General features: G+C 47.9%; 15 protein-coding genes and 1 long non-coding RNA gene across 24 annotated transcripts in view; 5 read left to right on the top strand and 11 right to left on the bottom strand.

Moving 5' to 3' along the window:
- The window catches only part of LOC112889110 (stromal processing peptidase, chloroplastic), an 11,510-nt gene extending 5,054 nt beyond the window's left edge, over window positions 1-6,456 (bottom strand). For both annotated transcript variants that reach the window (XM_025955601.1, XM_025955602.1), the window contains exons 1-15: window positions 6,230-6,456; window positions 5,916-6,114; window positions 4,973-5,202; window positions 4,285-4,483; window positions 3,966-4,013; window positions 3,648-3,755; window positions 3,296-3,484; window positions 2,909-3,205; window positions 2,523-2,624; window positions 2,289-2,423; window positions 1,272-1,496; window positions 975-1,178; window positions 627-797; window positions 339-488; window positions 1-133 (exon numbers count right to left, since the gene is read on the bottom strand). The exon at window positions 1-133 is cut by the window's left edge and continues 5 nt beyond it. In XM_025955601.1, coding sequence (XP_025811386.1) covers window positions 1-133; window positions 339-488; window positions 627-797; window positions 975-1,178; window positions 1,272-1,496; window positions 2,289-2,423; window positions 2,523-2,624; window positions 2,909-3,205; window positions 3,296-3,484; window positions 3,648-3,755; window positions 3,966-4,013; window positions 4,285-4,483; window positions 4,973-5,202; window positions 5,916-6,114; window positions 6,230-6,441 — 2,602 coding nt within the window. In that variant the 5' untranslated portion in view covers window positions 6,442-6,456. The remainder of the gene's footprint in view (window positions 134-338; window positions 489-626; window positions 798-974; window positions 1,179-1,271; window positions 1,497-2,288; window positions 2,424-2,522; window positions 2,625-2,908; window positions 3,206-3,295; window positions 3,485-3,647; window positions 3,756-3,965; window positions 4,014-4,284; window positions 4,484-4,972; window positions 5,203-5,915; window positions 6,115-6,229) is intronic.
- Window positions 6,457-14,169: 7,713 nt separating this feature from the next.
- LOC112888371 (peroxiredoxin-2E-1, chloroplastic-like) lies at window positions 14,170-15,245 on the top strand. The gene has a single exon (XM_025954575.1). The coding sequence runs from the start codon at window positions 14,242-14,244 to the stop codon at window positions 14,950-14,952; it is 711 nt and encodes a 236-aa protein (XP_025810360.1). The 5' UTR covers window positions 14,170-14,241; the 3' UTR covers window positions 14,953-15,245.
- Window positions 15,246-19,532: 4,287 nt separating this feature from the next.
- LOC112888825 (probable glucomannan 4-beta-mannosyltransferase 9) lies at window positions 19,533-23,237 on the top strand. 3 transcript variants are annotated; one of them, XM_025955166.1, is made up of 9 exons: window positions 19,533-19,754; window positions 19,927-20,025; window positions 20,233-20,488; window positions 20,968-21,078; window positions 21,647-21,783; window positions 21,922-22,035; window positions 22,126-22,325; window positions 22,456-22,654; window positions 22,738-23,237. In XM_025955166.1, the coding sequence occupies exons 1-9, from the start codon at window positions 19,566-19,568 to the stop codon at window positions 22,882-22,884; spliced, it is 1,452 nt and encodes a 483-aa protein (XP_025810951.1). In that variant the 5' UTR covers window positions 19,533-19,565; the 3' UTR covers window positions 22,885-23,237. The 3 variants fall into 3 exon arrangements, with proteins under 3 accessions (XP_025810951.1, XP_025810950.1, XP_025810949.1); XM_025955165.1 differs by having other exon boundaries at window positions 22,711-23,237; XM_025955164.1 differs by having other exon boundaries at window positions 19,551-19,754; window positions 22,456-22,650; window positions 22,722-23,237.
- A 632-nt stretch (window positions 23,238-23,869) lies between these two features.
- On the bottom strand, window positions 23,870-25,806 carry LOC112888824 (pentatricopeptide repeat-containing protein At4g16470). The gene is made up of 2 exons (XM_025955163.1): window positions 24,421-25,806; window positions 23,870-24,329 (listed from the first exon to the last, which is right to left on the bottom strand). The coding sequence occupies exon 1, from the start codon at window positions 25,778-25,780 to the stop codon at window positions 24,488-24,490; it is 1,293 nt and encodes a 430-aa protein (XP_025810948.1). The 5' UTR covers window positions 25,781-25,806; the 3' UTR covers window positions 23,870-24,329; window positions 24,421-24,487.
- Window positions 25,807-25,923: 117 nt separating this feature from the next.
- On the bottom strand, window positions 25,924-30,690 carry LOC112888823 (potassium transporter 10-like). Its single transcript, XM_025955162.1, has 9 exons — window positions 30,225-30,690; window positions 29,472-30,024; window positions 29,316-29,369; window positions 28,105-28,365; window positions 27,966-28,018; window positions 27,739-27,862; window positions 27,376-27,630; window positions 26,856-27,262; window positions 25,924-26,761 (listed from the first exon to the last, which is right to left on the bottom strand). The coding sequence occupies exons 1-9, from the start codon at window positions 30,273-30,275 to the stop codon at window positions 26,102-26,104; spliced, it is 2,418 nt and encodes an 805-aa protein (XP_025810947.1). The 5' UTR covers window positions 30,276-30,690; the 3' UTR covers window positions 25,924-26,101.
- A 6,494-nt stretch (window positions 30,691-37,184) lies between these two features.
- On the bottom strand, window positions 37,185-38,829 carry LOC112890223. Its single transcript, XR_003228291.1, has 2 exons — window positions 38,435-38,829; window positions 37,185-38,350 (listed from the first exon to the last, which is right to left on the bottom strand). It is a non-coding gene; the product is annotated as an uncharacterized LOC112890223 (long non-coding RNA).
- Window positions 38,830-55,890: 17,061 nt separating this feature from the next.
- On the bottom strand, window positions 55,891-59,165 carry LOC112890250 (protein RDM1). 4 transcript variants are annotated; one of them, XM_025957154.1, is made up of 4 exons: window positions 59,031-59,165; window positions 58,819-58,950; window positions 58,258-58,407; window positions 55,891-56,618 (listed from the first exon to the last, which is right to left on the bottom strand). In XM_025957154.1, exons 2-4 carry the CDS (start codon window positions 58,946-58,948, stop codon window positions 56,218-56,220), a joined length of 681 nt encoding a protein of 226 aa, XP_025812939.1. In that variant the 5' UTR covers window positions 58,949-58,950; window positions 59,031-59,165; the 3' UTR covers window positions 55,891-56,217. The 4 variants fall into 4 exon arrangements, with proteins under 4 accessions (XP_025812939.1, XP_025812941.1, XP_025812940.1 ...); XM_025957156.1 differs by having other exon boundaries at window positions 55,891-56,615; XM_025957155.1 differs by having other exon boundaries at window positions 59,056-59,151.
- Window positions 59,166-59,677: 512 nt separating this feature from the next.
- Window positions 59,678-62,929, bottom strand: LOC112891201 (tryptophan synthase beta chain 2). Of its 3 annotated transcripts, none has more exons than XM_025958137.1 (5): window positions 62,865-62,929; window positions 61,224-61,554; window positions 60,367-61,121; window positions 60,189-60,287; window positions 59,678-60,087 (listed from the first exon to the last, which is right to left on the bottom strand). In XM_025958137.1, the coding sequence occupies exons 1-5, from the start codon at window positions 62,917-62,919 to the stop codon at window positions 59,837-59,839; spliced, it is 1,491 nt and encodes a 496-aa protein (XP_025813922.1). In that variant the 5' UTR covers window positions 62,920-62,929; the 3' UTR covers window positions 59,678-59,836. The 3 variants fall into 3 exon arrangements, with proteins under 3 accessions (XP_025813922.1, XP_025813926.1, XP_025813925.1); XM_025958141.1 differs by lacking the exon at window positions 62,865-62,929 and adding an exon at window positions 62,186-62,633; XM_025958140.1 differs by lacking the exon at window positions 62,865-62,929 and adding an exon at window positions 62,186-62,632 and having other exon boundaries at window positions 61,224-61,557.
- An 8,329-nt stretch (window positions 62,930-71,258) lies between these two features.
- LOC112889943 (putative B3 domain-containing protein Os06g0632500) lies at window positions 71,259-72,842 on the bottom strand. Its single transcript, XM_025956748.1, has 3 exons — window positions 72,534-72,842; window positions 72,247-72,450; window positions 71,259-71,731 (listed from the first exon to the last, which is right to left on the bottom strand). The coding sequence occupies exons 1-3, from the start codon at window positions 72,564-72,566 to the stop codon at window positions 71,489-71,491; spliced, it is 480 nt and encodes a 159-aa protein (XP_025812533.1). The 5' UTR covers window positions 72,567-72,842; the 3' UTR covers window positions 71,259-71,488.
- Window positions 72,843-72,879: 37 nt separating this feature from the next.
- On the bottom strand, window positions 72,880-73,736 carry LOC112889945 (putative B3 domain-containing protein Os06g0632500). The gene is made up of 3 exons (XM_025956749.1): window positions 73,491-73,736; window positions 73,081-73,373; window positions 72,880-72,946 (listed from the first exon to the last, which is right to left on the bottom strand). Exons 1-3 carry the CDS (start codon window positions 73,563-73,565, stop codon window positions 72,895-72,897), a joined length of 420 nt encoding a protein of 139 aa, XP_025812534.1. The 5' UTR covers window positions 73,566-73,736; the 3' UTR covers window positions 72,880-72,894.
- Window positions 73,737-75,434: 1,698 nt separating this feature from the next.
- LOC112889238 lies at window positions 75,435-79,018 on the bottom strand. The gene is made up of 3 exons (XM_025955760.1): window positions 78,798-79,018; window positions 77,750-78,081; window positions 75,435-77,671 (listed from the first exon to the last, which is right to left on the bottom strand). Exons 2-3 carry the CDS (start codon window positions 78,067-78,069, stop codon window positions 75,826-75,828), a joined length of 2,166 nt encoding a protein of 721 aa, XP_025811545.1. The 5' UTR covers window positions 78,070-78,081; window positions 78,798-79,018; the 3' UTR covers window positions 75,435-75,825.
- Window positions 79,019-79,950: 932 nt separating this feature from the next.
- On the top strand, window positions 79,951-81,948 carry LOC112889162. The gene is made up of 2 exons (XM_025955653.1): window positions 79,951-80,027; window positions 81,121-81,948. The coding sequence occupies exons 1-2, from the start codon at window positions 79,951-79,953 to the stop codon at window positions 81,629-81,631; spliced, it is 588 nt and encodes a 195-aa protein (XP_025811438.1). The 3' UTR covers window positions 81,632-81,948.
- Window positions 81,949-87,399: 5,451 nt separating this feature from the next.
- Window positions 87,400-88,140, top strand: LOC112890694 (protein GLUTAMINE DUMPER 4-like). The gene has a single exon (XM_025957546.1). The coding sequence runs from the start codon at window positions 87,526-87,528 to the stop codon at window positions 87,874-87,876; it is 351 nt and encodes a 116-aa protein (XP_025813331.1). The 5' UTR covers window positions 87,400-87,525; the 3' UTR covers window positions 87,877-88,140.
- A 13,795-nt stretch (window positions 88,141-101,935) lies between these two features.
- On the bottom strand, window positions 101,936-104,413 carry LOC112888933. The gene is made up of 3 exons (XM_025955335.1): window positions 103,353-104,413; window positions 102,354-102,416; window positions 101,936-101,998 (listed from the first exon to the last, which is right to left on the bottom strand). The coding sequence occupies exon 1, from the start codon at window positions 104,285-104,287 to the stop codon at window positions 103,370-103,372; it is 918 nt and encodes a 305-aa protein (XP_025811120.1). The 5' UTR covers window positions 104,288-104,413; the 3' UTR covers window positions 101,936-101,998; window positions 102,354-102,416; window positions 103,353-103,369.
- Window positions 104,414-104,822: 409 nt separating this feature from the next.
- On the top strand, window positions 104,823-108,213 carry LOC112888932 (amino acid transporter AVT6A-like). Its single transcript, XM_025955334.1, has 6 exons — window positions 104,823-105,068; window positions 105,733-106,173; window positions 106,599-106,751; window positions 106,847-107,050; window positions 107,130-107,595; window positions 107,678-108,213. Exons 2-6 carry the CDS (start codon window positions 105,750-105,752, stop codon window positions 107,808-107,810), a joined length of 1,380 nt encoding a protein of 459 aa, XP_025811119.1. The 5' UTR covers window positions 104,823-105,068; window positions 105,733-105,749; the 3' UTR covers window positions 107,811-108,213.
- Window positions 108,214-128,369: 20,156 nt separating this feature from the next.
- LOC112889901 lies at window positions 128,370-131,919 on the bottom strand. The gene is made up of 8 exons (XM_025956692.1): window positions 131,701-131,919; window positions 131,445-131,492; window positions 131,232-131,335; window positions 130,991-131,065; window positions 130,537-130,624; window positions 128,911-129,081; window positions 128,699-128,799; window positions 128,370-128,570 (listed from the first exon to the last, which is right to left on the bottom strand). The coding sequence occupies exons 3-8, from the start codon at window positions 131,319-131,321 to the stop codon at window positions 128,565-128,567; spliced, it is 531 nt and encodes a 176-aa protein (XP_025812477.1). The 5' UTR covers window positions 131,322-131,335; window positions 131,445-131,492; window positions 131,701-131,919; the 3' UTR covers window positions 128,370-128,564.
- Between the last annotated feature and the right edge of the window lie 6,155 nt (window positions 131,920-138,074).

Below are 138,074 nucleotides of genomic sequence, written 5' to 3'. Positions count from 1 at the left end.
GGACCATATGGAGGAGTTGGAAAGCAGCACGCATGCCATTGTCTCTTAAAGCAAATCTAAATTCCATAAATATGAATTCCTCATTGGATTCCAGAGAGCAGTTGATAAGATTATTCACACAGAAAAGTTCAACCTGAAATCAATATCCATGAACTTTTTATGAATACAGCCAAAAAAGTACTATTTGAACAGATATTAGCATTCAAAAGATGAAAGGAAACCCAAAGCATCACTTTTTTTTGGGACTGGAGGGGGTGCTACTTGTTTTATGGAGATAATAAATAATAGGTTGAACTACAATATCATGATAGAAGTTGGACCCCATAAGCAGAATATACCTGTTCCCTTGAAAAGTTACCAACACAACCACCTTCACTCAGGGTACGAACACCAACAATGACAGATCCCTTTGATTCGGAATCTTCTGTTGCTCTCCCTCCGCCTACTATCAGCCGCATGACACCAACCCTCGCTTCATTTTGTGTGATCTGTGATATCATAAACCAACTTTTAGTAAGGCCGTAAGGGATATGGAACAAAAGCTGAGTTAATGAAAATAGGCATATAAATGTGAAGATTCTTCTATCCACTCAAGAATAGCAAGAGGCAAACAGTTGAGCAATTACCTTGTAGTTGATGGAAATTCCATTAGAAAGACGGCGTTGAGCTATACCAGTTTCAGTGTCAAACACTTTCACCACATTATCTTCTTCGGTTAAAGGAATAAATGACGGTTTGTGTTGCAATTTCAGTTTATTGAGCTCTGGTTGAGTAATCAATTCCTTAGGCACCTCAAGCTGCAACAGGAATAAAAGTAGTCAATTAACAGCCCAGGGTCCCAGAATGCCATGTCCTCCTTGGAAGTTTCCGGTTTTCACAGAGGTGCCAAAAGAAACTCCAGGCTATTTCAAACTGAGTTGACCCAATAAAATGATTCAACAAGAACCAAGAGAAATGGAAACAAACCAACATACCTCAGGCTCTGGGTAAATAGGTTCGTCAAGGCCTGACTTGATAGCCTCAGTGATTTCATCTGGATATATCTCAAAATCAGTTTCACCTACGCCGTCAACATGCACTTTTTTGGGGACACAGGCAACAATAGCAGCAGGAAGTGGAGCATTGGGTTTGCCAAAATCTGAAATGAACTCCAGTACTTCTGCACCAACAGTATTGACCTACATATGGTAACACATATTAACAAAAGAGGGGGGTGAAATGGAGTGAGGCCATCGATTCCTACTGCAGTTTGTATTAAGAAATGATAGTACCTCTTCAAGGGTGACAGTTTCAGCAACTGCAAGCAAACTTTCATGTCCCTGCAACTGATCCATAACAGTATGGCCAAGTGCATCACTCTCCATGATGAAGTCCAAGTTGTCAACTGAGGGCACACTGTCGATCATCATAGCCAGCTGCTCACTATCTTTTATTAGTGCATCCATATAACGGGTCATCTCTCCCATTGTAACGCCAAATTCTTTAAGCCTCCGCACCTGAAATAGCACAAAGAAATGTTGCTAAAAAGGACAAAGCATTGATGAAGCGGTAACTGGTGAAATATACACCAAGTCACTTATGCAGAACAAATCTATTTCTTTTGTGCAAAGCTGAATGTAAAATCAGCTCAAACAATTGCGCCACAATGACAACACTTGATGGCAGCCATTACCACATTTCCATACTCCAGTTTAATTCACTCTGGAATATTGAATATCACCTTGAGTAAAGTAGAGCTCTAAGACTGGAGCTGACCTGGTTCAAACATAGTTTTTAGCTGTTCTTGGGTCTAACTGGGATAGGTTCAGCACCAGCTGGGCCTGCGCCTTAATATGTTCTTAAGGAAAGTATATGTAGCATTAGGCTAATTCGCGACTAGGTTTGCATCATATCCAGCACTAGGCTGAATTACTAGGCTTCAAGCTGGACATAGGCCCATAAACTAGGACTGGATGAACTCAGACATGGTTCATGGAGGCATAGTCTTCGTTAATATCACTATCATACATTTACATTCCTTGTTTCTGTTCACATTCAAAAGTCGTAGTTCCTAATCGATTTACTTGTGCAGAAAAACACAGAAGGGACATTAATCCATACACTAAAGCAAACAAAACAGTAGAAGTTACCAAGACTTGCATCAAGTGATCTCAGAATAAATGGGTTTATTCTAATATTGAACTAGTTCAAAGCTTAAATCATTTAAGATTTTTTTTTTCATAGAAACTTTTTACATACGTTTCAAGACATACAATACAGTGAACTATAACAAGATTTGGAAAACAAACCTCATGAACAGCAACTTTGATTGCACTTCTCCAGTTCTGGGGTTCAGCAGTTACTGTAAGAGTAGTGACCGTACACCCTTCCCTTCCTGAGTCACTGTGATCCAGCTCAACAGATGTAAAAGGAGGGTTTGAACTCTGTATACAAAGTCCAAACAGGAAAGTATTCAGTCAATTGTACCCTAAAAAAACTCGGATCCATAAGGCAAATATCGAAATTTATGAATAATCATAAACCTTGTATCTCGTATTGATTCGAAAATGTAGGGCAGACAAGAATATCCTTTTCATGAGCACACTGCGCAGGTCCTTGTACGTCTGAACTTTGCTAACAGGTATCTGTCCAAATGCAAAACAACGTTAGGGATATACAATTATTGCATTATTAAGAAAGTATCATATTCTAATATCATAAAAATGATCATTTTCAGCAAGCACCATCGTTTACATGAAGGATGACACAAGGTGCAAAGGCCATCAAAGCTTGCAGGAATTATGGCAAATGCCAATCCGGTTTGCTAATAAAGAAAATATAATAACAGGAACTACTAACAAAACATTTGGTGTTACACTTAGCCACAAAAGTGTCACTTAAGACTGCCAGACATGAAACTTGAGCATACCTTACAGAACATATTGATAGAGAAACTCTGAATCAACTCATGCTGAAAAATTGCTGGGGGTTTGGCATCCTGAGCAACTCCAGGAAGGGACCACTTATGCTCTACAGGTGGTCTAACTGCTTGTCTTTCCCTCTTTACAGGCTTTATTTTATCAGTGACAGGTGATTTTTCGCCAGTTAGGTTTGCAGCAAAGCCACCTGGGAGCTTTGGTGCAAAAAGGCTTGCCATAGCGCCAAATGGACTACCGCCCGGTACAGGGTTTCCTTCATTTTCTGAAAGAGTATGTTCAAATACAGCCTGCATTGCAACAAGTCAACCCATCAATCTGCTATATGATCCTACAGCCGCCAACATTTTAAAAAACCCTAGGATGTAATTTCTGATTACCTCTATTTCCCGAACAGCTCTGGGAATATCATCTATTTCTCCCACCAGATACAAAGTGGCATTAGCAGGGTAGTACCAGCGCTCGTGAAATCTGCGGATCTTATCAGGATCCCATTTCTGTATTTGCTCTTCAAGTCCAATAGGAAATCTGTTGCTCAGTTTGTTTTCCGAGTGCAGATATTGCAACAACTGCAACATATGAATCATGATTAGCATACCAATTCTCAAAAAAAAGTCCCACATGTTAATTGATTTAGCATGAGTTTCCAGGAGTAATAAGGATATCCCTTCTCAAACAAAGTCCCATATTGGTAAAACAAAGGACACTAGACGGAGTAAAAAGTTCACTTGCCTGACAATCAACACGATACTCGATTGTGTTCATCATCTGGAGCTCAGAAAGAATTGCTCTTCTCTCCTTCTCAACACGAGATGAAGAAAACTTTGGATGAAAAGCTATCTGGAAAAATAAATTGGCATAATTGTTATATTCTGCATTGCAACAGAAAGAAGTCGTTATAGACTTTCCAAACACATTGGCAACATTGGCCTAAAATTTCAGGTACTGAATGGGCATGCTTCCAATTTCAAATATTGGTAAAAAAATGACTAAAGTTGATACTTGGCAGATGATCACTCCAAAAAGGAATGCCATTTAGTGACACATTACCTCATTCAATGCATCAAGCACAGAAGGGAGTAAGTCTTCACCATATTCCTGAGAATATAAGACAAAACTAATATGTAAACTTTATATACCACAAGCAAATACATATAGCTAGGATCATTAGTTCTAGAAAATTCGAACATCAAAGTCAACAAATATATTTTGCAGTCCATTTTCGTGTGATTTTTCGTGCTAGGACAACTAAACAAGAAAACAAAAACAAGCCTCAATAAATTGCCATAATTTATTTCCAATTGAAAAATGGACATTTAGAACTTTGACAAAGAAAACTGAAACTCGATAAAGAAAGATAAGTAAAGACCTTTGTTTTAGTTGGAGAGTGGATATGGAACACTGTATGGTGGAAGTCTGTATATGCATTAGACCTTGCACCGGTTCCCAATAGTTTTTCACGCTTTTTACTGCCAAGAAATGCAACATGTTCAATCATATGTGCAATTCCCTGCTCGTCCTCTTCCTCATCAATTGATCCAACATGAACTTCCATGTGAGCCTCAAACCTGCAAAATAAGTAGTTAAAAACCATAATATACATATCCTCCACATGTATCATAGTAATGTTAGGTTGCTTCACAGTTAGCACAAAATTTAGCATGAAAATTAGACATCAGGATAATATTTGTTGCTCGATTCATTTATTCATACATGGTTCCGATGTCAATGAGTTAAATAAACACTTCACACAATTACAGGTGTTCAATACTCCACCTATAATTGTCATCTTCCAAGTATATTCAAAATTCGAATTCAAAAATAAAGAAAACCATCAAATGTAATGTGGAAATAAGGAAATTATGGGTGACATCTTACAAAGGATCCTATAAAATTCCAGTTAAAAGGAAACCAACATTACTAATGATATCATGTTAGGGAATCAAATTATAGGGCAGCAAATCATGAAAATACTTTTTGTGCTTAACAACAGAATATTATGGAAGTACTTCGCCAAATATAATTAATAGATACAAGCAGGAAAAAGTTTTCCTAACCTGTTTGCAGGAACTTTGTTTGGTAAAATAAGATACCGAAGGCCATTCTTCAATTGGCCCCGAATTAGCTTTGGGTGTTCAGGAAGCGGAGTGTTGAGAACATCTTCAAGCTCCTCCTTACTTATAGTATGGTCCAGATCAGGTTTATCAAGGGAAGTTTCAGACCATGTTGGACTTGCAACATGTGGCTCATCAGGTCCAGCAGCACGTAGTATATGACTAGGCCTGACCTGAAAGTTGAAAATGAATTGATTAAGGATGTCACGTTCTACAGGACCACTGTTAAAAGGACACGAAGATGATGAGGATGTGAGTTCAGAATTCAGATTATACTACGTGAAGCAATGTAAACTTTTCCTTCCTTTTTATTAATAAATAATAAAAGCATTCATCCTTCTAACAAATATAAGAGAATAAGTGCATCAGAAAAACACATAGCAGTTCCCCATATGAAATAATGCTTCCAATACAGCACGATTGAGCTGCACTATCAAGATGTTAATGAGAGAAAACTATCATGGCGAAATGTCACCTTTTTACAATGATATCCAGAAGAGCTTTCACTAGGTTCAAAATTTGAAGTTAATTCAACAATTAGCATACCATATATTAGCAAAACAACTGTGATTGTTCCTTTGATAGATTCTGGAGTTGCGGAAATTAACTATTTTTTTTGCTTATAAAACATGGAGGTACTGTAGCACTTAATGTTGTACTGATGATGACAGAGAAGGATGAACTTCCAATCCATGCCTGATCATACACCCCTTGCATCCCCCACACAGCATTAAGCAAGCACGCTAACAAAAGCTAACGAGGGAAGTAAGGTACTAGAACTTGCTACGGCACACACATCTCACGCAATCCAAATTCCAAAAGTAACCAAAGCAATTCCTAGTCTGGTAATCCACTCGAGCCATAATTACAGTTGATGAGAACGAACCTTAGCGCCGCTCAACCGGCCGCGAAACGAGAGCCCCGACGCGTGCGGGAGCGCGCATGGAGCGAACCTCGCGAGCCCCGACCGGCCCCGCCTGCTCTTGGGGAAGCACGAGAGGCACCCGTCCCTCCCAGCAGCGCCGCCCCAAGTGGACGCCGCTGAATCCGACGCCGCGCCGAAGCCCTGCGCTCGTCTCCTCGACCTGCAGGGCACGCGATACACCGACGCCGCGAGTCAGCGGGGGAGGCGAGGCGAACCCGCCAACAGGGCGGATGAACCCAACAAAGCGGAACCGGCGCAAGGTCAGCGACACCCACCTGGGCGAGACGGCGCGGCGGTGCGCGCAGCGGAGCGGGTTAGCCGCGGCGGCGGAGGAGCGGAGCGGGAGGGCGAGCCGGCGCGCGGCGGGGCGGAAGGAGAGAGAAGAGCGGCGCGCGGCGGCGGCCGCGGCGAAGGGGTGGCGCGGGGCCAGGCGCGGCGGCGCGGAGGCCGCCGCCGCCGCGACGGGCGGGAAGGGGGCGGAGGCCATCGGGGGTGGGATGGCCGAGGGGGAAGGGGGGGGGAGGAGGATAGGAGGGCGCTCTCCTCTTTGTTTTTTTTTATTTTCTCTCTTTTCTTAATGGTTTTGTGAAAGGCATGGAGCCGCCGAGCCGGGGCAAGGCACGGGGTGCCCGGCGGCTGGCTGCGTTCCTTCGCGGAGACGAGACCAGGCGCGACGCAAATATCGTGGCTCGTTGGCGGTGGCGGTGCGGCCGTGCGGGACTGTGGCTTGGGTTTGGGCTTGGGGGTTTGTGCGTGTTTGGGCTTGACGACTGGATTCGGCCGGACCGCCGAGATATTTTCCGCCTCGGTGACCAACCATCACATGGTGGAGGGGCTGTTTCCTTTTGGATTTTTTTTATTTCATGAGTTGGAGATACAAGTTGAGGCTTACATTCGGGTAAGTTCTATTAAACTCAATTCAGACTTGAAGTTCCAGATGAATTAAAGAGTCCGCAACTATAAACACAAATGCAAAGTATCGTGGAATTACGATAAAGATATCTTTAAAATGTTGATATAAAATAAGAACCATAGTTTCACAAACTATAGTATTCTATATATACGAGCATTGAATGTTTACTATCTTACATGTACTCCTATAAACTTCTTAAGACTGATTCCATGTCAACCTATACTAGCATTGAAATTTGGAGTATTATTTAGATAGTTTCAAAATACTTGCTCTACCTTTTTTTAAGACTGATTCCACACCAACCTAGTTGTTCTAATTGGTAGATCCAATAAACTTTTATTATTGTGCTTTCATGTCCTGCATTAGTCATTTCTTTCCTCTCCTACCGTTAAAAATATTGTAAATTTCAAGTGCATATACTTTTCACGTATCGAACATAGCATACACTACCTTAGATAGCTAGTAGCTAGTTGTAGCCTCAAAAATTATTTGACAAATTTTATGCTTCCATAAATTAATTGATGTCGGAACGGGTGGAAATATCATGTTTACACTGATGGTATAAAAGTTGTCCGCAAGAAGTGTAATTAGGATATCACAAAAGACAACATCATGGCATTGAGCAACACATTTGACAAACACTACACTATTGTTAATGCAATGCTTAAGTCTACTGGATTTTGTTGGGATTGGAGCAAAACAAAATATATGTTGATAATAAAGCTATTTAGGAGGAATTTGTGGAAATAAACTACAATGTTGTCCTTATATTTGGTTGTAGCTAACAATTTCGTCATGTATATGTAAGTATAAATTTAGGTTTAGTTTGGTCGTTTTAAATTGTTAGTTAGGTCATGTGGGTCGTAAACGGTCCAAATCACCGTGAGCGACGAAAATAAACTAAGATGATTCCAGAAATAGGCTAATCTAGGTTTGAAAACTAGCTTGGCCATTCTGGAAATAGACTAAGCCGATTTTGTCGGGCTTCGCCACTATAAATCATTTAGAGGGGGGAACTATCACACTCACATGGTGAATGACGACAAGGTTCACGAGTAAACAATTAATTAGTGCACTTATATGGCAAAGAATGAACATTTTCAAATATATAGATGGGAGATCTTGCTTCAGTAGGAGTCCAAACTCTAATTAGTCTTGTGTCAAAACACAACTACTAACTCGGATTCGGCTACCAAAACTGGCCGACCTCTACCAAAACCGGCTGACCTTTTCATATTAAGAATTTTCCAGAACCATATCTCTCTCATCCAGATTCGAAATTGGATGTTCTCTATGCATTTTGATCTTTTACACGGGATCTATACAGTGATTATGTCCAATTTAGAATTTACAATGTTAAAAAGTCCACATTGGTCTTTAATCAATCATTTTCAAACCTAAATTGGATCATTTGTATCAGTTCACATAAATTTTAAAAAGTCTGCATTGGTCTTTAATCAATTATTTCTAGCCCAATTGAATCATTTGTAGATATGGTTGTCCGGCAAACATATGAAACAAGGTTGACTTAAACCACTATAGATAAAATTAAAATAGATTTTTATGAAAGAAACAAATAAGCTTCTCTAGGTCAGAACTTAGAAGCCACACCGTGAATGCAGATGGCAAGGAGGTAAATGTTTCGTATATATGTTAATTCCCCTATTGAATATTGGAATTACGCAATACGGATGAAACGAGAAAGAACCACATTACATTATGCTTCTCTCTTTCAACTAGTAAGTAAGAATTGATTAGAAAACTTTGTGCATGTTGACTCTACACTAGGATTAGATGATGATTTGGTGCTTACTTAGCATGGCACATGGCATCGCATGACAGCTTAGGTCCGTATTTGCCTTGAAGTTGAAACTTTAGGAACAAGATTAGCCCTTTTGAAATTTGGAAGACCCAACTGAGCAAATGAGGAAAGCTATAGACCAAACAGATCAATATCAATTACTCCCTCCACCTATGAAGAATGCAGTTCTAGTTTTTTAAAACAAATTAGTAGTTGCGTGAAAAAACTCTCATGCCCTCATTTGTTGACCACATGCAGTTAGTTTTAACATGCAAATCAAATCTGACCATTTAATTAAGCAGGTAGTTGACATTTAAATTCTAAAATTGCAATTTTTATCTGATTTTTTCAAACGTAGAATTGCACTTTTTATAGGATGAAGTACATGATAAAAAAAGATGGATTTAGTAGTGCTCCCCAATAACCCAATTCAAAGGCGTATTTCGGGCCCAACACCTCCCAGAATGCTGGGCTCGCTGTCGCGCCCAGCCCAACAACAAGCAGAGCCGTCGTCCTCACGCCGCCGTCGCATTCATGCACCACCTTAGAGTCTCAGACCTCACTAAGACTCACTCCAACCGGCGCGCCAACAGCCAAGGCAAATGTAAATTGGCTCCCGCAGCGGCACTGTAGCGCACGGCACCGCGTCCAACCCGGCATGCAAACGCGCGTTGCAAAATGGATTCTAGGAGAGAGAAGCGGCAAAATGCCGCCCGCTCGGCCCGGAGGCAAACGCGATTCGGCCGCCAGCCCGCCCGAAACAAACGACCAGCTCTCCCGCAGAGGACCAAGCGGACGACGAGCGACGCGGAAGAGGAGCAGGGAAGCGACGACCCAAGCGGCGCAGACACGCCGGCGAGCAAGGTGAGCTTCGCCTTGACCTTCCCCACCTCGATTCGTTGTTCTACCCTAGGGTTCTGGGTCAGATTTCGCATGCACGACGAGCTATCCATGGGATGGGGAACCGATGGGTACCCTAGGGTTCCCCAATCGATCTAGATTTGCTAGGTACGAGTGTATTTTGCGCGGTTTTGTTCGATTCCAATAGCATTTCTACTCTGCTGTGCCGCAGAGCCTCAAAATGTGGATGGGGAAGAAGGGGATCGGGTCTAACTTGTTTGCGTCCCCTTCCCATTCCAGATGACGTCCCCTGAGAAGACCCTTGATTTCGCCATTGACTCCATGGCCGATGCTACCACCCTTCCTCTGACAGTGATGCCTAGTTATTCCAGTGTTTTAGAGGAGGCTTTATGTATCTTGTTATGTGGAACTCTGAACTAAGTTTGTGTGTTTGTGAGACCTTTTGCAGTACACCCTGTTTATGTAATTTATATGTACTAGACTTTGTGTTTCTTGTGATCTGAACTTTGTGAGACCTGTTGCAATGCACCATATTTCTTGTAATATATATGTACTATATTCTGAACTTGCATGTGTGTTCTTTGTGATCTGAACTTGCAATTGATTGCATATGTTATTGCAGAATGGAGGGGCATTTGTCAGGATATGGTGGTAATACCAATGCATCCGAAGTGTTCATGGCAAATGACTTCGATTTGGAGTTGCAAACTACACACATGGTATATCTTTACTTTTCTTCATTGTTTGTAGAGAGTTACATGTTAAAAAATTGTGCCTAATTCCACTGCTTTTGGACTGAAGGAATTTAGTGAACCCAATGTGCCATCTCAAGTAAACACTGAAGAAATTGAGGAGATAGATGGGGAGCAATTTGCCACTGGTGCTACCAACAAGAAAGGGTTTTATCATCGTGGTAAAGCATTCCTCCCTCAAGAGGATAGGGTCATAGTGTCTGGATGGCTCAACATTTCCACAGATGCATGCACAGGTACCTTTTGCCACACAGGGTCATTGTAATCTTCATAGAATATTGATATAATGACCACACAAAATTACATAGTTCTTAAAATGATTGCAGGTGCATCCCAGACTAGCAATGCATTTTATGCTAGACTGCATAAGTATTTTCTTGAGAATTGGGACATAGGTAGCAATAGAACCCAAGTCTCTATTTAGAACCGATGGACTACGATACGAAAGGCAGTGAGCAAATTTACTGCAATTCATTCGGCTATTCAGAGAAGGAATGAAAGTGGCAAGAATGATTTGGATAAGGTATTGACTTATGTCTCATTGTACTGGTTGTCTGCTTCAAATTGTACTGGTTGTCTTACTTCACAATGTACTGGTTGTCTGCAGGTCAAAGATGCTATAAGAGTTTATGAGCAAACCAAACCATGGCAGTTTGCACATTGTTGGGAGATAATGCGTGAAGAACCAAAATGGAACAATTACCTGTTGGAGTGCAACAAGCCTAAACAGCCTGTGAACAAAAGATAATCAGCCAGCTCCTGCATTGGAGACCCCTGCTACTCGTGCACAGATTGAAAGACCGGAAGGCCGTGACAGCGTGAAGAAGCGGCGTGCAGCTGTAGAGGAGTCATCGTCAAGTGTTGCTGTCGAAATGTTGCAGAAAATACATAATAGAGGACAGCAGCTAGATGAACAAGAAGCAAAACAGAAGGAAGAGTTGATTGCTATTGAACGGGCGAAGTTTGACCTACAGCAAAAAGCATTGCTTGTTAAGATTGAACAAGGGGAGAAGAAAATTGAACTGCAGAGGGAGATCTCTCGTGACCAAAGGGAAGTTTCCCTTGAACAGATCAAGCTACAAAGAGATATAATGGAAACCAACAGGTTTCAGACTGAAGCCCAAATAATGTTCACTGATCTGAATTCTTTCTGTCCTTCTGTTCGGTTTTGGATTGCCAAGAAACAGAGAGACATACTGGAGAAGGAAGGAATAAACCCGGCTAAATCTACCTCTGGTGCTACAGATGACCATCACCCCTGATGTATTATGTTTGATTTCAGTGATTTCATGTGTTAAATTTCTTATTGTTGAACAAAACTGATGTGTAAGATTATGTGTGACCAATATGTGTGTGGACCTGATGTACTATGTTTGCCATTTCATTTGTAACATTGGAGCATGTGGACCTGATATACTATGTTTGCCATGTTGTCTGGTACTCGAGAGCTGTCTGGTACCCGAGAGCAACAACAATGTTCTGATTACAACAAGTTCTGGTACTCGACACCTACACATTGTTCTGGTACCTGATTACACAACACAAGACCTAGCAGGACCTGATTACAATGTTCTTGTAAATATTTACAACAACAATGTTCTGATTACACATTGTTCTGGTACTCGACACCTACACATTGTTCTGGTACCTGGTACCTGATTACACAACACAAGACCTAGCAGGACCTGATTACAATGTTCTTGTAAATATTTACAACAACAATGTTCTGGTACTCGAGAGCCAGAACACAGCAAAAGAATCTGACTACTACTACTAGAACCTGACTACTACTAGAAAGTCCAGAACCTGACTACTACTACTAGAACGTGACTACTACTACTACTACACCAAATAACCACTGCAATTCAAGACCACCAAAATGACCACTGAAATTCAACTACTGCCAATACCTCCGCGCATATGGCCCTATCTCGTTTCCTTTCAACATCCAATGGTGCTCGATGAGGTCTTGTTGCAGGCGCTTGGATGTCGGCCGGTCCTGGATTTTATGGTATGCAGCCATGTAGTCATTAAGCTCGGCTATAGTTCTGTCCCTAAGAATTGGTGGGTCATTGGCCTCACGAAACTCGTTCTCATCTCTCCATGTCCCGCTCCGACTCTATAATCATGTTGTGAAGAATGATACATGCACGCATTATGGTATTTATATCTTGAGGACTCCAGAGTCTCCCGGCTTGTTGAATTATCCGAAACTTCGACCGAAGGACACCAAAACAACGCTCCACATCCTTTCTTGCAGCTTCTTGAGCTTCGGCGAATGTCTTGTCCTTCGAATTTATAGGGTCACTTTTAGTTTTAACAAACGTCGTCCAATCAGGATATATCTTATCGGCAAGATAGTATGTCATATCATACTTGTTACCATTCACAAAGTATTCTACGGGGTGAGTTCTTCCATTGGCCAGATCATCAAACACATGTGAGCGATCCAACACATTCAAGTCATTGCTTGATCCTGGCATTCCAAAGAATGCATGCCAAACACGCAAGTCTTTTGTTGCAATAGCCTCAAGGACAACAGTCGGTCGCCCCTTTCGTCCAATATATTGCCCTTGCCAACTAACCGGACAAGAACCCCACTCCCAATGCATGCAATCGATACTTCCAATCATCCCGGGAAAGCCTCGAGCCTCATTCTCTGCAAGAATCCGATTCAACTCAGCCTGGTTAGGTGGTCTTAGGTAGTCTTCTTCAAACTCAGAAATGATCGTGCTGGCAAACTCCTTAACACATTCCAAAACGGTACTCTCTGCCATGGCATAACCATCATCAAGGGAGTCGGCTATAGTGCCATAGGCAAGCATCCGCATAGCCACAACGCACTTATGCTTGCCATGAAATCCCATGCGTCCAAGGCCATCGGCTCTCTGCTGAAAATATTCATTCTTGGCAGCAAGCTTCTCATAGATGTTGTTAAATACACTTTTTTTCATCCAAAAACTACAACACAGTCATACAAGCGATTGTTAACAAATTGCAATACAATAATCCGACTAATCAATTGCTTGTAGGTGCCATCTTTACCGGCGGCGGAATGTGGCGTCGTCGAACATAGGTTGTTCCGCGAAGTAACGCTTCACAAGCTCAGCCCAAGCGCCTTCCCTATCCCTCAAAATAACACGATGCATCGGAACTGATCCACCCCATTTTCGAGTACGGCGTGATGTGGCCAGGAGGACGGCCTGACTCGCCTCGGCTTCAAGACGGAGCCTTCTCTTGCGTGCACTCGAGAACACGCCTGACACAAGCCGCACCGACGACATGAAGATGATTGGGGGAGATCCTGCGAGTAAACCAGAGCACCATTACTACGGCAATACGGAGATCGATCACAAGAAGGCCGCCAGGAACATTACCTGTGTTCGTCGTCGCGCCGTCGTGCCGTCGTGCCGTCGTACCAGGGAGTAAACCGGACAACGCTCGCGCCGTCGTAGGGTCCAGTTGATAGGGAAGGCGCCGTCGTTCCTACAAATGCAGGGGAGGGGCAGGTGGGTCCTGCCGTCGCACTCGCGCCGCCGCCTCCGGCAGGTCGCGCCGGCTGAAAATCGTCGCGCGCCAACAGGCGAGGCGTGCCCTCTACGGTTCGGGATGGCGGACGAGGGAAATGTCCCTGCTTTGGCGCCAACCACACTTTCGCGGGCTGCGGGAGCCATTCTGGCTCGGCGCGTTGGAGACCCGGCGGGCCAAGGTGGGCTGGCAAAATAGTTCGGCCTTGCAAACTGCAAAATGGCTGCCCAAATTGGCTGAGCCGGGTTGGAGTCAGCCTAACCTGGCAGCCTCCCCGCACATCGGCCGAGCCCCGCCGCCCGCAGCCAATCACACTCCCCAACCACCAGGGAGACCAAAATCCCCCACCTCCTAGGGCTCACTCCCCACCAAGTCAAAACAGAAACCTCCAGGCAAGTCCTCGACCGCATCGCCGCCCGCCCGCCCGCCCCCATGGCCACCTCCGCCGCCCTCGCCACGCTCTCCGCCACGGCCGCCGCCGCCGGCAAGCGCCTCCTCCTCCCGCGCCCCTCGTCCGCCTCCTCCTCCCTCTCCTTCGCCTCCCGCCGCCTGGGCGCCGCGGGCCCCCTCCGGGCCCGCGGGCTCCCGGGGTCGCCAGTCCGGGCCGCGGCGTCGTCCGCGTCGGCGCCCCCCGCCGCGGCGGCGGCCAAGACCATCGCGGTCGGGGACCGGCTCCCCGATGCGACGCTCTCCTACTTCGACTCCCCTGACGGCGAGCTGAAGACGGTGACGGTGCGCGACCTGACGGCGGGGAAGAAGGTGGTGCTCTTCGCGGTGCCTGGCGCGTTCACGCCCACCTGCACCCAGAAGCATCTCCCGGGGTTCGTCGCCAAGGCCGGGGAGCTCCGCGCCAAGGGGGTGGACACCGTGGCCTGCGTCTCCGTCAACGATGCCTTCGTGATGCGCGCCTGGAAGGAGAGCCTCGGGGTCGGGGACGAGGTGCTGCTCCTGTCCGACGGGAACGGGGAGCTGGCCCGCGCCATGGGCGTCGAGCTCGACCTCTCCGACAAGCCCGTGGGGCTCGGCGTGCGGTCCCGGCGGTACGCGCTGCTGGCCGAGGACGGCGTCGTCAAGGTGCTCAACCTCGAGGAGGGCGGTGCGTTCACCAACAGCAGCGCCGAGGACATGCTCAAGGCGCTCTGAATTGGGACCCCTCCTCGCTCGCCATGGTTTGTGTCCCTTACCTGAAAAAAAAATAGCTTTCGTTTCTGAATAATCGTTGCGGCAACGGTGGCTTGTGTTGGTTGCTACCGCCACTGAGAGTTTGGCGACTGGTGAATTCTGCACACTTCACCTCAGTGAAAGAGTTGTCATCTTGATGCGAAGTTTCTGGTGAACATGGCAGTATAGGCATGATAGCTCCTTTGTGATTGTGAACTGCTCTGTTTTGCATCTTATGATGATATATCACTATATCAGTTCTGTTTGGGGAATTACTTGTTTGCATCCTAACCCTGTGTCCATGTCGAGGTGCAATGGTTGCAGCTGCTCTTTCTTTTTTTTGCAAACCGAAGAGGGCGACCGCTCAATTTTATTGGAAAGCTCAGGGCTTCATGCTTTGATGCGCACCTGACCAAACACGAAGGCGTTTTGATATAGGCACTCTGCACATAAGTTTGGTGCTATGGGTTAACTCGTTTGATTGGGGATTGACTGTGTTGCGGTGTCCTTTAAGTTTCGTCAGACATTCCCATTTCATCATGTCTGTGGTTTATGTCAGCTTCACACATAAGCCTTTGGGAAATGTTATGGGAATTCAGTTTTCTGAGGGAGCAAGGGGTCACATGCCTCTTGGGAGGAGCAAAGGCGCCTCCTCTTTCATTTCCTCCGCTAACAGCCTAACATAACATCTCATTGTTGTTAGTCCATTATCATACCGCTGGCAGTCAAACCTTTTCTAATTCCTTGGTATGCACGTGTTAGAAAATTAGAGCTAGACAAGACCACGAACGGAAGCTCTGAAACCAGATCGGTCGTAAGCTTTGATCGAATCTAAACCAAATACCTTTCTTTTATAAGGGAATACCTATCCGGAGACATCAACTTGAGCTAAGCAGAAGCGTAAACGCCGTAGACTTTTTGTGTATTCTTGTTTCTGATGCCTACTTTTTCTGGTAACAAGCCCATGTTCCTCTTCTCTTCACTAGCTTCTAAAGTCTTTGGGAGAAAGGTAAGCTCCCCTAACGGAGGCACATGAAACATCATCCTATCGGGAGAATTCCACCCCTCCCCCGATGCTAGCGTTTTCTAAGACTTGCGCTTATATGTGAAGAAGGAAGCTGGATAAAAAGTTTCCGCGACGGCAACTTAGCTGCAAGTCTGCAACAGCTAATTTCTGCTTCAGAGAAAACGCAATCTTTTGTGTAGACTGGAGTGTGAGTGGTGTAGTAGCAGAAAACATGTTCCCTGCCGTCTGCAACGAACAAAGGCACTATGCACACCTGAAGAAGCGAGACGGTGACTTTACGGCCTGCGGAACAGAAATAGTGCTTGTGCTTGTGCCCAGGTGTCCAGGTTTCCCCAACCATGCCATCGTTTTCGTTTCCCTGGATCCCCGGCTCGTCGCGGTGAAAAGCAGAGTCGCAGGCGGATGCTCACTGCTGCTGTGTTTCCTGACGGATGTTGCCGGCGGACAATGGTCATGCCCGATCAGCATGCCTGTGCTTGTTGGGCCGCAGCCTGCAAATGGGTGCAATGCTTCTTCGCTGTGCCCGGGCCGGTACAAACACCACCAGAAACGTCGTCAGGCTCTGGGCGCGCGTAGGGGCACAGCCGCACAGAGGCTGGGACGCGCGGAACTGAGCAGTAGACAGCGACGCCCTGTGGTGGTGTCTGGTGTGTTCCCGCGGCCAGCCGGGCCGTCGGCAGGACATTTCTGGGATCCAGGCCTGCCCGGCGATGCGCGCTCCCGGCTACAGTTTCGCCATCCACATCCCCCTTGATTGCACCAGGCAGACCGGCCGGACCCGGCGGCGGCGGCGCGAAACCAAGCGCTGCTCCTCGTGCCGGTGGCGATGAAAATCGAGAACCACATGCGCGCCGCGACGCAGCAGCAGCCGATCGGCCGCCGGCTCCACCGCCCCTCGGTCGGGCAAGGGGCCCTTGCGCACGTCCTGTCCCCGGACCGGAGGGCGCGCGCCACATGGGCGGGTCCGAGCCACCGCTCCGCTCCGCTACGGACGGCAGTGAACAACGCGCGCGGCCGGAGGGAGCTCTCTCGCCGGCTCGCCGCCCTGCTCGCGCGTCGGCGCGGGCGCGCCGCCGCAGGGTCGAAGCCTTCCCTGACCTCGCGCCAGACTCGGGCCCTGGACAACCGCAACCACCGCCCCGTGTTCCCCGGCCGGCCTCGACCGCGACATCGCCGTCGATCGCCCGGGCCTTTTCCTCCTCTCCGTCGGCGTCGTCCGTGACGATTGCCCCGCGACGCTATCGCTTTAACCTGCTACCTGCCCGTGGGCCCTCGCCACGCGATCCCAACTGTTTCCACGAGCACGTAGCGCGTTACGCGTTCACACGAGCCGGTCGTGCTGCGGCGCGTGTCCGCCTTTGGTCAGTCTGTCACGAATCGCACCCGCGATCTGAGGATCCTGTACGACGTACGTGGTGCACTGGTGCTACCGGTGCATCCAATCCAACGGACTCCAAGGGGTCTGGTGGTCTCATCCAATCCCCTCCCGACGCACCGCATGCTCCCAGCGCTGGTACTTCTTCCGTCCCAAAATTCACCTGCATATAATATATATCTAGATTAGATGCACAATAAAATTTATATATTTAGAAAGGTTAAAACGACTAATAATTTAGAATGGAGATAGTAGAAGTTATACATAACGATCGCCAGAACAAGAATTGTATTGTTTATCTTTTTTTGAGCAAACTGATCGTATTGATGCGTTGGGTGTACATTCAAACAAGTACATGAGCCGTCAACCCTGCCTATGCAACCCTTGTCTACGCATGCAGATTGGACGATCCATGATGCAAAGGCGAGATCAGCAACAACTAGGCTCCAGGTAGTGATCTGCGTTAGCACGCATGCAGTTCGGCTAGCATCGTCAATTTATCCCTCCTCGATTCGAGGTTTTGAGCGATTTGATCCAGAGTTACACTGGTCTCTATCATTTGGCAGCCACCGCGTCCGCGTCACACCACCGCCGGCGGCCGAACTGCCGATGACTAGCTTGAGCGGGATATCTGTTGTTCCCCCGGCCCGACCGACCTAAACGGCTTGTCAGAGATGGACTCCGCCGCTACCCGTGAGCACAGATGATGGTCCAGCACTGTCAAACCCGTCGCTTCAGACTTTCAGAGTTCAGAACGGAGCAATGCCTTGGGGGATTCATGGCGGCAGCAGGCGGCTAGCAGTGCCTGCCAGAACTCAGAATGTTCCTTGCCCTGGAAACAGTAGCGCTGTGCTCCCTGCTCCCGAGTCCCGCACAGCCAGCCACAACATCCACTGCCTTGTTTTGCCGAAACCATGGTCTGCAACCCTGCAGGAGCAACAGCCCGGCCGGAAATAGCAGTGACAGTGAACAATCCTGCCGTCGTCTCACCGAGATCGACGCTAGCTAAGGTGGTGCGGCGTTTTTGTGGCCCATTCATCTCCGATGCCGGACGGCGCCACATCTATCCGAGGAGCACATCCGCGTGCCTTTCGGGCAACGCAGGGCGCCCCAATGGCCATTTGCCCGCAAGACGATGAGAGGAAAGACGCTGTTCCGTGCTAAGCTAGCAAAGCTCTTCTGAAGTTCTAACCCTACCGGGGGCCTCCTGGTTCATGCATAGACCCAGCTGGAACGGGCAAAGGGACTGAGCTACCGACGAAGCGTGTCAGCCGCCCGGCGAAGTACTTCTACGCATTGCGTTGGATCAGATGGGTAATGGGTTGCTTGCTTGCTACAAAGCACCAAGGTGGATCGATCATCAGCTTTCAGTTGCTGCATTATTGTGCATCACATCCTGATCACAAGTAAGACCATCTCTGTCCGATGTCAGACTTTTCTACCTTTCACTAAGAATATTATAAAAAAATATATGAATTTCAAGATAAGCCTAGCTCTATACTAGCTAGTAGATTCATATAGAAAAACATTTCAATGATTTATAGCTCTTTTATTGAAGATATCATATTTTTGTAGATATTGATAGTCAACGTGTTACTTTTTTAGGGAGTATTTACTCACCACAGCTCCAACAAATCCCAGTCCCAGATGTATCAACACACACCGTATCCACCCCATAAATGAGCACGCATCACAGCCACGGCCCGGCGACTCAACCTCACTGTCATGTTGGCCCTACGGTTAAAACCACCGGCCACCGACACCCGGCGGCGTCCCCGGCAATCCGAGGTCACCCTCTGGCCTCTGGCCTCTACCCCGCCGTTAAATCTCCCCCTCGCTTCGCCGTCTCGACCCCGGGACAGCCGACAAAGCCCTCTCACCGTCTTTCTCCCTGCTCTCCACTCCCTTTTATTCCCCTCCGCGCGCAGCCAGCCAGCAGCACCACCCCGGCGGCGCTGCATTCCCGCGCCGCGCCCCCCGCATTGCGAGCCATTGCCACCGCCAGCTCTGCTTAGCCCGGAGGATAGGAGAGGGAGAAAGAGAAACGGTGTGCAATATACAATGGCCGGGATGGCGCTGCCGGAGTGGGCGACAACGGTGCCGGGCTCCCGCGGCGACGCGGCGGCGTGGCATCAGATCACGTCCCCCGTGGCGGTGCCGCTGCTGCGGCTGGCGGTGTCGCTGTGCCTGGCCATGTCCGTGATGCTGTTCGCGGAGAAGGTGTACATGGCCACGGTCGTCCTCGCCGCGCGCCTGCTGGGCCGCCGCCCCGAGCGCCGGTACCGGTGCGAGCCCATCCGCGACAGTGACGACGACCTCGAGGTCGGCAGCGCGGCGTACCCCATGGTGCTCGTGCAGATCCCCATGTACAACGAGCGCGAGGTGAGCAGCGATCGAGATTCGAGACTCGAGAGCCCTGGCCTCTCCACCTCTGGCTAGCTGCAGCCGCCGTTGACCGTGGTCTGCGGAGCTCCGTTTTTCTTTTGTTCTCTAGTGAGGCTCCTAGTAATGGCGCGCCCGTGTGGTTGCTGCATGCGTACGGTGGACGTGGCAGGTGTACCAGCTGTCGATCGGGGCGGCGTGCGGGCTGGCGTGGCCGGCGGACCGGATCATCGTGCAGGTGCTCGACGACTCCACCGACCCCGTCGTCAAGGTACTATCCCACCTCCTCCTCGTCGCCAGTGCAACCGTGGCCGAGGCCAGCCGGCTGGCCGCGTCGGCGTCGCGTTGCACGCGCGCACGGGCACGGCGTGCGTGTCTTTGTCCTTGGCTGCAGATCGAGACAGGGTTCATTAACCGGAAGTTAATGAGCAGCAACTAACCCTGATGACGAGGTGCCGGCTGTGGATTTGGCACGCAGGCGCTGGTGCGGGCGGAGTGCGAGCGGTGGGCGAGCAAGGGCGTGGACGTGCGGTACGAGGTCCGGGACGGCGGCCGGCGCGGGTACAAGGCCGGCGCGCTCCGGGAGGGGATGCGGCGCGCCTACGCCCGCGGCTGCGACCTGGTGGCCATCTTCGACGCCGACTTCCAGCCGGAGCCGGACTTCCTGCGCCGCGCCGTGCCGTTCCTCCTCCACAACCCCGACCTCGCGCTCGTCCAGGCGCGGTGGAAGTTCGGTAAGTACGCTGGTCGTTGGGCCTAGGAAGGAGCAGTAGCAACAGTACACAGGGAAGTGAGTGAGCAACGTGGCGAGAGCGTCACCTACCGAAACACAGGCACTGAGGGTCCGCATCCCGTCTCGTCTCACTCTCATCCTTTTACAAGGGCGTTTTGAGATGTACTCCTACCACTGATATAGCATAGATGCACTGAGAAGTGACAACGCGTCGCTTTCGGTTGCTAGTACATGCTTCCTCCATGCTAAATTATTAGTTGTTTTGATTTTTTAGATTTATAGTTTTTCTATGCATCTATATATATTATTATATCTAGGTGCAAAATAAAATCTATAAATTTATAAAGTTAAGATGACTAATAATTTGGGACAGAGGGAGTGGCAGCACTTGCAGGACTCTACTTGTTTTTACTAGAGATTTTTGTCTATTTTCATGTTGATAACATGCTTGGTGTTGCTGGTTTCGTTCTGTGTGAGCAGTGAACGCGGATGAATGCCTGATGACAAGGATGCAGGAGATGTCCCTGGATTACCACTTCACCGTGGAGCAGGAAGTCGGCTCCTCCACCTACGCCTTCTTCGGCTTCAATGGTGATCTCACTCTCTTCCCATGTTTTCTCTCGTGGGGGGCGTTCTGTGGTGTTTCCTTTCTCGCTCCCATGATTCTGTCCCTCGTCCTTTCCCTTTTCCACCACGTGCTTCACCTCACAATGAGATCGCTCTGTCTCCTAGTCTTTGGAAAGTAAAAGAAAGGGGGGGCATGCCCCACGTCTCAAAGTCATATGAAACTGCATCATGCCTGCATTGTTAGCATTACCCTTGGGAACAACGGAATGACACACAGAGACACAGAGAACAAGAAGACGGGGGGCACAACGCTACCATTCAATAACATCATATACATTGCATAAAACAAGTTAGATGCTGGGCATGTCTTGTGAAGAGATTCAGGGAAGAGAGAAACCCTTACTGACGAATGATAATTATGACAGCGCAGATGAATGGCCAACTTTTTGCACCTTTTTATTCCCCTCAAGGTACTAGTAATAGACACAAGAACAATGCAAGATCATAGCACAGCTGATCTGCGATGCTTGTTTGTATTATACGTTTCCACTTTCGGTCTTAGTTTCTTACCATTCCAAATGTTTGTGGACAGGAACTGCTGGTGTGTGGCGCATATCCGCTCTGAATGAGGCAGGAGGTTGGAAGGACAGGACCACAGTCGAAGACATGGACTTGGCGGTCCGAGCAAGCCTCAAAGGATGGAAGTTTGTATTCCTTGGCGACCTCATGGTAAAAAGGCAGCAGTTCCTGTATATTCATGTATCAACCACTGCATTAGTCTGCATTGTTCTTGGTGTCGCGTAGCTGCTAAAGTTAATGAGTAAATGCATAAGGAAGCATGGAACTAACCCACAAATATATTTTCAGGTGAAAAATGAGCTCCCAAGCACGCTCAAGGCATATCGATATCAACAACACAGATGGTCATGTGGACCAGCAAACCTGTTCAGGAAAATGTTGATGGAGATTGTCAGGAACAAGGTCCCTTGCACCAAGATTTTTTCTTTTCGAAAGTAAAATAAACATAGTCACCAGTTATTTGTAACAAGTTATTTGTCAATCTTGATGCAGAAAGTGACACTTTGGAAGAAAATCCATGTCATCTACAATTTCTTCCTTGTGCGCAAGATCATAGCACACATCGTGACCTTTGTGTTTTACTGCATTGTCATCCCGGCCACAGTCTTAGTTCCTGAGGTTGAAATACCAAAGTGGGGTTCTGTGTATATACCAACCATCATCACCCTTCTCAATGCTGTAGGCACTCCAAGGTACCCATCTTCTCAAGAAGTTTGAGATCCAAGTGGAGTAATAAAAAATCAACATATGCCTTAACTTCTGAAGATATGAAAAATCTAACATTTACCTGAAGATTAACAACAAAATCATTGAATGATGCAGGTCGGTTCACTTAATTGTCTTCTGGGTACTCTTTGAGAATGTAATGTCCTTGCATAGAACGAAGGCCACTTTCATTGGCCTATTGGAGGCAGGCAGGGTAAATGAATGGGTGGTGACAGAAAAGCTTGGTGATGCTTTGAGGATGAAAATGCCAGGCAAGGGATCCAACAAACCCTGCATGAGGATAGGAGATAGGTATGTAACCAAAATTTGTCCATTCTGATTCATCTTTTCATTCTCGTGGCTAAGCATTAGTGTGGAATCAGGTTGCATATTCTGGAGCTTGGTGTCGCAGCATACCTCTTCTTCTGTGGATGCTATGACGTCACATTTGGGAATAACCACTACTACATATTCCTCTTTCTCCAATCTATTGCTTTCTTCGTCGTTGGTGTGGGCTATGTCGGGACATTTGTCCCGTATTCATAGCAGAAATGCTATGACACCATCTTTATGGATTCATGATTGTGTTAAACTGACAGCTTTATGGTACATCACCAGATGAAAGATAAGATTAAGCAGCCTTATCTTGTGTGTACCTGCTGTCAGGAAGAGGAGCAGTGCAAGAGCACTGCAAGACAAGCAATAGAAATGTATAGGTATGTTTTAGCTGCTAGGAATGTGCTGTGAAGCGCATGAGGTTGGTGATGACAAGCAGGCTGTTTTGAGTCTCAACGTCACCGTAGCAGCATCAGCAGTAGAAAAAGATAGCAAATCATGAAAGTTTCATCGTTTGTTGTGCAAACAGAAAAACAGAAACCATTTGCTCATTCATTGTTCGCAAGTTTGTTGGGAGAAGAGGGAGAAAATAAAGTTGTACATGTTCTCCTTTACCTTCATTGTTTCCCATGTCGATGTTAAGTGTAATAAAGATATTGTATTTGAGAAGATTCCAGTTCAGAGCATTGTGGCCCAAATAGAGATATGATGTATCATAGGAACTGACCCCTTTTGGTTGCTTTCTGAGAGATCAACTGTTCTACATCTTGTCAGACTCCCAGGAGCTCAATACATGAATCACCAGTGCTTTTTTCTGATTCACTCATGATTTCGCCCTAAAGCCTGCAAGTCAGGTGATGGACAACCTGTCTGTGGATTTGACTGAGGGTGTGTTCGTTTTCCGGGGATCTAAAGTTTAGAGGGGTCACATCAAAGAGAATCTTATCATTTAGAAGTATTAAATAAAGTCTAATTACAAAATTAATTGCAGAACCCCGGGGCTAATTCGCGAGACGAATCTAATGAGGTATATTAGTCCATGATTAGCGGATGATTACTGTAGCATCACTGTGGCAAATTATGGATTAATTAGGCTCATTAAATTTGTCTCGCGAATTAGCACCCAGCTGTGCAAAAAGTTTTATAAACAGATTTTATTTAATACTTCTAAATAGCAAGATTCTCTTTGATGTGATGGGTCTAAAGTTTAGAGGGTAGGAAACGAACAGGCCCTGAATCACTGGTAAAAAAGGACATGCATGTGATCGAAGAAAATTAGAAAACATAGCAGTACTGGATCTCCAAACCAGTACCACAGCTCTGCAAGGATCCACTTCACAGCTCGATGTGATGTTCTGAGATCTGAGCCTCCATGATCGAGAAACCTGAACTGTCGACGCGATCTTGTGGTACAAGCTGCTTCTGGAAGGAAGGTAGAGACCCCTAGTGACTGACAGGCACAGATGGAGCTGTACCTCGTAGTACCTGTCCTTTGCTGCGGCAGCTTCTTCCCCAGGTTATCTATGTGGGCTTCCTCTGCTCTTTCAGATTTCATCAGTGACAATTCATCAGGCTGTGGTAAGCATCCGTGGTTAAAAACAGTGTAGCAAACCTGAGCATCTGTAATTTTAACCTCCTCCAGTCCTCCTACATGTCTGTATATGGACAAAAGGAATGAGCAGTGGAAACCGTTGTACCAAAACTGCGCAGCCAACAGTGTGGCATTCAGATCACACAAGAAGATACCATTGCTGTGCAGGATATTTCTCCATTCTGAATTGCAGCAATAACCATGCAGGTCGATGCGCATCAATCAGCAGTGTCTGGCACCATCTGTTGCTCGCGCAGATTGTTCGGAGACGGCGGAGGCCAATGCAGTGCACACCTTATATATCGCCGAGTATTCGTCGTGGTACGAGTCTCCGGCAAGGAAAGTGTGCTTCTTGCCCAGCACTTCGACGGCGCTCCAGGCGCGGTCCTTCTTTACGCCGAGCGCCCTCATCGCCTCGCGCGCGCCGGCCACGCTGTCCCACATCTCGCGGGCGGCGTACGTGTTCGCCAAGACCACGTACTTCCCGGCGTTCCCGGGCTGCAGCCGGAAGAACCGCCGCGCGGCGAGCTCGACCAGCGCCACGTCGCCACCGTGCTTCCTGCAGGCGCCTAGCAGCGCGCCCCAGATCACGGAGTGCTCCTGGCAGTCCGGAAGGTTCTTGACGAGCTCGCAGGCGTCATGTATTCTCCCGACCCTGGCAAGCATGTCGACCACCGCCGCGTAGTGCGGGCCCCTCGGGGCGAGCCCGTAGTCCGACGACATGGACGCGAACCGCCTCAGCCCCTCGTCGACGAGCCCGGCGTGCGCGCAGGCCGAGAGCACGGCGAGGAACGTCACGTCGTTGGGCCGGAACCCGTCCGCCGCCATCCGGTCGAAGAGCGCCAGCGCCTCGGCGGCGCGCCCCTGCTGGCCGTGCCCGGAGATGACCGCGGTCCACATGGTGACGTTCCGCTCCGGCGCCGCCGCGAACGCCCGGCGCGCGTCCTCGGGGCTGCTGCACTTGAGGTACATGTCCACGAGCGCACTGTTGGCGAACACGTTCCCGCCCACGTCCGACTTGACCGCGACGGCGTGCACGCGGCGGCCGCGCTCCAGCGCGGCCAGCCTCGCGCACGCGCACAGCACGGACGCGAAAGTGAACTGGTCCGGCGCCAGCCCCTCCGCCCGCATCGCGCCGAACAGCTCCACCGCCCGCTCCTGCTCCCCCGCGCCGCCGCGCGCCCACCCCGAGATCATGGAGTTCCACGCGACGACGCTCCGCTGCGGCATTCCGTCGAACAGCTTCTGCGCGCATCCGAGGTCCCCGATCTTGGCGTAGAAGATGAGCAGCTTGGTGGTGATGTACTCGCCGCAGCGGAAACCCGTGGCGACCATGCGCGCGTGGATCCTCTTGCCGAGCCTCGCGTCCCTCCGGTTCACGCACTCTTGCAGCAGAAGCGTGTAGGTCCTTGCGCCGGGGCACAGGGGGCTCTGGCACAGGAGACGCACGGCCTTGGACAGGTCCCCGGTGATGCACAGGGATTTCAGCGTCCGTGCCAGGCCAGCCGAGCTCATGGCCGACAGAAATGGCACCCTCCTGGATTCCACTTGATGAGTGATCTTGTTATAGTAGTTGAGGTCTGTAGGTGGATTCTTGCGATGGCAGATCCGGGATCAACGTTCGGTGGTATATATATGTAAGGAATTTTCTTGATCAATGAAGGTAACTGATAATTTTGGTATTTACGAGAAAAGCTGAAGACCTAAGAATATTAGGCTGAATTTACAACACAACTCAACATCAGTTACGAAATCTAGCATATACAGCTGAAAACTTTTGTTTCATTTCCTCATCTTTTACTCTTCCTATGTTCATCTTCTCCAGAGTTTCAGGGTTCAGACATAGTACATCATGCCAACCTCCAGCGTGGAGGCGTGCGGGATGGTGACGGCGTAGTTGGGCCCCCGGCTGTTCCGCCGCAAGAAATCGTAGCAGAAGTTGATCACGAACCGCCGGAGGAAGCTCGATCCGCTCTTCGCCTTCACGTGCGAGTGCCCGAGGATGAAGGCCATGCCGGCCTCCCGCGCGTCCGACAGCTCCTGCAGCTCCTCCTGCACGCCGGCATTCGGCTTCGGGCTCGCCGCCGGCAGCACGAACCGCACCCGCTTCTTGACTCCCGTCGCCGGTGCCGGCACCGGGGCCGGCGACTGAATCTCCCGTGCATGTGAGGGCCCGACGGTGTTCTCCACCGAGCCGTCTTCCTCCAGCATGCGGATGCTGCCGGAGCGCACGACTGACATCCGCTGCTCCTCGTCCTTGTCGAAGTCCTCGGACATTCCATTGATCTTGGAGGACCCTGAACGGATGAACTCCGCGATGCTGCACACCAGCTCCTTCTCGAACTCCATGTCGTCCTTGTGGAAGTCATGGTACCCGTACCTGACAATACAGCGGTATATTCTGTACTCCTTGGGGCCAATTCTTCCGACAAGGAACCGCTCTTCAGGCCGGACATGAGGTATGGGAACGTTCTTGATGCACATGAATATGAGTACCTGACCATGACCAACAATGATGAATAAGGAGGTAAACATCTGAATGTCTGAACTTTGAACAATGAAAATGGCATAAAAAAACTATTGAAGCTACCTGATGAAAGGCAGGCAGATTGGTGACAAAATGCGAGAAGATCGCTGGGATGCCAGTCTCAAGCTCAGTATGGATGAGACCAATGCCACGCACACGAACAATACCGAGGTTTGGGCTGAGACCAAGAAGCCAGTTGATGGAGACCTTGCTCTGAACGTCAAACTCATACTTCTTGATGGTGCCATAGTGCCATATGCACATTATCAACATAAAGATGAAAGCCAGGACAATCGGGACCCAGGCTCCCTCCCTAAACTTGATTAGTGCGGCCGAGAAGTACAGTGCCTCAATTGTTCCAAAGAACACAATAAAGCCAATTGCAAGAAATATGCTCCTATGCCAGCACAAGACTATCACCAGGGACATCAGACATGTTGTGACCAGCATGACAGTTATAACAGCCAATCCTGCATAAAGAATAACTTCATATGAGATGGATTGCTCTTTCCTGTCAAACTGAAGTATCCCTAATGTCCCTGACAATAGTCCTTCCCCAAGAAAAGTATTGACATCGACATACCTGATGCGTTACCCAAATGCTTCGTATCTCTGAAACCGATGGTTACAGCTAAGCACAGTATCATCAGGATCCAATTGATCTCAGGAATGTATATTTGCCCATGTATTTTGGCAGATGTATGAACTATCTTCACCCGAGGAAAGCAGCCCAGAGAAGTGCACTGCTTGATCATTGAGAATGTACCCGTGATGACAGCTTGGCTCCCCACAACGGCAGCAAGGATAGCAATTGCTAGAACAGGCCACCTAATTTTCTCTGCAACGTAAGATGGTCAACATTAACAAATAGCACTACGAGCATGATATCATAATATTGTTCACATTCTCTGATGAAGTATCCGAATAGCACAATTGCATAACTTACCTGGAACAGACACATAGAATCCTATCCTATAGTCACTTTCCATGTTATGGTGCCTACACAGGTAAGCAGCTTGTCCCATATATGCGAGGATCAATGCTGGATACACCATGCATGTAAAAGCAATCTGCCCAAGAAATTTTTATCAGAGAGAATTATTTTACTATATATGGGTTTCTAGTATGAAAGAATACAGAAAAAAAGTGAGTTTGCAGCAGACATTTATTCACCTGTATTGACAACTGATTAAAATGCCCCAGATCAGCAAACATTGCTTCAGAACCTGAAAGAGCAAAAGGTGTCACCTTGAGTATGAGACATTCCACAGATCAAAGCAAAAGGTTTGGAAATGGTTGCAGAGCACAGTACCAGTTACGCATAACAGTATTCCTCCCAGGGACATCCAACCTCCTCTCTGTGTCTTCCTCAAGAACTTGTACATATAGTATGGAGATAGCGCTCGGTATACAGTGGGTTCCCAGTGAATAATATTGTAAACACCGATCATGCTTATACATAGAAGCCATGTGATCACAATTGGAGCGAAAATGAAGCCGACCCGGTGTGTACCGTAGTGCTGCAGTGCAAACAGGCAAACCAGTATGACGCAAGCAATAGGCAGTTCCACATCTGCAGATTCATGATAGCAGAACTTCATACAGTTAGAAAGGGACTTAGAATAAAACAGCACATTATCAACACAAAAAAGGAATCAGAATAAAGGGAAATCATAATTAACTTGACAGAGGCCAAATTATTAATTGAAAAGTCAAGAATAGGGTCCTTTGCTTTATAATTTGGACCTCGGCAAATGTGAACTTCTTTCAGCAGAGGTGGCCTTTCTCCAGGTTCCTGAATCTTACTACGTGGTACTATCTTTCTGCCATCCCACTTTCGTGTAACTACATAATATCAATTGAAAGAGCACGGCATATCTAGCATATCTTACATGAGAACCATTATCCTTTCTTTTTGACGAGTAGTTCCATTCCAGACCTCCACCTACTCTTGAAACGAGGGAGTGGTTCCATGTATTGTAGCATCAGTGTTGATGAAACCATTCTATTTTGCTACTCACAGGAACTGTTAGTGTCCATGACTACTGATAGCTCCATCTTCTTTGATGATCTGTCCCTGGTGTTGCCCTGTGAAAGAATCAAAGACCTTCCGAGATGAACTGTATAAGTGTATATCCCACCACGGCTTCTGATGTTACAGAGATAACTCGAGGTGATTGTGAACAGTTCACATCCTGGTACTTCAATTTCCACTCCATGTGAACCAAATTCTTCAGGTACGCGGCATCTCTTTTTGACCACCTTTTCCTAGGAGAAACCCCCATTTGCCACAAATTCACCCCTTGTTCCACACATCTTGCAGTGGAGAAGCAGTCGCTGAAACAAAACTGACACCTAACACTGGGGCAATTCTATGATTGACTGATTGTATCAGGACACTTTGAGGTGGACCCTGATTCATTAGGCTGAGAACTCGAAACGGTGAACAGTACCTAGAAAGCTGGAAAGACAAATCTACACAACAAATACAAATTAATGGAAGTGCGATGGTTGGATCCTTACATTTATGGTGTTCCTTCTCCATGGACAGCTCCAGCCCGGAGACCGCAGAGAACACTGCAGCAACAGAGCACCATGTCAAAATCAGGAATCCGCAGCATACCCACACAACCCAACAAATCAAGAACATCCAGTTAGGCAAGGCGATCGCAGGTTTACCGGAGATGGCCGGCGTGAGCACCCCGTCGCCGATCACCATGCAGGTGCCGACCAGTGCCAGCACAAGAAGGACGCGCTGCAGCACCTTGTGCCGCTCCAGCAGCCTCCTGACGCTGGCGGCGGCGCCCCCGCCGCGGCCGCCCAGCGTCACCGCATTGCCGTTCTCCGCCGGAGCCTTCTTGGCGCCGGCGGCGTCGAAGAACTGGTCGTCGTCCCCGGCGGCGGAGCGGCCGGGCGGGAGGAGCGCGGCGCGCGCGTGGCGGCAGAGGAGGGAGTAGAGCGCGAAGGTCCCGCCCTCGCCGTGGTCGTCGGCGCGGAGGACGACGCAGACGTACTTGAGGAGGGGCACGAGCGTGAGCGTCCAGAAGACGAAGGAGAGGACGCCGAGGATCTCCTCGTTGCTCTCCGTGTGCTGGATGTCCTCCGCGAAGGCCGCCTTGTACACGTACAGCGGCGACGTGCTGAGGTCGCCGTACACCACGCCCAGGCTCTGGTACGCCAGGCTCAGCGTCATCCGCCACGGCACCCCCTTCCGTCCTCCCCGCTTCTCCTCCTGCGGGGCACAGCACAGCCACACAACAAACCGAAACAAATCAGCACGCATTTCAGGACCCCTCAACCTCAAGATCGCGCAGACAAAACCGACGGACGCGGGCATTCCAAGATTCAAGAGCCACGATCACGGCGGCATGAGCAAGAGCCGCCCGGGCAAGACTGGGCCTTTGGGACACCTGGCAGCTCCGGGCACCGTACCTCGTCATCCGGGGGAGTGCCCGGCGGCGGCGCCGGCGCCTCGGGATCCATGACAGGGGGGCTCTTCGTCGCTCCTCCCCACTGCCGGCCTGGTTTAACTCCGGCCCGCTCTGGTGACCGAAGCGAGGAAGACAGACGCTTGGGGACTAGTGGGGGAGTTGGGATTAGGTGAAGGTGACGGCGTCGCCCTGCGGCCTCACCTCACCTCACCTCACCCGGGTTCTTGTCTTCTCGGGCGTTAGGAATTCGAGCAGGAGGCGTGAAGGGGGCGGGGTTCGGTGGGGCACTTGGAGGCCCTGAGGTTTTTAAGGTGGTCAAAGCAGCAAAACAGGGGGGAGCAGCATTGGCGTGAGGGGCAGCCAGGGGGCCGCAGGCAGGGGCCAGGGGACGGTGGAAGCGGGAGGAAGGAGACGAGAAGAAGAAGCGCAGGCGCAGGGAGGGGAGAGAGGGAATATTTGGGGCCTTGGGGGGGAGGAGGGAGTGGGACAGCAGGAGAGAGGGAGGGGGGCTGAAAAGCAGGGGAGAAAGCAGCGGTTTTCCCTTTTGTGAAAGGCCGTCGCTAGTCGTTTTGGTGTGGCTCATCTCTGCATACTATTCAAGATATCCTCGAGTAGATATCATCATCTAACGGAGATGATGAATTGATGGTGGACTTTACATGAAGAGAGGAAGATAGAGTCGAGAAAAAGCATACTAGCATAATATATCTTGCAAAGATTTCCTTCAAAAAAGATCTGGAAACGTGTTCAAGATAATAGGGCGATTTAATTTTGGCAGTCATAAATGATTCAAGATTTTTTTGACCAATTTTGCAATTTAAAGTTAGCGGTGTTTTGCGTTTAACCGACTGCGCCGTAAATGCGTAGTACATGAGTTGTTGTTTCGGATGGCCGGTTTTGATTGTTGGTATTAATGCCTGATTTGGACGGATGGGGTTTTTGTTGCTGATATTAGTGTGAAAGGTTACAGAAGTGAGTGATTTACTATTTATGAATTGACATGAATAGAAGGAATTTGATGGGTCGAATGGCAGTTGTAGTTCTTCACATGGCATACATGCCTAAGGGTGTGTTCGTTTTCTGAAGACCTAAAGTTTAGAGGGGTCGTATCAAAGAGAATCTTGTCATTTAGAAGTATTAAATAAAGTCTAATTACAAAACTAATTGCAGAACCCCAGTGCTAATTCGCGAGATGAATCTAATGAGGTATATTAGTCCATGATTAGTGGATGATTACTGTAGCATCACTGTGGCAAATTATGGATTAATTAGGCTCATTAAATTTGTCTCGCGAATTAGCACCCAGCTGTGCAAAAAGTTTTATAAACAGATTTTATTTAATACTTCTAAATAGCAAGATTCTCTTTGATGTGATGGGTCTAAAATTTAGAGGGTAGGAAACGAACGCACCCTGAATGCATGGATGGGGAGACCGTGACGATTTTGTTTATTGCTGGAAGGTTGAACTTGTCATGTGAGGCAGATGTTTCCATAGTAGATTATACTACTTCTAAGGGCATCTGCATGCAATCATTTTGCCATTAGTGGATCAAAGTACGATTCAAAACGTATTATTCTTATCATCAAAGGTGTCTTGTTTCTATTCCTTTTACTTACCATATTGTTGTGTCTGGAAGTTTACTGAAGTCGAGTTATGCTCAGCTCCAACTCAAGTTGCAATAATGATTTATTTATATTTCTTAATATGATAGAATTAATAAGGAAGGATCCAATTGTTGCTATGTTTAGAATCACCTAGCATGATTTTTGTATGAATTTTGGCAGGAAATAGTTCTGCGTGAATGAATGAAAAAACAAAATCAGCGTGCTCCAAACTGGATTTAAGCTGTGAAGTTAGCACTCCCGGTAAGGAGTCAGGAAATTGTTCTTTGCAGCTCTCTCTTACGCCAACAGGAGATTTGTTTGATGCCCCCAGGCAAGGAAGAAAAAGAAGCACACCCGCTGCGCCTCTCCAGTCTCCGCAGAGAATCCACACCCAGACCGGTGGTGGACCAGACGCACCTGCTCCTTCCTACCCATGAGCACCGAAGCCCCTCCGAAAGAACACGGCACTCCAGGTGGGCCCCCAACCAAAGCCGCGAAGTAGACCCACATGCTCAGTGACGGAGGCTGGGCGACTCGGAGGTACCGATGGAACCGAAGGATCTGGTGATCCGGCCGGCGTGCGGGGCGCGAGGCCCGAGGGTGATCTGCGCGTGCGCTTCTCTCGCTCCGCCCGCCGGGCCCGGGCCCGCCAGCGTCGCGCTCCTCCGCCGCAGCCCGACGACGCCCAACTCCCAAGTGTCCCGAGCGGGCCCACCCGGCCGGTGCCATGAACAGTGACCTGGCGCGCACGGCGCAGCCCCGGGCGGCGGGGCCCGCGCCCGTGACGTGGATGCGGGGCCGCCCGCGCTCCGCTCGCTTGGCTCGCCGCCCGGGCTGCCGCGCACGCCGCGCTTGGCTTGGCGCGGTCCGGGCGCGACGCAAGGCGACACGGCGGATTGACCGCGTTGCAGTTTCGCTTTCGCTTTCGCCATTTTTGTTTTCCTTTTTTTTTTCTTCCTTTTACCTCGCGCTTGACGCGCCGCCACGTCGCGTCCCTGGCGGCGGCTCGCGGCCAATGGGTCGTGGCAGACCCTCTTCCTCCGCGGCCCTCCGGCGGGCGGCGATGGCGACGCGGCTGCGTGTCGACCGGCCGAGTCCTCGGCGGCATCTGCGTGGAGCCTTGCTCGCTCGTCGGCCGGTGCTTAGTCGGCTACTCAGCGTCTCGGCTGATGGGTCCGCCGCCGTGGCGGCTCTGCCGCCCGCCGCACCAGCCGCTTTCCGCACGTTCCGCTCACCTCAGGTGTTTCGACCGGCCGGGGCGTTGCTGGCGGCCTGACATGTGGAGTCGCATCGTAGCAAGAGCATGGATCGCCGGCGCCGCCAGCAGGCAGGATTGCTCGAGTTGGCCCAGGGAGGGAGCTACGACACGTGGATTCTTCTAGAGCACCTTTTTTTTTCTGTCTCTCGGGCTAAACTTTTGGTCCCTCTCCCCGGCGTGGAGGTATAGGAATTGTACCGTCGCGCACATACGACACTTGTAACCTCCATACAGTCACAGTCAGTGTGTTACAATGGGACTCAGCTCGTTCGCGCCTGACAGAGATCCATGTTGCTGTTCATTTTCATCGCTATGTTTATTTTCGTCGGTCCACGGCAAACTGACGAAAATAAATTTGAAAAACCGACGAAATTATACATTATTTTCGTCTGCCTGACAACGGCCGACAAAACTAATGATCTATTTTCGTCAGCTTGACCTAAGCCGACAAAAGTAACTATATTTTTGTCGGTCTGCTAAGCCGATGAAATTGTAGTTGGGTCCTATCTCTTGAGTAGTTTCGTCGGTTTGAGCTAAGCCGACGAAACTAAAGGTATTTTCGTCGGTCTAACTTGGCCGACGAAATTGATCTTATTCTAACTCTTCAGCCGTTTTGCAGCAGCTGTTTTGCCTAGTATTTTCGTCGGCCACAGTGCCGATGAAAATACTAGGAGCGTATCCAGTATTTTTGTCGGCTAGCTAAGCCGACGAAACTAACTAACTTATTTTCGTCAGTCTCAGGGACCGACGAAACAAACTCCGTTTCGAAAATACATATTTATTTTCGTCGGTTGCTGACGAAAATTCGTTCATTTTCGTCGATTTTATTCTGTCGGCCTAGTTTCGTCGGACGAACGACGAATATATGTATTTTCGACGAATTTTGAGCTATTTTGCACGGTTTCTGGCCGATGAAATTAAGCTGTTTTCTTGCAGTGTTTCCCCGCCTCATGTTGTCCTCCCGCGTCGTCGGATGGTCGGCGACGCGGCCGGCGGCCGGAGGCCGGCCGGGGGAGGTGATCTTGACGGTTGGCATCTGCATGGAGCCTTGCATTGCTAGGTCGCCGGACTAGTCTCATCAGCCCCGCCGCCGGCAGGCCAGAAGTTCCACGGCTTTGACGTCTAGTCTCCATTGTGATTTCGTCGCTGGCCTGGAACGGGAGCTGAGCCGCCTCCGATCCGCACATTTTCCCCGACTTGTTCGGACACCTAGCCATAGCTAGTCGCATTTCTTTAAGCTAGGTTGGCGCTGTGATCGACTTGCCACGCATCCGCGTAGAATCACGCGAATTCCATGAGGAATCCCAGCCACACATGACACATGCATGTTTGTTAGGGAGACGCTGAAGCCGGGAGGACCGCAAAGGGCACCAGCAATGTGCTCAAAAGCCAGATAGTAAGCAATAAATAGTACCTTCTATTGTGACAGTGGGTAGTAATTATAGCTGGTAGCAAACTTACTAGCAGGCAACAAGGAATAAACTATTGAAAAGCTACTGCAAGTTGCTGCTCCTGGCTTCTCTCTCCTATGTTATCGCAGGCAATAGATGATGGGAGGCTGAAAAATAGTGATTTTTTTAATCTTAAACTACTATCTAATGCACAACAACTACTGGTGTTTGGCCGTACGTTTCCTTTTCCCAGCTGATTCTCATTTTTTTCTTAAAAAGAATCCTTCCTGCCCTGAGAAAGAAATCTGACTCCCAAATACGCATCCAATATGAAGAAGAATCTATTTTAGGGTTGGGTGGTGCATCAGCGTCTCCACGTACCATCCGGTCCTATCCGGTGCCACCAAGCTTTTGGCTCCTCCTTTCCTCTGCAAGGACAATCTTTGGCTCCTCCTACCCTTTGCAAGGACAATCTCCCTTTCCCAGCAATCATACACACCTTTATTTCTTCCTCTCCAACCGGAACAACACCACATAGCTTATATTAGCAAATAGCAAACCGTTCCTTCTTATCAGCAGCCACATACACTACAAAAACCAAGGTCACGTACATGATGACTCTGTCATTGGATCTTTCAGGACGTACACATGAAAAGGCACTGACTGGTGATGCTCCACTGCTCAACACTAGCAGCAAAGGTGGTGCCACTGAGAACGAAGAAATGGGTTTTTCCTTCGCCGTCTGGTGCGGGCCATAATTCGGTCCGCTTTGTTTAGTTTGGCTGTGGTCACAGCCCTGCGCTGGTCCAATGTGGGTCGCGCGCAATGGGGGTGGGTCACTTTGGGACCAAAACAATGTTAGGCATGCATATATATAACATATATGTATCTTGGGGGATCAAGAACAACCTACGTGGGCTGACGCACGCATGGAGTCACTCCTCGCTTGGGACCAAACAATGCTGCGTGGACACAGCTTGAGGGTAGAAAACAACCGATTTATACTTGGGGCCAGGCAATTTAATGGGTGTTCACATATTTCAAGGATGGAAAAGAAACATTATTAGTTTAGGTTTGTTGTATTTCTTAGTGTTCTTCCTACTACTTCGTCACCCGCGTAGTACATGATTTCACACATGGCGTGAAGAAATGTTCTTGTGTTAAAAAAAAAAATAACAACTATCTGCATCCAACATCCATTTGTAGCAGCAACGGTTAGGCGTCATTTGGTTGCGCATGCGTGCCTTCCTCCGGAAAGTGCACACAGATGGGATAGGATCAAGAGTAGGCTCGGTTACGTGTGGATATGCTTGACCAAGAATTATCAATGTGTACTTCCATGGTTAGTGACCCTACTAATCTCATACTCTGCTCATGTGCCTCCTCATGCTGCGTGCTTTGGTCACCATCTCATCACCCCTTTTCTGATGCTCGTGATGAAGAGCAGATGCAGCCATGCATGCAGGTAGCATCTGGCCTCACTTGCATTGCATCTGAGGAACCATAGGCGGCGGTAGGGCACAACCTCTTCTTTATCATGAGTGCGGCAATTTTTTTCTTCTTCAAAAGATTGGGGACAAAGGTGCAGGCCTCAAAGCATGCGTCAAAATTTTATTCTCACTTTGATCATTAATCATTTAACAATAAAACAGACGCGAAATCCAAAGATGCATTCCTGTCTGATTCACGCGCATTAGCTTTAAAATACGTAAAGATACAGGTGTACACTTGGCCATGGACAAAATGAGCAAGAAGTTCTCTTCAGAAGTTCAGATACGTGGTTGTCATGACTTTGCACAGCACACGTATACTCCACACTGCAAGTGTTTGTATATAGAGTTGGTTAGGTATTTTCTTTATTTTTTTTCCGATGTACCTTGCGAAGACTGAGGAGCATATACAAAATGGATCCTACGACGAGCAACAAGCGAAGAAATACCAGCTTAGGAGGCATCACCGTTTTGGAATGTATGGTACCTTCGATTCGCATCGGTTCATGTCCCCTAGCTAATGGAATTATGTGTTGTGGCCTCTAGGACTCAGGTTTTCTTTTTCTTGAATATTATTTGCGGTGATCCCTGCTTCTAATGCTGTTCTTATGTTACGACCGTGACTTCATGATGACCGTGTATGTGGAGAAAAGCGCGCCGGATGCGCAATTTGTTTGCCCAAGTGACGTTTACATGTACTCCGTAAAGCAGCAGTATAATTAAGTAGGGGAGGGTACCGCAACCAACCCAATAAACTGCATGTTCGCATTGGTGATTTATGTCCTGCTGTTGGACCTCAATTTATTTGAGGCGGCACACCAGCTTTTTAAAAAGATAATCCAAAGTATGATTTCTGGCTTTTGCACTAAAGGGGAATGACGTCAGCTACCTAAAACCCCACATAAATATGAAAAAAGAAGTACAAAAAACCGGATATATGTGTTTAGTTAGAATGCAAGAATTTCGCAGAAACTCCATATGAAGCAGTTCAGTCCTACAAGTGGGAGTGCATACGCATATAGGGGAGAAAGCTAAGCAAGGACCCAGTGCAACCTCTTCCGCGAGGAGAATATACCAGCTCTCTAGTTTGTTTATACAGCAGCTGGCATCACCATGGATTCATGGGGGCAAACGGTGGAGCCGTGCATGCTTGCATACACCCAAAAAAAAGAATCATCTAATTAAACTTATCTTACTGATAGAAAAGACATTAGGCATTCGATCAATCCTAACCCCAATTTTTATAGAACATGATGTAGTATGTATACTTCCATCTGTTAAGGGATAAGCATTTTTTTTTCATCTTACAGCTTGTCAAACAACAGGTCTACCTATCTGCACAACTGCGCAAGCATTACTGAAACTTTTCAAAACAACACTGTACCACTAAAAGAAATGCACCCCATAAGACACTGAAAAGCCAAACAGGAAGGTGAAGCAAGGCAAATAAAACTGTTAAACACAAACTGAACTCAGAAGCATTAAAATAAAATGACGGCATCATTGTTGCAGCTGGCGTCATGGTGACCATACGCTCTCTGTTTTCTCGCAAAAAATAAAATAAAATTGGTGAGCATAAGAAATTTGGGCGGTCACCGAACCAGACAGCAGATCATAAACAAAACAAGTGGTCTTACAGGCACGGACAGCTGCATTTGACTTGGTAAAGCCAGAAAATAACTAATTTTCTATGGCGTTGATACTGGATTGCTTGCATCACGGTAAGTACTATTACATTTTTTCTAGGAAAGAAATGAAGATGCCCTTTTTTTTAGTCCCGGCTCCATGTCACAGCTCTGTGATATGTACCTGACCTTGGCCCAGTTGGGCCTTGATAGATCGGAGAGGGTGAAGAAATGTTAAATTGACACTTAGAGAAGAGGTCAACGTGATTGGCGTTCACAGGATAGGAAGGGTACTTACTACGAGGGAGCAAGAGGGATCTAAACAGCAACCTAGCAAGCATCTGAGGTGGACACGACATGACATGAGCTCAACTAGCTGCTCACTGATGCTGGAAATGCACGCCCATTGCTCATGGCTGTCCTGGAACAGTTTGTGCATCGTTCAGTGGATCAAGGGGAATAAGAAATTGAATTATTGCAGAGGAAGTGCGTGTGTGTGTAACCCCCCCTGAAGTAATAAGATTTCTCTGTTGACTGAATCTTCTTCTTCGCCACAGGATACCTTCATGATAAACTTGACGGATCTGAATTTCTTTTGCCCAAATTGGCCTAAGATTCAGGCACTAGGTGTTTTTAGAAGATTCAATCCGGATTTGCAAGCCACACCTGCGTGATCACGCTTTGGCGTAGCGCAGACGTAAACTCTGAAGACTGCTCCATCGTGCATCAACCAAACTTTATATATCTCCAAGACTTCGCTGAAAGAACCAAAAAAGAGATCATAACACGTTACCGCAATTGCCGTCTTCTGGCGATACTTCTGGAGAGAGGAAGTTATCTACCCCGGCTGGACAAAGGAAAACGGCCTCGCCGTCGTCTCCACCGGCGAGCCACCAGAAACAAGATGCTCCGGTCGCCGTCGGCCTGTCGTCGTTACATCCGGACGGCGCCAGGCACCCGGCGCCACGTTGAAAGCGCGCCGCGGCGCTGCCTTTTTCAGGAGACCCAGAGAACGACGGCGGCGCCAAAACAGGCCGGAGAAAACCCCTGCTTTCTCATGTGTTCATCGAAAGAAGAGGTTGCTTGCCCTCCCAAATGGAGATGCCTTCCTTTGCCTTGGCTGTGAAAATGTTTTGGCCACGATACCTGATTGCGATTGCCATGTGGAGGGGTGAGTTTTTTCCCCCCTTTTCACTCGTGTGTGCGGAGTTGCCGCACGGGCTTATCAACAGCAACCGTGCAGGTTTTTGGAACAGGAACGGCCAAGCTTTTGGCTGTGTGTTCTGGCAAGTGGCGAAGCCTTGTGTGACGTGGGTCATTTTCGTACCGTGTGCCTTTCAGTCCGGATGGGCACGGACACGACATGTCGGTTGAGCCGTCGGATGAAAATCAACGGTAAGCGCAGGTGGCTAAATGTTCTGTTAGAGTATCATCAGAGTTTCAGGTGACATACTCTCCGGAATAAAATCCATAGAAACTTTTACGTACGGTCTGTTTGGTAGGCTGGAAAGTTTTTGCTAATATAGTCAGATCACCTCCATGTGAAGTGCCAACTATGAAGAGAGATAATATGGAGTCCCTTATCACATTTCAAAAATAGATCTCAGGTATATTCAGAGCAAGTTCCCTCTTCTTATATGGTGACTTAGAATTTGGTAATCTTAAAGTCAGTTTTTTTGTGGTGGTTGGATCTAAATTTCGTGACCTATGGATAAGGAGGATTCTAAGCAGATGCTGTAACATGACAAGTTAGAAAATAAACGATCAACAAGCAAGCAGGTCGTTATTGGATAGTATGATGCCCTATCTCTTATCCTGTGACCCACATGTTAAGAAGCCCAAGTTGGCTTCAGAATTTGGAATAGAGATCTCAATTATTGGGCGGCGTATCCCATCTGCTCTCGGCATCAGACCCGATCCCCCAGCCACATCTTGCATCGTCCCCCTCCCTCGTCGGAAGCTCCCTCTCCATGACTGCATCGCATCCCGGGGACAGGATGGACCAGCTGCGCACGTGCGCGCCCGGGCGAGGCTAGCTCGCATGCTCCCCAACGATCAGCAAGAACAGTGCCCTTTCACCCCCAAGCACACATCCTCGTGGATCGACATGCGTGCATTTGAACTGGCAAGGCAGTCTACCTGCAGATCATGGACGGAGGATGGAGCCAACAGCCAAGCAGTTTCAGGTGTCCGATGATCCCATTCGCATCTGAATTCTGACAGCACCGCCGCCCCACCTGGCGATGAGTACAATGGATCGACAGGGGCGCAGCGCAGATCTGTCGCACTCCCTCCTAGTACAGTGGTTCTCACCATTTTCCACAGAAGGCGACACGGTATAGGATAGCATGATCTTTTCTCAGCCGAGCAGCCCATTGCTTGCATGGCCGGAGTGAAAGGACAACACGCGGCATGGAAGCTAGGCGAGGTGACGACGAGGACGCCACTTTCCACTGTGCGTCTGGCCGCGGGTGACGGGGCCGCGCGCCGAGGCCGAGCGCGCCGGCCGGCGTTGCCGACTTGCCACGCTGTGCACGCGCGCGAATACGGGCGGCCGGCGGCGGATCGATAGGATCGGAGCTAGTTTTGGACAACCTCAGCTGGCCCGAAAGCAAAGCCGACGAGGAGGCGGTGGACAGGTTGATTTTATTATTACTGCCGCTTGCGTTGGTCGCGGAGGATTTGTGGCCGCCTGGTTCACCGCCGTCTCGATCTGCTCGTTGAATCAATCCGTTTCTAGGTAGTTTTCACTTTTTTTAGTGGATTTTAGCAGGTCGGCCAGTGCCTTCCTTGGAGTGTGCATTAGTCGGTGGACAAGAACTGGTTAGAGCCTCCACTGGTAAAAGCGCTAATAAGCAGGTGGCTGATCTGCTGCTGTCTGCTGATGATCCATGGATCCTAGAATCCTTTTTCCTGCTCAAAACGTGTTAGCCTTTTTTTCTTAAAGAAAGGAATGGACACCGTATGCAAGATGGTGGCCGGGCTCGTATGCCAGGATGCAAAGCTTATATGATAACATTTTTTTCAACGATCTTTTTTTTTCAAGACTAGATCATCTGACAAGCTAGCTAAAGAGTAGCCATAGTGTAAAAACACCACCACGTCAGCGCCATCGTCCTTAGAGAAAAATGCATTTGAAGGCATCTATAGGGGGTTATTTGGAAAATTGGAGCGAGGTCAGAGGGGAATCCAACTTTGACAAACTTTTAGCAGGGAAAATGGAATTTTCAGTAAACACGTCTGTTTGCACAAGAACCGCAGGATTTTGAGAGAAAAAAAGTTGTAGCTCTGCAAACAATTCCATTCCATAAGCTACAGAAAGAAAAAAACATGAGGTGATCAGATTGCTCCACAAGACAAATGGAACTGTGACACCATAAACACAGTAAAAAGATACTGAGAACATCATTTGGTCGCTCTCGTCATTGTGAACATACAGCAATTCTGGGCGGTCACCTAACCTTGACAGTACATAAACAAGTGGTCTCGCATGCACGTAAGGATCGCTGCATTTGACCTGGTGAAGCCAGGGGAAAAAAATGCATTGACTTTTTAATGCCGTCGATGCTCGGTTGATAAACTGTAAACGCCACTGCATTTTCCTAGAAAAATCAGGCGGGATTGGGGGCTAAACTGAGAGACATGAGGAAAATGAAGGACCAACCGACAGGAAGAGCACCAGAGTCAGAGACACAATAGGAATCCTGAAGAGCCCTTGAACTTAGCAATTCAAGTAGCTTGTGTGGACGACATGAGCTCAACCACCTGCCTATACTGCTGCTTGCGATGTACATGAGGCCGAGAGGATCATATCATGCCCGCTGTTCAGCTGTCATGGGTCGTGGCACAATTTGTTTAGTGTTTTGATGGAATTAAGAACTCAATTATTGGAGAAGTGTGTGTCCCCTGAAGTAGGAAGATTTTTCTGTTGACTGAATCCTTTCCTCCAATTTTCAAAAAAGGAATCCTTTCCTCACGTCTCAATTTCACAACAAGATACCTTACGATACGCTCGACGCTTATGAATTTCCTTGAAAGAAGGTACTCCAGATGGCAAGTTACTTTTAGATCACGCTACATTTTTTTGAAAAAAAACATAATACATACGCAAATGCTCGTACACACACAAAGTCACTATGAATATACAATAACACGAAAGCACGATTGCTATCTAGCATTTCCTTGGCGATTCTTCTGGAGAGGGCTAGGACAAGTCATCTACCTATCCATCATCTGGCTGAGCAAAAGAAAACGGCCGGCCTCATCGCCATCTCCATCAGTGACACAAAAACAAGATGCTCCTGTCGCCGTCGGCCTGTTGTTACATGCACACGGCACCAAGCGCTCTAAGCCATGTTGAGAGTGCACCGACGGCAGTGCAAAAAAACAAGCCGGGGAGAACTCTTCTTCTCAAATGTTCCGCAAGAATACTGCATTCCCTAACGAAGATATCTTCGCCTTGGCTGTGAATGAGCACCTCCAAAAAACTGGACCGTGCCGGTTTCGTGCGGGGTTCTGCTTTTGGGTTGCAGAATGCAGAACTTGGGTCATTATCGTACCAGTGCGCTCCTTTCAATCCGGAATAGGTGCAGACAGGACATGCACTGGTTGAACCGTTTGATCGAAATTGGACGGTCCGAGGTAAGTGCAAATGTTCTGATAGGGCATCATGTAACCATGATTTCCCATCCATCTTGACAGGATGGAATGAAGACACCACAGGACTCTTGGGCTCATAGACTCTTCGCAAAAGATTGCACTCCCAGCAGGTGCAGGCAGGACATGACCGTTAAATGTTTCGATCGAAAATGAACGGTTGGATATATATGCTAGTGGCTAAGTTTTCTTTAGAGCATCGGAATTTCTCAAGCTGTCTTGACAGAATGAAAGAGAATATAGATAGAATATAGGCTCTGCCGGGTTGATGTATAGATTCTTGCACAAAATCCCCTAGAATCTTTACAGCCTGTATAGATAGGGAGCCAAAAAAAAAGGTAAGATACATAGTTCGGTCACCTCTCCATGCATGTGACGTGCTTAGAGAAAGAATCCAGAATTCCTTGCGCTTCAACTAGATCCTATAAAAATTCAGAGCAAAGGTCCCTCTCCTAAGTAACAATCACTACAAAATCATTACCAGATTAGATGCTAGCAATTCCATAATCTCTTAAAATTGAAAATTCCAATTAGTAGTACTGCAGCATTTGAAATTCATCGGATAACTGCGAATATGCGCTAAATCTGGCCACAACTAGTCGACCCTCCAAGTTGCATTGGCTACGTTTGCGAATCAGCCAGGAGCTCGATCGCATGGCATGCCATGGCATGATGGCGTAGCATCTTCGGGACTGGAAACTGGCGGCGCACGTGCGCGCGTGCCCCGGCCCGGTGTGACTAATTAGCTCGATCGTCGCAATGCTCCGCTGGCGCTGGCGGCGATGAAGATGATGAACATGAACACACACATCATCAGCTACCTAGCTGTCTCGATCTGTACCCTTGGAGACCCCATCCGCTCCGGGTTGCTGCTGAGCCACCTGACCCTGAGCACTCGACTCGACCACACGTGCGAGCTTGCTCTCTCTTGCGACGACGGTGCTCGTCGTCGCTCGCGCGTGTCGCCGTCCAGTCCAGGTACGCAGACAAATTAAACGCCGCGCGTCCATGCTGGACCATGTAGATGCAGACAAAAGGGCGAGAGCAGACGAAGGTGCGTACAGCCATGTATCCAGGACATGGAGCCAAGCCGTCCACACGCTCTCCGATCCTTTGGACATTTAGACAGGCTAGGCACGGCAGCAGGGTCAAGCCCAGCACCTGCTCAAGAACGCGGCTGGCAAGAAGGTAGCATAAGCTAGGCAAGCAAGCGACAAGGTACAAGTCCAGTGCAGGCAGTTCCTCCAGCTGCCTGGCTGTGAGAGACGCTGACGACCCACCTGGTGACCTCAATCTTCAGATCGCAGCACATACAGATATGTATTTTTTTTTCCCCAGTTACAGCTATAGTAACGTAGTGATCGGCCTCTGGTCTGGCCGCACATGCTGTAGCTAGGAGCAGGCTGTATTAGTTCTACGATGATGCGTCCATAAATCCATCCACCTGATAACCCGATCCTGCTTACTCCTTTTATTTGTGACTGAAGTAGGTTAGCTCGCCATGGCATGATTGCCCAATGACCGAAGAAACAAAAAAGACGACGCAAAAGGGAGACGAGAGTCGACGACAAAGATGCCGCTTTATCTCCACTTCGCGTCTCAGCGTCTGGTCACGCTCACGCTGCATAGCTTATCCGCCCCGGGCCGGGCCTCGCGAGAGCGAGAGAGTTCGGTCGCGGCCGGTGTCGCGTGGCGTGACTCACCGCGCACCCAGAGTCCCCTTGCCACTGTGCACGCGAGCTAGCCGAGCCCACACGGCCAGAGCTCCGGGCGCCGACGTGCCTTTCTTCTGCAGGATAACCTCGGTTGGTCCCGAGTCCTGACGAGAGCAGCCGATCGATCGATCTGGATGAGGCGATGGGTCGAGCTAGCATAATACGCTTTGCTTATTATCTCGGTGGAGAAGATGGCCGATCTCGTCGCGGAGGTGCGATCGCCGGAGAGATCCTGCTGCCTTTTTCCTGCCGTCAGTGCGTGATAAATTAACCCGGTTTTAGGTATGTTTGGGGGTGCTTTTTTTTTTCGATTGGGATGCATGGGGGCCAGCCAGGAGCATACATGGCATCGCTGGCTTTATCTTTTCTGGAAGACAGTGTGCTTATTAGCGGATGGCAAAGTTAAAAGGTGCATCTGTGAAAAAGGCTTCGCACTAGCGACGATCAGAGCATGTTTTTTTGTGGCTTGGCTTCGCACTAGCGATCTGTGTCGTGCATACACTGGACCGTACCCCGTGACCTGCTGCTCAGGCCTGCATACAGGCAGGGTCTGAGCTTAAGAGATTGCAGTACAGTACTATGGAAGAAGCTACAAGGCAGCTCACACACGCACGCATGCAGTTTGTGCTTCCTTCCCGAACTTTCCTTGCAGCTTCGTCCAAGCAAGCTCTGTGTTCTGGACTGTCGGCCGGCCTGACATGCGGTCCTCGTGTGGTGGCTGGAGGATGGCCGACGCGGAACACGACTTCCATGAGGCGGAATCCGAGCAGGCGACCTGGGCCGAAACTTCGGCGTCTTTGGATGCGGCAGCCTGTGGGCTACTGCTTCAAGGCCCACAAATAATCTGCTTTCATTTATTTTCAGTTTTCACTCGGAAGCCATAAAAGATTAAATGCGCATCCATGCACAGAAACCCCGTTTCAGCACTTCATCATCGTCACCGTTGCATTGGGGAACAACTGTAACAACTCGGTCACAAGTTACAACATCAGATCTAAATAGAGCAGCATATCCATCGGACGACCACAAAATGAAAAGTTTCTTCAGAAAACCGGTGACCATACCTCCAGCAACAAACAAGTAAACAACTTTATCTATCCAATGGGCAAAGCCACAATGGTAATCCAAGGAGCTAGCCAACCGGGCTAGAGTCCGTTTCGGAGGATATAGATGGCGTAGCGGAAAAAAATTCTCTACAGCGCGCTGCAGTCCCAAGCCGCTGCCGCCCCTCACATTTTATGAACGCAGGTCCACAAGCAGAAACAGCCCACGGCGCGCTCGATCGGCTGGGACTCAACGCGCTCGGCTCGGCTCTGCTATCTCGCGTGGACGGCAGGAGTCACGACGTGGGTTAGTTTTGGATTGTTCCGATAATTACGTTATGCAAAAGGAAAAACGCGGCACTGCTTGCGATCCTTGCCGCCGCCGCCGCCGACTAGCGATCCTTGCCGCGCCGCCGCCGTTCCGGTGTTGCATCCTTGCCGTCTCCTATCCTCAAGGTTCGTATCTCGCACGTTGGATCTTGTGTTGCTTCATCTCGTCTCCTCTCCTCAAGGTTCGCATCTCATACATGCACAGCTGTTGTACAAACACCTTGCCGGCGTGAGTCGACGTGGAGGAAGGAGGGCATGAGAGCAACGCACCACGTGAGGACATGGCAAGCCAGATCACAGTCCCTGTTGCGCACGAGAACTCCGCAATTGTTAGGGACGGTGGAACCAACGATCAGCCGATAACACAAGTAAAATATTCTATAATTATTCATTACATATATCTAATTGCTATTGATCTGTGTGACTGTATTTTTTTTATAATAGATTGTTAATAAAGATGGACCAACTGTGAATATCTTTTACGTCTAAGACTGATGCCTATGAGAAGTACAACACCTATGCTGGTACAGTAGGGTTCAGCATCAGAAAAAGCGATTTAAAGCGTCGAGCAGATAAAACTATATATTCCAGAGTGTTAGTTTGCAGCAGCCAAGGACATGCAGAAGCAAGTTTATCACATGCCAGTATAAGAATGGGTTGCAAAGCTCTTATTAAATTTGGTGTCAGCAGAGAGGGGGTTTGGACAGTGGAAAAGGTTGAACTTGATCACAATCATGTGTTAGCCACACCAAAAAGAAGTAGCACATGTTGAGGTCCCAATGAAACGTTATAGATGCAGACAAACAACTCATTGCTCAAATACGAGAAGCTGGGATGAAGCCAATACAAGTGTATGAGTCCATGAAGCAGTTTTATGGTGGGGCTGACAAAGTTCCCTTCTTAAGGATGGATTGCAATAATGCGATTGGCCATGAGCGGAATAAGTACTTAGAATCCAATGATGCACAAATATTGTTGGAATACTTGAAGAACAAGCAGATAGAGAATCCTGCATTTTTTTATGCCATGCAAATTGATAAGCAAGATAGAAGGATAGCCAATTTCTTTTGGGTCGATGGTCAGTCTATTATGGATTATGCATGCTTTGGTGATGCAGTGTCGTTTGACACCACATTTCAGACAAATAAGTTTGAGATGCCTTTTGCTCCACTCCTTGGAACCAACCATCACAAGCAAACAATAATTTTTGGAGCTGCATTGTTGTTTAATGAAACTATTGAATCATTTGTTTAGCTGTTTCAAACTTTTTTGACAGCAATATCAGGCAAGCAGCCAAGCACAATTTTTACTGACCAAGATGCAGCTATGGCAGGAGCAATTGCTTATGTATTTCCGAATACAAGTTATCGACTTTGTTTGTGGTACATTTATCTAAATGCAACTAAACATCTTAGTCATGTAATTCGTAAGTATCCTGAGTTTTTATATGCTTTTAAAAGATGTGTCTATGAAGATAGATCAGAAGAGTATTTCATAAAGATGTGGAATGAGTTGTTGAGTAAATATAATCTTCAAGAGAACTCATGGCTGCTAAAACTGTACGATTTGAGGGAAAAGTGGGCTGTTGTTTATCGTAGCTCTTTTACTGTTGATATGACAACAACTCAAAAGAGTGAAGGTATGAATAATATCTTTAAGAAAAGATTTCGTAGGAAATTCGGTCTTTCTGAACTCCTTGTCGAATATGACAAGGTTTCCGCTTCTCTACGTGAAAATGAGTTGGATGAAGATTTTAAAACACTTACAAAGATCCCAGTTACTTGTGTCCCAAATTTGCCTTTGTTCAAGTCTGCTGTTGAATCATATACTAGGAGGATGTACAAAAAGTTTCAGACAGAATTTACAAAACATCATGAGTATTTCTGTAAATTGTTAGAGACTGAGGGGTCAACATCGACCTTCATGGTTACACATATGCATTCTGATTATGGAGCAACAGTTGTATTCAACATTGCAGAAAGTTTAAATCCATAGGTATGTACCCTAATTTCAAGATAGAATTGCGGTTGTAATATATATTGCTGATCACTATCTTTCATATCTTTTAGCTATATTATGCAAGCATGCTTTCAAAGTATTTAATAAGAATGATATTTTTATTTTACCATCTCAGTATATACTAAGCAGATGGACAAAATATGCAAAAAGAGGGCATTATGTTGAGAAGAAAGGAAGGGAGAATTTGAATTTGAAAGCACGTGCTGCACGTATCTCTCGAAAGGCAACATCCCTTGCATTAAAGTGTTCGGCATTAGAACCACTTCTTGATGATTTGGAGAGGTCATTAGACAAGTGGGATGGGGGCTGATCATTCACTAAACAAGATGCGAGAAAATGAAGCTCCTTTAATTGTTTCAAATGATCATGTCGTAGACTCAGAAAATTATCAAATATCATTTAGATTCCTCATGTAGTAAAAGGTCCCAAAAGTAAACGAGCAAAGAATGTTGTGGAAAACAAGACAAGGAAGAAAAAGAAAAGTTGTGAAGAGAAAGGTAATGATTTATTCAGGTACTGAATTTTTTATTACCAACTCATATTTTTTAATTGTTGCAAATATATTTCAGATGTCGTAGGAGAAGAAACAAGGAACACTAGTGACAATAGTGGTGGCAATGCGGCAGTACCTGGTATTTATCTTGATCAACTTTCCGACCACTGCGCCTAATTTGATGCAAGGAGGATATACAAATCTTTTGCTTTTGCTTGGTCTTGATCAAAATGCCTCAGCTGCACGAAAATTATAATTTGATGCAGGAGCAAATGATACAACATTTGAAGAATAGGACAGCTTAGTTATTGAAAATGTGACAGCCATACATGTTACTGAATAAATTGTGTATGATACATCGTACATTTGTTCTTTCATATCGATATATTTGTGTCACTATTTTACAAACATACAAACTCCTGTACTGCACTTTTGGATGTTGCAACACAATTTATTTGCTTAGCTACATCTTCCCTGAGCAATGCATACACAATTTGCTAGACCATTGCTATTACTAGTAAATTGCTATTCCGGTATCCATCTTTTCTCAGCCTTTTCCATCAGCTCTCTACTACTCTTCCAAAAGTCCAGACATTTAAAATGCAACACTTCATCTGTGATCCTGACGACGACTTCTCCTCCTAGTAATTACAGTAGCTGAAATAAAGTAGTTGCCGCTGGACCTAAACATAACGAGAACACAACCATGGATGATGTACGCTGCAACAGGAGCGGCCACATCGATGTTGCTGCTCAGACATTTCGTCGAGCAGTTGGTAAGCGTATTGTTGCTGCTGCCTCTGGGCATGGAGGACGAGGCTGTAGCCACTGCAGCAGCACCGGCGGGGTGAGGACGGACGCTTTGCTGACTGCCGAGTTGAGCGTGATGGAGAGTGGACGTGTCGTTGTGCACGTGCCGAGATCAAGGTGGTGTTGCGCGTCGGCGTCGAGGCGGAGGCAGCGAGCAGGGAAACAGCAAGGCGGCGGGGGCAGGGGCAGCGGCGGCGGCTGGGGCAGGGGCGTGCAGGAAAAGGGGAGAGGCGGCAGGGCGGGGACGGGGGGAGGTGCGAGCAGGGAAACCGGCAGGCAGCGGCGGCGGCGCAGAAACCAGGTGCGGTGGCTTGAGGGCGAAAAACGAGCCTGCGACGGTTGGAGTGCCGCCTAACTCGCCACGGCGCGCCACACTTTTTCCGCCACAGGTGTGGTGGCCGTTTTGAGCGCCACAAGTTAGGCACGCTGTGGCGGGTTAGACGGCACTCCAAACAGCCCCTTAGTCTCCACGGAGCCGCAGAGAAAATTGCCTACGAGCCGAGGAGTCCAGGTCCAGCCGATTCTGTCACGTGGCCTGCGTAATCGAAGACGTGAGGGGCGGCAGCGGCGAGGAGTCTGCAGCGCGCAGTAGGCGATTTTTTTCCGGCTTAGCAGGTGAAGACGCACCTGGTCTGCATGTTTTTTACAATTATTATACCATTAAAATTGGGTAACCGCTCTTGAATTGAATGGAATATATACCGGAAAGTTCATCCTATTGTTGCCTTGCACCCAACAACCATGCATCCATGTATGCTCTGCAGTTCTGTTCCTTAGTTTTTTGCCGACATAATCTTTCAGGAAGCGGGAGGAACCAGCAATTTTGTGTCTCTTCATACGCTTGCCTTTTGTGCTAACTGTACACACATTTAGTCCTTGGTTGGCCTACTTCTTGCCTCTGGGCTGGCAGCTGCTGCAACAAATGAGACTGCCAACACATAATTTCGGATCCAAAACAGCAGACAAACGATCACAATTTCAGATTGTCATATTAACTTCTGAATCTCGCCAGGAAAAATAGAACGAATTGGTCTACATTACATTGACTTTCAGCAACCAACATATGCATTAAACAATGAACACAGCTACTGTCGAAGAGGAGATCACTGTTTGTTTGGAGGAGTGGCATCAAAAGAAGACAATGATATCTGCACGTTGCTTTCTTTCTTCCTCGGAGGAGGAATTGAACAAGCATCTGGATCAACACCGTGGTCTTACATTTCAATCTGGCCTCGTCTGAAAAGGCTCGTTCTGAACTCGATGACAAATTTCAACAGTTCAATCAAAACGAACCAGACAATTACAAAGCACCACAGCCAAGTTTATCTAACAAAAGAGAAACATCACTTTGTTCACTAAAAAATGATGGCTTTATTTGCATCTTAAACAAACATTAACTAAAAAGAAAAAGAAAAATAAACACTCTTGAGAAATTGAGGACCGGAAGATGCAAATGCTCAATTGGTACAGCTGATGGCCATTTGCGAGAACTCATCTTGCCAGCAGTGAGCAAGCTTACTGTAATGTGGTGCGCTTTAATTCGCTCCACAATGGTTATTGCTTGCAAGAATCCATCTGAATGAACAATTATGCACATAAAATGCGGAAATACCACATATTGTAATTGAAGCAATTATACATCCTTTAGCACTGCACTACACTTCCTTTCCAACCGCAACGACTAACTGTTACTTGATAGTACACAATGCTTGGATCGATGTCGTTGGTCAGTTGGCGTCATGAATGCAACCATATGTGCCATCAAGTTTCTGGTATAGGATGACCTTCTAGTTTGTCAATACTAGAGGGTGTCGACACCACCAACCCCCCGACCACCAGCTCTCCAACCCATGCATCATCCCTATCTATCGTCTCATTTGGATGAACATCCATGACGCCCCCGGTGAACGCGGATGGTGTCGGTGACTGCACCTTGGGAGATTTGGATGGATTGTGCCCAAACCCCACACGGTGAGGATCCACCCACTTCAATGGCAGCACAACCCCGTGCATGTCTCCTGCACAAGGAGGTGCCGCCTCCCACGCTCCTACGGTACACCACCTCAGCTGGAATCGGTGCTTCCCTAAGCTTCACTGAATCTCTATCGACGTGATTGAACGGAACCGTGGTTCCGAGCGCGATCGTCGGGAGGATGTTGTTGTATGGACAGGGAGGCTAACGATATCATCTGAATCCCACCTAATCGTTGGAGACGACGATGACATTCTCGACACTTGTTGACTTTGGCGCCTCCATAACTATACCACCTATCTACCTCATTTGTTTGGCTCACTGCAATGTCTCAAAAGAAAAAAAAATCGCGGAGAAAAATTATCCCATGACTCCTTGATTGCTCTGAGTAAAAAAGAGACGTTCCAATACTAGCATTGGCCAATAAGTGATCAGCAAAATATTTTATAGCTGCGTTGTTTAACATACAGATCGAGCATTTGAATACTAGCAACTCATGCATAACCACTGTTGCACAACTGACATGTGCCTGCTGAAATTGAGCTGCACATGCTTCCTGCCCCTTCAATTCACACGAATGGCCCGGCTGTCCTTCCACTACACTGCACCGTATCCGTCAATGCAGGACCAATTTTCTTGGGCCAGATCAGCTGGGACGGTGTGTCGCGATGAAGCGACCAACGGAGAGTCCATCATCACAGCTCCCAATTTTCTGGCCCGGCATGCAAAATCGTCGCACAATGTGATTTCGGATAGAAGACATCGGTATGATGGCAACCGATCCAGACTCGCAGTCTGTTTTGGTCCGTGGCTGTCAGCCGTGAGCCGTGTGATCGAATCGGACCTGCAGAAGCAACGATAAAAATGGAAGGCACCACCGGTGCCCTCCAAACGAAATGATCGACGCCTGCAAAGCGCGCCTCAGGCCTCGCATCTTCAGCCGACAGCCGGGCAGCGTGCGCGTACTCGTGCGAGCACGACGGGGCGCGTGGGGAAGCTTGCCGTCTCAGTTGCCGTCCTCCTGCTGTTTCCCGCCGCTCTCGGCCAGACGAGCGCCGCCGAGGTCAGCCGGCCACTATTCCTGCGGTTCCGCTACGAGTCAGGCTACCATGACGCGCCCGTCCAATACCCACACGGTGGCTTCCATGGCAGCACAACCCCGTGCTTGTCTCCTGCACAAGGAGGTGCCGCCTCCGACGCTCCTGCGGTACTCCACCTCAGCTGGAATCAGCGCCGTCCTAAGCTTCACAGAATCTCTATCGACATGATGGATGGGAAGGCTAACGATATCACCTGAATCCCATCCGATCGCTGGAGACGACAACATTCCATCGCTGGCTTCATTGGCGCCTTCATAACTACACGACCTACCTACCTCATTTGTTTGGCTCACTGCAATATCTCATAAAAATAAATTCAAGGAGAAAAATTCTCCCATAACTCCTTGATTGCTCTGAGTAAAAAAGAGACGTTCCAGTACTGTAGAGCATTGGCCAGTGAGTGATCAGTCGCTTGAACAGCAAATCAATTTATAGCTGCGCTATTGTTTAACATACACATCGAGCATTCGAATACTAGCAACTCATCCAGATCGTCCTTATTTCTCACCAGTTTGTCATGCATAACCACCATTGCACAACCGATCTTCGCAAAGGGAGGCATAACTCTCACTGACACGTGCCTGCTGAAATTGAGCTGCACGTGCCTCCTGCCCCTTCACATGAATAGTTCAGCTGTCGTTCCACTACTATACTGCACCACAGCCGTCATTGCAAGACCACTTTCTTGGGCCGGATCAGGGACGGTGTGTCTCGATGAAGCGATAGACGGAGAGCCCATCACGGCTCCAAATTTTCTGGTCCGGCACAGAGAGACTTGAGAGTGTAAGATCTAATTAGGATCTGCTACTGCGAGATTAGACCAGGATGTACTCTGCAATTTGCTTGATCTAGAAATAGAGAGAGAGATTGAGAGATGCAGGAGAGGGCACGGGGTATACCTTCGTGCCCTAGGCCGGCGGCGGATGCAGAAGTGCCTGCCATGGCGGTGTAGCGCAGGGATGGGAGCAGTTCGGCCGTAGACGTACAAGGTCGCGGTGGCCGACGGTGTGGGCGCTTCCGCGAGCTCGGGGTCGATGCAGGGGCGTCGAGGGTGATGCCGGAGGAACTTCCCGCCGCTTACCGCGCTCAAGTTAGATCGGCTAGGTTGACTTGTAGATGGGGTGGCGGCGGCCGGTGAACCTCGTGACCCGAGCCGCTGGCCCCCACCTCCTTTTATATTGCGCGGCGCGACGGGGGCCCACCAGCTAGGGTTGAGCTGGAGCGCCCCCGATCAGAGCGCGTGGGTGAGGTAGCCCATCGGCCCGTTAGGGTCCGATGGGCTAGGAGATCAATCTAACAGAGAGAGCATCGTCAGTCCACACACAATGGGATTTCGGATCGAAGACAGGGCTATGGCAACCGATTCAGACTTAGGAGTCCGTTTCGGTATGTGGCTGTCAGCCCTGTGACCGAATCGGATCTGCATGAGAGGGCACCCCACGGGTCTACCGGTGCCCTCCAAAACGAAAGGATCGAAGCCTGCAAAGCACGCCTCAGGCCTCGCGTCTTCAGCCGACAGCCGGCCAGCGTGCGCGTACTCGTGCGAGCATGATGGGGCGCACGGCGAAGCTTGCCCTATTCGCAGTCTCAGTTGCCGTCCTCCTATTGTTTCCCGGCGCTCTCGGCCAAACGAGCGCCGCCGATGTCGGCCGGCCACTTTCATGGGGCTGGTCCGGGTCGGGCCAGGTGGCTACCTCCACCTGGATCGCCATTGCTGGCCACCGGAGCTGACGGAGTGCCCCGTTCGCTTTGTAAAAGTGCACGAGCTCTCTCCATGCGCTTGGTCGCGGTGAACCGGCGACGTTTGATGTTGACGGTGCTGCGGCACAAGAACGTAGCTAGCCGAACGATGGAGAGTGGAAGTAGAGCTGTAGAGAGGATGACGGCCATCTTACGGTAGTGTTTACCAGTTATTTGGTAGATAAACTAATTTTAGTTGGATGGATTCAAACAGAACCAGCTAATTTTCTGCTAAAAGTTAATATAAAGCTCTTCTAGATAACTTGATAGCTACTATCTAGCTAGCTGGTTCAATCTAATTAATTCTAACTAGCCAGTTAATGAATTAGCTATGTAGCTAGATGGATCCAAACAATTTTAAGTTTTGATTTCATCGTATCTCCAAGCAAAGACTACTAGGGGTATATTGTGGGACTCAGGATGTTATATATGTTCACATATATGCTTCTGCATTCAGAATCTATTCATTAAGAAACACAACATGTTAACACATTCAGAACTGAATTATTCCGTTTTAATTTGTCAGCTGCCTTCTCTAACAGATACGATTTTTAAATGCGTTAGCAAATTTCAATACAATTTTTTAAATGTGTTAGCAAATTTCAAAACTCTCTAGTTATAAACAAAACGATTGCCTTGTGTGTATATATTTGACTAATTACTAGTACAAAGATATGAAGCTTGACTTTTTGAAATCCTAATGCGTTAATTAATTTCAAAAGGTGGGAAAACAAGTAACACTCAACTAGTTGATTGCACGTATAATATTCCTTTGTAACTCAAAAACAGTATTACAATTGTTCAACATTTTCATTGTTGTTGGATTGAACAAACTTGTATGCCCCTTCATATATTTTATTATAGATTGAAATGATCCATCGACCAGATATCATGCCAGTAATCAATGCAAGGCTTCATTAATGCTATATCAGGGTAGCACTAATACTTGATTGGTAGTTTTGAAGACCTGCACCAAATCACCCCTCTCGGGTTGGAACAAGAACGCCCAAACCCTTACCTTCCTCCCTACCACCAAGGCAATTGATTACTCGTCCCCGTATCTGTTGTTGCAGCCTACCCACCATGCATGAACCTAGAGTTCAAAATCGGAAATCATATAGTCATCTTGTTCTAAATCTTCTAGCTTGAGTCAGGTTAGAAGTCTAGGGGGAGTCGCTGGAAACTTCGGTCTATGTCTCTTTCCGACCTCCGCTCTGAACTTCTGTTTTTCCCTTTTTCTAAAATGAAAATGGGGTGGAGACTCGTCTCGGAAAAATACAGTCATTTTGTTTGCTCCAATGTCTCAGTATGCTGCGAGATATAATTAGAAAAGGAAGACAATGGGGGATATTGGCAATTCTTATCACTTGGGTAACACAATAGGCCATTTATACTGGGAAGTGAGTAGCGCATTGAAGTAGTGCGAGAAAGTCCGCCTTGCTCTCCATATTTGTATGTAAGATCATCACCTTTTTTGCTAGTGACATGTCAGCTTGACAGTCAGTTAGTTTGACCATTTTATTACAGCAGAATACTTTTATTCTGTTCTGTCATGCCTAGCGGGTGAGTTAGGGATTACAACACTTTGCTGGTAAGCTCATCATTTTCCTCAGAGGTGCCGGTAAGCTCATCTATTTTGTGCCCTTTTGGTCATGCATTTATATACTTATGTGGTTTCTTTTTTTTTGCCGCATACAGCGTCAAAGAAATGCAGCGATAATGGGGGCACAAACAAACACTGGTGAGCTATATATGCTGATGTCTGCAACACTTCACGCGCTCCCATTTCCAGTTGGCAGTTGCCAAACCAGTTACAAGCTGCAGTGCTAATGTGAAATGCAATGTGGGCTGTCTGCAGCAGCGCAGCTTGGAACGTGAAGGGAGCCAAACCAAACGCATGAGGCCATGAAGGATTGAAGAGCACACAAGCTTAGCTTCTCTGCACAAAAACTGCATGAGCCGGCGTCTCTTTACAAATGGTATAGCTACAAACATGCCCTATTGAGTGAGAGCTTAACTTAATTATCTTCTTTTACAGAAAATCTGTGACATTGGAGAACGGAGAAAACCAAGTAGATAACAAACATGATTACCTCGATCAATAAGACATCGGAGAAAGCCAAATAGATAAAGCCAAATAGTATGACTATATCGCATCACTGTAAGTGTTCCATGGTTGCAGATCCACAAGCCGCAGGAGTATTCTTTAGTTAAGAGATTCGCAAGCAAGTATCATTTGTCAATCAAGTATGACTTCATGTGCTAATTAATGTCCAGGCCCAACACCAACAATGTGTTCTCCAAACTAGTTGTGAAAGATTGCACAATTAAAAAAAACTACTCTCTGATCAAAACATGCTAATACTCTGCAACAATTAAAAAAGTCTGCTTTTTATTTTGGATAACATATGCTCAGAGAGGGATACAAAGATTGTTATTTCCTAATTTATATTCATAATTGTCACAACTCCAAAATGCCCAATAAAAACCTAACTTAGGAACCAGCAGGGCATGAAATACATATCGATCACAGCAGTACTATTTGAGTAGCAATATATAGACATATCCAAAGTACAAACTTCGGTCCCACATCAAAGGAAGCTCAACGCTTAACAGCCCTACACTCAGACACACTAGTATTTTAGCGACACAACAACAGCCAAAGCACAAGATGAAGCACGAAAACCAAGGATTAATCCTTTGTAGGCAGACATGTTAGAAGTCATACTGCATCATGACAGGTAATGTCAAGTATCAAAGCCAGAGTAAACCCCACTCCCCCTCAGGAGCCGCTTCTCCTCCTCAACGTAGTTCTTCCCTCTGCTGGCCTGCCCCCGGTCCCTCTTCCGCTTCTCCTTCTGCGAGAAGGAAGCATTCTTATGGTCTTTCTCTAATAGTAACTGGTTTGGCGGTGCATTCTGCACACCAATAAGCTTCTCTCCTTCAGTTACAGCAGCCCTCGTGCGCTCCCGTTCTTCATAGGACTCAGGTGCATCTTCTTTGGCATCACGGTTTTTTCCGGTGGACCATGACCAGTTAGATTCCTCCTGAGGACGAACTGTCAAGACAGATGGACCACCACGGTATCCATGCCGGCTCAAAGCACTGAAATCCACACCACCAGTTTTCTTCTTCTTTGACATGGCTACTGTTCAAGAGCTAAAAACAACGTTAAAATATATACTTGGAAGTTGGAACAACGATCACTTGGAGTTCATATTACTACGTTGGAACCTGCTATTTAGCAAACAAAACTGTGCAGGCTTACAGCAGTCCCAAAATAGACAAAATAAAAAGGCCCAGCTTGTAAAGTTTGCTAATCCAACTTTATGGAAGGGAACACTGGATCTATGTAAGCATGATACATGGGATCTGACGCCCAGAGACTAGCTAAGTGCTGGCCAGAGGTGGTCAGCCTATGGACTTCTTCAGTAGCCCAAATTATTGTCTCAGCTCTCACAGGGTGGATGATAGCATCAAGACACCGATGCTCATCATCACTCCCAATCCTTTGCTGATCCCACCTTTTCAATAGGACATTAGTAAGGTAATGCAAGGGTTGTTCATACAACTGCTTCAGTGATCTGCCGAGTCCCAGCCATGATGAGAATGGGATTACGGAATCACGGTAAGCAGGAACTGGAATGTGCTTCATGTAATGTTGATACATTTTCGCCCTCCTGATCAGAGCACCTGCATGATCCCATTACTACGTTAGAAAGACCATTCCTGAGGATCTGCAACAGCTCAGTCCATGTTTCAGGGGTTCCCAGTTAAGACTTAAGAAACACTAGTTTCTTTCCCCGACGAACATTCTAGATCTTAAATTTAATACTTAGTTGCAACAAGTGCATTGAGGGTTGAGATTTGGTTGTAATTGAAAAAAAAAAAGATGCGATAAAACACACCACAGCTATATTTAAAAGCATATTTCTTATTTGCACAAACTCATACTTGGAAAACTCCAGAAACAAATTTCTTGAATATACCGGCTAACCAGTTACAGGTATTAGGTTAGTAAACCTGCAGCTACAGTAGTAAACCAGCTGAGAGTAAGAACTTGGGGCTAGTTAAGGAAAGGCAATTCAGTGCTATCACAATCTGGAAAAAACAAAAAGGGGGTTGTGTGTGTGTTGTTTTTTTTTTTTTTTTGGGGGGGGGGGGGGGGGCGGGGGGGGGGCAACATTTAAAAGAAAATCCGAGCTACTACTGTATGCAAGCATCAGTTTGGGAAACTCAAAGATTCAACTATCCAAATAACTCAAGGATAAGATTACACATAGGAGGCCTAGCTAAAGGTATACAAGATATCATAGACTTCACTCAAATCACATGAAGACTACCATAATCGAAGAGAGCTCTGGTTATGGTGATTACATTGCTAAAGTAGGTATCCCCCCCCCCCCCACACAATTCTTGGAGCAAAACTTGTTCAATCTGTTTCAGTTGCACGCCAACTTTTGTAAGGCAAACAGATATAAACTAAACAAGTCTATCCAACAACTTGTTTTATTAACTGTACATTCAATTTGACACATTAAGACTAGACCGATATGCAACAGACCAACAAATCTTCATAGGTGGTTCGGAAAAGTAGCATTCATGTATCATTGAGAAGATGAAATCTGAAAACTAATCTATTCATAATCAGGTCTCATATTAGGGCCAATGCACATTACAAAAACTTAAATAATCACAGTAAATCATCAATCAACCGTATTAGTTCATCATCTACCCACGAGTCTAACACACAAGTGTGAAGTGATTCACGAATCAAAAGCTCTCACCTTCTGCCGTCGAAGCAGCTTTGGAGGAATTGGGCAGACCAAAGGTGTTCCAACCATTCCCCTTACTGGCCTCATCATCAGAATCCGAGCTCATGGAATCATCAGAAGATACGTCCTGCGGTTCCTCATGCAGCGTAACCCTCTTCGCATCTAATAACCACAAGTGATGTAAGCACCACTCCATTAGAAAACAATCTTCATAGGTAGTCAAAAAGCAATCTCGTGTTTATATATGATCAATATAAAGCCTATGACCTATGTTGCATCATTGGCAAGGTTAAAGCTGAACACCAGTAACTACCTGACAACAGGTCACTAACGCATAAACCAGCCTACTCATAATTGGGCAATCAACCATCTCAGGGCCAAAGCAGACACAGAAATTTCAACAATCGCAGTGGACTACAAATCAACCATATCAAGGCTTCAAATTACCCGCGACCGCGAGAGACACATAAGCAAAGGGATTAGTGTGGCCTGAGTCAACAATTCACCGGATAGCTCTCACCTTCTAGGCTTCTACCTTTAAAAGAAAAAAGGAAAAAAAAAAAGAACTCTCACCTTGTGCTGTCGCAGCAGCTTTGGGAACGCTCCCGCCCTTCCCCTTCCCGGGCTTTTGGTCGGAATCCGAGCTCGAAGAACCGCCGGAAGACACGTCCTGGGGCTCCACCGACGGCGCCGCCCTCTTCATATCTGATACCCACAGGCTCGGTCAGAGCCCCTCCATCAGGAAACTGCTGAGAAAGCAGAGGAGCAGGGGATTGGGGCCTCACCTGAACCGGAGAGGATAAACCTCACCTGACGATATGTGGTTGGGGAGGAGGGGGAGGGGGAGCTCGCCGTCGCAGGTCGCCGGCGCCGGAGACAGATTCCGAGTAAATGGAAACCCTCGAGGCCTCGACGGCTTGGAAACCTTTTGGGCTTTTGAGAGACAGGATATATAGATCCTAATCATGGGCCGGCCTGGTAGATAAAATTGTCAACCGAAAGGGCAAAAAAAGGACATATGGGGAATGTGACGCATTAGGCCCAGTCCATGGAGCCCTCCTTCTCAGTTATCAAGATTACGATCTCTCCTTTTTTTCTTCCTTACGAAAAATACATACACACGGGCTCTCATGTGCACACCTTCACCCCTATAAATCTACACATACATGATACATACCATATCCTATAAACGATTTAGACGGTGTTGAGATTGACGAATTCACTATATACATCCTCGCTACCGTCGTCTACCACTAAAAAAATCATTAGCTGAAAATATGTACAAGTGGTTGCCGATTGTGCAGTTCAGTAAGTTATGCTTTTGTCACAAGAAAAATTATAAAGATCATGGCAGGTTCAAAGTTCATACTCAGCATATCAGTGATCTTTTTTAAAAAAAAATCCATATCAAACATTCCCCTCAAATTTGTTCTTTTTATCGAAAAAATTTATTCCTTCATTTCATTATTTGGATTTGGATCTCACAAATATCCCAACGTCCACACCTGATGGATCATCACAAAATTCAAGAACGCGATGTCAATCGTTTATTTGTTCCATTCCAGTCACAGCTATCTCTCGGCCAACATCTTCAGATTTTGGGCACGGCGGCGAGGGACGCCTCCAGCTTGTCGGCCGGGTGCGACAGGTCGACCATGTCGCCCCTCAGGTACTTCTCGTACGCGGCGAGGTCGAAGTGGCCGTGGCCGCACATGGCCATCAGGATGACCTTCGCCTCCCCGGTCTTCTTGCACTCCAGCGCCTCCCGGATCGCCGCCGCGATCGCGTGCGTCGGCTCCGGCGCTGGGATGATGCCCTCCGTCCGGGCGAATTGCAACGCCGCTGTTCGGCGGTTCATCAAACAAGACGCAAATGTTAGTAGGCTGTTTCGTTCATTTTCCTTGAGAAGGTTTTTGCTGACGAAAAGCAGAGCAGGATACTACCTTGGAAGCATTCAGTCTGCTGTATGGCGACGGCGTCCATGAACCCCAGCTCGTACACGTGCGAGATCAGAGGTGCCATTCCATGGTAGCGAAGCCCACCTGCGAATTGAAATGTACTCATTGTTCGATCAACAAGAAGAAGGCGGGGATCAATCTCGAGGCAAGAAGCGTCCGGAACCTGCGTGGATCGGGTCGGGGACGAAGCCGTGGCCGAGCGTGTGCATCTTCATCAGCGGCGTGAGCCCGGCCGTGTCGCCGAAGTCGTAGGCGTAGACGCCCTTGGTGAGCGTGGGGCACGCCGCGGGCTCCACGGCCCTGAACTCCGGGCTCATCCGGCCGGCGAGCTTCTCGCGCATGAACGGGAACGCGAGCCCGCCGAAGTTGGACCCGCCGCCGGTGCATCCGATCACGACGTCGGGCGCCTCGCCGAGCGCCGCCAGCTGCTCCAGGCACTCCTCGCCGATGACGGTCTGGTGGAGCAGGACGTGGTTGAGCACGCTGCCCAGGCAGTACTTGGTGTCGGCGTTGGTGGCCGCCACCTCCACCGCCTCCGAGATGGCGATCCCAAGGCTGCCCGGGCTGGCCGGGTCCGCCGCCAGAATCCCCCTGCCGGCCGCCGTCGCCTCCGACGGCGACGGGTGCACCTTGGCGCCCCACGTCTCCATCATCAGCCTCCGGTACGGCTTCTGGTCGAACGACGCGCGCACCTGCCACACCTCGCAGTTGAGGCCGAAGAGGCTGCTGGCGAAGGAGAGCGCGCTGCCCCACTGGCCGGCGCCGGTCTCGGTGACCACGTTCTTGACCCCCGCCGCGGCGTTGTACCACGCCTGCGGCACGGCGGTGTTGGGCTTGTGCGACCCCGCCGGGCTGGTCCCCTCGTACTTGTAGTAGATCTTCGCCGGCGTGCCGAGCAGCTTCTCCAGCCTCCTGGCCCTGAACTCGCCAGCATCAAAAACACTCAGCCCACACTTCCTGAACTCCGACGACAGCAGCCGCCATCGGCGAGGCCACGAAATCGAACGCCGATTCAGTTACCTGATGAGCGGCGTCGGGCGCCAGAGCTCGTACACGTCGACGACCTCCTCGGGTATGTCGACGAACCGCTCGTCGGTGACCTCCTGCCGGATCAGCTCGTCGGGGAACAGGGGGGCCAGGTCGCTGGGATCCAGGGGCTGGTGCGTCTGCGGGTGCAGCGGCGGCGGCGGCTTCACTGGCAGGTCGGCGACGAGGTTGTACCACTGCTTCGGGATGCTCACCTTGGCACCCGAGCTCAGGCCGGCCCTCGCGGCGAAGCTCAGGCTCCTCCTCCCACCGGCAGCGACCCTGTGCTTGGGCGTGCAGAGCAGTGAAGCTCTGTGCTCTGGCCCTGCTGCAGCGTAGGCGGTATCCATCAGAACTCAGAAATGGCGCTTGCAATGTGACAGTGACAGAAATCAGGAGGATGAACAGGATCTAACGAACTCTAGTCATCGATTGGTACTCACCGACTACTTGAACTCAAAATATTTTTTCTCCTCTAATAGCCGAAAAATATGTTTTTTTTGAAAAACTGAAAAATATGCTTTTATAGAAACAAGGTACTCACGAGTACTTGAACGGTCGCATCGCACATTCGTTCGTACCAAAAGGTGGGGAAGAAAAGTTAAGTCAGGGCCCATCAACTTGGGCTGTGCTACAGTAATCTTGGGGTTGGAGCTGGACAAGAAACCGCATCAAAACGATAATATAGTAAACTCCTGGAGATCTATGCCGGCAGAAACAAAAGCTAAAAAAATTGCATGGGGCACAAGCTTCCCAAGCTGCCATGCCCATGCTCCCTCCCTGCGACAGCAACCTGAGCAATCCAGGCAGAGAAGAGAAGAGGTTCTTGCTCGTAGCTAGCGACGCTTTGAGAGGGTAGTCATCAAGAATTCAAGATCGTCGAACCAGGACAAACAAGCAAAGGAATCGGCGGGAGGATGAAGCGGGGGTGGGTGGTTGTGTGTCCATGGCCGCACCTTGGGGCAGGGCAGGGCGAACGGCGGCGGCGGCCATCCTCTTCAGCTCCCGACTCCCGTAGAACTCAACTGGCTCACTGGCTGGCTGCCTCCTGCCTCCTGGTGACCTGGCTGCCGATCTTATGCTCGCCGCCGCTGACTGCCGAGCAGTTTAACTAGAGCGCCGCATGGAGCACGCGCAGCAACTTGCGCGGATCACGGCGTGATTTTATTCCGAAGACGAGCTTGCCTGGGGATTTCTTTTTTCCCCCCTCTTGGCTCCAGCGGGAGGAGAGGAGAGTAGAGGAGAGAGGCGAAGGGGAGGGAGACGATCGATCGGACGCGCGATCCAATTCATCCGCTGGATGCCGGGATGGATCCAGTGACAACTGGCCAGTGACCACCCCGCGCACGTCGCTGTCCGCGGCGCCTGCGCTTTCAATGGCTGAGCTGACCTGCAAGCACCGGCACGGCGGCTGCCGCTGGCTGGGTGGCGCTCTCGTAGGCGGTGACGCCAGCTCCGGTGACTCGCAGGGCAAAAGGAAAAGTAAAAGTAAAAGAAAGCGTTCTTATTATTTTCCTTCCTTATCACGCGCGTGCGTAACGAACGAAGGCCGCGTGGCCGTGCGGATCGATGAGATTGCCGCCGCCGCTGCGACGTCTCCTCGTCGCCGCCGGGGAGGACGAGGTCACGACTCACGAGCACACGTCGCCGTCCGGCGCACGGAGCCCGTCGACGACGCGCCCGCTCCCATCTCCGCTTGTGAACCCGCCGGCATGTGGTGATGTGGCCGCTGGGCGTTGAATATTTGTGGCGCAGTATGGACCACCGGTCAGTGGATGATGCCACGTTCAAAGAACGTCCGCGCCCTTCTGCTGACTTCTTTCAATTTTTTTTGGAAGAAAAAACATGTTTGGGCTCTTGTCATGTCTCTTCTGTTTTCCTCCTCCTTTTTTTTCTCGCGGCAGCCCAAGAAGTCGAGGAGACCAAAGGGCTAACCTGAGCCGAAGGCGATATCAGACATTAGCCCACAGTTCCGTTGTACATTCAGCCCACCATGGCCCAGCCCAGTAGATAGTACTTACTTCTTGCGACATGGTATTTTGGCTGTCACTGTGAGCCTGGTTGGTTGGATGCCAATTTTCGTCAAGCTAAAATTAAGGCATGCTAATAAATTTTGGCTACTAATTGGTTCATGCCTAAAAGTTATGTATTGGTTGCCAAGTTTTGTCACTAAACCAAATGAATACCTAAATTTTTTGACAATACTTTGGCATGTCTTAATTTTGGTAAGCCAATATTTTGGCTTGGCAAAAATTGGCATCCAACCAATCAGGCTCTGAACCTTTGCGTCGTCTCTTCATCGTTCTTTTTGGGCATCGTTGTTTGATGTTTATCCCTTCAGCAGGATGCCAAATATATGTACGAGACAAGCTTCTTGTACAATTGTTGTAGAGAAACTCGTGCCAAACGGACCTACATGCTAGTTTGGGTATGCATGACAAATGAGGTTGAGGTTGTACTCGTAGGGGACTGCCAGCGATGCATGACTTCATTGCGTCCTGATCGTAAAAACGCTTATTTAGTTGTTTAACTAACACCACTTGAAAGCTACATGACTATATTTCTAATATAATTAAACTCTATAACCTAGGGGAATAATTCCTGATCGAGTTACATGCCGACGCATGGCTTTCAGATCAAACCTATCGGAACATCAGCAAAGAGGAATTAAGAAAAGCAAGAGCACTTGAAAGCAATTTTTAAGTGTGGAGAAGTTAAAAGGAAAGCATCTTTTTGGGCAAGTAGAAGTGAAGCTACTCAGGTAATTGGAGCCTAGAAAAGCCCACTTCCTAAACCTTCTTTTGTCCCAGGCGTTGCTTTGTTTTTTTAAAAACAAGTTGTAGGTGCTGCTTAATTTATTCCCCTCTCTCTCTCTCTCTCTCTCTCTCTAGTCTGCTGGAAGGCCAGATGCCCAAATATCCAATGGACAATCACGTTTTGCTATCTTATAATTGTGCAGAAACTTAGTTGAAATAAAGTTATTATAATGCATATAGTACATACAGAGAATATTAATGCATTGTTACTGCAGCTAGCAACAGCTCTTAAACCCCAAAAATGCTCAAGACCGGTTTGTATAACTTTTCTTTTAGAAAAAAAGAAATTATTTCCATCCTCTGCTACCGTAAACAGTCAAGTGTTCTTACATATATCATCCTCGGCACAAAAGCTAAGAGAAAAAGCTAACAAAATCGAACCTGGTCCATCTTAGCTCAATCCCTTATGAAAGCTCAAGCTGCTAAATCGTAGACCAGACCTATCTAGCTCTTTTTTTTTTCTTATTCCCATTCTTTTTTTTTTCAGAAACCCAAACCTATCTAGTTGACTAAGCTCACCTAGTCCCTCTACCGAAAGCACTAATATTAAGGTGATCTACAATTTGTCCTTACTCAGCTTATATTATTACCTAAAATATTTTTTTATGAAAGCCTTACTTAGTATACTTTATATTACATATGTAAAACTATAATGAGTGTTAAATAACTGTCCCAAAACTATACAGTATATTATTCATTGCTTAGATTAACATCAGAAAGCTTCGGAGAAACCGCGCGACCCTAAATTGGATAATGTTATTAATGACCTACGGTAGAGTTTGAGCTAGTAAATTAATCAGCTAGTATTTTCCCATTTCTAGTAGCCTACCTTCTTCATATTTCATAGCCCTGTTTTACTATTCCAAAATCTTTTTAGTGCACCTACTCCGTCTCCGGAGAGGATTCTCCTGTATATATAGATATAGATAAAAGGAGATCAGCCACAATTTTGCTAGTACTATTTTGGTACTAGCAGCCTAGCACAGGTAAAGAATTTCCATGTGCAAATCTAGCTGAGAAAGATCTCCAATCCTTTCAGTTCTTTCTGCCAGTGCGTGATGTCTTTCCAAGGCTGCAAGGCAGACATGCATGAACAGCATATATGAGAGAGGCTCATCTACTCCCTCTAGTGTCTGATCTTTTGTGATGACAGCTGGAGAGATCAACAGACAAATACAATTGGTTCATCATCAACTAGCTAGCAGCAAAGATGATCGAATAAATATAATATATAGCTAAAAAGCAATCAAAGCTACATATAAATAAATTTATCTACTACATCTATATATAGCTCTCGCCTAACAACTATATAGACCTCCGATCAAGAGATCACGATCACAGGATTCTGCCCTAAAGTTGCCCATCTCAAAGCATTGTGCTTACAGCAGCATGCGATGCATTATACAGGCAGTGTGCGTGCGTTCATTTTTGGCTTGTAGACGGAGCCGTGCAAGTACTCCTCCTCGAAAGGCCGTGAAAGTTGTAGCTAGGAAGGAAGGTTGCTTGCAGCTTGCACTTTGCAATGGGATTAGTGGCAGCAGCTTTGGGGAAGTTTTGTTCTTCTTTTGACCGGTCCTACCAAACCATGGTACTGACCTTTCTTATTTTACTTGCATTGACCTAGAGACATGTATGTAGCTTGCTGTGGGATACATGTGTGCAATGATGCAAGTTAAAGGTGGGGAGAACAAGAACAATTTCCTGCTGAGAGCCTGAGACTGTATGGTCCTATATATGGTAAGGAATAAGAGAGTTTTGTGAGTGCCGTTCTTTGTCTCTTTTGAGCAAAACACTTTGCTCAAGGCAAGCTGTACTCGTTTCGGTAGCTGCCTGTATATAAGCTGCCAAGGTAAGGTGGGCAATTCTGTTTATACTTGTACAGATCGCTTTACCTGTGAAAACGATAAGATCGAACACAAATAACAGTGTCACGCGACCTTGTAGAATTTTGCTTTCATACTTGGGGTACAATAATTAGGGCACCAAAGTGGAGCCGCGCGCTAATGAGCGCAAGTCAAGCCGCTACCGTCCAACATGTACGATCGATTACTGCAAGAAGCAGTGAGCACTGAACAGAGATCACCACATATATAGCTAGGCCAAATCTTGATGATCAATAACTATAAAGAATGACCCTGAAATGACCGAACGTATTAGTGACTCCGAGATGCCGGCTTATCGCCATAAACTTTTCCTCTCTCAAGTCTCAACAGCCGATCCCTTATCTGAATTACATGATGTCAGAAAAGATTGAAAATTAGCTCTACCTTAAACCCAGGACTAGCTCCTGCTAGCTAGGTTCATGACTTCATGTGATTGTGGATCGAAGCCCAAGTACTATTTGCCTTCCATTATTACCATAATTTATTCATGGCGTTTCAGATCCGGTTATCTGACGCATGATGCATCAGGCCAGAAACCACTGCATTGCTACCTGTTCAGACCATCAGAGGGTTCAGAGAAACAGGAGGTGGCTGGGATAGCTGGAAAGGTCCAAGGGAGAATCTGCAGGCTGGGGATGCAGTCAGGTATAGTCCGTCGTCTGGAGAGTTTTTTTTTTTTTGGCCTCGCACCGACGTGCACTTCACGTCGTTCGCACGTTGCGGAGACCGACCCCCGCCGTCGGATGCTGCCGCGGAGGGATACCGGGCATCCTGGCCGTCTGCTGCGAGCTCGCCCTCCCCTATAAATTGGGGAGGTCCGGCTGCCCTCCGAAGACAAGCGAGCAGCAGCACGCAGCTTCCTAGTGAGCTCACTGCTAGTGCCTGATAACTGTCTGCGCTCTAAGAAGCTTAGGGAGGCAAGAAGAAGAAGCTACAAAGCCTACAAGCAAGCGACTGCCGATCGACATGGGAGCCAGCTTGTCCTGCTTCGGGTCAGGAGGGTACGACGCCGACGAGCCGGGGTACGAGCAGCTGCGGCGGTCGTCGAGGAAGGTGCGGCCAAGCGACGAGGACGGGCTGTGGTACGTCGGCGAGCGCGACGTCGACATGAAGGCGTCGGCGTTCATCGCCAAGTTCCATGCTTCCACCAAGTTCGTGGAGACTTGATCAGCCGCTTACGCGTCCATGCAACCGGCAGGTCACCTGTGTTGAAATCTTTGGTCCACCTGGGTCTCAGGCTCCCTCTAGCTATTCTAGTCTCTAGCTAGTCGTCTCTAGTCTCCACTGCTTCTCTGCCGGTCTCCGGCTGAGGGCTACTACTCTACTTGCTGTCATTTATTCGTGTCTGATAAGTCCATGCATGGCTATTGATGGATCTATGATAAAATCTATGTAACTTTGTAAAGGATGCGTAAATCTGTTTATTCCTAAATAAGAGCAATGCTGGACGAGCTTTGGATGTATATAAATGGATACGAACTTTGTCTTTGAAATGAAATGCTTAGCTATTTTATAATTTTGTTTGCTTGCTGGTGTGGCATGTGATTCTGCTATAGATCAGTTGTACTGTGATGGCCTGATGAGTGCTAAGATTTCAGAGAAACAAGGGATACAAATGATAAAGAAAAGAGATCGTGTGACTGATCATCAGTTCATTTGTTGATCTTGTGTTACTCTAGCGCGGTTTCCCTTGTTGCAATGATCAAAGAGGAAGCGAGAACGTGGTGCTTAGCAGGCGCCAAACCGCCAAGAGGATCGGAACAAATCATCCCAGGGGCGTAGGAGCATGTGTGATGTTTTCTTTTTTCTTTTTCCTTTTCTGAAATTATGTAGATTGTGTTCACCTTTATCAATACATTCCAGGAAGATTTCGTCCTAGCCGTTCAAAACAAACTAGTGTCCATCTTATGTGGAGATGAATTGTTGATTAATATACCGGCTTCCTCCTTGGTCTGTATCAGAGTTTTTAGTTTCTTTCCCAATATACGTTATTGTAAATTGTATCCTCAACATGTAGCTGCTCATTGTCTCCTAGCCTTCAACAATTTAACTTAGTAATTTAATATGTTGGATAAATTGGTTTTATATTCAGTTTCAATTTGCTGATTGAGCCATCTACAAATTTGTCAGTAAAACCTTAGATAGTATAGAGTAAGTATTATAAATCTCTAAACACCTCCTTTTCTTTTAGAAAAGGGTTAAAATCTCAGGTTGTTTTCTTTCTGGTTCTTTTCTTTATGGTATATACAGACGGGAGATTGGGTACCGTTTTGTGATCACAACATGATGTGTTTAACTGAACTAATGAAACGAAATTTTTATTCCATAACGGAAACTAATGGCATCCAATTACCATGAAATTAATGTCCATACAGAAATAATAAATGGTTTGAATCTAATGTGCATAAACATATCTCGAGTTTGAATCTAGTGGTACGAAATTTTTATTATTACCATGAAATAATAATAAGAAACTAGAAATCTAATGTGCGTAAACATATCTCGAGTTTGAATCTAGTGGTACAATTCGATCTCTGGCGAGCACTACATACCATGGGTGAGTGTTACACTACTAATATTTATTAGCAGAGAGTTGGATGACATCAAATTGGAATTTTGGTAGGAATCAACGAATCATAGAATAACATTGTGATGAAGCACATTTAGTGGAGCAGTTTAACTTGTTGAACAATTGTCATATTATTCTTCTGGGTGAGATTTTGCAAAGATGTTTTGCTCCACATTATTTCTTAAGAGATCTGTTGCCCTGGAACATTAATTTTCTTTCCTACTACCAGATTTGGGTTGCAATTCATTTTGTAGTTTTTATACTATATTTTGTTTTCACACATTTAATTTTTATTTATATCTGAATGACTTGGAGAAAACAGGATAAATGATCATTTCTTGAAATCTCAGACAATATGTATATTTCACATGACAAAACCGTTTTCTAAATACAATCGGCATGAGATTTCCACAAAACGAAAGAAAAACGCTCACTTTTTTCATAGTAACTTCAAAATGTCAGCGCTACAAAATAGAAAAGAACTTCTGCCCACAAATGGAGTGCCATTTTGGTTGTCGATCGTATAGTCTTTTCAGTGCAATGAACATATTCTGCGGCTACATACCACTCGCCGTTTAAAAACACCACTTAACCACAAAATGCACCGTCAAAGAATAATAAAATAAGAAGTCCGATGATCTTCTCCGACAAAAGTTTGGTGAGGCACACATTTCCCGTGAACTGTCCCCATTTCATGCATGTATAGTGGTATCTCATAGGCCAGAACCGTGTTCCAGCCTAGCAGTGCAACCATGTCCCTGCCGATCAATGTGTCATGTTAGATTATTAATCACCTTTATTTTGTACTCGCTGCCGCGACATTTCCTTCATGCCATCACAAGTTGGCAATCTGATTCTGAATTGTGACCACGATTTGTTTTGATGTGTTGCCTGCAATTTGTTTCATTCTGCTGCATATGTTCCGCCGCAACGCAGTCTAAACCCATCACAATACAAACCAGATTTGAGATAATTTTGTACTAATTCCACTAAAAACTGCAAATTTCCACCTGAATCGACACACGTAACACGGTCGACAAGGATCACCAGCATCCCAGCTCTTAAGAACATGTGTTCCAAGCTTTTCCCGGCAAAAGGTTGGATCAAACTTAGAGGGATCACATGGATCTGTCTCTGAGCTCTCGTCCTTTCTTTCCGTTAACGTTCGAAATTCCCCCTCTCGCCATCATCATTTTAGGGGTATCAAGTGCTCTCGAGAGAAACTTTAGGGGTATCGAATCCTACCATGGCAAATGTCCTCTTGCTAGATAAGAACGAGCCAATGATTTGTGACAATTCATTGGACCTCTTCTTGAAAAATGATCCAAAAAGATCGTCGCTTTACACCAATGGCGCCGAATCACCGGTCCTCAGGGTCGCTTTATACCGCTCACATTCTCCAGTGAGAGTGCAATTACCAGTTGCTCTGTGTCTTTGACTGTCAATCCAGAGATTTTGCGAACAAGACTGGTGAATCTGAATATTCTCAAGAGATGGTGGAGATATCGTTCTGAGAAAGTAGAAATTCCCCAAGGCATATACTCGAACACTCTCTCTTTCAACTGTGCAAATTGTGAGACATCTGCAAAATTTCCTGTTCCCACAACTATCGCAGTCGAGGGAGTTGTGGTCATGAATTCATGATCAGATCAAATTTCAATCTGCGCAAAAACAATTAACCAATTATTGTTGGAACCATTTTTTATATAGTTCTGAAAAGCAAAAGGATACTACGAAGATGTTCAGATTGAAACCATTTTTCTATATTTGTCTAAAGGCCAATTTATGCAAATCTTGGCTTCAAACAGCCTCTGGGACGTTCTTTTGTGTTTTTCTTTTGTTTGAGGAACAAAAAGAGAGGGAGAATTATGTCATCGCTTTAGACAACATTGGACGGAGGAGAGCCATCTTCAGACTGTTGTACAGCTAAGGGAAAGGGAGCATGCGAGGGCCTTTCTGTACTTGGAGAGCACCAGCTTTCTCTGAAGAAAAGCACACCAGGTTTCTGGAAAAGATTAACCATTGTTAATGCTATAGTATCGCTGGAACAATCCTTAAGATTTTACTAACCTAGTTGTTCTAGTAGTTCAAGTACGATTTAGTAACCTTTTCACCTAATAAAGGTTTCCCTTTTCTGTTTTTGAATGATTCTTTAAGCACCCTAAAGCTAATAAACTATGCTTCCTGATTTTGACATCGGAGGCGTTTTGTATTGTTCAGTATACTAAACCTGAGAATCTGATTCTCATCTAGTTTGGATAGCTCCACACTGGCACAATGTTTACTCAAATCTTCTGCTTCATACTACCATCTGGCAAGTGACAGGAACTTGGCTTTTACCAAGATTTGTGCTGATCTTATTACCAAGCTGTAAACCACATGATCTGAAGAAAAATAGAGCGAATAAAAAGCTGACTATTCTGTGAGGCAACTATTAGAATTAGTAGGTTTTTATCAGATCTTCACAGTCGCACTCATCTGAAAAGAGCCATGACCATAGTGAAAGATTTAGCGGACAAAGCTTGCATTGGGTATTGAGGAACCAGTTCCAGATTGAAGTCACACGAGAGATTTTGCTTCGAACCAGCAGAAAAGCTTCTCAGGGCACTTCCCTGTTACAAAACAAGCTCAAGTAGCATGTGATCTTATCCTCTGAACCTCTGGGTCTTATTGTCCATTCAGATTCGATAAACAGAATTGAGCATGTGCGTACGATTGATAAGCGAGCAACTAAGGATTAGCGGATGCAGAAGGTGGACACTGGGAAAGAAAGGAGATCAGCACATCTACAGATGTCCGTCGACTAATCTACCAGCATTACAAATGTACCGATGCTTCAGACTTTCAGTGACCCAGATATTCATTGGACTACCATACACTGAGTTCTATATTCTTACAGACTAACATTCACATTAAAATCACTAACCAAGAAATGACCTGTCACTGGTGGAATTGGCAAGCAAAATACTGGGAATGACTCCCAACCTCCTACTAGCTGGACACAATTGTAACATACCGGACAGTTGTTTTGATTACGCTGAAGGTGCAGCGGTCGCCTTCTTTTAGCTTGTTTTCACGGCAAAACCTTTTCCAACCTGGTCCGGTTATGTACCCGTATGTGTTGGCCATTTTGAACCATACCGGCCAAGATCTTGTGTTGCCCATCGACATTTTCAGTGTGATTTCACATGTTCCCAAAAGACCAACTGAAGAGCAAATGGACTTTTTCACAGCCTGCATTGTTACCACAAATTGCAAAAGATTCAGATGGGGATGTGATTATTTTGGGGAGAAAAAACCTTTCCAAGCACCAGCAATTATATATGTTAGAGATTAGGAGTTCTTAAGTAGAACATAGACTTTTGGTAGAGTCTTTTTTCAGTGTTAAAGCACATTTTTCTAGCTTGAAACAAGTGTAAAATGGTACTGGATTTGTTGCCTTTTCTGAAAACATTAATTCTGTATTTTGAGTTTTTTTTCCATTTTCATATAAGAATCAGGTACCTGCATTGCCATGGTTCGAATTATTAATGCAGGACTAGGCCATTATAAGCATTTAACTCAAGGTATTACACAGAAAACCAAAATAAACCATAAGATTCCATGTTTTAAATGAGAATTTGAAATTTGTTTTTTTTTGTTAAACTGGGAAAATCCTCGATATGAAGACCAGATTTCCAAATTTGACAGAACAAGGAGACTGATTTGCATCGAGTGTAAATTCTCATTAGTTGGCGAGTATGTTTCACAAAGAGGCTAGTAAGATCATAGCCGGTAATCTGTTTTGTGAATGAATGATGTGGCACGGAGCTGACAAGTTTCTTCTGCGATGCAACCTTCTTCGACGAAATTGGGGGAAGATTTGGCTTCTCGCGATACACTTCCAAACAAGTATTTTCATTCCTGCTCTTCCTTTTCTTCTTGACAGGTGAAACAACAAGCTCTTTTAACACCTGCGCAATCAATGTGTCCCATAATCATAAAGTGGCAGCACATAACTGAAGCCATTCAGGATTTGTGCAGCGAGCTGGCACACCTTGTTGAGGCACAATGCTTGGCCCTGTCGCATCTTCAGTCATGTCTGCAGCCGCTGCTTCATGCTCCATCAGGCACCCGTTCTGCGTGAACGCCTCAACTGTAAACACCATGTTATTTTGATACCTGAACACCAGAATGTTCCCTTCGGAAAAATCGTGAGCCGTCAGAAACCGCGCCCAGCCATCTCCGAGTAGCATGCCCGATTGGTGCCGATCTAGCTCAATGTGCCAGAACTTGCCAAGAGGGCTAAAAATCATGGCATTCTGGCTGCTCGGGTAATTGTCAGTCAGGTGCTCTTGCACAAACTTGTCAGGGATTCTCTGAAAGAATGTTAACGAGACACCATCTTTTCCAGGTCGTCAGTGTGAAGCAACCTGATGAACCGGGGCCTGTACTTGCCTGCTGCCACTCCTGTGCAGCCATTCGAAAATTTTCAAGAAACCAGCACAACCTTACCGGATTGAGCTCTGATTTTTCTCGTGGCAGAACTACACAAACTAAACACGATGCGGCGATGCTTGTGTAACACGTGCTGTGGCGTTCACCTGCGTGAGGCGTGCAGAACCGCGCCGGCCGCGTCGAACGCCCTGACGGTGGCGACCCCGCGGCGCTCGGACCTCAACACCACGCTCCACCCGGCCTCGACGCCGTGCGCGGCCGCGAACCCCGCCCAGCCGACGCCGAGCTGCCACGCGCCGCCGCCGCCCGCGCGGCGCAGCCCCGCGCGCCAGACCTTGCCGAGCGGGCTCACCAGCAGCACCACCGCCGCCGCTCCGTCACCACCCCCCGTCGCTCCCTCCTCGCTTCCGAGCCGCGCCGCGAACTCGCCCGGGACGCGCTGCGAACGGACCACGCGCAGGCGTTAGCACATCGAGCACGCACGACAGCACGCGTGCAGTGACGACGACGAAGCCGTCTCGTTGCTTGCGGAGCTAGGAGGGAGGTGGCCGCGTACCAGCTCGTGGAGGCAGGCCGGCGACAGCGGCGCCGCCGCGTACTTGAGCCGCGCGCGGTGCACGACCGGCGCCATGCCCGCGCGCTGGGGCGAACGAGCACGGTGCGGTGGCCCGTGGCCGTGCGCGCGCGGAGGGTGCGCGGCGGGAGGAAAAAGGGCTGTAATTTCGACGAGCCCAATTCATTTCTCGAGCGCGTGAAGATAATGCTGCATCCGCTAGCTCCTCCAAAGCTGTGAAGAACTGGAGATTAGGGCTGTTTGCAGTGTCGCCTAACCTGCCACGGCGCGCCATACTTTTTCCGCCGCAGGTGTGGCGGCCGTTTTGAGCGCCACAAGTTAGGCACGCTGTGGCGGATTAGGCGGCACTCCAAATAGCCCTTAGATCCTCAACACCTGACAGTTTGTTTCCGCGTGCGACGCGGCCGATCCGTGCGCCTCAACTGTTCATTGTTACATGCTGATTGCTGAACTGGACAAGTAAACTGAGAACAAACGAAATCAAAAAATGAATCCACAATAGGTTCTGCAAAAACAAGAAAAAAAGACTCCGGTACATAAGAAAGAACCATTCATTCACGGGGTCAAAAGTACAAGAATAGAAGGATGAATATTTTGGGTTCACATATGCTAATTTTTAATACTTGGAAACAAAATAAAATTTGATCAAAAATAAAAATTGTTGCCTCTAAACAAACAAATGAATGAAATTGTTTAATAGAAACGAATCATAAAAAATGTTTACTTTAAGAAAATTGAGTTTGTTTTCCAAAATACGATTTAGAACATAAAATTTGTTTGGAAAAAATAATTGTTTAATGGAAACAAATCAACTATGTTGTTGTGGAAAAAAATTATTAACTTGGAACATAATAAATTTTGATCAAAAATAAAATTTTTTGTCTCTAAACAAGCAAATGAATAAATTTGTTTAATAGAAAAGAAACAACATTGTTCCCATGGAACATAAAACGGGAGAAAGGGAAGAAGTAGGCCGCACGAGAAGCTTTGGGCCGAAACTGTGGGCCGCAAGCCGCGCGCGAAGAAAATCCTTCTGCAATGAAACGGCAGGCATCAGCGCGCGTGACTGTGAAGATTAGTGGGAGAGGATAACAGGGCCTGCCAAGCTGAACAGCTTCTCAGTCTAAAGGACCAAATTTTAGACTAAAAATATATATAAGGGCCAAATTGAATTGTAAGGGTCATAATCCGTTACCATCCAACATTAGCTTTCAGAATAGAGGGTCATGATCCGTTACCACCTGACATTAGCTTTCAGAATAGACAGTTACTGGTACTGGGGTCGGAATTCGTAACAGAGGGTCATAATCCATTATCACCGACATTAGTTTTCAGAATAGACAGGTACTGGTGCTGGGGTCGGAATTCAAGATGGCAAAGGGAATGCTGATCGACCACCTGCACGGCAGGGGTATTCAAGCTCGGTAGGTTATGCTGAAATCGTGTCCGAACGTCCAAAAACGTTGCGATACGGACTAAAAATTTTTGATATCCGGATTATAAGGTGGTTGAAGGATTAGTTATGTCTAATACTACTCCATACTTAGGTAGAGTGAGATACTGAGAATATAAGAATTTTTAGATGGTTGGAAGGGATAGCTAGATAAAACCACTGTTTTTACTGTACCAAAGGTCCCTAGGAAGGATCATGCGCTTCGCCTTGGGTGCCGAAGATATTGAAATCAAAAGAACACAACGGCCTGGTCAGAAATTACAAAAGCTTCCTACCCCATGTTCCATTAAACAACAAAACTAACATCAACAAATAGATCATGATACACGTGGACTCAAATATGTAAAACAGCTCAAACATGAACCAGCCCAAACATGAACTGGCCCAGAAGCAAAATCGCTGCCTTGCTTAGTATGAAGCCTGTTCAGTCTTAAGCCAGACGAGCATTGCACAGTAAACATGCCAAAACAGCAGAATGTCAATGTCCAGTGCCTTGTTATAATGCTGGCCACATTAAAAAGTGTTCCAACGAATGAGAACAACTTTCGGATAATTAATTAACTGTCTGAGATGGTTAGGAATCCGCACAGCAGCCAGCATGGGAAAGAAAGTGAGCGGACTGGATAGCTGGGTTGCAGTACAACACATACCCTCCAAGGCTTTCCCCAGTGTTGGCTACAATGTTTACTTCACGCACTGAGCACAGTTAGTCTAAGCAATGGACAAAATACAAAGCAATTCGGAGCATAAATCAACACTAGAGCATATATCACAGAGTCTATCAAAAGAAACAGAAGCACTAGCATTGCAGAGAATAATGCCATCACCTCTCTGCTTAATGTACATTGCATAGCAGAACCAAGACTACGTGCTGATAGGAACCTTGCAAGTTGCCTTATTGTGGCCATAACCCTTACACCTGCTGCAGCGCACTGCCCTCTTAATTGCAATGCGAGGATCAGCTGGCTTCTCTTTGGGTCGGCCAACACGGCGACGGGTTCGAATTGGACATGGGTATGTTGCTGGGCTCTGAGCTGGATCAACTAATGTAGTAGGCACAATGACATCTGGTATGGGGTTTATTGACAAGGAGTAGGTCAAGCGGTAGAATCCCGTCGTGAAGTACTTAAGGCAGTAGTCATATGGATAATGTCCGGTGCGCTCAAATACTGCGATCGCATGCATGCACGGCAACCCAGAAACATACCACTTTCGGCAGGTGCATTCCAATTTGTTAAGGTTGACAACATTAACCGAGTCATCACAGACCTTAAACACGTTACTACCATTTTCGTCATTTTCTGCTGGGAGGACATTGAGCGTGTGAGCTTTGCTCACCTCTTCCTGCAGTTTCTGATTAGCTGCAGGTGTTAATACCTCAGTCCATGCATTAGAAGACTCCCTGCGAGTGTACATCATCTCCATCAGCTTGCATCTTATTGTGTCAACCAACTGCACAACCGAAAGTTCATATCTCGTGGGAATCCACTCAGAAACAGTGCCAAAAATATTGCAAGAATACTGTCCATGACGTGATCCCTCGAAAAAGGCATCTGACCAACGCTCAGGTTTGATCTCCCTAAGCCAATCAGCCAGCTTGTCAGACTCACCTTTGATGAGCTCAATATATTGTTTGAACTCGTCAGTTGTGCATGAATATATGGCTTTCTTAAGATGCTCAACCATGGCTTCTTTTAGTTCCTCAGTCCATGCATCATCCAGTTGCGTCTTAAATTCTTCAATAAGAAACTCCACACAGTAGCCATGATGACTCTCAGGGAAAACTGAAGATACTTCATCCCAAAGTCCATGTTCTCCATTTGATATGAAAGTGATGGATCGAGATGTTCCAAGTGAAGATTTTAGTTGCTCGAGGAACCAACGCCAATTTTCACGACTCTCATCATCCACAACACCAAATGCAACTGGGAACACATCACCTTCACCATCAACCGAAGTAGCAGCCAGTAGCTTCCAATGCTTATTTGGCTTTGCAGTAATTGCATCAAGAAAAAGGAGTGGCCTGCACCCATGCTGAAAACCATGAAGCGACGCATGGAATGCAACAAAAAAACGGAACTTTGAATCTTCCAAAGCCACTACAGTTGCCACACTTCCAGGGTTGGTCTCTACAATCCTTTCACAAAACCAAGGTAGCTGATTGCATGCCTCTTCATGTGAGCTATAAAGTTCTTTTTGAGCAATTGATCTTCCACGCCAAGCCTGTGAATAGTTCAGGCATAGTCCATACTCCCGTTGAAGATCATTTGCAATATCTCTTGGTCTGTAGTTCGGACTATCACGCAACTTTTCTTTTATGACACTAGCAACCCATCGTTGAGAAGCCAACCGATGACTTTTTACTGTTTCTGATTCACAGGTGTGGCTTTCAGATATTTTCTTGATCATGAATTCTTTCTTTGCAGGCGACTTAGAAGCATGTATTCGCCATGGGCAATCTTCACCAGTACATTCAGCAGTCACACGAGATGAATCATTCTTGATAAATCTGTAATGGAATCTATGCGCAATGGCATACTTATGTAAGGCATCACGGAAATCCTTAGGACCTTCAAACACTTGGCCAACTCCAGTTATCACATTCTTCCAACTTGCACAAACCTTTTGTCTCTTAGACCCATCCTGAGTTGTTGGGACAATGGCAAAGGCATCTGTAGGAGCACCCAAAGCAGGAACAATGCTCTTTGACCTGAACAAAAAAAACGCCTCATGTCATTCTCCAATTTGTTAGCGCGATTACAAGAAATTTGTGAAAGTAGGCAAGTACCTGTTGTCAGCTTTCTTCATAACATAAATGTACGTTGTTTCTGACTCTGCATGGAATTCAACCATGCGGCGTAGGTCCTTGTCATTGGAAATAGAGATCAAGGTTTTATCATTCTTTGGAAGGAAATACTTGAATGCGAACTGGTCGAGTTTCAGGTTGTTGAGTGTCGATGATATCTCTTGCTTAAATACACTAAAAGTCCAGTCACTTTGGACAAGCATTGCATGTGCCTCTCCACCAGAATAAGACATGTGTCCATCTGCATCGGTGGTGAATTCTCCACCTATTTGAAGAACAGCTACAATTTGTTCCTTCCCCATAAGTTCTGCTTCCTACAAAAAAGGCATCGATCCAAGAATTAGGCTTGTTTTAAAAGATTTCCTTTAGAAACTCCATGTGCGGGCGGAGATGCTAACAGACCCTGTGAAATCTTATTAAATGATCAGGGTTGAGTTCAAAAGAGAGGTAACGCACATCTCCAGCGATTAAATGCAATGTTTAATAACAACCCAACCACCTGTAGGAGTTCAAATTCAGCAATAGTTCTAGAAACATAGGCCTATGTGCAAACAAAAGGTGTGTCTAGTTAACGAAATGAATGACATAACTGTAGTAATCATAGCAGTCCATCTTCTCTTCCACAAACTACCAACAAATTAATTGATCTATGCATGCAGCAACTTTTTTTTGTTCACATACTAGTTACTTGAGCATCTTAAACAAATCTTCCATGATAAAATCTCATTTGAACTCATTATTACTAGAAACTAACGCAAGGGCCGTGTGAAACGACTGAGATAGCTGGTCCCCTTTCTCAATCGCGCAGTGAGGGGCGTTTACTGTACCATGATACATTAGTTGGAGAAAGCAAACAGCAGATATTGAAAAATCGGGAGTAGCAAGCAGAGAAAACAAACCCCAATCTTTCTGGTCCTCAGTTCTACGGCTTCGCGTGCCCGGCTCGGATCAACCAAATCCGATTTCAGGTAGAAGCTACATACCAAATCTAACAGACACTTGAACCCCAAAGAGCAGGCGCTTCGGTTACCTGGGACGTCGGCGGATCTGCGAGTCGACGACGCGGGGGCTCCCGCCGGCCGGCGTCGGCGGCGCGAGGCGAGCGCTCCCGGCGGCGGGCTCCGACCCAGAGGACCCAACGACGGCAGGATGCCGACCGGCGCGCGCGAGCGGTGGGGCGTGGCCGGCGACGGGGCTCCCGGTTCCAGCCGCCGCTGGTAATGGCTCGGGGAGATAAGGCAGTCCCGTGCCAGCCCCGAGTGCGGGCGGGGTTCGGATCTAGGGTTCGCGAGCGGGGCCCCGCGTGTCAGGCGCGGACCACGGATACCCGTGCTCCCGAGCCACACTGAGCCAGAGCGCAAGGCGGATCGGATCCCACAGAGGACCTGGAAGCTGCCCAGACCTACCGCGGCTTCCGAGAGTGGGCTCAAAAAAGCCCGGCCACGCATGCATGGACAGCGGAAACGGCCCAACACACGTGACGGATCGAGCCGTTCGCCGGCGCACGCCGCGGCCCATGTATGCGTCGTCCTTGCGGGTGCCCAGCATGAGCAACCAACGCATCCGCACGCGGGGACGGCCCAACACGCAGGTGAGGCGAGATGTCGCCTCTCGATCTCTTTCACCTCCCTTTCGCGGAGGTGACGCCGCCGATCGCTGCCGCCGGCAGTGATCTACAACTACTCCATTACCATGTGATGATCGAGTCAGCTTTTGCTTTCGCCGCCGAAGGATGCAAAGGCGTAACGGAGACGATGGGCACTCGCTCTATCGATCCATCCATCGATTTTGTTGCCACTACTAGCTAGCCACCCTGCACCGATCAGTAACTTGGAGGAGCAAGATGTCCACAAGCATCTTGGCATGGTGTGCAGTGTCCTAGTATAAAGCCGGCCAATGGAAGTCGATCTTGGCCACTCCTTTATTTGGGGACTTTGACATTCTTGATGAATGGGTTTATAAACTCGCAACTCACAACCAGGAGACCCGTCCAACCTGGTGACTGCACAAATTAACGAGTTAAAGAAAAAGACGACGGCGGCAGCGATGAAGCCACCATCGCTCAATTCCCTAACCCCATTCTCTCTAATCTGGCACCGGCAAGCAAACGAACCATGCTCGCCTTCCCTCAACTTGTTTCTCTCCGATTTGGCGCCGGCAGGAGGATGCGGAGCAGCCAAGCCATGGCGGGCGGAGCTTCTGCTCGGCGGCGGCAGCACGACGCCGCCTACGAGCACCTCGTGCTCTACCACCGCCGCTAGCCTGCTCTACGGACGCGCACGTGCACGCCGAGCACAGACGAGTGCTCCTGACGTGCTGCACGCATCATATCCCTCCGGGTGCTAGCTAGGAGCACCGTGTACATACTGCAGCACCTGGGCGCATGCATCTCCAGGTTCAATGAATGCCCCCCTTAATTTCTCCTTGCACGCACCCCGATGCGCGATTTCAAGCTCTCATCGTTACGCGCCCCGCGACCAGTCGAATATCCGCAGCTCGCGTACGTCTCCCCGCATCTAGCTAGAAAGAGGGAGTTCGTTCTCGCAGGGTTGTTAGACACATGGAAAGACCGTTTAAAAAATCATTACCTAATCCCTGTGAATTTTTATCGTATATCCATTCTCTCCGATACTGCCGTATACCCCCACACAAATAAAAGTACAGTACGAATCGTGCGAGGCATAGTTCCTTGGTGTTGTTTGCAGAAACCAAGCCAATTGATTATAAATGATGACATGTGCTGTATCTATATATCAGTATATCACACGTTATATCGAGCGTTTGTATATAAAAGATGATGATACTCCTCCTTTTCTCTCTTCTTTTTTCACATGCACATCAGCAAAAAAGAAAGGGGTCACGTATACGTGGCACCTGTTGAACTTGTGTATGATACCGTGTATGTGGATTAGCCTTAGTATCGACGGTTAGGTTAACACCCAAAAAGCGAAAGGGCGAGTAGCCTAATGGTTGCATGAGTCGTCTTAGTAGCACATCAGGTTCTGGGTTTGGCTTCTCACGGCGGCGAATTTTTTAGATTTAACGGCGTTGTGTTTTCAGTGGTAGATGATATTCTGTCGACAGCGAGGTGCCAGGTGACTGTGGTGACTTGTTCGATCTCGAGGATCTGCCAACTCGGTCTTCTAAGATAATTGTAGGAGTAAGATTTGAGTACGTGTGTTGAGCGTGAATACGCTGTGAGTGTCTCAATTGTAAAGTATAATCGCAAAAAAAAAATCATAGGCTATACTATTGATGAGAGAAAGTACTTGCAGGGTGCTATAGGAGTAGTACAAGCGCACGACGTGCGTCAGCTGGCTGCCACCGCCGTGAAACCGGCCGGAAACTACCAGCCGCAGAACCATCACCGTAGCACCTGACCATACCTGTGCGTGGCAGCTCGGCGAAGCAAGCTTGAGGAGAGCCCGGTTAGTCCTCCCCGCCCCTATATATACTTCCTACCTCTCTCCATCACTCGCTCCATTCCCAGCTAGCCAGAGGCTTCTGCTGAAGACAAAGAAGCAAGCTAGAGAGACGAGACCGGAGAGAGGACGAGCGGCGGCGGAGCTAATGGCGGGCGGCCCGCGGCCGAGCCTGTGGCGGACGCCGACGCCGTACCTCTTCCTGGGCTTCGCCTTCATGATGGGGCTCATCGCGGTGGCGCTGCTCGTGCTCATCTGCACGCGACGCAAGCCCTCGCGCCGCGGGGACGAGGAGCCGGCGGCGGCGGCGTCCTCGGCGCGCGTCCTCGCGCCGCTCGACCGGGAGGCGCCCAAGGTCGTGGTCATCATGGCCGGCGACGCCCTGCCGTCCTTCCTCGCCAGCGCCAAGCCGCTCACCGGCGCCGCTGCCGCGGCCGTGTAGAGGCGCTCGCGCGCGCGCGATAGAGCACCCCGCGTACGTGGCGACGTGGGGTCAATTTTGTCGACGATTTTTCTTTCTTTTCTTATCTTTTTTTTGGTTTTCGGAGTACGGTGGCGTCAGCCGTGGTGAGAGCACCCAGCCGCCGCCGCCGGCGCTGAAATCTGTGGAACGGTTTCGACGAGTCTTGGTTTGTTTCTGCAAGCTTCTAGCTTGGCTTGGCATCAAGGAACACGTACAGGTAAAGCCTTTTGGCTGCGCTCAGCTGGCTGGATCCCAAATTCCCGATTCCCATCACTTACTATCTGGCTTGTTTTCCCCGCAATTTTCTCCTGCGCCGTCATGCTTGTTCGTACCTACAATACCTGCGTCGACCTGGGTGAGATGGGACGCACGCACGGAGGTACTAGCTAGGACGCGACTTGGTTCAGACCTTTGAGGGCAAGTCCTTTATGCCAAGCCTCAAGTCTGTCAATGTCTGTTAGTACGCTACATTGCTCGTGGCTATGAGATCGACATCATATAAAAGTACTGGTTTAAATTGCTAATCAGATAGAACTAAATCTGTAGAATAATTTCTATGCTAATACTTGGGCACAGGTTAAGAAAAAAAAATTAAATTTGTCCCCGTTGCTTCGCGCCTTATTATTCTGGAAAGAAATCGAGACTCGAGAGAGTAGCCTATAGGATGGACAGAAACTGATGAACAGACATATGCACGAACAGCTGGTATCTGACACAACTATTTGCATCCGGTATAATTTTCTTAGATAGCTTTTCTTTTGTCTAATTGAGACATTTCTCGAAGAACAGCATCTGTTTGAAATTGCTGGTCAGTGATTATCTGTAGCTAACTGCTTTCATCCTTGAAAATATCCAAATTAAACCTCAAAACCCTCGCCCACTTGAAATTTTTTTAGTGAACAATAATATAATAACCGGCTGGGAAAAACACTCTAAAAATCTTAAATATCTTGCGGTGACAGAGCTTACATGTGCACCGGTGCAAAGTTTTATGTGGGATGTTCCCCAGCATGATTCAGCGAATTTGCAAAGTGACAAGACAATCCACTCCTCTTACTAGTTCCTTTTCCTCCCGTAGCTTTCTCTCTCCCGGATTGAACAAAATCCCTTTTCTCTCATAGAAAAATGCAAAAGCAGAAGGTGAGAATCTGGAGGTCCATTAGCAGGGCCACCATGATAATGCAGCAGGTCAAGCCGCGTGGGCCCGACGTGCCCTCTGCTTTCCAAAAGCCGAACTTGCTGCGGCTGTGCGGCCGGCTAGCCTGGAAGCGGCGCCTCGGCAGCGCGGAGAGCCGCCGTCACGCTCACGCTCGCCGGTCGCCGGAGCCGGAGTGGGAGCCGCGTCACGAACCAATTAAGAGCAACACTAATGCATGATTAGCTCCACTAATGCACTACTAGAGAGTAACCAAATCGTTTTCTTTCTCCACAGCCGCGCAGAATATCCTCGAGCATATGACTCCCCAGTGGCTCCGATCCGTCGTCCGGGTCGTCGCGAACTTTTCGGCCGTCGGCCATCTCGCTCGCCCACGGATTGGTTCGTGCCTCCCAGGGTCCGCGCGGCAAGGACTTTCCTGCATGGTACTAGACGTTGCTTTTACAATAAGCTAGGCTCCTTTATTCAGCTTTTTTTCTTCTTCTTATTTACAAGAATCTGCTCCTCTTAGCTTATAATTGTCACAGTGTACAGCCCACTTGTACTGTCCACTTGTAGTACAGTAGTGTTGGTTACTGTATCAGTTTGATCGGCACGGAACACCTTTTTACCAAAGGCCGTCGCGCGCCGCACGGTGCCCCGGGAGCCACTCGATCGGACCCGCACATCATCGCAACGAGAGCAGCATGAACGTTACATGCCGGGGGCAATGAGAAAGGTTCGATCTACCGGTTCATGCGGCGGACAAAGCCAGGTGCCGCGTCGCTCTCACGCACGCCGCGGATTAAAGGAGCTCCGATGTTGCCGCTCTCTTTCGATCTCCTGCCGCCTTTCGCCAGGAGATGTGCACACAGGCGATCCATCGCGTCACCAACCACGGCCACTAATCGCCGCAGCACCTGCACGCATCGCCACGGCCGGTAGCTCGGTAGCTGCTCCTGATACCAGGGCGATCCGACACGCATTTATCACGTCAAAAACGCGCCACGCGCCACTCGATCAAAACGGCTCAAAAGTTGTATAGAAACTGCCAATCTAGTAGTATCTGCTAAGATTGGCCTGATCATCATCAGGTGTGCGATAGTTGCTGGTGCCGTGTGCCACGCCCGGATCGCCCTGAAAGTGACGGTTCCTCGATTTGTCAAAAGATTTCAAAGCCGCTGGTGGGCACTAACTAACAAAGGGGCATCCAGACTATCTCAAGTAAAAGAAAAAAAGAATCAACTTGAGAGCGAGCTATGGATCTAGAAGAAATCTACGAGTTTCAAATAAAAGCTCATCAACATCCGAGCCCGTTCGAGCTGAAATTCGGATTACACTGCAAGGTCATGACGTACGCATGGACGATGACGCTTTCGTCCCAACCGGCGGCGGCGAGATCCGGCGGCCGGCGGCTATAGCCTGTTTCCCTGTTTCTAGGGAGCGACCGAGGTCACGCACGCGGCCCGCCCGGGCAGGCTATTTATTGGTGCTTGCGCGCGGCGGGGAAGCTGGGCTAGAGCTCGCTACGCCATGCGCCATGCAGATTGCGACCCACCCGTGGACCGTGGTACCGGTCTGGTCTTTTTTTTTTAAGATTCGGAACCTTGCGCTTCAGCGTATATTAATGAAAAGAAGAGAATTGACTCAGTTTATAAATAAACCAGATTTAAAAACCGTACATTGCAACTACAGCACCTACAAACTAAGCAAGCAAAGTCAATAAGATCGGCATGTTGGATTGGAACATCAACCCACGCCGTAACACGCCAACGCACTACTTACACTCGATCTCAAACAAACAACAGCATCCAGTTGGATTGGGATATCAACCGGGTCTCTTTCAACTTTGCCCAGTCGGATTGGGATATCGACACGAGCCTCAACGAAACTCCGCCCGGTCGGATTGGAACATCGACTCGAACCTCCACGACTCTGCCCGGCCGAAAAAGGACATCAATAAGAGCCACCACACCAACCAACACCACATACTGGATCTTTTTTTTTGGTTTTTTAAAACGAAAAGAAAGAAAGAAAAGCGGGCCCTTCGGAAGCAGCCACCGCCGAAGCGAGTGTCCTTGTTGGAATTGCCTGACATCACCTTCCGCGCAATAAAGATGCCCGACGTTGCCTTTAGGAAGGATATGACGTCAATGGCGCCATCAACGCCGTCCCAAGAAGGGATGGGTTTTCACCTGCATCGTCACCGCAGTGTAACGAAAACGATCGGCGCTGCTGGGAGCCTCGCACGACGGCAGTCAACGACGCCACCACGACGACGCTAACATACGTCCAAGCAAACCACTGTCGGCCACGTCGCTGCAGCGCCGCCGACGCACCGTCGCCCAAATCGTAGACGTCGGCACCTTGGAGCCCGCCCGCCGCGCCAGACGACACCGGCCCTTGGAGTCTGCTCACCGTGGAGCAAGGGTTTAGGGTGCCCTGACTGCCACGGGCGCCGCCGGCCGGTGGACCAGCCGCCGCGTGACGGACACGGGCGCCGCGGCAATCACGGCCGGAGCGATGCATTTGATTCCAGCTTTCAGCGGAGGGGCGGATCTCAACGGGATCTTTGCCGACACGGAGTCCATCTTCTTCATGGACGAGCAAGGTAATTTGGAACAAGACACCATAGTTGTATGCGCGTAGATTTTGTTCTGATTTTGTCTTGTCTGTCGTACAAATGCATCTTAGTAATCTTGGAGCATAGTACGATACATTATCCCGTACGCCCGAAGATACAGAGCGTCGCCGTTGAAGCGGAGGGGATCCGAGCTGGTCAATGTGTAAAAACTAGATCCGATCTGTTCAATCGATCAGGTACGAGAGCGAAACTTCTTCGGCCTTTCACCTTTAAAATACAATCTTTGTTCAGTTCCATTTTGAAGAATCCGTCTTCGGAGCTGTAGATCCGGGTGGAACAAAACGCGTCGGTACTACGACAACTCAAGTGTACGTCATTTAATTAACAAGAAAGATGACCTAAATCATAGTTATGCTCTGACTCCATTGTACTGTATAATGGTTTGCTTCCTTTAATGGATGTCAGCACAAGCAATGTTCAAATGAAGCCCTTCTCAATTGACCTAAATGAAAGTTTGCAGAGCACATCTGGTATGCAGCCGAAGAGGTATATTAGTCTTTTACACTGTTCATTCTAAGATTAACGAGTTCTCTTTGCTTTAGAGGTAGCACTATGTACCTGTCTATGCAACTTGGTTTTTTTATCTGTATGCAGACAGCTAAATAGGATTTGTTTAGTTGAAAACATACATCAATTGGTACTTTGTTCTTTTGTTATGCACAGCAATTACAAGTTTGTGCTTTAAAGTCGATAAATTGTACTTGTTTTGGCAGAAAGCGTCAAGATTGTGTGAGCACAGAACCGTCACATCCACACAACTACTGAAACACCTTTACGTCCCATCGTACAGGAACGATTCTCTCAATCAATCTTAAAAGAAGGCAAATACACTTCCTATACGGTCGCTAAGGACAGAATCGCACACGTCCCACCGTCCAGCTGACGGCCAGGATAGACCGAGCGTGAGTGCGCGGGAGTAAACTCCATTTTTCCCATTGGCATGTACTCCTTGGGCGATCTGTGAAGCCCTGGCTTGTTCCGGCAGAGGCAGCATTACATTCAGCAGCGCACTCCGCTCCTCCTTGCTCGGTCCGGCTGCCGCACTGCCAGGACGAAACTGCGGGCGGGCGGGCATCCGTCTCATACTGGCACCTCGCCACGCAACGAGCACGCATGGGGGCGGGCGTGCAACTACCTCGGCGGCGCGTGCAACTACTTCGGGGCGCGCACGCGTCCGGCCAGCCGCCCGCCGAGGCCCGGCCCAGACAGCGCCAGGCTAGCTGCCACTAGCTCGGAACCGGGGCCTGATCCTCTCCAAATTCCAACTTTTACGCTCTCTCCGTCACATTAATTTTATGACACATGCATGGAGCATTAAATATATATAAAAAAATAACTAATTGCACAGTTTAATTGTACATCACGAAACGAATCTTTTGAGCCTAGTTGGTCCATAATTAGATAAAATTTGTTAAATACAAATGAAAGCGCTGCAGTATCAAAAGTTGGAAAAATTTGGAATCTAAGCAAGGCCCGATTCCTCTGGGACGTGGGCACTGACGAGGGACGGGATGGAATTGAATGCGGGGGACGCGCGCGGCGCGGCGGCTCGGAAACGCCACCGCGCGCGACGCGGCGCCGCCTCCGGGCGACGCATGGCTCGCCTCCGCACCTGCTAGTCCTTGCTGCAAAAAGAGTTTACGCCAGTACAGCAAATGACAACACATAATAGCCTGAGGTTAAACGAGTTTACACTGGTGCCTACCCCATAATAGTCGGAGGAGTATACTAGTAGTTTGAAAAGGGGCTGCAAGTGAAGTGCTAATTAATTTTCTTTTTTTAAAAAAAAATCCTATCCCCAATCCGTGTGCATGCGGCAGCTGGCCAGCATGACTTGATGTGAGAGAAACAGAGCACACAGCGCCTGCTGGGGGAGGAGGCAGCTCGGCAAAGCAAGCAGAAACAGGATCGCGAGCGCGCGCGGCTTCTTTTCCCCGCTGCCCCTGCGCCCCCGGCCGCCTATATATACCCCATCCTCCCCGTCGATCTCCTCCCACCCACGGCCACCTCCCAGTCGCAGCCAGCCAGCCTTCTTTTCTCCGCAGTCGGTCGCAGAAGCAAGCTATAGAGAGAGAGAGAGAGGGAGGGAGAGTGATGAGGCCGGAGAGGGGCGGAGGCGGTGTCGCGGCAGAGCTGATGGCGGGCGGCGGCGCGCGGCCGAGCCTGTGGCGGACGCCGACGCCGTACCTCTTCCTGGGCTTCGCGCTCATGATGGGCCTCATCGTGATGGCGCTGCTCGCGCTCATCTGCACGCGCCGCCTGTCCTCCTCGCGGCGCGGGGCCGGCGGCGAGGAGAAGGCGGCGTCGGTGCGGGGGGTGCTCGTGCCGCTCGACCGGGAGGCGCCCGGGGTCGTCGTCATCATGGCCGGCGACGCCCTGCCGTCCTTCCTCGCCAGCGCCAAGCCGCTCGCCTCCTTCGCCGCCCCCCGCGCCGACGCCGTGTAGGCGCGCGCGACAACCACCCGCAAGCCGAAACAGAGCGGCGACGCGGGGCCAATTTTGCCGAGAGTTTGTTCTTTTTTTTTTGTTCTTTGGCTCGGAGTTCTTCCGTGGCGTGAGGCGTGAGAGCGCCAAGCCGCCGCCGCCGCCGGCGGCGGCTGCTTTGAATGAGAGATCTGTGAAACGAAGTTTGGTTTGGTTTGTTCCGGCAAAAGCTTCCAGCTTCAATAAACGCGTACGGCCTTTTTTGTTGGTGGCTGCGTTCAGTAAGTTCAGCAGCTGGATCCCATTATTTGGCCCGTTTTTGCACGCAATTTGCTGCCGCGCAACATCATGGTTGTTGTGTTGTGTGATTGTGTGTCCCTCCAATCCAATGACCCCTGGTAAAAACGGCTGGTACAGTAAAAAAAGTAACAGTAGTACAGTAATGTGATCATGAGCGTACATACGTACAGTGACCCTGAATCCTCTAACGCGATGCAGAGCTCGTGATGAATGAAGATGGGCATTTTAGCAGAACAGACCTGGCGGTTGCCATCTTGCACTTCTGCCCCCTTGCATCACACCATGCCCTTCTTCAGTCACCACCAGTCTGAAAACATGCCATCATGCTGCTAGCTTAGCTAGTAGAACGAACTAGCACGGTTCTCATCTGCACTGCGACGCTTCATACTATTCTGTTATTGCTGGCACCTCAGCCCATGGAAAGAGAAGCATTTTATTTGTTCCTCCGAAAGCAATTCTAGAGAAACAGCCACAGAACGAAAAGAAAAGAGACGATTTGACGTAGCCAAAGCCATGCAGCCGCGGACAGATGAACAGAGTCGCCCGCCCACAGCACGGCAGCGAGCACTACAGCAGAGCACAGCACCTCGCGACACGTACATTTGCGTGCAACTTATGCAGCTGGTTTTATACACGGGTCGTGCTACTTTAGCGAAACGAGGGGCCAGCATCGCAATTGGATTCGGTTCAAGTGCAGAAAAAGAGTATTTTTAGTGTCCAAGTGCAAATAAAAAGCAAGCAACTTTAGTTCCCTCCCACACTCCACTTGTACGACCAGTGCAAGTGCCTCGCTCCGTTTGGATTGCTTGTACTCCTGCTGTCCTGCATCGTCCTTTCATTCGTCTCCCTAAAAAAAAAAGTATTTTCTGATACTACCACTTTATCAGGTTGTATTTGTTGGTTCCTGCTGCACTCGAAATTTGCAAGGCCGCAGCTGGTACCAATCATGCGCCCTGCTTATGTATTAATTCAAGCTAATCCAATGCTCGCCTATCCGGAACTGTACTTGGTTCGCTCTAGTCCGCTTTAGCAAAGGTGCTTTGCCTGATCATCTTCTATGATTTGATGAACACCGAATGTTCCTCATCAGGACAGTTCAGCTGGTGAGTTTACAATGCGTGTGACAGAACGATTCCTTCACCGAGTTCCCCTGTATCCTTCTTTTCCCTTTCAAAAAAAAAGAGTGAACGAAATCCTTCTTTCTCATCAGAAAAAGAAAAGGGAAAAGAAAAGGTTCGAGGGATGAATAATCGAGAGGTGGTCCAATATTAATATGTATCGGTGGCAATAATAATAATGTAAGTCAAGCCACGTGGGCCCGGCCTGCCGGCTGCTTTCCGAAAGGAGGCGGCTAGCCTGGAAGCGGCGCCTCGAGCGCGCAGAGGGTCGGTCGTCGTCGTCACGCTAGCTCGCCGCCGGAAAAGACCGTCGTCCTCTCCTCCACCAGGTTCTCATCTAGAGGGCCTACCCATCAGTAGCAAAGGTGACTTTTTCTTGCACAAGTTCGGTTCTGACTCAAATGTGAAAAATCCCTGCTCGTGCTCCTCTTGGATTCTCAGTTAACTGTGTGCGCCACTGACATGTAGGATCTTCTGAGTCACGGGAAGTGGCCGGTTCCGGAATAGAAAATGGTCAGTAAATCAGTCGCCCTGCAGAAGATCCAAGCACAAGGGTTTTTTCTACAATTTCGTTAGCGTTGTACCATTTTTCATGGAGGCAAAGTAGGTGTTTTAATAGCCAGGTGGAAGTTGAACAATGATGTGTGCTTTTTTCCTTTAGGAATGGATAACGTACATTGTACTCTCGCACACTTGCACACAATTTGTACTAGCACGCATGGCACGGTAGCATCCATTCGTTGCTAGTGGATGCGGCACCTCGTGGTTGATCTTAGCCCTGTCACGTCATTAAAGTAAATCTTATTATTTAAAAGTATTAAATAAAATTTGTTTATAAAATTTTTCACAAATAGATGCTAATTCGCGAGACGAATTTAATGAGCCTAATTAATTCATACTTTCGTAAATATGGATTAATGCACGTCATCAGATTCGCCCCGCGAAGTAGTCCATAGGTTCCGCAATTAATTTTATAGTTAGATTTTATTTAATACCTCTTTGATAACCAAAACACCCCGAAGTCTACTGGCTCTAGCTGCTGGCTGTGGGCGGAGCTTTTTAGGAGTTGGGGGCCGAGTCATGATCAACCAGGGGGCGGGGAGCAGCGTGGCCCCGGCCATGGCCATGATTGCCTCCACCGACGAAGCATTCTCGCACCGCCAAATAAACATGCAACCCCTTTCCGGCTTCCGTTCGTCCTCCACCTCCGTGCAGAGTATCCTGGAGCATACGACCTTCCCTCCCCTTCCCTTCCCCTTCCCCATGGTTTGCGACAACACATCTGCCTCTGCCTCTGCCTCTCAACTCTGCGGCGCTAGGTGTCTAGGTCACCATCTTTCTCCACGGAGAAAATCTCTAGACCCGGCCGGATTGGCGGCTCGTGCGATCGCGTGTCTCCCTAGCTAGGTCGCCGGCGCAAGAAGAACCGCCCTATTATGTATGTTTTAGTGTCATACAAGGAAATTAATTAAGTGGTGATGCCCCGGGAAGGAGACGCGCGGCGAGAGGAGCTGCTAGTCGATGCGATCACGCTGAACATTCCCCCAAACGTCTACTAGCATTCGCGGAGGACGGTTGATAGGTGAGAGAGCTTGCTACTCTCCTCCAACCACAAAGACGATATATATACAAGTTTGAAGGCCGCCGGGGAATTCTAAAACTACCTATATTTTACTGTAGGTCGGATGGAGCATTTGTAGATATTATTGCCATGTTCACAAGCTTAACTTCTTCCTGAAATAAGATTGTCTGGTCATGCCTTGGTTCAACGAATAAGTGTACAAGGTGCTTTTCATTTGTACAGGGACCTTTGAATTATATAAACCATTTTACACGTGCTCGTAACTACTATATATTTATTATATATTTATCTTATGATGTAGGGCGTATCTGACCATCTGTGATGGTATATATTTTAAATATGTGACCATACATGGAGTATATGGACATACTTACTTTTATATACTAGTAATAATGTATAATTATAATATGTTTAAAAAATAGGGATGTTTTTAAAACTTTTCGTACATATCCCTTTGAATCCCTTTGAAGTATCTTAGAATTAGTATACGAATATACTTAAAGTGATAAATGAGTACGTGGATATACGCACGGTGCTATACTGATAGCGAGAGTGGCTACAAGCGAGCGTAGATAAAAATTGTCATATATATATATATATATAAAGAGTTGATTTGGCAGTAATATCTGTGTGTGTTGGTGGAGACCGGCCGTATCCAGTGATTATTGGTGATTTTTTGGTGAGTGTTTAGAAGTAATTTGACTTATAATGACTACATCACTACAACAGCTCCAAATTGGCAAAAACAGTCAGGATTGGTTGAGCACATGTGCCGTGGTGTGTGATCTTTGCATTGCATCCCACCGGTGGTGGATTGTTGCAACAAAATGCATCTCAAAACCAGAGTTACACATAATTTTGGCTTTTGAGAATAAACACATGCATGATAGCCCCAATAATTTTAATATAAAATTTTAAAAATACAGTATTAGGTTAGTCTCAGTGCATAGTTTCATAGCACTGTTATCAAGACTAAGAATTAGATAATAATTGTGCAGCATGATAAGTGTTATGGGGATGAAACTCCTTTTCATATCTGATGAAACTCTCTCCTTCTCTCTTCTCGTCGTATCAGCAAAATTGATGGCGTAGCATAGAATTTAATCCCATGAAATACTCCGTGAACCGTGTTAAGACTGACCTAGGGCTCCATTTAGTTCCGGAGGGCTAACTTTAGTTCCATCACATCAAACCAGAATCTTGCTATTTAAAAGTACTAAATAAATCTGTTTATAGAACTTTTCCACAGATGGGTGTTAATTCGCGAGGTGATTTAATGAGTCTAATTAATCCATGATTTGCAATAGTGATATTACATTAACCATCCACTAATTATGGATTAATATACCTCATTATAATTAATATACCTTATTAGATTTATCTTATGAATTAGATCAAAATTCTGCAATTAGTTCTATAAGTAAACTTTATTTCATACTTAAGATTTCTGTGATAGGATCAAAGTTTAGCTGTACTGAACTTAGCACACCTTTTGCCACAATCCCAACCCAAACACCGCCGGTAGGGTAAAGTGCTAGTACTAGGTAACTAGGTAAGTAGCTAGCTAGGCCATTCAAGTAGCCTCTCGAGTCTCGACTCATGCGTGTGTGGCCTCTGCAGTGTTTTGGAACTTGGAAGCATTATGCCCTCGAATATTCCGGCCCGTTGTGCTGGATCCTTCGCTTCATCCACCCTTCCGTCTGCTGTGAGCCTGCGAACAACACAGTGCATGGATGCATGCTGGATGCTGCAGCCAGCCTGCGAGGTAGTAGTAGCCCTAGCTCTTAGTAGGCGTGGTTGGCTATGGTTGCCAGTTGGTGACCATTCCAACGGCACATTGGCACTATGCCACTACGGCAGCAGTGCTATGAGGATGAGTTTAGAAGGGTGACGAGTAAGCTGCGCGTCAGATCATCACCAGCAAAGGACGGCTCCTGCCTTTCCCGGCCGCTTCTGTCCTTTGTTTAACAGGGCCAAATGTGACCGGGTTCGGTTGGTGGCGCTGTATCGGCAGAAAAAGCAGCTTGGCCATGTTCTCTTCTCGCCCGTTGGTTTCTCCTCGCTAGCACCTAGCAGCAGTGGTCAGTGAAGGATGAAGCCTGCCATGCATGCTTTCCTGCTTTTCCTGCAGCTGTGAAGAAGCCGCGCGCCATGGTCGACACCCTCACAGCACGATGTCGACACGCCGCACGCGCACGCCGTCGCGTCGAACCCGCTCGGCCGGCGTTCCGATCACTTTTCTTTCCCTCGTGCGCGTGCGCGTGCGCGCGGCGAGCCGCCGCTGCAGTGCACAGCACTGGGTCCCGAGAGCGACGGCCGGCGGAGAGGCTCTGGACGACGGCCGGGATTCGAAGATCTTCCGTTTCGCTCGGCACACAGGGTCCTTTGCGGCTTCCATTGCAAGAACTGCTCGCCGGACCTCAAAACTACGCGACAGTATGGGACGGGGAATCGGCCCTTGTCATGATTGATAACATGGCACAGGTTGCTAGTCCTAAAAGAGCGCGTCAAACACTGCCGCAGTGCCATTTTCTTTTTCTTTTTTTTTTGTTTTGTTTTGTGGAGAGAGGTTTCTTATAGCTTGTTAACTGAAGAACAGGGGAAAAGAAGAAAACCTTGTGGTGGGTCTCTCTGGGCTGAAATAGTGCGTGGGCAGTTGGTCTCTTGGACCTGCTCGCTTAAATTAGGGCCTACTTGCTGAAATAGTTGATTTGGTTGTTCCTCTCAGGAGACCATGATGCAGACACGCGCGCTTCAAGCTCCATACGCAGCAGCACCGCGCATGTACGGTCCCTGAATCAATGGGTTCCCAGTACTCAAACATGTCAACAAGTTTGTTTCTTTTTAAAGTGCATGCCAACAAGCTCAAATTTCACTAGCTAGGATGGATACATCTCTGCATAACGAACTTTATTTACAGGAAATAATCTCAGCACCATTTTCCTAAAAGAGATGATGAAGTTGCGTAGTTAATATTCTCGGTAAATTACAAGGAACGCACATCTTTCTAAGAACGGGAGAAACTGAAACTGATTAGATTACAAGGGTTGGGCATGGATACTGCTACCAAACGAACTACTACGATGGCTAGCTAGCTGGCATGATGAGCACCAAAGCTTTACTGGAATACTAGTTACTGAGTAACTAATTATACACCCCGTACAGCTGCTAAACGCCTCCAAAGTCCAACCAAAACTGACGTTCAGAAACCTGACATCGATTACGAGCCAGCACCTAGCTTGGCTAGCTACCAGTTTCATGGGTGCTTGACGTCCTGGGTGTAGATGTAATCCGTGTGCAGTTCTCCCCACTGCGCCTCGGCCGTGCCTGCACTTCCCCTGCTACCTGCCGAACCCCTGGCGCCAATGCACGGCTCCTGCAGATTGTCCAGCAAAGACCACACCGCCCCGTCATTATGCCTGTTGTACTAATGAAGAAGCATCTTTTAAGCTCTCTATATACATGGAGGTAACATGCGTGTGCTCGCTTGGACCAGGGCCCATCATATGGTTGTGCTGTGTTGTGTTTATGCAGAATAAGAATGCACATGTGGATTGTTGTCGGCTGCATGCATCGAAGAATGGTGTTACTGTTCCGGGTGCCGCATCAGGGGCAGCTCCCCATGCTATTGCCCTCCAAGCTCTCAACATAAAGCAATGCAATAATTAAGTAGGAACAGTGCATGCTTCTTTCTACCTGCAGCTGCCTCTGTCTGCAAACGAAGGATACTGCAGGAGTATGTGTAATGCTCTCAGTGCTCGATACAAAACCATTATACCGATGCTTATGAGTACTTTGCAGTACAAGGAAGAATACACGGGCAAGACTAGCTTGTCATCGGCTAGTCAAACATGCAGATAGGTCGATTTCAGAAAGGGTTATTCCAGCAGCACGCATAGCTTGTTGGAACGAAGGTTCAGACTTCAGAGAGATGCTCACCGGGGTCGGGGTTGTGGCGGCGCCAGTGTCATGGCCGCCGAGGCCGCCGTGGCTCGGCTCCTCCTGCGCCGTCCACAAGAGCTTCCTGGACGGCCGAGCGCCCTGCGCCAGCAGGGGGGCCACCAGCTGCAGGCACAGGAGACACACCAGTGCCGCCATGGCCGCCGTTCTCCTCCCGTGCACGACCATTGTTTCCTGTCAGAGAACGCGAACGGTCGCTCACTAGCTGCCGGCTGCCCCTGATCTGACCTCTCTAGCTCTTTCCCTCCCCACTGCGTTGCTGCCGTGGCCAACAGAAGCTGGAGGAAGATGCATATATATAAGCAGCAACGGAGGAGGTCATCGTAGGGAGAGGGAAAGCCGGCTAGACGATGGGGTTTCTTGGGAGGATACCTTTCATGCGCCATGCGCGCGCATGCCCTTGCCCCGATGAGATTGGGAGTAGCTGGTAAAACAAAAAAGAAATTTGGTACGTGTGCATCACCGCCTCGGGGTGCCAAAACATCTAGTGTGTGTACTCTGATCCGATAGGTAGGTTAGCCCGATTACCCCCGATCTACCTGGATCCGCTAAAGTTATTCAGTTAATTTCAGGTTTAACTGATCGAACCGCTATAATTCAAGTATTCTAAGGCCAATATTAATGGGTGTATTATAGAAGTGTCATGAACATTAAATATTATACCACACCATCAAATTTAGTGACAAAACAGAGTTATTTACGAGGAGAGAGGAGTGAAAGTTTTATAGAATGAGAGAGGAGTGTCATGATACTCATCCGGCATAGTTATCAAATTTTTAATCTAAATAACTGTACGATAACACTCTCTACTGAGACTGACCTAATCCAATAATTGGATGGGTTTCGAACTTGCGATATTGCCATGTCCAAAGAATCTGGACGTTGTGCTCAGATTAGAACTGAATCGACGTCCGAAACGATCCGGTAGCCCATCTACCCGGTGAACACCATTGTTCATGTTTGTCTTTTGCAACGTTCGCAGGCACCGTCACCGAGCATCTTGCCAGGACACGACCCGGATTGAGAACGAGGGCGTGCGCGGACCAAGGCGGCCGGGAGGGGAAAAATTTTAGCGGCGCGGTTGACCAAGCGGAGGAATGAGCGAGGGAGACACGAGCAAGGGGGGCTGAGACGCGCGAGTAAATGGCGTCGGGGCCCGGGCCTTTTGACCTCCGTTCGCGGGGCAGAGGATCGGAGACCTCCGCGCGCGTCGGGAGGGGCGGCGACGAGTGGCTGATCGATGCATGGGTTCCGATCCGAAGTCAAAGCCTCAAACCGGGCGCGGGGGCCGGCCGTGCGCGAGCTTCCATTCCCCTTCTCCCTCGCAGGGGGTGGCAGCGGCGGGACATGGTTGGGGAGCGGGACGCCGGTGCCTTTCCCGCGGGAAACCGAATGAGAACATGTCCATGCATCCACACGTGTCGTGAGTGCGGATTGCGGAGCATGCGAGGTTCAAAAGGCTGCTTTTTTTTTAGTTTTTAATTTTGGGAGGTGCTAACCTACAAGCTTCTAAAACAAAAAGATCCTTCTTCTGAGTTGACAAACAGCTACCAATGGGGACGGAGTTAATTGTGACGGAGGAAGGCGGTACGGTAGACGGGAGGGAAAAAAAATGGTAGATGAAGGAAGATGACAGCATGAGGAGGAGGAAGGTGAGTAGCAGAGAGGTCGCACGGTCATCTGGCATCCTCCCTCATCCTTGTTTAATATCTTCTTTTTTTAATTTGCAGTTCGTATTTATTACATCAATAAGACAGGAAGTTTGGGCACGTCTAATCCATTGTATGATGTAGCAAAGGGAAGGAAAGGGAAGAAAGAAGTAAACAGACTGCGACGCTTATGCTGCTTCAACCTATTGTTAACCCGCTATCACGCCCTCAATGTCCATTTTGTACTAATATGACTTCTCTTTCATCTGTTAATGGATTGTTACACCTTTAATCCCCCACGCTAGCTTACCATGTTACGCTACAAACGGGATTGCGCGTCGCAATCCTAGATAGGTCATTACACTTTTGGTTTCCCTTATTAGTAATCTTAACAAGGCGTATGCAGCGACATTCTTAATTTCGCCACGCGATTGCTTTCGCTTGGTGTCTTGGTGGTGGTGTTTTCCGCTTATTTTTATCTCAACTTGACCTCGCAATCGTCACAAGAAAACATGGCTGTACTAAAAGCTGAAGGCCCGCACTAGCAATTGTGGATGACAAAAGGCATTTAGGCAGCTGATCACATCCATATCTTGCCCATTTGTATATTGCAAGGTCTCTCATGCATCTAGATGGAAGAAATCAGCCATTGCCGTCGCTGAAAACTGTTTTACACCAGCTGAAAACTGAGGCAAGGGGGCAACAGCTGAAAACCAACCCAGTGAATGCGGATCCCGCTGCCACGCCCCTTGATGGGCCATCAGAAAGTTTTTTTTAATGGTAAACAGAACATTTTCCTCATGGCCCAAAGATAGATGGAAGTGTAGGCCAGACATCAGCAACTGTCATTATTTCTGAATATATGATGGAAGCGTTGGTTTCTAGATAACATAGCTAGCAATGAAAACAACGGTGGTCGGCAAAGTACTAAAGCAGAGTTTGGCTAAGACAGTAACCTGCTGTTGTGCTCATGCCTCATGGTGGTCGTTGGGAAAATTGGGTAAGACACAGCTTGGTGTTTCAAAAGTTGATGGTCAGCTTAAGTCACCATAAACAACCATTATGCCGTCTGATTTGTAACTTCTGATTTAGATAATTGTATATATGCTATCCTAAACTGCTGTGGCGGTGCTCCACCATTCCACACATACAAGTTTTGCTTTAGACAGCTCCAGTTGTCTTAGGCAAACACCACACTGGGACACAATTATGTATTGTCACTATTGGCATTGGCAGGTAATCAATATAAAAACTTATTATGGTATGCAAACTAATTAAACCCTAGAAGGCCTAGGAGATATCATATTTGTGTGGATTGTCGGTTCATAAAAGAAAGTGCAAATGGCAAAAGATATATAAAGAAAACTTTGCTACTGTGTTGGAATCATGCAGAGGTTGCAGCCATCATTTTTCAGTCTGACGATGTTCCTCAGGGCATTCAGAATTCCAGAGATCCTACCCAATTTGCCTGTATCTGTGTGTGTAAGCAAAACTACATATTATAGGTCCCTATATTATGACGCCAAACCAAAGGATTGACCAAACGGTACCAGAAACATCACAATCATGCAGCATGCATCATGCATGCACCCAAATCACCAAAGTGCACCAAACAGTTGGCTTATTACTGGCATTATTTGCTTTCTCTATTATCAAGTGTTTCTTTGTGGCGTCACTATAGGAAAACATATTGCTGTCATATCTTAGCGCAAAAAAGCATAAAGCCAACGTCATCGCTTTGCCACAATGAAATGTTCTTGTCAAAGCATCTCGTGGCACAAGGTCACAATTCTTGTCCTTTTGCATGCTTGAGTAATAACAACTCTATAACATGCCTGAGGTCGAGTTAGCTCGCCCCTCAAAAAAAAAAAAGACGCAAAAAATGTCAAGCCCATGCTTCAGGCTCCATGAGCAAGATCATTTTCAAAGTACCTACCTGATTGAAAGCACGCATGCTTTGCGTGCAAATTTCCAATGATGAGAAAGTGGCAGGAATTGAGGCGAGTTCAGGGCAGAAATTTCCACCCGGGAAGAAGAACAATTCCGAACAAAGGCTTATCGCCTCCCTGTCACCCTACGATTATTGGCGTGTGGTACTCGACAGATAAAAATTTGCAGCAACCGGAGGACAATGACGTCTCCCGGAAATCGACAGGATAATCCTGCATGAACACGCAATGGCACGCGAAAAGACAGGTTCTCGCTCTCACCACAATGCCTGTAACTTTAGGGCTCTTTTTTGCAGTTTAAAGGAACTCACTCACCTCTTGCATCAATCTCCATGCATCATCTCCCTCTCCCTCCATTGATCGAAAGACTCTCCCTTTAAATACAGCAAATCTCTTCCCAATCATCTCCTCCTCATTGCAACTTTGCAGAGCTGCCAGCAGCAGCTAGCTAGCGCTTCTAGGCAATCATGCAGAGAGACATCGGGACGTTGGCGCGCCACCCGCTCGGCGCCGCGGAGTTCTCGAGCCTCTACTTGCTGCAGCACGGCTCGGGCTCCGGCGGCGCGGCCGGTGGCGGCGCCAATGGCCCGTGGTGGAGCTACAGCTGCCACGGCGGCAGCTCCGGGGCGAGCCCGGGAGAGCTGGAGCTGCAGGCCGCGGGTGCCGCCGCCGCGGCGCGCGACGACGAGCGGAGGGCGAGGCGGCAGGCGTCGAACCGCGAGTCGGCACGGCGCGCGCGCGCGCGGCGGAGGGGGCAGCTGGACGTGCTGTCGTCGCGCGTCGCCGAGCTCCGCGCCGCGAACGCGCGGCTGGCCGTGGAGCTGAACCGCGTGGCGGCCGCGCGCGCGCGGGCGGCGCGGGAGGGCGCGCGCCTCCGGGAGGAGGCGCGCGCCCTGCGGGAGAGGCTCGACACCGCCGAGGCGCAGCACGCGGCGGCGGCGAGGGAAAAGGAAACCGGCGATGAGGAAGCCGGGACGCCGACGGAAACGAACTAGACAGGCGTTCGACTAGACGCGTAGCTAGATGACTATCGCGAGAAGTAATCGTCGATCGAGCTCCTGCCTTCAACAGAGGATCATGATCATGGCCTTCTGTGCATAGCTGAGCTAAAAGCTGGCTATCTGGTGAGAAGTAACCGTCGAGCTCCCGAGGTTGACAGGTTGCTTGCTCACTCTGAAGTCTGAATCGATCTCTGAACACGAGTCCATGATTTTGTTTGATACATGATCTGATCGTTCATAAGGTCAGAGCGTATGAGTTGTCGCCTAGACATGACGCTAGTCATTACACCAGTTCAGAATGCAGTAAAGCTTCTCTATTCGAATCATATCGTTTCATGTGCCACGGCCATTGCATATACCGGTGAAAGGATCGGATGGTTTTCGGTAACGCAGCATGGGTGTCGCCGCCGATGAGCAGCACCGGCGGCCCTCGACCCAAGCTTGTGCAGGGCAGGCGAAACAAAGCTCTGGTCTTGGGCACCATTGGCCACCGACAACTTTTTCCCGTGGCATCAAATGGCCCAGTGTCTTGGTGGCAGCAGCGAACAAACAGTAGTAGAGATTTTTTTCCCTCCCCTCATCCATGGCCTCCTCCCCTTCAGAGTTCAGAGATTGGTCATCCATGTTCATAGCTCACGTCACTACATCAGTAGATACATCGGAGACGCGGCGTCCCCTCGCCAAGACGCCAAGACCAACCAAAACCACTAGTGGCCAACCACCACGAGGAACACCTGCTGAAAGAAAACAAGCTGGACAGGCACGACGCATCAGGCACTAGTCCTCTGACGACCATGCTTCATTCTGTAGACTCAACTATAGAACAGGGTAAACGTTTAAATCTTGAAACATGTTGGAAGATGCACACAAACAGTTGCCACTTTCACCTCAGCACAGCCTCAGATCGAGGCATGCAAAATTTGGGGTATTCCTTTCAGGGCGTATACCATATCTGACCTTTTGGCATGGAACATGCATCAATTACTTGATTTGTGTTGCGCAGAAGTCGCATGGCAATCTCAACAACAGTGGTGAAAGATAGGGTCAGCCGCAGGCATTTGAGCAGTATCCTCAGCAAAATAAGCAAGAAACCTTCGGATAATGCCTAAAGCAGAGAACGAATGAGGGAAATAGAAGAGATCCACGATCAGTTCAAACTTGGAAATTAGAAGTGGAAGAACTCAAATATGACCATTAATGAACAGCATGGGCACTTATAATTATAAACTACTACTACTCTAGAAGTGGGAACACATAAAGGAGATCTAAAAGGCCAAAACTATAGAATATAGTCAGCAGAATGATGTTTAAACCAGATCAGCAGAATGATCAATAATGTTTACTTAAAAACGCTCTCAGCTGGCAACTAGGCTTTAGAAGAGCATTAATTCAGCGCAAGGCTGATACTGAGTAGTAAGCATTGAGTAAATTCTAATGTAACATCAATGTTATGTCTCCTTATTTTTCTTGCTGGACCATATAAGAGAAGCTTCATCTCATACTCCAACAGTAACAAAGATTGTTTTCTTCCAGCATGCTCCTGCAGGTTAATCTAACCTAACAGTTACCCTTTGTGAAGAACATTGCATTACATGCTAGTTGCAGAGCATGCTGAAGTCAATGACAGTTGAAAATCAAGAGGCCATTTTGCAAGGCCTATTTTACATTTCAAAACAACCATCTACTGCTAAACAGTGCTGCCATAACCAGTGTTATTAAGTCATTTGACCTGATATGGTCATCTGTTAATTGTCTGAACAGTCGGTGGGCTCAGATTACTGAACAGCATGGACAGTTACATAGTAGTACTCCAGAAAAGGGCACACACGAAGGCAATCCAAAAGCCAAAACTATTGAAATAGTCAGCAGGCCACCATTTGTATCAGGATCATCAGAATAATTTAGCTGCTGACCAAGGTTTCTTAAGAGCTATTCACCACAATGCAGATTCTGAGTAAGCACTGAGTACATTTTAATACAAAAAATGTTATGCCTCTCGTTATTTTCCTGAATAAGCATAAGAGAACCCATCTTTTATTCTTGCAACACTGTTTTTATTCCAGCGTGTTCCTGCAGGTTGATCTAGCTGTAACCAAGTACAGAAAATACATAAACCAAATGTACCCTTTTAAATTTCTGAACAATCATCTACTTCTAAGCAGTGATCGCATGCTTCATTTGCCTACTTGCCTTTCAAAGCACTTGTAAAACGGTTTCAACTTTTTAGAGGGTAAACCAAATGTTCAAATTTCAATACATCAATTAGGATTATGCTAAACTGAAAAATTACACCCTCAATATAAGAGGTCAAAGTAATATTCAACTACAATATTACTATATGAATATTTGCAAAAAGAAAGTCATACCATCGATAGATGTTTCCTACCAGTATAAATATCATATGCGGTTAGTGCTTATAGATAAAGAGAAATATTTGAGAAAATCATAGCAATAGAATATTTTCTGGACCTCAATTTAGCGGACACTAATTATTATATTCTCATTAAGTCATTGGTCCTAACCTATTTGTGAAATAGTATTTGATCCAAAGAAATTGATCTAGATAAGTTCTGGCTTGGGAAGACAACAACAACAACAACTTAGCCTTTTGTCCCAAGCAAGTTGGGGTAGGCTAGAGATGAAACCCACAGAAAACAAGAATAAGAAACACAAAAAGGGCACAAGACAAAGAAAGAGTTAGGGGTTAAACAAAAAGTAACAAAGGTCAAGGTTCAGGTACGTTAATTGCTAATCTCTAAGCGCTCCTATCCATAGCTAATTCCTTAGCGATATTCCACTCCTTAAGGTCTCTCTTAACCGTCTCGTCCCAAGTGCAACTGGATCTTGCTAGCAGTTCGATTGCTTAAAACTGCATATAGATTATATACACGGACTCTTAAACTGCATATAGATTATATACATGGACTCGGCTTGGAAGAGTCCGTGTATATAATCTATATGCAGTTTTAAGCAATCGAACTGCTAGCAAGATCCAGTTGCACCTGCCGTAAATGAAAACATGTTAGCAATTGTAGTATAGCTGCATCAAATATCCACCCAAGAATGCATGTGACAGCAGCCTAGAGAGAGGGGCAGGTGAATGGCCAAGTTAATGCACGTGGACCTAATTAACTTGTAATTCCAGAGTAAAACCTAATGAAGCTACTGCTTTGTGGCAAGAAAATAGGGCCACTTGCAGGGTGGGGGCCCCTCTGCGCTCGCCCACCTTGCACTTGCTCATTGACGGGCCTGCTTATGCTAGTTGGAGAATTGTACTACTTATAGTGGGGCAGACAAGTTCGCATAAGCAAATAACTACATAAAAAATATAAATAATAGTCTATGCAAACCTTTAGCTTAATACACTGTAATGTCAGATGAAGCCAACAGATAGGCATGGCTAAATTGAAACCTCGCGCACATAAAACAAGCAGATATGATGTTTATTCTGATATTATGACAGACACCACTTGTTGAGCATGCAAACACTAGTAAACATTCTAATAACAATTCTCTGAAACATCAATGAGAAAAAGTTTGCTATATTATTGAAGCAACAAGACATGTACAAATGCTACAACAATTGTTCTTACCAACTCCCAAGCACAACAACTAAATCATGAAAATTTTGAAGACCATAGAAATATGGTTCTATTGGCATGCACCCAATTAGTGAGGTTTCTCACTTCTGTGAAATAATGGAATTGCATCCAATCTACTAACAATTCTCTGAAACAACAATGAGAGAGAGTTTGCTATATTATTGAAGCAACAAGACATATGTACAAATGCTACCACAATTGTTCTTACCTACTCCCAAGCACAACAACTAAATCCTGAAAAAACTGAAGACCATAGAAGTACTGTTCTATTGGCATGCACCCAATTAGTGAGGTTTCTCACTTCCGTGAAACAATGGAATTGCATCCAACACATACCACCAAGTCGCCCTAGTTCAAATTTGCATCGGGGCACCCAACTGCGCCGTCGAGCCACCAGTGGAACGGCGCCTCGCCCTTCGCCGCTCGTACTCAGGGTCGTCAGTGGGCAGCTCGTACCGGCACACTGGGCACGAGTTCCGTATGGCAAGCCATGGCCCAATGCACACCCCGTGGTAGAAATGCCCGCAGGGCAGCCGAGTGGCGAGCTCCCCCTGCGCGAGCCCGTCCTTGCACACGGCGCACCCCTGCGCGGCCTCCTCCCCCCGGACGGCCACCACCTGGAGCCGCTCCACCGCCGCGCGCGCCGCCGGCGGGGCCCCGCCCGCCGCCGCGTCCGCGAGGTGCCCCGGCAGCACCTCGAAGTCGTCCTCGTCCAGCGGCACCGGGAGCAGCTCCCACCCGACGCCGCTCCGGAAGATGCCGTCGAGCTCCGCGTCGCCGTCGCCGAAGTCGAATGGCGGCTCGTGGGAGAAGATCGAGTCGTCGTCCCCGCTGTCGATCCCCTCCATCGCGCCCAGCAACTCCCGCTCGTCGAGGAACCCGAAGACGTCCGCGTCGACATCGACTTCTAGTCCTCGCCCTCCCCCTCCACCACCATCACCAACAGCTGCAGCCCTGCCGCCGACGCCGGGGGCAGCGTCGGCGATCTCCTCCCACTCGAAGCCGTGGTCGGCGAGCTCGTCCTCGAGGCAGTCCCAGAAGGGCGGGGAGCGGGGCCGCGAGGGGGAGAGGCCGCGGAGGTCGGGGTCGGAGTCGAAGGAGAAGGGGGAGCCCGGGGTGGGGGTTAGGGTTCCCAGGTCGAAGCCCGGGGAGAGGAGGTTGCGTGGGCAGGCGAGATCCTCCTCGATGGACTGGGAGAACGTGACGTAGGAGAGGTCGCCGAACCCGTCGTCGCCGACGTCGAGGAAGAGCTCGTCGCCGAAGTCCGCCATGGGAGGCGGCAGCGGCGGCGGCGCGGCGGCGTGGAGGGGAACGGATGGGGGATGGTGGTGCGGCCGTCGCCGTGTGAGGCGTGGCGTCCCCGCCTCGAGTTGGTGCTGGGCCTGCCAACTCCTCACGCCGTCACGCGGACGGCGGACGCGGTCAGACGTCTCCGCCTTCGAAGCGCCTCAGCAATACGTCTTCCTGCCGCGTTTACGTAAACTTGAAATACGTCTTCAGGAGGCGTTTGCGTAGTCCAAGACCCAGCAGCCGTCGCAAACTCGCAGCAGCAGCCACACTGCACGCGAGAAACTGTGCGCGAGAGCGAAGAGCGAGACGGCAAGCAAGCGACGCGGTCAGGGAGAAGCGGAGCTGCAAGCCAGCCGATCCAATCGCCTGACGCCACCTCGTCCCCCGCAAGATTCCAAGTTCCAAGAGAGGGGGGCCAGGCCAGTCAGCTCTTGCGTCGCCATCGACGCGCGGGGGGGGGGGGGGGGGGATCACCTCGGGCAGGGGGGAGAACTGTAGCGCGTGGACAGCGACGGGGTTTGGTTGGATCCATTGTTTGGCTGGTGTTTGATTGCATCGCCTGGATGCAGCTCTGCGTTTCCGCTATAAAGCGACGGGTCCTGCAGCTTGGGCTGCGGAGACCGGAGACAGGGGGAGAGAGAGGTCTCCCACAAATCCTGCCTGCTCGGCTCCCTGCTCGGCTCTGGTTCAGTATCAGTGGTTCGTTGTTTGGCTTCAGATCCAGAAGGGATCTCATAATTCAGAGAGCTGAGCTGTGGCAAGGTTTGGCCTTTCTCTCTTTACATCTTCTTTGCGTAGAGTTCGTGGTGAGGAGCCGATGGTTCTTGCTCGGATTGGATTATGGGAGAGTCCATTTCCTTGTGTCTTTTGTGATTGTACTGTACTGGGTTCATCTGAGGTGAATTTTGGTAGATGAAGGCTGTTCTTATTTCTCTTGTATGGTTCCGTCCGAGTGCAGCGATTTTAGGCTAATCACGAATGTATTTGCTAGTTGCAATGGTGGATTGTCTCCAAGTTGTTTGTGGTGTGAATTTTGTTGGAAATATTGGAATTTGGGGCATGTCTTAACTGGCCTACTTCCTTGGTATCTAGTACTATCACCTCGTTGATTAGGACTTCGATTCTCTTCTTTCCTTTTGTTTTAGGAAGCTAATTTCGTCTGCATACTCTTAACTAGAACTGAAGAGTTGCTATCATTTCTTTTTCTCAATGGATCTGTATTGATTTATCTAAACTGCACATCTCTTAAGGTAATTTTTTATTTCTAAATAATGTAAGAAATGGAAATGAAAACTGAGCGTCCCAACTCAAAGCAAGATAGATTTCATTATAGGAAATATTTGAGTAAAAAATATGAAATATAAATGGTCATCTAAATCAGTAATCTATTGCACTGAATTGCTGACTGGAAATATTTCCCATCCAGGGAGTGAGAGATAAAAAATGGGGATCGGAGATGGATCATCAAACGGGAACCAACAATCAGCGCGTAAGGAAATAAGAGATGAGACCACGCCACTTCTTCCGGTCAAGGTGGAGGAGGACGACGGGTTTCATGAGTTCAACGGTGCTTCATTCTCGGGGGCAGTTTTCAATCTGTCGACCACTATAGTTGGGGCTGGAATTATGGCCCTTCCAGCAAGTATCAAGATGCTGGGAATCATCCCAGGAATTCTGATGATCATCATTGTGGCACTGCTCACAGAGGCATCCATCGACATGCTTGTCAGGTGCAGCCACCAGGGCAAGATTACATCATATGGGTGGCTGATGGGTGAGGTTTTTGGGCAGTGGGGGAGAATTGCACTGCAGGCATCCGTCATTGTAAACAACGTCGGTGTGCTAATTGTCTACATGATAATCATTGGTACTCTTAAACTCAGCATTCTGCCTTCTAATCTTACTTTTGAACATTTTGAGATGTACAGATGAAATGACTAGGTATGAGAAATGTAGTTCTCCAGGTATACTTAGTAGTCCTTTTTATCTGAGACAATGACACAATTCTTTTCGAGCATGCCTCTGTAGCCCCATATAATTCCAATTTTTGCTTAAAATTTCAGATATAACGTACTTTCAAATTCGTATCACAACTTTTAGATATGGGTTTCCTTAGTATATTGCTTTCTGGTTAATTCAAGAAACTTAGTCACGACTTCGTGACAATAGTTTCTCTCCTGTTAAAAAAGAGAAAGAAGGAAATCTTCCTGTTTAATAACACCTTGCTCCTTAAAATGAACAACTTTATATGCAATGAACCTCGATTAACACCGGTTCTTAAACTTTTGATAGGTGATGTATTGTCTGGAACAACGTCAGCTGGCGTTCATCATCGTGGTATATTGGAGGGCTGGTTTGGAGCTCATTTGTGGAATTCCCGTCCTATTGTTCTTCTTGCTACAGCTCTTCTGGTGTTTGCTCCACTGGTGAGCTTTAAGCGTTTGGGTATGTGTACATGTTTGCATGTTGGGAAAAATATCCTTCAACATATTTCCTGTTAAGCTGCATCTTATTAAAATAAATCTTGTCATTTCCTGCAGATTCATTGAGGTACACATCTGCGCTATCAGTTGCCCTGGCAGTGGTTTTTGTTGTAATTACTGCTGGAATTGCTATCATCAAGCTCTTCAATGGAACTGTAGCAATGCCCAAACTTTTTCCAGAATTAGATGGTCTTAATTCTATCTGGAATCTTTTTACAGCTGTCCCTGTTCTTGTTACTGCCTACATCTGCCACTATAACGGTATGCACTACCATTGCACATATACTTTCTGATTCTTCAAATATTCAGATTCTAAATTCATCCTTTCATGATTCCACAGTTCACAGCATTGACAATGAACTTGAAGACAGAACACAGATCAAACCAATCGTGCGAACATCTCTGGTCCTGTGCTCCAGTGTTTACATTGCCACAAGCTTCTTTGCATATCTCCTATTTGGTGAGGGCACACTGGATGACGTGCTTGCCAACTTTGATGCAAATCTTGGCATCCCGTTCAGCTCAGTCTTTGATGATATAGTGCGAGTGAGCTATGCTGCACATGTCATGCTTGTCTTTCCCATTGTCTTCTTTGCCCTTCGGCTCAACTTGGATGGATTGCTCTTCCCCACATCAAGGCACATTTCTCGTGACAATAAGAGATTTGCGATCATCACCATCTCTCTCCTCACAGTAATTTATCTTGCTGCAATTCTTATACCAAGCATCTGGGATGCATTCCAGTTTACTGGCGCCACAGCTGCTGTCCTTATCGGTTTCATCTTTCCTGCCATGGTCATACTTAGGTAACTAAATGTTTATTCTTGTGTATATTGCCTACCCTATGCATTTTACATAAAACGTAATAACATGACTTAATTTTTGCAGGGATTCTTATGGAATTGCTACCAAGCGTGACAAGATCCTTGCTGTGACCATGATCGTGCTTGCTGTTCTCTCAAATTCTGTTGCCTTATACAGTGACGCGATGAACATCTTCCGTAAGAAGGAGGTGGCCTAAACTTCATGCTTAAAAGGAGAGTTGTCGTCGATGCAGGAAGCGCAGATTCATATTGCAAAATTCAGATTCTATGAAGAAAGACGCTGATGCAGTTGCATGCATGAAGGGATATGATCTCTTTGTTCACACCTGAGAATCCAGCCACTTGAAAGAATTGGATGCTTGTAGTTGTGTGGTTTTCTGTACACAGATCGGCTCAGTGCCCAGTTGAGTCGCTTGCAATATATGTGTATTCGATGTGCTTGTATTAGTGGAGAAGAGAGTATGGCTCGGAAAAGGTTTCCTTCCACAATAATGTAAAGTTGTACCAATGTCCGTGTTTAATCAAAATGTTTCAAATGTGGATGTCACGAATAAGAAGTATATGATGGGTACAGTTCCCATGTTACCATCATTTCATTTATTCGGGAAGTAGCAAAATTCCTTAGTTACCGGTGATGTTCCTGAAAGTGCATTGCAAAACCATTGAGGTCTCAAATATTGTATCAGAAATACAACACCTTGCACAATACAGAGTACTGAAAGACTGTTCATGTGTTCTTGCCTTCTGTTGGGGCCAAGAGGCACACCCTCTTGTGCTGAATCTTTCTGCATCTTGAAAGGTCAGGGCGCCAAGCAATGAAGAGCGGAAATTTGGCACTCCGGGGCACAGGCTGCTACTGATCGACAGCTTCTGAGATGAGGGACCCTGGAACAAACAAAAATCGCTATTTCTTGCACAATTTCTGCCCCCTTCTGCAAATAAAATCTTCTCCTGTTGCGATTCTTAGCATCCAAGTCGCCAATGAGTACACCTTGTAGAATCGTTGGGATCTCTAATTGCGATAGACTTATCTTTCTGTCACCATCAGCCTGTTTTTATGCTAAAGAAGAAAAGATGAAGGAGAAAGAGACTAGCAACTCCTCTCATGCAGTGGCAAATCCAGCCAATACATGAATAGGGGCTCATCAGCCCCTTCTCTTCTTTTTTCTCCCCTTCTTTTCTTCTTCATTCTTTCTTCCTAAAAAAGGAGAGAGAGCTTAGAGGATATACATTGATCTTGAGGAGGTATGAGCCCCTTAGTCCCTCCAGATCCGCCCCTGGTCTCAGGTGTCACACCAGTACCCCTAGTAGGATTGATGTGTTGGCTGTAGGAGTATTATAGTTGATGAGTTTGGTTAGGTGGAAACTCGTCACATAACGACAGTCCAATCAACGCAATGAGTATGACTGTATGATAAACTAGCTACAGGTGGCTCGATTAGAGCCACAAGTTGAGACGTTGAGACAGGAATCAACGAGAGAACGATTCACTCATGGACGCGGACTTGTGTTGCAGCTTGGTTAGCTTTGCGAAGTGAAAGATTTGTGGCCAGTTCCTCTCGACAATCTATAGCAATTTAGTTGGTGAAAAAGATGAGAAGGGCTCATTGATAGGAGTTAGCCGCTTGTACAAACAAAGAGAGATCTTACTATGATCGGAATAAATAAGGACCGTTTGCGTGGCAAAATCAATAGTTAAGAACTTAAGATATAAGAGATACAAACAAATGCTCTTAAACTTTGCGCACCTTGTCGGTGCTGTTGTAACTGGCATGGGCCAGGCTTTGGCAATTCTGCCCCTTGTGCTCCTACTTCACCAATCAAGCACACTCTAGCATCTGAACTAGACTTCTTGGCGCTGGGTGTTTGTTTCAGACTCACAGGCATCCAGGTTCATCCATGCAAGGGGCTATTTGGATTCTCCGGAGTAAAATTTAATCCTATCACATCCGATATTTGAATATCAATTAGAAGTACTAACAATAACAACAACAACTTAGCCTTTTATCCCAAGCAAGTTGGGGTAGGCTAGAGATGAAACCCACAGAAAACAAGAATAAGAAACACAAAAAGGGTACAAGCCAAAGAAGAGTTAGGGGTTAAACAAAAAGTAACAAAGGTCACAGTTCAGGTATGTTAATTGCTAATCTCCAAGCGCTCCTATCCATAGCTAATTCCTTAGCGATATTCCACTCCTTAAGGTCACTCTTAACCGTCTCGTCTCAAGTTAGTCTAGATCTACCTCTACCTCTCCTTACATTATCGCCCCCCTTTAAAACTCCACTACGCACCGGCGCCTCGGGAGGCCTCCGTTGTACATGTCCAAACCATCTCAACCGATGTTGAATCAACTTCTCCTCGATAGTGTGACGCCCTGAAATTTTACCGAATTAAATCGCGCGCTAAAGTGTTTCAATTAAAAAAAAAACCACTCGTCGTCGAAACCCTAACCCTAACCCTTCCTGTCCAACAGCGGACTTGACCGCCGTCACATCTCGCACCGCTTACGCGCAACCGCTTTCCGCGATCAGCGCCGGCGCGATGCTGTTCTTCTCGCGCAGCGCGCAGTCGACGTACGCGCGTGGCCGACCGGCCGTGGCCGCCGCCGCGATTGGCGCCGACGCGTTTTCCTTTTTCCCCCTCGCCGTTCTCTTCGCGCTGCACGCGTGCGTCGCGCGCGCGAATCGCGCCGGCACGCGTTATTTTTTTCCATTGTCTCTATTTTTCTTTTCCTCCCCTTCCTTTTCTTTTCTCTTTTTTTCCCCCTTCTCTTTTCCTTTCTCCCCTTTCTCTTCTTTTCCCTTTTCTCCTTTTCCTTCCTTTCCTCCTCTTCTCCCTGTTCCTCCCTCCTTCCCCTGCTCCCGAGCACCGCACGGCCGTGCGCCGGCCCTGTGCGCCGCGCACGCGCCCTGCCCGTGCCCACGCGCGCGGGTCCACCCGTGCCCACGCGCGCGCCTGCGCGTGCACCGCGTGCCGTGCCGACCGCCACGCCGCCCGACGCTTGAACGCGCGCGCCCGACCCCGCGACGCCGCGCCGCCCGCTGCTGTCGCACCTGCCCCGACGCGCCGCCCGCCGCTGCCACACACCGCCACCGTCCTGTGCCGGCACAGCCCCACGAGCGGAGCTCGACGCCCTCCCCGCCATGCTGCGTCGCGACAGCCGCAAGAACCCATGGAAACCCATTGGGATAAGGGTACTCAGACTGAAAACGAGATGGATCGGTTCCTTCCAATAAAGAAGCGCTCTATCAGGACCGAGGAAGAATCCCCGTGATAGGATTAGCACTCTGAACTAGAACTCTACCCTAATAAGCCACGTAGCCCCGGAAACTGTACCCCCCATGTTGCAATAATAAATGTTATCTACTCCCTCGTTGTACCTATGCAAAATTGTTTACCCTGTTCATGTTTCAGATGGCTGAGGAAGGATGGACCCAGGGCGATTGCCAAGCAGCACCTGGCTTTCCCGGCCTCTTAATCAACACCCTGGAGGACCTTGGCGTTACAGAACGCCCGAGGTACTACAGCCGAGAGTACGAGCACCATGGTACCCTCCGCTGCAGGGTGATCCTGGTCATCGCCAGGAGCAACCGCTACCCCGACATCCAGCCTTGGCGAGCGACCGCCACAGGGTTTAGACACCAAGACACCTACCCCTTGGCCATCAGAAAAGCACTCCGTTATTTGTGCCGGATTTTTGAAGAACACCTCGCCCCCACGCCAGCCAAGTTCTTCCCGCCGGCCATCAGAACCCCAGTCTGGGAAGCGCGCATGAGAAACCTGGAACGACGTCGCCACGAAGAAGGCCCCCTGTACCAAGTGGCTACTTACCTAGCCGCCCTGGACCAACTCTTTGATGAGCAAGCCAACCTTCTAAGGGAGCAGACCCATCGAGCCGAGCAAGCAGAGCTCGCAGTGAGGGTACAGCAGATCCGAGCCGCCCACGCCGAGGCGAGAGCCGCAGCCGCGGTCAGTAGCGAAGCAGTCGCCCAAGAGAGCCTCAGGCAAGCCCGAGACCGGCGTATGCAAGATTGGACCCGAAGTGGAACACCTGTCCCGGCAATTGGAGAGGACCATGTTTTACTCGGGACGCCCATCATAGGATGGGGACCCCTTTTTGGAAACACACAAGCCCCACCCGAGAACCCTGAAAGTTCCGCTGCCGCCATCAAAGTGGGTGCTGCAGCACAACCCTTGCCAGATGGAAACCCAGAGGACGGCGAACGAGGATCACTCACGCTTTCCGCCCCAGAAGAAGGCCTGCCCTGCGAGTAAAATGACCGACGCCACCCTAGTAATGTGTCCCCAGCCGCTTTTGTTTAAGTCGTGCCGGATCCTGGATGAGTAGTACGAGACCTAGCCTTACCCCAAGCTGTACCCCCTTGCAGTAATAAATTTGTTTGTGCTTGTTGTTTGTGATGTTGTGTACTGGTTTGTTGTGTGCTGCTTGTTATATAAATATTGGCAGAAGGTAGGTCCTGCCTTATATACGAATTAAAACAACTTAAACATCACATAATAGTAACCCCACTCTACCCAATCAACAGATGGCTCCCCGAAGCGTCGCAAGGGCCTCCCGTAGCCGGAACCCCGCAGCCGCTGGTGCTGGAGCACAGCCTGCTGGACAAAACCCTCCCCAGGCAGAACAAGAAGTAAGCCAGAACCGAGGAGGAAGTCAAGAAGGAGAACAACTACCACCACCCCCACCCCTCGGAGACTTGGCGCAGATAATCCATAACCAGACCCTCATTGTGGAAACACTGGCGAATGCCCTCATTAACCGGCAGCCACGAGGGTAGAATATGAACGACAAGCTGACAGCCTTTCTAAGGACCAAGCCGCCCACCTTTGCCGGATCCTGCAACCCGTTGGATGCAGACGACTGGTTGCGAGTGATTCAGAGGAAACTCGAACCATTCGAGTGCCAGGACCGAGACAAAGTCCTTCTAGCAGCCCACCAGCTCACCGGAACAGCATTATCCTGGTGGGAAAACTATTGTACCGCAGCCGAAGATGCCTCTACCATCACCTGGGGAGAATTCGTAAGGGAGTTCCGCCGCTACCACATCCCTTCGGCCACCATGAAGCGCAAGGCGGATGAATTCCGCGCGCTACAACAAGGAAGTATGACAGTGGAAGAGTACACCCACCGGTTTATAGAATTGGCCCGATACGCGCCGGAGGAAGTGAACGACGACGATAAGAAGCAAGATATGTTCAAGAAGGGATTAAGCCCAGAACTCCGAACCTTGCTTACCCCCCAGATCTATCCGGACTTCAACACCCTGATGAACAAGGCTATCCTCACGGAAAGGGCCAAAGCCGAAGAGAGGAAGGATAACAAACGCAAATTCCTGGAAAGTAAGGCCCGCCAGCAGGACCGCTTCCAAAAGCCGAGAAACTCCAACTACACTGCACCAAGATCTCAGGCCCCAATGCAGTATAGGACTCAGTCCCAAGTGACAGGATCACGGGCCCCTGAAGCACAGCCTAAGAGTCAGAATACCATGAGGGCCCCGCAGAGCAACACAAGCCTGGTTGCCTCCGACAACAACAATGTTAGGGCCTGTTTCAACTGCCGTGAAACAGGGCATTTCATCGCCAATTGCCCTTATGCCAAGAACAAGCCGGCTACATCAGCCTTCTCCAACACGGTGAATGGGCCCAGACCAGCCCTGACCGGTGCCAACCGAGTGCCCATCCGCAACAGCGACAACGGCCAGCAAATGAAGCAGCAAACAATTGGACGAGCCCGCGTCAATCACATCGATGCGCAGGAGGCTCAAGAGGCTCAAGGCGTAGTGCTCGGTGAGTACCTAGTCAACTCAGCTCTGGCAACAGTACTATTCGATTCTGGAGCATCGCACTCGTTTATATCCTCGAGCTATGTGGAGAAACACAAAATACCTACAGTACTACTAAAAACACCCCTATTAACCCGGACGCCTGGAGGCGACATCAATTGTCAATTAGGTTGTCCACGGGTAAGGATCAATTTAAGTGGGGTAGACTTTCTAGCAGATTTGGTAGTACTTAAGTCTGGGGGAATAGACGTGATTCTTGGAATGGACTGGTTAAGCCGGCACAATGGTCTCATAGGCTGTACCAACAAAGTGGTACACCTAACAAACTCCGAAGGAGTACAAGTGATTTGCCATACCTGGGATAGTAAGTTCGACCCAATGGTGTTTAGCCTGGAAGCCAAGACCTTAGAAGGAGTCCCGGTAGTAAACGAGTACCCGGATGTATTCCCCGAAGAGCTTCCCGGTATGCCGCCGGACAGAGATATAGAGTTCGTCATAGACCTTATCTCCGGAACATCCCCTATAGCCAAGAGACCCTATAGGATGGCGGCCTCTGAGTTAACAGAATTAAAGAAGCAACTAGAAGAACTGCAACGAATTGGCTTCATTAGACCAAGCTCATCGCCATGGGGAGCCCCAGTGCTGTTTGTCAAGAAGAAAGATGGGAGTATGAGGTTGTGTGTAGATTACCGAGCCCTGAACGAGGTTACCATTAAGAATAAGTACCCCCTCCCCAGGATCGATGACCTGTTCGATCAGCTAAAAGGAGCCAAGTACTTCTCTAAGATCGATCTAAGGTCAGGGTATTTTCAGCTCAAGATTAGGGAAAACGATATCCCCAAGACAGCTTTTGTCACCCGTTACGGGCAGTTTGAGTTCACCGTAATGTCCTTTGGACTAACCAACGCCCCTGCCTATTTTATGAACCTCATGAATAAGGTGTTCATGGACGAGCTAGATAAGTTTGTCGTAGTATTTATCGACGACATACTTGTCTACTCTAAGAGTATTCAGGAACATGAGCAACACCTGCGGGTAGTATTGGAAAAGCTGAGGATGCATAAGCTATATGCTAAATTCAGCAAGTGTGAATTCTGGCTGGAGAGAGTAGCTTTCCTTGGTCACATTCTGACCGCGGAAGGCGTAGCCGTGGACCCAGAAAAGGTCGAAGCGGTCTCTAACTGGCAGCGGCCGACCAACGTTAGTGAAATCAGGAGTTTTCTTGGATTAGCCGGATACTATCGGAGATTTATTGAGGGATTCTCCAAGATAGCCCGACCCATGACGGAACTTCTTAAGAAGGAGAAGAAGCTCGCCTGGACGGAGTCTTGTGAAAGAAGTTTTCAAGAATTGAAACAAAGGTTGACAACCGCCCCAGTGCTGACCCTACCGGATATTCATCGGGACTTTGTCATTTACTGTGACGCATCCCGACAAGGATTAGGGTGTGTACTGATGCAAGACGGAAAAGTCGTTGCATATGCTTCCCGCCAACTCAGGACTCATGAGCAGAATTATCCGACCCATGATTTGGAATTAGCAGCCGTAGTGCATGCCCTTAAGATTTGGAGACATTATTTGATTAGAAATAAGTGTGAGATTTACACCGACCATAAGAGTTTGAAATATATCTTCACCCAACCGGATTTGAACCTAAGGCAGAGGAGATGGTTGGAGTTGGTTAAGGACTACAATTTAGAGATCCATTACCACCCCGGAAAGGCAAATGTTGTAGCCGACGCCTTAAGCCGGAAATCCTATGGACCCAAGGATGACAATCTACGCGAGGAAATGGCACGATTAAATGTGCACATTGTTCCTCGAGATTCCAGCCAAGTGCTGAACGTCCGATCAACACTAGAGGATAGGATCAGAGAGGCTCAAGGATCGGATCGAGAGTTAGTAATGATTTGCAAACAAACTGGAGAAAACAAAGCACCGGGTTTCAGAGTGGACGATAAGGGAACGTTATGGTACGAGGATAGGATTTGTGTCCCCCAGGATGGGGATTTCCGGCAATTAATCATGGACGAAGCCCATAACTCGGCCTACTCCATCCACCCGGGATCCACCAAAATGTATATGGACATAAAGCAAAAATATTGGTGGAATGGAATGAAGGCGGATATTGCACGATTCGTGGCTCATTGTGATACCTGCCAAAGGATCAAGGCCGAACATCAAAAGCCGGCAGGATTATTGCAACCCTTGCCTATCCCGGTCTGGAAATGGGATGAAATAGGAATGGACTTCGTAGTAGGCCTACCCAGAACACAGAAGGGACACGATTCCATATGGGTAATAGTGGACCGACTCACTAAATTGGCTCATTTCATACCCGTACGAACCACTTATGGCGGAGAAAAGCTGGCAAAGCTTTACGTGGAGAACATAGTAAAGTTACATGGAGTGCCCAGCAGAATTGTCTCGGATAGAGGAACCCAATTCACCTCTAGATTTTGGAAAAGCCTGCATAAAGCCATGGGCACTAAGTTGGATTTTAGCTCCGCATACCACCCACAGACGGATGGTCAGACCGAAAGAGTAAATCAGGTCATGGAAGATATGCTGAGAGCATGCGTCCTGACCTATGGAAATGATTGGGAGCAGAGCCTACCTTATGCAGAATTCTCGTACAACAATAGCTACCAAGCCAGCTTGGGCATGTCGCCATTCGAAGCCCTCTATGGAAGAAAGTGCAAAACTCCCTTGATGTGGTCGGAGGTTGGAGAACGTGCACTAGTAGGACCTGCACTTATAAAAGAAGCAGAAGAAAAAGTAGCGGAGATCCGCGAGAAATTGAGGGCAGCCCAGTCGCGACAAAAGAGCTACGCAGACAAGAAGAGGCGGGAAATAAGTTTCAACCCAGGAGATTTTGTTTATCTCAAGGTCTCACCCATTCGAGGAACGTGAAGATTTCAAGTACAAGGAAAATTGGCCCCTCGATACATTGGACCATAACGGGTTCTAAAGAGAGTCGGAGCAGTAGCATACCGACTAGAGTTACCAGAAGAAATGTCGGATATACATCCAGTGTTTCACATCTCACAATTAAGGAGATGCTTGAGAATACCCGAAGATGAACACGTGCCAGTGGAAACAATAGACCTACAACCGGATCTGCGATACCAGGAAGTACCGGTCAAAATTCTGGACACTGTCACTAGAAGGACAAGAAACTCCGAGGTACGGATATGCAGAGTTCAATGGAGTAGACACGGAATAGAAGAAGCAACCTGGGAACGTGAAGAGGCGCTAAAGAAGGAGTTTCCCCATCTGTTTAAGAGACAGCCGAATCTCGAGGACGAGATTCATTTAAGTGGGGTAGGTTTGTGACGCCCTGAAATTTTACCGAATTAAATCGCGCGCTAAAGTGTTTCAATTAAAAAAAAACCACTCGTCGTCGAAACCCTAACCCTAACCCTTCCTGTCCAACAGCGGACTTGACCGTCGTCACATCTCGCACCGCTTACGCGCGACCGCTTTCCGCGATCAGCGCCGGCGCGATGCTGTTCTTCTCGCGCAGCGCGCAGTCGACGTACGCGCGTGGCCGACCGGCCGTGGCCGCCGCCGCGATTGGCCCCGACGCGTTTTCCTTTTTCCCCCTCGCCGTTCTCTTCGCGCTGCACGCGTGCGTCGCGCGCGCGAATCGCGCCGGCACGCGTTATTTTTTTCCATTGTCTCTATTTTTCTTTTCCTCCCCTTCTTTTTCTTTTCTCTTTTTTCCCCCCCCTTCTCTTTTCCTTTCTCCCCTTTCTCTTCTTTTCCCTTTTCTCCTTTTCCTTCCTTTCCTCCTCTTCTCCCTGTTCCTCCCTCCTTCCCCTGCTCCCGAGCACCGCACGGCCGTGCGCCGGCCCTGTGCGCCGCGCATGCGCCCTGCCCGTGCCCACGCGCGCGCGTCCACCCGTGCCCACGCGCGCGCGTCCACCCGTGCCCACGCGCGCGCGTCCACCCGTGCCCACGTGCGCGCCTGTAACATCCCAGTTTTCATCACTATTGAAAGAAATGCAAAGTAAGGGTGTTTGCGTAATTTTATAAAAGTACAAGTACTTTTATGCAAATATTTGATTTACAAAAGTAACTTTTAAATCTACCTAGGACTAAAGTGTAAAAATGCAAGTCATGTCTATCCAACCATTATGACAAGCCTATCCCGTCATAATGACATGTCTATCCAACCATTATGACAAGCCTATCCCGTCATAATGACATGTCTATCCAACATTTATGACGAGTCTATCCCGTCATCATGACGTGTCATAAATGCTTGCATTTAGGTCCTGAATTTTATAAAGTTTTACTCTTTAGGACAAAAGCAATTCAAATCCGACTTTTGTTCCAAAAATTCATGTGTAAAAACATAAGTTTTGAGTTTTTGAATTTGAGCCCTAAAGCAATGTTGTAGAGTTCGAAAAACTCTTCAACTTTCGTGTTGGGCATTTCTTCATTTGAGTTTTGGATTGATGGGAAATTTTGCCTTACAGATGAGCCCCTGCAGTTTTCTGAAATTGCGCATAAGTCCTTGGGGAATTCGATTTCCCTTTCCCCTATGTTTTCCTTCTCCGGTTCTTTCTTTATCTTCACTAGCAACACCATCCCCCTTGATCTATAAATAGGACCCCTCCTTTCTTTTGCCATCCACCTATGAGCAAGTTACATAAGTTGTGGTAAGCTTAGTGTTGGACTAGCCACTTAAGGTTGTGCGTTCCTTCGTGACTTTGTCGCTCCAATAAGGTACGTGTTAGTCTCCTGGTTAAGCTGGAGTACTTAGTATATAGGTTGTGATTCATCTGTTGGTAGGCTCCACCTCGCCATAAATCAGGGTCGTCGCACACAGCGCCGGCCGAGATATTTTTCCGCCGCGCGAACCGCCTCACCTCATTTAAAAAGGAAGCCGACGCACCTCCCTGCCGTCCCCACCCGTGCTCGCTTTCGCTCGCGCACGCGCGACACACCGGCCCCACGACGGGACCGCGCACTGCCGCCGGCACCGCGCCGTGCCGCCCACCTCCGCGTCCCCACCTTGCCCACGCCGCTGCAGCGTCCTCGCCGGCTTTGCCGCCTCGACGCTCGCGTCTTCAGTGCTGCCACTGTGGGAGCTGTCGGCGAGCTGCCGCAGCCCACGCCGTCGCCCGTCCCTGTGCGACGCCGCTGCCTCTCCCCGCCTATAAAAGGAGCGAGGCCGTGATGAGCTCCACCATCAGCCCTAACACACCGAGCCGCTTCACTTTGCTAGCTAAACCACTTCTCCCGAGCCCAATTCACTCACGAGACGAAGCTCCAACAGTTGACCCTCTCCTCAAATCATGTACTATCTATTTCTTCTATTTTCATCTCCATTTGAGCTTATTTTATAGCTTGCTTGTGTTGTTTGCCGGTTGCGCCGTTTCCGCCGTAGATCACGGAGTGACCGAGGAGGAGCCGGCCAAGGAGTACGAAGGCCAGTACAGCGCGCCGGAGCCGGAAGACCCGTACCGCGAGCAGGAAGCCGCCGCCGTCGCCGACGCGTACGTAAGCGAAGGCAAGTTTCATTGACCCCTACGTGAGCGGTTGCATCCATGTGAGGACGTCTAGTTGTAGTCCTGGTTTAGGATCGATTACATATACCGATGCTTGAGTGATTGAGTGTGCTCATACATGCATGTGAGTAGTTATGCATATCCAGAGTTGAGACTAGGATATGAAGAGATTTGGTTGAGGCTAGGGCAGCTGGGTATGCTGGAGCCGGCGCTACCGTGGTGGTAGACTGGCAGGTGAGTGCTACCGTGGAGGTAGGCTCGAGTTGACATGTTGAGGAATGGTTGCTGCCCTGGTGAACCATAAGGACCGAGTTGTTTTGACATCTCACCTAGCTTACTTTAGTACGACCACAGGTTCCGTTATGGGCCGGACTTAGCCTAATCCCACTGGTTAGCCTGACGGTCGCAGGGATGGTTCACGGGTATAGACCATTGGGGTCAGGGCCCGAGGGTTGTGCGGCCGGGCTGGGGCGTGACCACGGCTGGGTGTCGGTTATGTCGGTTGTCCGTTCGGGCAGTCGAGCTTGTGGGTACAGTGTACGACCTCTGCAGAGTGTAGAATCCATTCGAATGGTCCGTGTCCACGGAATGGACAGGCTACGGTGTGGTCCTGACAACTAGTGAGCTACCTAATGTGGGTTGTGTCGGGAAGAGTTGCATACTATAAGTTGCATTACTAATACTTTGTGCTTAATGTGCATCGTGCATGTCATTCCCCTCCCGTAGGGTGAGGTGGAACTTGCTGAGTACTTTTGTACTCACCCGTTTATGACTTGTTGCAGAGGATCCTGATTTCGTGCCTGAGGAAGGCGAGTAGTTCGTGCCCTATACCCAAGTCTGGAGTGGTGCCGTTGTGGTAGAAGCCCCCATGTCCGATGAAGAGTTTACCCTTGCGTTTATCATCGCAACTATTGTATTTCTAGTTTACATTATCATTGTAATCGAACGTATTAAATAAGGCTATGTATGACTGTGGCACCACTTGTGTAATGTATTTTCACCAGAGACTGTTTTCTGGTGTTTAAATACATGTTTAGCTCCGGTTGTTTAGGCCGGGGCGTTTCAAGTGGTATCAGAGCCATGCTTGGCTGTAGGACACGAACCGGTAGTAACGATGACCGTAGGAGCCCTAGGATGGTCAATCTATGAGACCCTATTAGTCCTTAAAACTTTATCCTTATTATGCTAACCCTACCTTTGTAAGTTAGATGGCGGATGACTGGACCACCACCTACTGCATCAACGAAGATGGATTTCCCAGGGTGCTTTATGCTGCCACGGTGCGACTGGGTATTCCGGAACGACCGGAGTATGCGGGTCGCGAGTTCATGGAGCATGGCACCGAAAGCTGTGAGGTCACCGTCCATATTGGCGCCAGTGATAAATACTTGGAAATGCAACCCTGGAGCATCACCGCCACTGGAGCCCGTATGCCTGACACCATTCAACTTGCAGCTCGCAAGGCACTGCGGTACCTGTGCCAGATGTTCGAATGGCACTTGGGTTCCACGCCCATGAAGTACTTCCCACCGTTGGATCGTAGCCGTCCAGCTTGGGCAGCGAGGATCCGCAACCTGGAAAGTCCCGCAGGGACAGAGAAGAACCCCACAGTTGTCGCTATGTCTGGCTATTTGCTTAGCCTCGACGATTTGTGCGACCAACTGCATCAGCGTGTGAGAGATTTAATCCAGCGTGCTGAGGGAGCGGAGTCCCGTTGGCATAAGGCTAAGCTGGCCTTAGCTCAGGCAGAAGCCCGAGCGGCTGAAGCTGAAAGCCGCCTCGCTGTGGCTGAAGATAACCTTAGGGAACAGGCAGATCGCCACAGTCAACTCCTTAGGGGTGTTTACCTAGTGGACCGTGCCAAGCGCAAGGAACGCCATCCCGGGACCGCCGCGGAGCCACCAATCCTGGAGGGGATCCCACTGTACCCTTTGTCCCAACCGCGCAGGAGGATTTGCGAATCAGTGCCGCCCACGCCTCCCGCGTCTCCCCGAGATCCCGGAAACAGTGACCCCGAGGACCGTGTTGTAGGGTCCAGTAGTCGAGTCGTTCCGGCCGACCCTTAAAAGTCGAGCCGCGTTATTGTAATCCGTCATGTCATGTACCCCTGCTTGTTTGAATGAATGCTTGGTGCTTGAATGATTTGTTTGTGTTGTGTGCTATTATATATATATATATATATATATATATATGCAAAGCTACCCTAGTAATAAATTAGGAGAGCCACCTAATCGTACCTTATCCCTTCTTGACCGCAGATGTCCCGTCGTTCGAGTCGAGTCCAGGGACTCCATGCTCAGGAAGACGGTGACGAAGTCAACCCGAGAAACCAGGCCCCTTTGAACGTAGCCCCAGGAGCACCAGGAAATGGACACCCACCACCGCCACCTCCCCGTGCCCCAGCACCCATAGATCTGGCAGCCATACTGCAGCAGCAGAACCAACTCCTTCAAGTTCTTGTGACGACTCTCACAGCTCAAGCTCAAGGCAATCCTGGCAACAATAGACCTGCAATGCATCATGGCAATGGCAGCAGAATTGCAGATTTCAACCGCTTGCAGCCACCTAAGTTTGGAGGATCTGATAACCCTATTGAGGCAGATGATTGGCTGCGAGAGATTGAAATGAAGCTCGAGGTGGTTCATGCAGATGACAGAGACAAAGTTTTGCTCGCAGTACAACAGTTAAGGGGACCAGCCCTTGCTTGGTGGCAGAGTTATCGGGAAATAAATGAAAACGCTAACGAGATGGTATGGGCTGATTTTGTCAAGAGCTTCAGAGAACATCACATTCCCAGCAGTGTCATGAAGCTCAAGAGGGATGAGTTCAGAAAGCTTCGTCAAGGTGGTATGAATGTGACGGAGTATCTTCATAAGTTCACGGAGTTGTCTCGTTATGCACCAGAGGATATCAATGATGACGAGAAGAAGCAAGAAGCTTTTCTTGGTGGGCTAAACCCGGAAATCAGGACCTTGGTTGAAGTCACCACCCACAGTAACTTTAATGCCATGATCAACAGGGCTATCACCACTGAGAGAAATAGGAAGTCAGAACTCAGTGAGCGCAAACGACGGTTTGAAAGCAAGAAACCCCAGCAGATGGAGAAGTTCCAGAAGACTCAGTATCCGGCTCACTCAGGCCAGAGGAGCCAGGGTGCAACCTCATTCAGAACGCACCCCGGTTCTTTCCAGAAGCCAGCCCAGTCAGCTCCGGTTTTGCAGACCCAGAACACCTCCCGCACCCAACCGACTGGCGGAAGTCAAGTGACCAATCCGAAGGCCTGTTTCAACTGCCGTGAAGTCGGACACTACAGGGCCAACTGTCCGTATCTCAATCAGCCGGCCCCTTCGATTTTCTCCAACTCTGTTCAAGGACCAAAGCAGCCGGCGGGAACCAACCGTACAGCACCAGCTAAAAGCCAGCAGCAGTCCTTCGGCAAGGCAAAGGTGAACCATGTGCATGCTGAAGAAGCAGAGGATGCACCAGGAGTGATTTTCGGTGAGTTTCTGGTCCAATCAGCTCTAGCCTCAGTACTCTTTGATTCTAGAGCATCACATTCCTTTATATCCTCCCACTTTGTGGAAAAGCATGATATACCTACTATAGCCCTTAAGAGGCCGTTAATGACACGTTCGCCTGGAGGTCATATACCTTGCCACTTAGGTGTCTTAGATATCCCTATAAACCTAAGTGGGGTAGTATTCCTTGCCAACCTAGTAGTCCTTACTTCCAAAGGGATAGATGTCATACTCGGTATGGACTGGCTCACCAAGCACCGAGGAAACATAGCCTGTGCTGAGAGAGCAGTGACAGTCACCAACCACCAAGGGTCAACAGTCACATGCCTAATCCAGCCTAGCCTACCAGGCACCATGGTGAACCACATTCAAGCAGAATCCCCAGAAGATGTGCCAGTAGTTCAGGAATTCGCAGATGTATTTCCGGATGAACTACCCGGTATGCCTCCAGAAAGAGATGTAGAGTTCACTATTGACTTAGTCCCTGGAACCAAGCCTATAGCAAAGAATGCCTATCGGTTAGCAGCCCCAGAGCTTGCCGAGTTGAAGAAGCAGCTTGAGGAGCTCCAACAAAAGGGATTTATTAGACCTGCTGCTTCTCCATGGGGAGCCCCAGTGCTCTTTGTGAAGAAGAAAGATGGAAGCATGAGACTTTGTGTAGACTACCGTGACCTGAATGCAGTCACCATCAAGAACAAGTACCCTCTGCCTCGGATTGATGACCTGTTTGATCAGCTGAAGGGAGCTAAGTTCTTCTCCAAGATAGATCTGAGATCAGGCTATCATCAGCTCAGAGTACGACCAGAGGACATCCCTAAGACAGCCTTCAGGACCCGTTATGGCCAGCATGAGTTCACAGTGATGCCTTTTGGTCTAACTAACGCCCCGCCTTTTTCATGACCCTCATGAATAAGGTGTTTATGGAGGAGTTAGACCGGTTTGTCGTGGTATTCATAGACGACATACTGGTCTACTCTAAGAGTGCTGAGGAGCATGAACAACACCTTAGAGTTGTGCTGGGAAAGCTCAGAAAACACCAGTTGTATGCCAAGTTTAGTAAGTGTGAATTCTGGATGCAGAGAGTCAGTTTCCTGGGTCATGTCTTAACAGCCGAAGGTGTTGAAGTGGATCCAGAAAAGGTCAAGGCAGTATCAGAATGGAAGCAACCAACCTCAGCCTCGGAGATTAGAAGTTTCTTGGGATTAGCCGGCTATTACCGGAGATTTATAGAAGGTTTCTCTAAGATAGCCCGGCCTATGACCGAGCTGCTCCGAAAGGACAAACAGTTTGTCTGGTCTGAAGCTTGCGAGGGAAGTTTTCAAGAGTTAAAGAGACGACTAACTTCTGCCCCGGTGCTAATTTTGCCAGATAATCAGAAGAGCTTTGTCATTTATTGCGACGCATCCCGACAAGGATTGGGCTGTGTGCTTATGCAAGAAGGAAGAGTTGTAGCTTATGCCTCAAGACAGTTGAGAACACATGAGCAGAACTACCCCACCCATGACTTGGAGTTAGCCGCGGTGGTGCATTCCCTCAAAATTTGGAGACATTATCTAATCGGGAACAAGTGTGAGATCTACACGGATCATAAGAGCCTGAAGTACATTTTTACCCAGTCAGATCTCAACCTTAGGCAGAGAAGATGGTTGGAGTTGATCAAAGACTATGATTTGGAAATTCATTACCACCCCGGAAAAGCTAATGTGGTGGCTGATGCGCTCAGTCGTAAAGCATATTGCCATCACCTAGTTACGCAAGCCCCAGAGCTGAGTGAAGAAATGAGGAAGTTAAACCTAAGGGTTATACGCCACTCTTGCAACCACAATCTTAGTGTTCATCCCATCCTGGATGACCAGATTAAGGAAGCTCAGATGGAGGATGAACGATTGGTATGGATTAAAGATCGCAACAGTGAAGGCAAAGTCCCAGATTTCAGGATAGATAAGGATGGAGTCTTGTGGTTCAAGAAAAGATTATGTGTGCCTAAGCAAGGTCATTTTCGCAGGACCATCTTGGATGAAGCCCATAACTCCACTTATTCCATTCACCCCGGCACTACGAAAATGTACCTGGACCTTAAGGAGAAGTATTGGTGGAATGGTATGAAGGGGGATATTGCTCGATTCGTAGCTCATTGTGATGTGTGCAAAAGGGTTAAGGCAGAGCACCAGAAACCCAGTGGATTACTCCAACCGTTGCCAATTCCAGTATGGAAGTGGGACGAAATTAGTATGGATTTTATCACCGGTCTACCAAGAACCCAGAGCGGCCATGACTCGGTTTGGGTAATTGTCGATCGACTTACTAAGGTGGCACACTTCATCCCAGTACGTACCAGTTATGGAGGGGATAAATTAGCGAAATTATATATTGAGCGTATTGTGAAGTTGCATGGAGTACCTAAGAGGATTGTGTCAGATAGAGGCACCCAGTTCACTTCGAGGTTCTGGGGCAGCTTACATGAAGCACTTGGTACAAAGTTGGACTTCAGTTCAGCATATCATCCCCAGACCGATGGCCAGACCGAAAGAATTAATCAGATCCTTGAAGACATGCTAAGAGCCTGTGTTCTTACTTATGGCAAAAATTGGGAAGATAGTTTGCCATATGCGGAGTTCTCTTACAACAACAGCTACCAGTCCAGTTTGAAGATGTCGCCGTTTGAAGCCCTCTACGGGAGGAAGTGTCGCACACCGCTCATGTGGACTGAAGTCGGTGACCGCATTATTGAGGGCCCAGATTTTATTAAGGAAGCAGAAGAAAAGATAGCGGAAATCAGAGAGAATATAAAGGCAGCTCAGTCCCGCCAGAAAAGTTATGCTGATAAAAGAAGGCGTACTCTCAGCTTCGAAGTTGGGGACTATGTGTACCTTAAAGTTTCCCCAATCCGCGGCACACGCAGATTCCAGGTACAAGGAAAGTTGGCTCCACGTTACATTGGACCTTTCCCAATTATCAAGAAAGTGGGAGCGGTAGCCTATAAGCTTCAGTTGCCAGCAGAGATGTCAGATGTACACGATGTATTCCACGTGTCCCAACTCAGAAAGTGTCTGCGAGTACCGGAAGAACAAGTGGCACCAGAAACAATCGACCTGCAGGATGATCTCAGATACCAAGAAGTACCAGTAAAAATTCTAGATATTGTGACGCGAAGAACTCGCAACTCAGCAGTCAAAATTTGTCGAGTCCAGTGGAGTGGGCATTCTGAAGCAGAAGCAACTTGGGAGAGAGAAGATGCGCTCCGAGCCGAGTTCCCCAGTCTCTTTAGTGGTGAAGCTGAATCTCGAGGACGAGATTCAACCTAAGTGGGGTAGGTTTGTAACATCCCAGTTTTCATCACTATTGAAAGAAATGCAAAGTAAGGGTGTTTGCGTAATTTTATAAAAGTACAAGTACTTTTATGCAAATATTTGATTTACAAAAGTAACTTTTAAATCTACCTAGGACTAAAGTGTAAAAATGCAAGTCATGTCTATCCAACCATTATGACAAGCCTATCCCGTCATAATGACATGTCTATCCAACCATTATGACAAGCCTATCCCGTCATAATGACATGTCTATCCAACATTTATGACGAGTCTATCCCGTCATCATGACGTGTCATAAATGCTTGCATTTAGGTCCTGAATTTTATAAAGTTTTACTCTTTAGGACAAAAGCAATTCAAATCCGACTTTTGTTCCAAAAATTCATGTGTAAAAACATAAGTTTTGAGTTTTTGAATTTGAGCCCTAAAGCAATGTTGTAGAGTTCGAAAAACTCTTCAACTTTCGTGTTGGGCATTTCTTCATTTGAGTTTTGGATTGATGGGAAATTTTGCCTTACAGATGAGCCCCTGCAGTTTTCTGAAATTGCGCATAAGTCCTTGGGGAATTCGATTTCCCTTTCCCCTATGTTTTCCTTCTCCGGTTCTTTCTTTATCTTCACTAGCAACACCATCCCCCTTGATCTATAAATAGGACCCCTCCTTTCTTTTGCCATCCACCTATGAGCAAGTTACATAAGTTGTGGTAAGCTTAGTGTTGGACTAGCCACTTAAGGTTGTGCGTTCCTTCGTGACTTTGTCGCTCCAATAAGGTACGTGTTAGTCTCCTGGTTAAGCTGGAGTACTTAGTATATAGGTTGTGATTCATCTGTTGGTAGGCTCCACCTCGCCATAAATCAGGGTCGTCGCACACAGCGCCGGCCGAGATATTTTTCCGCCGCGCGAACCGCCTCACCTCATTTAAAAAGGAAGCCGACGCACCTCCCTGCCGTCCCCACCCGTGCTCGCTTTCGCTCGCGCACGCGCGACACACCGGCCCCACGACGGGACCGCGCACTGCCGCCGGCACCGCGCCGTGCCGCCCACCTCCGCGTCCCCACCTTGCCCACGCCGCTGCAGCGTCCTCGCCGGCTTTGCCGCCTCGACGCTCGCGTCTTCAGTGCTGCCACTGTGGGAGCTGTCGGCGAGCTGCCGCAGCCCACGCCGTCGCCCGTCCCTGTGCGACGCCGCTGCCTCTCCCCGCCTATAAAAGGAGCGAGGCCGTGATGAGCTCCACCATCAGCCCTAACACACCGAGCCGCTTCACTTTGCTAGCTAAACCACTTCTCCCGAGCCCAATTCATTCACGAGACGAAGCTCCAACAGTTGACCCTCTCCTCAAATCATGTACTATCTATTTCTTCTATTTTCATCTCCATTTGAGCTTATTTTATAGCTTGCTTGTGTTGTTTGCCGGTTGCGCCGTTTCCGCCGTAGATCACGGAGTGACCGAGGAGGAGCCGGCCAAGGAGTACGAAGGCCAGTACAGCGCGCCGGAGCCGGAAGACCCGTACCGCGAGCAGGAAGCCGCCGCCGTCGCCGACGCGTACGTAAGCGAAGGCAAGTTTCATTGACCCCTACGTGAGCGGTTGCATCCATGTGAGGACGTCTAGTTGTAGTCCTGGTTTAGGATCGATTACATATACCGATGCTTGAGTGATTGAGTGTGCTCATACATGCATGTGAGTAGTTATGCATATCCAGAGTTGAGACTAGGATATGAAGAGATTTGGTTGAGGCTAGGGCAGCTGGGTATGCTGGAGCCGGCGCTACCGTGGTGGTAGACTGGCAGGTGAGTGCTACCGTGGAGGTAGGCTCGAGTTGACATGTTGAGGAATGGTTGCTGCCCTGGTGAACCATAAGGACCGAGTTGTTTTGACATCTCACCTAGCTTACTTTAGTACGACCACAGGTTCCGTTATGGGCCGGACTTAGCCTAATCCCACTGGTTAGCCTGACGGTCGCAGGGATGGTTCACGGGTATAGACCATTGGGGTCAGGGCCCGAGGGTTGTGCGGCCGGGCTGGGGCGTGACCACGGCTGGGTGTCGGCTATGTCGGTTGTCCGTTCGGGCAGTCGAGCTTGTGGGTACAGTGTACGACCTCTGCAGAGTGTAGAATCCATTCGAATGGTCCGTGTCCACGGAATGGACAGGCTACGGTGTGGTCCTGACAACTAGTGAGCTACCTAATGTGGGTTGTGTCGGGAAGAGTTGCATACTATAAGTTGCATTACTAATACTTTGTGCTTAATGTGCATCGTGCATGTCATTCCCCTCCCGTAGGGTGAGGTGGAACTTGCTGAGTACTTTTGTACTCACCCGTTTATGACTTGTTGCAGAGGATCCTGATTTCGTGCCTGAGGAAGGCGAGTAGTTCGTGCCCTATACCCAAGTCTGGAGTGGTGCCGTTGTGGTAGAAGCCCCCATGTCCGATGAAGAGTTTACCCTTGCGTTTATCATCGCAACTATTGTATTTCTAGTTTACATTATCATTGTAATCGAACGTATTAAATAAGGCTATGTATGACTGTGGCATCACTTGTGTAATGTATTTCCACCAGAGACTGTTTTCTGGTGTTTAAATACATGTTTAGCTCCGGTTGTTTAGGCCGGGGCGTTTCAATCCGGTACGTAGTAAGCATCAGCGATAGCAATTTGATTGGCCCATGGCTAATGCCAGATTAGTGCTGAGCTTATTGAATAATACTATATATGGGTTACTCATGCTGAGCATACGAGTGGCCTGTAGCCCCATTGTGCCCCACCGGTGGCACATCATCAAACTGTAGTCCACATACCACTTTAGATCTAATCACATAAAAAACACACCAGTCAAGACCTAGTCATAACAGCATGCCAAGTTCATGTACATGTACCCAAGATGAATTATCATGAGGATGAGAGCATAAGAATAGTTTAATCAAAAATAAACTTACATGGTTGTCATCGGATGAGTCATCATTCCCAACCTCGTCACCATGAACAATATACTTGTCCATTTTACCAACCCCATAAGGAGCTTTTTGCTTGTTTTTTCCTTAAAACAAAAACATGTACATATAGTTCAGCTGGCAGCAAGATTCAAGGGCCAATAGCACAGATGGCCTAAAGAGTAAACATGCAACAAATAATTGGGGAAATGATATACCATGGATACAACTGCAGCACGTTGAAAGTCTCTCAATTTTCTCTTCATCTGAAATGAGGATAAAGTCTGATATTCTCATATCTGTGAGTTGGCCTCTACTTTGCAAGCTGGGGAATAAGGATACAATGCAAAAGAGCGCAGACACCTCCAAATTGCCCAGCACATTTAATACTAAAAAAATGAAACAATCTGCATGATGAAGCTAGCATGGCTTGTAACACAATTACACTCTTTGTGCTTCTTTCACCTATGTGGCTGATTGGTTTATCTTTAATTATCAAAGTGATGAAAACTGACATCTTACGGCAGTAGTCAATGATTGTTAAACCGGTTATCTGTTCATCTAGGGATCAAAAGGAATAAACAAGTGATTATTTATTTATTTATTAAATTGCAATTGTTGTTCCACATGACCTCACATCTCTTTATAATTTATATATATTGTTTCACCTTTTTGAGCCCTGAGTCACATATGTTTCTTATTCTTGCTAGTTGTTTTGATCTCGAATAAACTCATAGCTCGCTGCTACTGCTACTTTATGGCTATTGCTGACAATCTGGAAATTTTCAGAACTTTTAGAAGCGTTCTTTCTGTTCATATAATCCTTTGGATAATTTCATATGTTTCCTGAAGGACAAAGTAATCCCAGTGTTCATACAATCAACACTAAAAGCTGTTGATGCAGAGAAAATTAGGTTCATTTTATGTTGCTGTTGTTCTTGCCGTACATATAATTTTGATCCCTGCAGTTTGCTTCTTAGTATGGCTACCCCTTAGCCTTGGTAGCCATACTAAGAAGCTGTCTTGAAGATGTACATGTTTCTTTGCCAATGATTATATATATGTCAAATATTTACTCATTTTCCTTATCAATATATCAGCACTCCATGGTGAAGGAAATGTAAAAGTAAAGGGAAAAGGGTGGTATGGGCTTCTATTTAGTTTGGACCTGCACCATATCACCACGTCCACACGTTTCTTTACGCTAAAACCTCCACTAGACCACTCTTCCAGCGGACGCAGCACCCAGCCACCACCTTTTCTTCTCTCCTATCTCTGCCACAACAGCATGCAGCTGCTGCGAGCCACCTCGAACGTACCCAACCGCCGGGCAGCACGGAGCTTCACGCCGCAGTCTGTGCCCGCTACATGCACGCCGACGCCGCTGCACCACCTCCTCCGCTGGCAGGTTGAGTTACTGGGCCTCAAGCTGCTGTCCGCTGACAAGGCCCACAGCAGCGGGAGCTAGCTACGGTGGAGGAGCTAGCCATGGTGGAGGAGCAACCCACAGCGGAGGCCGCTTTAATTGACCACTTAGGGCTAAAGCAAAGCGCTGACCTTGCACTTAGCGTGTAATCGCACTTAATCACACGCTTAATTGCACTTTCTTGAACCTTGCTTTATCCTAACACTCTCCAACACAGTTATAATGTAATCCCACATGTTTATCACTTTATTGTTGAGTAATCGAACATGCTTATTATTGATTTCAGCCCATAAGTCACATAAACGCACATATCGATCATCCCTAATAAGCCAACTCTACAATGGCACATATATAATTAACAAATAAAGAAAGCATATTAGATAAAAACTAGGTAGGCACTCGACACGGCAGCAAGTACCTGTTTTCTGCCCATTTGGCATTGCAATCTCTGCTTTCTCACGAGGTGTCTTGAAGGCATTCTTGGTCACTCTTTTCACAGTCTCAGGCTACAATGAACAAGCAAACAAAGAAAACACGAGTGCGAGCCGTGAAGCTGCATATCGCTAATAACCTCAACTAAGGGACCTATTATCAATTTTCTTCTCTTAAAGGGTACAGAACATGATGGAACACAGGAAACTCTTTTCAATAAATGTGCAATATGAGGCTAGGGTACATACAAAGCACATGAATCTGTTAGATGTATATGTTGTGTCTGTATTTTCCCCGTTCTATGAGGGGTATGCTAACTCCTGTACCTGTACATATTCGGGCCTAGAGCCCTCATATTGAATAGTGGCACAGTGCTATTCATAACAGAATCAACTGATGCTAAAGATGCATATAGAGAAAAGTACAACAACCCAACTCACATTTTCAACTTCCTTCCCTTCATCCATTTTGTCAATAGAATAATCTTCACAACTGAACACATGCTCACACGTGCCCTGGAAAAATTAGGATTTTTTTAAAAAAATCCATAGATCAAATGTGGCGCATCATCCAACAATAAGTCCACATACCACTTTGGGTCTAATCATAACGAATCAGCAATCCAACTTTATGTACATGTAGCTTAGAGCATACAAATGGTTTCATCACCAATAAACTTACATGGTTATCATCACATGAGTCATCATCATTCCCAGACTCATCACTGTGAACAATGTGCTTGTCCATTTTACCAACCTCGAGTGGAGGCATTCGCTCGTTTTTCCATTAAAAACAGAATGCACAGTGGGCAATAAGGGTCAGCAAGACTCAAGGGCTAGTAGCACAAATAGCCTAAAGAGTAAAATGCAACCAATAATTGGGGGAATTACATACCATGGATACTATTGCTGCCCACCGAAGGACTTTCGGTTTTCTCTTCATCTGAAATGAGGATAAAGTTCATTACTCACCGCCTCCACTTCCACAAGTTGGGGAACAAAGACGTAGTACGCAAACATCACAAATACCTCCAAACTGCCCCAGCACATTTATTTAACGCTTAAAAACCACACCAATACTAATGAGCACCGTTCAAACAACCATATGGATGCAAGTAGGGGAGTAGAGATGGGAGGCATGCATGTATTACCACACACATTTTTTCGGGCCCTTGAGCCTGGGCCAATCTTTAGCAACGTCTGCTTGAATGAGCAATTCTCCAACTGGTGCGAAGCTAAGGTGGGGAATGGAAGGTATTCTTTGCAAGCCTCACATTCCACCAAGATACCATCGACGAGGTAGTCAAGCTCGTGGCAGTGACGGTAGTTGGCGATATCACCACGGTGGTAACAGGCGCTACAAACGGGCATGTTACCAAGGAGATGCTACAACAAGGTTGGGATAGCATGAAGCCGATGATGCTACAACAAGGTTGTCTATTCTTTACTTGTACGAAGCTCCGCCACATCCTGCTTTCTGCCGAGACAATTGTCATCTGCAAATCGGATGTTATCAAGCACATGCTGTCGGCCCCGGTGTTGAAAGGCCGACTCGGTAAATGGATGTTCGCTCTATCCGAATTTGATATCCGTTACCAGCCCGCGAAAGTAGTCAAAGGGCAGGCGTTGGCTGATCTCGTTGCAGAAAAAACCAGCTCGGACATATCGGCGCTTTCCATCCGCGTGTGGGCAATGTATTTTGATGGGTCGGTCTGTGGAGATGGTTCTGGCATAGGTATCTTGCTCGTTTCACCTCGGGGGGCAGCATATTCCTTTTCGATCAGATTGCCAACACCTTGCACCAATAATCTAGCCGAATATGAAGTGGTGTGTAAAGGTATGGAGTTACTTCTCGAAGCTGGAGCAGAGGCGGTAGAAGTTTTCGGGGATTCAAAGCTGGTCATTTCTCAGCTCACAGAGACGTATAGATGTGAAAGCGAGTTGTTGTTTCCTTTGTGGAGACAATGCCAGGAGTTAATGGCCTAGTTCAGATATATGAATTTCTACTGGATACCAAGGATACAGAATTCTGAGGCCAATGATCTTGCTCAGATGGCTTCAGGTTAGAAGGACACAGCGGATGTAGCCGATCTTCCAATAAACCTGCTAGATCAGGGAGATTGGAGAGCCGATATCTTCAATTACTTGAAGGATCCGGCTCGGGGGGCACCTAGGAAGATACGCTACAGAGCCATGAAGTACGTCCTGATAGGGGACGACTTATTCTATAGGACTCTGGAAGGATTATTGCTTAATTGCTTAGGGCCGATTGAATCCAATCGGCTTTTACATGAAGTCCATGAGGGTACGTGTGGTACTCATCAATCAGCCCACAAAATGAAATGGTTGATCAGGTGTTCGGGATATTATTGGCCTGATATGCTGGAAGATTGTTTCAAGTATTATAAGGGATGCCAGGCCTGTCAGAGGTTTGGAAAGATACAAATAGTACCAGCATCGGCAATGAATCCTATCATCAAACCTTGGCCATTCAGGGGTTGGGGCATGGACATGATCGGTAAGATTAATCCTCCATCAAGTAGAGGCCATCAGTTTATCTTGGCCATCACAGATTATTTTACCAAATGGGTAGAGGCTGTGCCTATGAAGTCGGTAACATCAAGGGACGTCATCAATTTCGTCAAAGAACATGTTATTCATAGGTTTGGAATCCCTCAGACCATTACAACAGATGGAGGATCGGTGTTCATATCTGATGAATTCAAAAAGTTCGTTGCCGACATGGGGATTAAGTTAATCAGGTCATCTCCATATTATGCTCAAGCAAATGGACAAGCCGAAGCGTCTAATCAGAGCTTGATCAAGTTGATCAAGAGGAAGATTGATGAATATCCACGGTGTTGGCATGAGGTATTGTCAGAGGCATTATGTGCTTATCGTGTTTCATGCCACGGGGCAACAAGAACTTCACCATATCATCTGGTATATGGGCAGGAGGCAGTAAACCCATATATTTGAGAATTTCGCTACTTAGCCATCTTTTTCTATCTTTTTGAGCTTTCGCTAGAGATTTAAACATACATTTAAACATAAAATCTTCCCCAGCCGAACAACTACTAAATGCTCGGTATTGCCATGGGAAATTACGGCCGATTCAAGACGAATAGAATTTCAGAATGAGTTGACTGCTGAAGAATATGCAGCACTAATGAGCGACAATGTGGAAGATATTACAAAACTCAGGCTTTGGTCGCTGGAAAAGATCAAGGAAAATAAGGCCAAGGTAGCCCGTGCATACAACAAGAAGGTTAAACCGAAGGAATTCCAAGTTGGGGATTTAGTATGGGAAGCGGTGCTACCATTGGAGACTAAGGATGCGGCATATGATAAATGGTCTCCAAATTGGCACGGGCCTTATAGAGTTGATCAAGTTCTGCCGGGGAACGCATACATGCTTGAAGAATTAGATGGTATTAAATTTCCAGTGGCTGTCAATGGTCAACATCTCAAGAAATATTTCCCGAGCATGTGGAAAGACGAGTAATGAGGCCGATGTAATGCATCAGGCTATGGACTAGTATAATCAGGGTATTCGCAAGGATATAATCGAGTACTTTGCAGCACATCAAGTCGATCTAGTCAGGTACTTTGTATGCTGCAAGATAGCATTTATCGAGTACTTTGGGAGCCGGTGCAACGCATCAGGCTGCAGGATGGAATAAGATGAGCAAGTAGAGGAAAAGCAGTACCGGTCCATACACAGAATTGAAGGTTGAATAGCCGATGTTAAACCATCGACTTTAGAAGCAGTAATTGGGTCTTGCTAATTCTGGGTCCTGATAAGAACAGAGAGGATGATCGCAGGAGTCCCTTGATCTTAAAAGAATAGGTTCGACTTCTTCGCGGGTTTTTCCTGGTATTTGTATAGTTTGACCCGATTGGGGGGATGGGATCCAACGACAAGGAAAGAAGTCGATTGCAGAGTACTCTTGTTATTAGCAGGATTATTCAATAGGTACTTGAGTTCTCGAGATTTCTTCAACCCGGAATAAAAGAAAAATTCAGGATTAGATTGGATAATGCAGAGGAAAGGACCGATGCGATGCCATCGGACTTTAAGATTAAAAGTCAGAGATTGGCTTGCTGAAACAAAAGGATTTATTTACAAAGCTGATTACAAAAGAAGCCGATCTACCGGCTCTACCCCCAATGGCGGAAGACCCTATGAACTACCACCAGTAAGTCCCTAGGGTCTTGCGGTGCTTGTATGGGGGAGGTACGCTGGTGTCGTCGTTGCTGTTGCCATCACCGTCGCCAGTGCTGCTACTGTCATCGCCGTCATCGCTGCTACGACTGGTGTCATCCCTGGAATCCTCGTCGTCCCCTGAAAACAACGATCCGCCACGAAGGTATCCTCCTGTTGCCGAATCGTCACCTGAAGAAGTAATCTGGGTATCTTCTTCCGAGGAAGAAGAGAAATCGCCGTCCCAGGAGTCATCGTCATCTTCGTCCAGAGCTCCGTGAAGAAGGATCTGGAGGTCCTCATCATCGGTCAGGGACTCGTCATCTTCTGACCAAGTGCTGAAGTCCCACTCCTCTGCGTTCCAATGCAGAGGAGCGAGATCTTCGTATGAAGCTATTGGATCGAACTCCAGCGTTGCCTCCCTGGAGGTTTCAGAGTTAGGAGAGGTAATGGAGATGGTTTCAGAGTTAGGAGAAGTGATGGAGATGATGAAAGAAGATGAAGGGGAGTTGGAAGAGACGGAGGAAGAGGAAGCCATTATCAGGGGATTCAAAGTGTGCTAGCACGCCAGTGCACGGGGAAAAGAGGGTGGGTGGAAGTAAATCCGCTGACGCCGGTTTATAAAAGCAGAAATGGAAGGTGAAGCGGCGTTATCGCGATTCCCGAGGGAGAATTCGAAGGGGTGCATCCAAAGGGATCGGAAGGTAGTGCGTGTGTACAGGCCTTGGAAGTCGAAGGGCCGCGTCCAACGGCATTGGGAGCAGTATGTGCGTGCACAAGTCCGAGAAGTCGAAGAGGCAATGGTTTTGGAATTATCATTGCCAAAACCAGGGGGGCATGTGTTATCGCCATAATTTGACTGGGCCAAAGGGTGGGCCGAGAGCAACATGGGCTGAAGGAAATCATCGTAATGGTCTGCGAATCGGCCTCTGTGCAAACGTGTCAAGGGCCAGGCTGGCCGTGTATCTAAGGATAGTTTAAATATAGTAAGTTAGAGATTGAATCGTAATCAGCTAGGGTTAGTTAGAAAAAGGTTAAGTCCCCGGACTATAAATATGTATCGTGAGATTTAATCAAGGACAGAATCAATCATCCTGTTATCACCATAATCTAACCGGGCCAGAAGTGGGCCATGGAGCAAGATGGGCCTAGAGGACAGCCACAACAAGCTTGCGAATCGGGCCCTGTGCGGGTGATTGAGGCCAGAAAGGCCGTGTAAGTTAGGAATAAGCAGTTAAGATTCGTGTCGTGTTAGGTTAGGGTTAGTTAAAGAGGATAAGTCTACGGACTATAAATACATACCATGAATAAACAAGAAAGACAGAATCATTCATCAACAACTCTCGGCGTATCGCCTCCCCTGTTCTAGGGTTTTCATCGGGTAAGTGCCATGCGGCTCCGATCACGCTCTGTGTGATCGGGGTAGCATTACCCTTGCTCGTTTGCTTATGTTGCTCGTTCTGAAGCCTTGTAGATGGCGAGTAGCATTAATTATCTTAGCATGCTTAGAGTAATGTTATTCCTTTGTGTTTCAATCATGCTTTGTTCGTTGCTCTCGTGTGCTTAATCGTCGTGTTCGATCACGGATGCGATGGTTGTACCTTGTTTCGTCTTTATCAGTAGATCCGATCTGTTATGGCTAGTTTCTGTTTGCTTAGAAGCTTGGTTCGATATGTGCATGATTAGGCCTTGCAAACGAGTTGAATGTTCCGGCAGCACGCTTTAGTATCGGCTGGTAGCTTAAATAGAGGTTGCTCTAGGAATCGGCTTTTCGGTTGTTTTCTTTAATCTCTGTTTAGATTGTTTGTCCCGATGCTTTCGTGTATCTGTTAGGCTCAATCACGTGTAGGATGTTGCGATCGTGCAATGAGGGCTTAGTTATCGCGGGTTGGATTAGATTGATAATTATGAAGCAAGTCTTATTTAAATATATATATGTTTGTATGTTGCCTGTTCCAAAGATCCGATCCGGTATTGATGCAATCGGCTGCTCTATAGCCGATACCGGGGAGGAGGTGATGAGCCGATCACGGCTTGGATTAATCTTTACATGTGTCTGTGTACGCAGGAGTTTGACACGTCACACCTTCCTGATCAGGTGCAGGATCAGGTGGCACGCCTAGCGACTTCAAGCCAGGGCGCGCGCCGGATCGTTGGGCCGTTGACCGAGGGACCGGGGCCCACCAGCCGTCCCGTAAGCCTCCCGGCTCCTCGTGTTGCCAGTCACTGCCCGCCGGTTGGTTTTGGCCGACAACACATTCTGGCACGCCCAGTGGGACCATCTTCATCGACTTCGTCATCATCATCGACACCATCTGCATCGACTTCATCATCACCGTCGACTTCGTCAATCGCAGACAGCGGAATGGCAAGAGACGATCCAATCACCTACGAGGAGCTCTCTGCCGAGCATAAGCAGAGATATGACGAAATCAAGGCTCAATTTGAAGCTGACCTCATCGGCTCTTTCGAAAGGACTCGTAGCCATGGTGTTAGGTGGAGAGGGTTTTCACCTGAGGGTGCTCTTGATGGAGTGGATCTGTCTACCCCATCTGAAGATCGTACCAGAGCTCTGCGGTAGGAGGTAAATTATGCGGTGGCTCACTCATTGCACCGGCATTCTGAAAGTTTGGTCAACGCTTTCGAGCGTGTGGCTTTGCGAGTGGTCCAAGAAATTATGAAGCATCAACATTCTCCAACTGGGCCTACTTTGGGAAGCCATAAGGGAGAATTGCCGTTCCAGACCAGACCTCCATTTCCTTATGCGCTCGTAGCTGCGGAATCACATGGTGCTCTAGCTTATGTGGTTTACAAAATGGGGGGTGATCCCATGGATCACCAGTTCTTCAACGAGCCACCCAAGGAAATCCCACATGGTTACATGTGTGCATACATACCGGATAGCAGTAACCCGATACATTCTGCACAGAAAGTAGCTGGAGGGGTTTCTGGAGCCGACGCGGATAAGCAAGCATGGCTAGCAACTTATGCTACAGGGCCGAGTCACGACAGTATGCACTCGGCCCCTGGGTTACAAACAGCGGAGCAAATTAGCGCCATTCTGAGGGATCAGTTTGGCATATTACCAAAGAGGAGAGCGATCGGCTATACCAAGCCGTATCCAAGTGACTATGATCTAATTCCATTGCCGCCCAAGTATCGGCTCCCTGAGTTTACCAAATTCAGTGGGGCAGAAGGTTCTAGTTCTATCGAACACGTGAGCCGATATTTGGCACAGTTGGGTATGATCTCTGTATCGGATCTGTTACGAGTAAGGTTCTTCTCGCAATCGCTCACAGGACCGGCCTTCGGGTGGTATAC

Source organism: Panicum hallii, chromosome 4, assembly GCF_002211085.1.
Source record: "Panicum hallii strain FIL2 chromosome 4, PHallii_v3.1, whole genome shotgun sequence".
NCBI lineage: Eukaryota > Viridiplantae > Streptophyta > Magnoliopsida > Poales > Poaceae > Panicum > Panicum hallii.
The sequence above is the reverse complement of the archived record's forward strand: the minus strand, read 5'-3'. Positions and strand labels throughout refer to the sequence as shown.

Coding starts and splice junctions, on each gene's coding strand:
- LOC112888371 (XM_025954575.1), top strand. CDS start 14,242: ATGGCCACCTCCGCCGCCCTCGCCACGCTCTCCGCCACGGCCGCCGCC.
- LOC112888825 (XM_025955165.1), top strand. CDS start 19,566: ATGTCCGTGATGCTGTTCGCGGAGAAGGTGTACATGGCCACGGTCGTC. Junction 22,326..22,455: donor AATGCTGTAGGCACTCCAAG/GTACCCATCTTC, acceptor TGAATGATGCAG/GTCGGTTCACTTAATTGTCT. Junction 22,655..22,710: donor TGAGGATAGGAGATAGGTAT/GTAACCAAAATT, acceptor GCTAAGCATTAG/TGTGGAATCAGGTTGCATAT.
- LOC112888824 (XM_025955163.1), bottom strand. CDS start 25,780: ATGAGCTCGGCTGGCCTGGCACGGACGCTGAAATCCCTGTGCATCACC.
- LOC112888823 (XM_025955162.1), bottom strand. CDS start 30,275: ATGGATCCCGAGGCGCCGGCGCCGCCGCCGGGCACTCCCCCGGATGAC. Junction 30,025..30,224: donor GCACTCCCCCGGATGACGAG/GTACGGTGCCCG, acceptor TGTGCCCCGCAG/GAGGAGAAGCGGGGAGGACG. Junction 27,863..27,965: donor TTAATCAGTTGTCAATACAG/GTGAATAAATGT, acceptor TTTCTTGGGCAG/ATTGCTTTTACATGCATGGT.
- LOC112890250 (XM_025957154.1), bottom strand. CDS start 58,948: ATGAAGAGGGCGGCGCCGTCGGTGGAGCCCCAGGACGTGTCTTCCGGC. Junction 58,408..58,818: donor AGCTGCTGCGACAGCACAAG/GTGAGAGTTCTT, acceptor TGTGGTTATTAG/ATGCGAAGAGGGTTACGCTG. Junction 56,619..58,257: donor AGCTGCTTCGACGGCAGAAG/GTGAGAGCTTTT, acceptor GCTCTTGAACAG/TAGCCATGTCAAAGAAGAAG.
- LOC112891201 (XM_025958137.1), bottom strand. CDS start 62,919: ATGGGAGCGGGCGCGTCGTCGACGGGCTCCGTGCGCCGGACGGCGACG. Junction 61,555..62,864: donor CCGGACGGCGACGTGTGCTC/GTGAGTCGTGAC, acceptor ACGCTGCAGCAG/GGCCAGAGCACAGAGCTTCA. Junction 60,088..60,188: donor GCAGACTGAATGCTTCCAAG/GTAGTATCCTGC, acceptor ACCGCCGAACAG/CGGCGTTGCAATTCGCCCGG.
- LOC112889943 (XM_025956748.1), bottom strand. CDS start 72,566: ATGCGACAGGGCCAAGCATTGTGCCTCAACAAG. Junction 72,451..72,533: donor AAGCATTGTGCCTCAACAAG/GTGTGCCAGCTC, acceptor TTGATTGCGCAG/GTGTTAAAAGAGCTTGTTGT. Junction 71,732..72,246: donor ATGATCTTACTAGCCTCTTT/GTGAAACATACT, acceptor GTAACAATGCAG/GCTGTGAAAAAGTCCATTTG.
- LOC112889945 (XM_025956749.1), bottom strand. CDS start 73,565: ATGGCGCCGGTCGTGCACCGCGCGCGGCTCAAGTACGCGGCGGCGCCG. Junction 73,374..73,490: donor CGGCCTGCCTCCACGAGCTG/GTACGCGGCCAC, acceptor GTCCGTTCGCAG/CGCGTCCCGGGCGAGTTCGC. Junction 72,947..73,080: donor GTTCTGCACGCCTCACGCAG/GTGAACGCCACA, acceptor ATGGCTGCACAG/GAGTGGCAGCAGGCAAGTAC.
- LOC112889238 (XM_025955760.1), bottom strand. CDS start 78,069: ATGGGGAAGGAACAAATTGTAGCTGTTCTTCAAATAGGTGGAGAATTC. Junction 77,672..77,749: donor ATGAAGAAAGCTGACAACAG/GTACTTGCCTAC, acceptor TTTTTTGTTCAG/GTCAAAGAGCATTGTTCCTG.
- LOC112889162 (XM_025955653.1), top strand. CDS start 79,951: ATGGCGGGCGGAGCTTCTGCTCGGCGGCGGCAGCACGACGCCGCCTAC. Junction 80,028..81,120: donor GTGCTCTACCACCGCCGCTA/GCCTGCTCTACG, acceptor GGAAACTACCAG/CCGCAGAACCATCACCGTAG.
- LOC112890694 (XM_025957546.1), top strand. CDS start 87,526: ATGAGGCCGGAGAGGGGCGGAGGCGGTGTCGCGGCAGAGCTGATGGCG.
- LOC112888933 (XM_025955335.1), bottom strand. CDS start 104,287: ATGGCGGACTTCGGCGACGAGCTCTTCCTCGACGTCGGCGACGACGGG.
- LOC112888932 (XM_025955334.1), top strand. CDS start 105,750: ATGGGGATCGGAGATGGATCATCAAACGGGAACCAACAATCAGCGCGT. Junction 106,752..106,846: donor GGTGAGCTTTAAGCGTTTGG/GTATGTGTACAT, acceptor CATTTCCTGCAG/ATTCATTGAGGTACACATCT. Junction 107,051..107,129: donor CTACATCTGCCACTATAACG/GTATGCACTACC, acceptor ATGATTCCACAG/TTCACAGCATTGACAATGAA.
- LOC112889901 (XM_025956692.1), bottom strand. CDS start 131,321: ATGCCTCCACTCGAGGTTGGTAAAATGGACAAGCACATTGTTCACAGT. Junction 129,082..130,536: donor GCCAAATGGGCAGAAAACAG/GTACTTGCTGCC, acceptor TCATTTTTTTAG/TATTAAATGTGCTGGGCAAT. Junction 128,800..128,910: donor GTGCTGCAGTTGTATCCATG/GTATATCATTTC, acceptor TTTTGTTTTAAG/GAAAAAACAAGCAAAAAGCT.